We start from the raw sequence: 144,179 nt of genomic DNA on the forward strand, positions 1-144,179 counted from the left end.
TGTTTTATCTCCAATTAACACTGTAAGCTTGACCATCTCAACTAATCTTTCCAGTCCAATCTCCATGAACTACCATTTTGAGTATATAAGAGCCATGCCTCTGTTACTATATCTAAAATAAAAATACCGTGCTCTTTTTCCAATTTATTGTCCATAATATCCAACAAATAGAACTCTGGTTCTATTAACCTTTAAGATTATCTGCATTAACCTATGTGCTTGTAACCATTTTTTTTTTTTTGCATTGTTGCAAGTCCACCAAAGATGTTCCTTCCTGTTGTTCACATCTCCAACATTTATTTGAGACACCCATGGCCATTTTTGCAATACCACCAGTACATTGTTTTGTAAAAATTCTCCTGAGTGGGACACAAAGTAAATTTGAGGCCCTTAACTGACATCTTGATCCATCTGTATATTATACCCAAAACTCTATGCCCACTTTGTTTGACAGATTCTTCCTCTGTATCAAATTTCAACAACAGTTTATACATTTTCTTTATTATATGATTTCCATTTCTTTTTCAAAATCTGCCATCTCTTGCTGAAATCCCCATTCTTTTTTGTCCAATTTAAACCTTTCTAACAATTGTGCATAAAAGAACCACTGACATTTGTAACCCTGAGCTAATAATTCAATTTACACGCCTCTTCCAAAAACACTACTAAGTTGACCAGTCCTGTTTAGTTATCATTTCCTTTCTTTAGATGGCTTCTTGTGGTGAAATCCACAATGAGCCTTCGGGGACAGTTTCGGTTTGATACTTATTCCATATTCTCAGGTGTAACCTTATTCTATTGAATTCAATAAAGAATGAAAAAACAGGTAAAAAACATGTTCCTGAGGGGGGGGGGTGCTCTAAAATGCCCAGCCTTCTCGGAGATGGGGGGGGGCCCTCAGGAAGAGATTTTGGTAAACTGCCCCTACGAGGTAGGCCGAGGTGCGGGGGTCGCATTGTTGCGCTTTTGGACTGCATGTGACATGTCTACGAATTTGTCTCAATGAGGGGGACCACATGGTACAGCTATCGGGGCGATCTGAGCTGTTTTGGTGATTTTTGGTAAACCATCTCTACTAGGTAGACCAGGGTGCAGAGTCGGTGTGTTTCATTTTGGACAGCATGTGACACATCTATAGATTTGTCTCAATGGCATGGTACTGTTTATGGGGTGATTGCGGCAATTTTGGGAATTTAGGGTAACTCTCCCCCGCCAGGTAGGCCCGGTTTGTGGCGTCACTCCGTTTCTTTTTGGTGGGCCATGTGACACCACTGCGAATGCACCCCAATGAGGGGAACGCCGTGAACCCCTCCCCCGCTATGCAGGATGTATCTAGTCTAATTTAAATGAGCCAATGAGGGGTGTGTGGTGTGGCAGGGGATTCTCTTTAAAAATGGGGTCAGAGGGCATCTGCTGCAGGTGTTGTTGAGGGGCAAGCTGTGCCACTGAGGAGGAGGTGCAAATTTACAAAGAAATGAACCCTGCGGAGCTAGAAGGGATTGGGGCTGTGGAAGAAATGAAACCTGTAGAGCTGAAGGGGTTCGTGGTCGTGGAAGAAATGCAGGCTCCTTGCGAAGTGCCCTGCAAAGGAGATGTAAAATGTGGGAAGAAACTAGATCCTAAATTTGACAGACCAGAGTGTGTTCAATTTTTAGTACAGGGGGTAAGTACCGAAGGAAAGCGGGGAAGGGAAAGAATCACGGAGTAGAAAAACAGGCCTTTCTTTTTCTCTTGTAGCTGGATGAGCATGAAGTGGCTTGGCGGGTGTTTACAGAAATAGTCGAAGTGGCTCACAAAGAAGTGTACCCAGAGTGTTGTGATTACTGTGGGGAAATAGCGTTTTGGCAGAAATACAGTTGCTTGAGAGGTGATGATGACGGTGATGAAGAGGCAGAGGAGATGGAAAGCGTGATGGATGCTGCAGCAGAGGGTCAGGAAGCAGAGCCTACGAAAGTACAGGGGCCCCCACGCATTCAGGGTTTATACCGGGATGTAAGTTTTTCTTTAAAAAGGGGGGAGCGGGTGTCTAGAGGTGAAATAGAAAACTTATACGCGTGTCTTTTTTCTGACAGTTAGGGAAGGATGAGTGGGCCGTGGCCGCCCCTGAGAAGGTGGAAACGGATTGTAGCATGTACAGCGCGAGCCTACCAGCTGTTCAAGCTCTGGATGCTGAGGAACAGGGAGAATTCGCAGACCCACCCCGGCCTGATGCGGAACACAAGACCACTGGAGATTCAAGGATCAAAGCGGAGCCTGAGACCCTGGGAGGAGTAAAAGAACCACTTCCATCTCGAGCACAAACACCGGAACATCCCGACAAGGGGGAAGAAGAGAGGCGCCCCTGTGTGCAGGCTTTATTCCCCGATGTAAGTGTGGCAAAAAGGCTTCCTGAAAGAATGTAGGGTGGCTAGAGAAACAATTCTAAAAATGTTTTTCTTTTAACACAGGTGTGGGACAGGCCTGTCGATTTTAACCTTCTGGCTAGCCATGTTTGTGAAAAGTTAAGCCCCGGCTGTTGCTATCGCTGTGGTTTGGTTGTCCTGTTCCAAAAGGATAGCTGCAGAGACTATACCCCCTCTATAGATGTGACAGGGTTATCCGTGATGGAGGTCAAGGGGGAAGACCTGTGCAAATTTCTGGAACTGAAACTGGCAGAACATGCTGAAAAGCAGACCAGGCATGGAGACAAGGAGACTCAGGGAGAACATGAAGAACCAGAGGGTGTTTCCCCCAAGAATTATACAGAGCTCTGAAGATTATTGTTACTCAAAACCTACGGTAAAAAGAGGAGGCCTAACCTCTATTGCTGTAGTGGTTCCTGCCGTGGTTCTGATTATACAGGCGACTCAGGCAGACCACACTAGCCGGATTGCGATCTTAAATGTTGCAACTTTTCTGATGAAAGGACAGTAACAGAAATGGACAATGGCTATTTTGAGCCTTTAGGAGCCACGGAAGGCGGTGTTCTTATGAAATTGGCCCGGGGGAGAGAAGATGACCTGGAGGTGCAGGCGGGCAGAGTTGCACACAAGAATCTGATTGGAGAAGAAAATTGAACAGGGACTCATCTGTCTAATAAAAATACTTTCATTAAGTTTTGCTGTTTCGTGGTTAATTAATGATCCATTAAACTACATTTTGAACAACCTATACTTATGAGTAAAGCTGTGTTAGACTATGTTAGATACCAAAGCACTGCCCATACACACATTTTCTCTATAAAGTGAAGTTTCTCACTGTACTGCAAATGTGTATCCCACATAAAAAACTAAAAGCATATATAGTGTAGCATTTTGTAAATTGTAACTAATTTAGCAACATCTGTATCTAGCTGTTGTATGCATCTGCATTCTCGAGAGTAGATTTATTTTCCTGTACTAGTATGCAGACTCAGTTGGCCTGTTTAAGTAAAGATTAGCAGTTTTAAAGTTATTTTGATTAAAAGAATCGTTTAAAATACCGTAACATACACGGTCTTGGCCGCTCAAATCTACAGGACCACCTCTCTCCATATCATCTGCCTTTGCTCATCTGAACAGGGCCTTCTGCAGGTGCCACCCTGTAAACGGGCAAAATCAACAACGGCCCATACATGTTGTCTGTGGCGACTATAAATAATGTAAATAAATAAAATAAATAATCCTTAATAGGGAGAGGCCTGTCACTGAAGCCCGGGCTAAATGAAAATGAAGTCTTACAACTTAAAAAGACATGCAAACAACTGCATCATATACGACATCACATGTAAATATCAGCTGGTTCTGGCTTTAGAAAAGATAGATGAGTTGAAGTACAGCTCTGTTACCTGTACACCTCAGATCATGCAAGCAAAAATCAACGCACAACAGCTTAGTGATGTAATTCATACTGCCCACTGTTTGAAAGCATGAAAATCATAATATAGTTATAACGGGTATCTTGTACTAACAATTTTAATGTAATGGTCTTTTATTCTTTTTTGCAGGAGAATCTCCTTGTCAAAAACCATGTGCGGGTATCACTTTTCTAATTTCACAATCATTCTATGCTATAATAACTTTAATATCACCATATGGGAAACCATTCCAGTTCCTGATCATTTCACTAAACTGACCAGATCTGTTTTCTGATTTTCCCACAAGTCCTCAGCATGTCAGAGAGGGGACAACATCTCACTAGCATCCAAGGTTTTTGTTTTTTGGTAGGAGATGATTTTTGATTGGGGGGGGGCACAGTATCATACAAGGCCGGAGGTGCAGCCCATATAGGGGTGTTTATCACTATAGTGAAAACTAGCTCTTTGTAATTTATTTATGTAGGGATCTATTCAGAGAAGGGTGACTTGTGCGTGAGTACTAACTACACTAATGTCACCAGCCAGCAATTAAAAGATGTGCGCGATAACAGAATCAGCCCCCTTTGGGACAGGTAGGAGATGCAAACAGGATCAACTGAATAATTCTGCACAAATTATTCTATCCCCTGTGCTAAACAATGCACAAGATGCTCTAAATGGATTATTAAAGCAGTGCAGACAACGTTATGTAGATCTGGCTATGAAGATTATTAGAAATAAATTCACACATCATAACTCCTTATTGAATTACTGTGGCATATGTGCTGCAGTCTTAGAGATCAGGATGTAGCCTGAGTTTGATATAAAACAAATACAGCAGTTTTTTAAAAGTGTATTCATCCTCTCTGTCTTACCATCACAGAGACCACCGGGTATGTCTCCAAAAAGATAAGAAGGAGACTGTGTAGAATGTAGCCTGTGTTTGTATAAATAAAGTTGCTTTTCAATCAGTTTCAATGTGTTTGTTCCCTTTGTCTTACCATCAGAACATTGTCTGCCTACAGATGATAAAGAATTTAAGGCTTCTCCAAAGATTCACAGTCTAATGGTATGAGACGGGCCTAGATTGCCCCCGATAAAGTAAATAGAAGTGTTATTTTTCCCACCGCTGTCCAGCTTTCCAGCCCCAGAACCCTTTGGAATTTGTGTGAATGTGATTAAATTCTTTATCATTTAAAGCCTTAAATTCTTTATCATTTAGCCTTAAATTCTTTATCATCTGTAGGCAGACAATGTTCTGATGGTAAGACAAAGGGAACAAACACATTGAAACTGATTGAAAAGCAACTTTATTTATACAAACACAGGCTACATTCTACACAGTCTCCTTCTTATCTTTTTGGAGACATACCCGGTGGTCTCTGTGATGGTAAGACAGAGAGGATGAATACACTTTTAAAAAACTGCTGTATTTGTTTTATATCAAACTCAGGCTACATCCTGATCTCTAAGACTGCAGCACATATGCCACAGTAATTCAATAAGGAGTTATGATGTGTGAATTTATTTCTAATAATCTTCATAGCCAGATCTACATAACGTTGTCTGCACTGCTTTAATAATCCATTTAGAGCATCTTGTGCATTGTTTAGCACAGGGGATAGAATAATTTGTGCAGAATTATTCAGTTGATCCTGTTTGCATCTCCTACCTGTCCCAAAGGGGGCTGATTCTGTTATCGCGCACATCTTTTAATTGCTGGCTGGTGACATTAGTGTAGTTAGTACTCACGCACAAGTCACCCTTCTCTGAATAGATCCCTACATAAATAAATTACAAAGAGCTAGTTTTCACTATAGTGATAAACACCCCTATATGGGCTGCACCTCCGGCCTTGTATGATACTGTGCCCCCCCCCCCAATCAAAAATCATCTCCTACCAAAAAACAAAAACCTTGGATGCTAGTGAGATGTTGTCCCCTCTCTGACATGCTGAGGACTTGTGGGAAAATCAGAAAACAGATCTGGTCAGTTTAGTGAAATGATCAGGAACTGGAATGGTTTCCCATATGGTGATATTAAAGTTATTATAGCATAGAATGATTGTGAAATTAGAAAAGTGATACCCGCACATGGTTTTTGACAAGGAGATTCTCCTGCAAAAAAGAATAAAAGACCATTACATTAAAATTGTTAGTACAAGATACCCGTTATAACTATATTATGATTTTCATGCTTTCAAACAGTGGGCAGTATGAATTACATCACTAAGCTGTTGTGCGTTGATTTTTGCTTGCATGATCTGAGGTGTACAGGTAACAGAGCTGTACTTCAACTCATCTATCTTTTCTAAAGCCAGAACCAGCTGATATTTACATGTGATGTCGTATATGATGCAGTTGTTTGCACGTCTTTTTAAGTTGTAAGACTTCATTTTCATTTAGCCCGGGCTTCAGTGACAGGCCTCTCCCTATTAAGGATTATTTATTTTATTTATTTACATTATTTATAGTCGCCACAGACAACATGTATGGGCCGTTGTTGATTTTGCCCGTTTACAGGGTGGCACCTGCAGAAGGCCCTGTTCAGATGAGCAAAGGCAGATGATATGGAGAGAGGTGGTCCTGTAGATTTGAGCGGCCAAGACCGTGTATGTTACGGTATTTTAAACGATTCTTTTAATCAAAATAACTTTAAAACTGCTAATCTTTACTTAAACAGGCCAACTGAGTCTGCATACTAGTACAGGAAAATAAATCTACTCTCGAGAATGCAGATGCATACAACAGCTAGATACAGATGTTGCTAAATTAGTTACAATTTACAAAATGCTACACTATATATGCTTTTAGTTTTTTATGTGGGATACACATTTGCAGTACAGTGAGAAACTTCACTTTATAGAGAAAATGTGTGTATGGGCAGTGCTTTGGTATCTAACATAGTCTAACACAGCTTTACTCATAAGTATAGGTTGTTCAAAATGTAGTTTAATGGATCATTAATTAACCACGAAACAGCAAAACTTAATGAAAGTATTTTTATTAGACAGATGAGTCCCTGTTCAATTTTCTTCTCCAATCAGATTCTTGTGTGCAACTCTGCCCGCCTGCACCTCCAGGTCATCTTCTCTCCCCCGGGCCAATTTCATAAGAACACCGCCTTCCGTGGCTCCTAAAGGCTCAAAATAGCCATTGTCCATTTCTGTTACTGTCCTTTCATCAGAAAAGTTGCAACATTTAAGATCGCAATCCGGCTAGTGTGGTCTGCCTGAGTCGCCTGTATAATCAGAACCACGGCAGGAACCACTACAGCAATAGAGGTTAGGCCTCCTCTTTTTACCGTAGGTTTTGAGTAACAATAATCTTCAGAGCTCTGTATAATTCTTGGGGGAAACACCCTCTGGTTCTTCATGTTCTCCCTGAGTCTCCTTGTCTCCATGCCTGGTCTGCTTTTCAGCATGTTCTGCCAGTTTCAGTTCCAGAAATTTGCACAGGTCTTCCCCCTTGACCTCCATCACGGATAACCCTGTCACATCTATAGAGGGGGTATAGTCTCTGCAGCTATCCTTTTGGAACAGGACAACCAAACCACAGCGATAGCAACAGCCGGGGCTTAACTTTTCACAAACATGGCTAGCCAGAAGGTTAAAATCGACAGGCCTGTCCCACACCTGTGTTAAAAGAAAAACATTTTTAGAATTGTTTCTCTAGCCACCCTACATTCTTTCAGGAAGCCTTTTTGCCACACTTACATCGGGGAATAAAGCCTGCACACAGGGGCGCCTCTCTTCTTCCCCCTTGTCGGGATGTTCCGGTGTTTGTGCTCGAGATGGAAGTGGTTCTTTTACTCCTCCCAGGGTCTCAGGCTCCGCTTTGATCCTTGAATCTCCAGTGGTCTTGTGTTCCGCATCAGGCCGGGGTGGGTCTGCGAATTCTCCCTGTTCCTCAGCATCCAGAGCTTGAACAGCTGGTAGGCTCGCGCTGTACATGCTACAATCCGTTTCCACCTTCTCAGGGGCGGCCACGGCCCACTCATCCTTCCCTAACTGTCAGAAAAAAGACACGCGTATAAGTTTTCTATTTCACCTCTAGACACCCGCTCCCCCCTTTTTAAAGAAAAACTTACATCCCGGTATAAACCCTGAATGCGTGGGGGCCCCTGTACTTTCGTAGGCTCTGCTTCCTGACCCTCTGCTGCAGCATCCATCACGCTTTCCATCTCCTCTGCCTCTTCATCACCGTCATCATCACCTCTCAAGCAACTGTATTTCTGCCAAAACGCTATTTCCCCACAGTAATCACAACACTCTGGGTACACTTCTTTGTGAGCCACTTCGACTATTTCTGTAAACACCCGCCAAGCCACTTCATGCTCATCCAGCTACAAGAGAAAAAGAAAGGCCTGTTTTTCTACTCCGTGATTCTTTCCCTTCCCCGCTTTCCTTCGGTACTTACCCCCTGTACTAAAAATTGAACACACTCTGGTCTGTCAAATTTAGGATCTAGTTTCTTCCCACATTTTACATCTCCTTTGCAGGGCACTTCGCAAGGAGCCTGCATTTCTTCCACGACCACGAACCCCTTCAGCTCTACAGGTTTCATTTCTTCCACAGCCCCAATCCCTTCTAGCTCCGCAGGGTTCATTTCTTTGTAAATTTGCACCTCCTCCTCAGTGGCACAGCTTGCCCCTCAACAACACCTGCAGCAGATGCCCTCTGACCCCATTTTTAAAGAGAATCCCCTGCCACACCACACACCCCTCATTGGCTCATTTAAATTAGACTAGATACATCCTGCATAGCGGGGGAGGGGTTCACGGCGTTCCCCTCATTGGGGTGCATTCGCAGTGGTGTCACATGGCCCACCAAAAAGAAACGGAGTGACGCCACAAACCGGGCCTACCTGGCGGGGGAGAGTTACCCTAAATTCCCAAAATTGCCGCAATCACCCCATAAACAGTACCATGCCATTGAGACAAATCTATAGATGTGTCACATGCTGTCCAAAATGAAACACACCGACTCTGCACCCTGGTCTACCTAGTAGAGATGGTTTACCAAAAATCACCAAAACAGCTCAGATCGCCCCGATAGCTGTACCATGTGGTCCCCCTCATTGAGACAAATTCGTAGACATGTCACATGCAGTCCAAAAGCGCAACAATGCGACCCCCGCACCTCGGCCTACCTCGTAGGGGCAGTTTACCAAAATCTCTTCCTGAGGGCCCCCCCCATCTCCGAGAAGGCTGGGCATTTTAGAGCACCCCCCCCCCCTCAGGAACATGTTTTTTACCTGTTTTTTCATTCTTTATTGAATTCAATAGAATAAGGTTACACCTGAGAATATGGAATAAGTATCAAACCGAAACTGTCCCCGAAGGCTCATTGTGGATTTCACCACAAGAAGCCATCTAAAGAAAGGAAATGATAACTAAACAGGACTGGTCAACTTAGTAGTGTTTTTGGAAGAGGCGTGTAAATTGAATTATTAGCTCAGGGTTACAAATGTCAGTGGTTCTTTTATGCACAATTGTTAGAAAGGTTTAAATTGGACAAAAAAGAATGGGGATTTCAGCAAGAGATGGCAGATTTTGAAAAAGAAATGGAAATCATATAATAAAGAAAATGTATAAACTGTTGTTGAAATTTGATACAGAGGAAGAATCTGTCAAACAAAGTGGGCATAGAGTTTTGGGTATAATATACAGATGGATCAAGATGTCAGTTAAGGGCCTCAAATTTACTTTGTGTCCCACTCAGGAGAATTTTTACAAAACAATGTACTGGTGGTATTGCAAAAATGGCCATGGGTGTCTCAAATAAATGTTGGAGATGTGAACAACAGGAAGGAACATCTTTGGTGGACTTGCAACAATGCAAAAAAAAAAAATGGTTACAAGCACATAGGTTAATGCAGATAATCTTAAAGGTTAATAGAACCAGAGTTCTATTTGTTGGATATTATGGACAATAAATTGGAAAAAGAGCACGGTATTTTTATTTTAGATATAGTAACAGAGGCATGGCTCTTATATACTCAAAATGGTAGTTCATGGAGATTGGACTGGAAAGATTAGTTGAGATGGTCAAGCTTACAGTGTTAATTGGAGATAAAACACTCTATATTCTTGGCAAGTTGGAAGCCCTTTATGGACTATCTGAGAGAGGCAATGAAAAATGATTTGTGGCTTTGATTTTTAAGAATAAGGTTCTGAGATATCAAGCAGAAGAGACACTGAAAAAGATATTAATGAGCCGGCAAGCTGATTGATAATAAAGAGAGCAGTGTTGTAGGCAAGAAACTGTAACGGATTAATAATATACCTGTTATGTTTCTTACTGTTTTTACTTTGTAGATTGATTTGTAGGCCATTCTCGGGCCTTTGTAGTTGTCTTCTTGTTATATTTCACATTCTTTCTCTTGTTCATTCTTCTAACTTTCCCACAATAAAAATAAAAACATTTTTTTTAAAAAAGAACCGTGTTATACCCATTTCCATGGTATTAATTCACACGTTAAGCTTGCATAACCCCTATGGGGTGATTGGTTTAGCTGTTGCTGTTGCTGTGGAGCATAATAATAATTGATGTACTCTTATCACCTTGATTAAAATAATCAGAAATGTTGTATGTGAACAATATGGCTAAAAGTCGTGTTGTGTATTGTGTTTGGTCAGTGTTACTGGGTTTGTATTGTTCTTGCAGGGCTGTTAATTCCCCAAGAAGGGGGCAGAAACATGGGTTCCTTTAGCTTCAAATTGGAAAGACTCTCTCACTCGATGGGATCTGACAAGTTGAACTGTTTACCTTTTCAAAGACGTTGTTGGCTGAAAGTTTCTGAATGGTTGCACTTATGAGTTTAGTTAAAGAAAAAAAATAGTTGTATTGTATTCATTGTTAAAAGTTTTTCTTAACTTACAATTGCGTGAAAGTCCTAAGCCTCATAGAACCCCCGTTACACTTGCCTTTAATTTTCCCTGCTGGAATATTAAAGATTGTAGCTTTGCCCCTGATACAGCCTGACTAATCATACTATTCAGAAGTAATCCCGCTCCCCTCCAGAAAGGATAGAGGGACAAACAGACCTAACTGGTTCCCCCCAAAAACTTATTTCAGCTGTCCCTACTCCCTCTCTTTGAGAGCTTCCCCCTTGCTTGAGGCAGCCTGGAATCAGAGAGGAGAATGTGGGACGGTGGACTGAAATGTTGATTGGGGCATTTCTGTGTACTGAATGATGGGGGGGGGGGGGAGAAGGACTACTTGCTCAGTGACTCCACAAAACTCTACAGCTAGCAATGTGGAGGTGGGGTGCTTCTGGCACCTGTGGGAACTTGGGGCTCTCTTAAGGACTGCTTTACACAGGGTGGGTGATAAGCACGAATTCCCCCCTTCCTTTCCTACACTGTGGTCTCGTTGGCTGAGGTTTGCCCCTCCTCTTTCCTTCCTCCAGCCGCGGGCTCCTAGCTCTAGTTTAAAACTCAGAAGGCAGCTGCGCTCTCTTACTTCTTTCTTTGTTTTCAAAGAGAGAAGAAAAACCTCCTTTTAAAAATTTGCACTGTATTTTTGCACGTTTTTATTTTTTAAAGGGAAGAAAAAAGAACCAGCGTTGAAATGGGTTCTCTGCCTCTTTCCAGGGTTTTTAAAGGCTGTTTGCATGCTTTAAAAAAGACGACGCTTGGGGTTAGAGATTCTGACTGGTAAGTGCTTAGAAGCAGCTTGTTTGGGGGAGGAAGAAAATGGCTCTCTCTCTCTCTCTCTCTCTCTCTGGTTTTAACCTGCCTTAGTTACCCGGAGAAAGGGTTCTAGGAGTTTTTTAAGCTGTGTTTTTAAAAAACCTCTAAAGACGACGTGGAGGGGAAGGGTAGCAAAAGTCTCCTTTTTTCATTCCCATAGCTGTCTCTGCTGCCGGGTCTTGAAAGGGGGAGAGAGGGAGCTGAGAGAACCTCCTCTCACGCACACAAGCTGCTTTTCCACACACACCCAATTGCTGTCAAAACAACAAAAGTTTTTCCATAGAACTCCTTTTCTCTCTCTCTCCATCATTGTTATTCCCCAAAAACTTACATACAAGCCCCTGTGAAACACACACAGTTGGCTTTTCCATAAAACAGTTTTTTGTTTTTCTCTACGCCTATTCAAAATCATAAGCACACGGTGAAACACAGGTTTCCCAAGTCAAAAAGCCCACTGCCCCTCAACACACTGCCTTCTGCACCAACCACTGGGGGTGGGGGGGTGGTCATGGTGCATGAATAGAGGATGCATACAGTGCCCCTTAGGACCTATAGGGAGCTTGGGTGCTAGATCTGGTCCCAGCTTTCTACCGTAGCACCCACAAACTAAAAACCCATTTCTATGGGTCTGGGGGAGCAAAATGAGGGGTCACATGAACCAGCCAGGCTCTTCTAGGGAGCAGGGGGGGGCTGGTCTGCCCCCCAATTTTCTACCCTAGCACCCCATAAACTCAAAACTCTTTCCTCTTGGTCCACAGGGGCAGGCGGGGCTCGTAGAGGGGTCACAGGGAGCTGCTAGGCCCTCCCGGTCACGTGGGGTACTGCTTCCGGGGTCTAGAGGTGGGACTTCTGCCCCAGAAAGGGGCGGGGCACCTGTCACTTTTTGTGATGACATGAGGTACCCCCCTTATTCTTCTGTTGTAATTGAGAGAGTAGATTATTGTGGTCTACTTGTATAAACGCAATAGAAATAACAGGATATCATCTACCTTTCAGATTTTTGCACTATGTCTATGAACTGGAGAGCAATCTGTGCATACAGACATACCCTGTATCAGAAAGACCAGTTTGAGGCGTCTAAAGTCAGGAACATCTGCAAGGCTCCGTCTGCCAGCTCCCTTTTTATGGTATGGTGGTTTTACAGAGAAAGCTGCAGACAAATTGTGATCTGATCATGAAAATTTAAGAGTATGCATGTGCCAACAAAAGCACTTTCAGAAGCCTCTGTGGATTCTACTGGATCTGCCTCCATGCTAATCTTTATAACGCACTTTGCCCAGCTCCTGGGATCAGCGGCTAGACGCGCGGAGGGCAGAAGGGGAAGAATGGCTGGGAGTGTGTGGAAATGATTGCCCCCTCCCCGTCCTCTAGGATTATGGCCTGACACGTACACGAAGGTGGGGAGAAAGTGGTAGAACGGACCATTTTATACGGCTGGATCATAGAGATCCGCCTTCTGCAACGCTCCCTTCTGTTAAAAACTCCCTACAGTTAGAAAGCCAGCTTAGCAAGCAATGATAGCAGCGATAGGGTAATGGGAGTGTTTCTCTTTGCATGGAGATTTGCATCTGGAGGGAAACTGTAGGCTGGATTCCTTCATTGTATTCTACGACTTCGTCACCAGGTGTAAAGCAGGCCTTCAGCGCCTACAGGGCAGAGCAGTGCAGAGCCGAGCCGAGCCGTTATTAAAGCTTCAGCTCCCAGCCGGGAACCCCTCCCGTTTCCAGCATCCCAGCCTGGCTTTACGCCTTGCGGTTTTTTCGTAGGCTGCGGCATTCCGGCTTTGCTGGGCCGCTGATTGTATAAGGCGGCTGCCAGTCAGCGAGGCCAGCAGACAGGTCGCTCTCCACGCGCGCAGCCGCTTCCTCGCCCTGGGCCAGGCAGCGTCACTGAAAAGCGGCGCTTCTCCCCCCAGAGCCCTCTGCGCCTTGGCGAATCCCCTGCGGGAACAGCAGCTCCTCGCGTCTCCGCCCCGCGCACCGGGCGCCTTCTCCTCTTCGCTTGCTCTGCCATTGCTTCCCGCGCGCATCTTGCTCGCCGGCCGTTTCCCGCCTTCTGAGGGGAGGATGCGGGGGCTTCTGTGGTCTCTGGCGCTGAGCTGCTGCTGCTGTTTGCTGCGTTTGCCGGCGAGCTCGGCTCAGTTGTCTGGGCGGCGCTATGACGAGCGGGCTTGCCCGGAACGCTGCGACCGTGCCCGGTGCCCGGAGCTGCCGGCCGACTGCCTGGAAAGCGGGGAAGCTTTGGACTCGTGCGGCTGCTGCCCCGTCTGCGCCGCGCAGGAGGGCGAGCTTTGCGGGGGCTCCCCTGCTGGAGAGCCGCCTTGCGCCGAGGGGCTGCTCTGCGTTGTGTCGTCCGGCGTGGCAGCCTCGGCCACCGTGCGCAAGCGGGCCAAAGGCGGCCGCTGCGTGTGCGCCAGCGACGAGCCTGTGTGCGGCAACGACGGCAAGAGCTACGCCAATGTGTGCCAGCTGCGGGCTGCCAGCCGGCGCTCCGAGAGCCGCCGCCAGCCGCCGGTCATCGCCATCCAGCGAGGAGCCTGCGGGCAGGGTAAGCCGCTGGGGGTAATTGCTGCTGTTCGGACTTCCATGGGGAGCGAAGGCGTGGGACTCGGTTTCTCAGCGGAAAGGTCCCCGGGCTCCTTTCCCTGGACTTGTACGGGTTGGGTCGGGTAACTCCCTTAAAGGCAGTCTGCACGTGGTCAGAAGTACTCATCTGAACGACCACGAGGTGCAGGGTTCAGTTTTAATAGTGGAAGGGGGTGCCTATTGGAGCCTCCTGAATTGCTTTTGGTATCTTCATAAAGACCCACATGAATTGCTGGAATTCAGCAGTTTACTGGGTTGAAACCACAGTTTCAGCGTTCATGTGCGTTAGATCCAGGAAATTCTCGATTATGAACTGCTGCTTACAGTGCAGTCCCATGACGATTTATTCTAGTCCGAGCCCACTGAATTCAGACTGGAGTAACTCAGCGTGGGGTTGTCTATAAGAAGTCAAATTCCTGCTTCAAGTCCAGCACTTCATTTGTTTCGTCTCCAATACCTTGGAGAGTTCACATTATCTTCAGGCATTTTTCCCTGTCCAAAATATAAATTATAGCTGTAGCCTTGAGAGGACAGCAGGAAGGGGGAAAAATTAGTCAAGATATTGTGGTGACAAGGGGAGGAGGGGAAAGATGAGCCTGGTTTGGGGAAGGACACACGGAGAGAGAATTTAAGGTGGAGGATGGCTGTATTTGAAGTGTGTGTGGATTGCTTGGGTGGGATGATGATTAGCCGGAAATAAAGGGCAAAAAAGTGATAGAGGGGAAGTGGGGATGGCATCTGGGCTTGAAGCTGGGCAAGGGGAGTAAGTGTGTATGAGATGAGAATAAAAGGATTCATTTCATCGGCGACAACAGAGGGGGGCATTTGGTTTAGGAAAAAGCAGTTTCAGTTGCAATGAGACTAGGAAATTATAGGCTGAGTAACTGAGATTCTGGAGTGTGTAAAGAACAAGGCAGATGTTGAGAGAAAAATTATAGTCTTTTTAGATTAAAAAGTCCTTATTTTGTAAAGCAAAACAAATAATTGATGACAGACTTGATTGTTCTCAGTTGCACAATTGTGAAGGGTTCCTTTGACTTTACTTTTCATGTTACCATGGATTAGTAAATGTGTTGAAACCATAGGGTGGTCTGTGCTTCTTGAGAGATGTTACATTACCATTTATGGATCTGTTGACACTTGAACAAGTAGCTATCAGTAATAACGCACTGTTCTGTTGAACTGCTTATCTGATATTTCTTAATGAGCTCTACTGTGCCTTGAAAGTCACCCAGGACCAAACTAAATGTTATAAAGCAGAGATATAGAACAGTCACTCAATTCATTTTTAAAAATGAAGAGAGGCTGAGCGTTTGAACTAAATCAGAAGGGAAAGAGTTAAGTGGCCTTATTTCACCATTCCTTTGCCCTTTATCTATTCTCCATCTCAGAATGAGTTTCCAAGCAGTGGAAAAAATATAAGTTGTTCTGAGAACCTCAAGTATCTATATTTTTTTCCTCAGTGAATGGCAAAGCAGCCAAAAGGAAAAGAACAGCTGAAAACAGGAATTGTTTTCGATTTCTGTTATACTCCGTTCAGAGTTACCAGGCCTCCATATCTGCTTTCTTTAAAAGAAAATTATATTCAGCTAGAAGTGAATGCTTTTATAATAACCAAGATTTCTGTCCTTACTAGGTCTTTGTTGCTTTAAGGCTGCAATCATATGCAATGTTACCTGTGAGTGACTCTCTTGTTATCAAGTTATCACTGGGAGAAAAGGTCACTCAAAAGGTCAGAGTAGGCAAGGTGGTAGACCTATGTGAAATTTAAGATAGGGGGGAGTCAGTTTCATGCAGGTGAGGGAACTGAACCCATCTGCATATTTTCACCCCATCTTCTTTTAAGCTGTTATCTCCCAGTAAGATTCCATGTTATCCATTAGTTTTAAAAAGTGATTTTGGGTAGGGATTATTCAGTTTCCTCTTTCCATCGACCAATGCTGTATTTACATAGGCTACTTTAGAGGAAATTGCTAGTATCCAGTTTGGGTCTCACTCCTGTTCCATCTAGAAGAGCCATGTCCTATAAAGTTCCATGTAACTAACTTCAGAGTAATGTTTACTGTGCATTGCCACCCACTGCCAGTGATCATTAGAGCATCTGGGAATGCATGGAATGACACTGAACAGACTTGAGAAGTTTAAGCCTGGGATTCTAGAAGTAAAATATGTGGTCTGGAATGCAATAAACTCATGAGTATTTCTGAAGTACCCTCATTTATAAGAGAGGCCAAACAAACATCTGGAAAGCTCTGGGATGAGGGTATAGGAAGATGTCTTTCCTTTTAAAAAGATTTTAACAACATTTTATTAAAAGTGGACAAACTGTTTTACTCTTGAGGAATGCCTGTCTTTATGCAGTAGGATGCAAGATATTCATGCTCTTTCCTGAAATGTTTTGAAAGTTAACTTGAAAGTTTAGGGATTGTATGAACATTAAATCCAGAGGAAAAAAGGCCAATGAATAGAATTCGAATTTGGTTTTGGAATATCTATCCATTGTTTTGCATTGTTATTTTGTTGTGTTTATGGAATTTTAAGTTTGTAGGTAATATCATGGCTTTGTGCCATCACTTTAGGAAGTGAGAATACTATTTGAAGTTATTGTAAAATGAAGTTGAGATGCTTAATCTACTTCTGTAAAGAGGTTTACATCTAGGTTCCTTGGAGTTAAGTGGCACCATGGAAAATGTTGGCAGTTTCGCCAAAACAATTTTTTTGTTGCTGAATGGATGCTACAAGCCCACAGACCTATTCTTGGCAATGCTTAAAACCATCTTATCAAAACCTGTACTCTATACATTTTGTTTGGCACATATGTTGGAGAGTAGAAAAAATTACATGCTTGATAAAGCTCAGTGTATAAACTAGCATAAGATTAGCGAATCAATCAAGGCTAGAAATGGCATGAGCATTGGCATGTCAATATATGCTCTGTTGGAGCATTGCACTTGGACTGTGGAGATCTGAATTCAAATTTTCAGTCTTCCAAGAAGTTCTCTGGATAGCCTTGGACAAGTTTTCTGCTTAAGTTACTTCATAGGGCTGCTGAGAGGATAAAACTGGAGAATCCTGTATTTGCCACCCTCAGCTCATTGTCAGAAGTTCATGTATAAATATCCTACTATATAAAAGGCTAACTGTGTTCCAGACAATTCACTTCCTACCCTGGTGCACCTCCAGAAGGCACTACCATGGAGGGAAGCCCAGAATAGACAGCCTGTTCCTCCGAGAGTGTGCTGCCCAGGCTGGGATCAGGTGTGGAGCAGGTGGCAGTGCCTGCCACCTGCCTTCACCCAGCTGGGATCAGGAGCAGAGAAGTGGGCAATGACTCCCTCTTGACTTCAGCCAGCTGGGATCAGGAGCGGAACAGGTGATAAGGCCTGCCCCCTGTCTTCACCCAGCTGGGAGCAGGAGCAGAGCAGGTGGCAATGCCTGCCCCCCTTCACCTGGCCAGGATCAGGCATGGAGCAAGTGGCAATGTCCGCCCCCCCCCCTCACCCAGCCAGAATCAGGAGCTGGAGGCAATGCTCACCCCCCTTCACCCAGCTGGGATCAGGAGTGGAGCAGGTGGCAATGTCTTCCCCCTGTCTTCACCTGACGGAACAGTCACGGAGGAGGTGGCAATGCCATGATGGACATGATCCTGCAAATCTGTGTAAAGAAAATGCTTGCAATTTTTGCTTCATGGGTTTTTTTACTTACAATGAATGCTACTGTATGCGTACACAAGCTCCCCCCCAAAATTGAATTCCATGTATGTATGTATGTATGTATGTATGTATGTATGTATGTATGTATGTATGTATGTATGTATGTATGTATGTATGTTATATAACACTATTACATAAATGATAAATCCTTCAGGAGGTCTCAAGCTGCTCTGTGAGTAAAACCCTGTCTTTGAAACAGCACAGCCTTGAAGTGTGCTAAGGATGAGACCAGCCTGACCTAGTTTTTATTCAAATTACTGTTGAAAGCTATGTGCCAGCTAGAACGTGGCTTGATTTTAAAAAAAAATATTAGTCATGTATTAGTGATGTGGATTATGGTGCTTTTGAGATATGCCTGATTATCAAAATGCCAGAGAGTTTCAGAACGGGAACAGTTTCAAATTTCAAATATTTCCTCATTGTCACTTTAGATTTTAGTCTGTGTGTGCTGCAACAAAAGATGAAATAAACTTATGGAGTTGCACTTTTGGAATACATCGTGCAGAACACCATATGCAAATCTTAACTATTCACTTCTGTTCCCTGCTAAGAGGTAGAATGCCATTTAAGAAATCTTTTTTCAGTTCAAAAGTTGCATTGTAACCATTTGGAAAGATCATCTCACATAATCAATTTCAATAGACAATTCATTGCATGATAGTTGAATCTGCAAGAGAATGTAAACATCTGTGAATTTAGAGTTCTGTTCATGGTCATATGTTTCAAACGTTTATTAAATATACCTCCATAGCTGGGAACTCTCAGCTATGTCTTCAGATAAGATCTAACCCTAACCCTAACCTACTTTACAGGATTGTTTTGAAGACAAAATGGAGGAGAGGGGGATGATGTAAGCTGCTTTGGGTCCCCATTGGGGATAAAGGCAGAGTGTAAATGAAGTAAGTAAATAAAATTATTGGGGTGGCTGCTGATTTTTTCTTCTTCTTTTGCAGCAGCTTACACTTAGGTGAGAAATTTGAACAAACAGTACTTAGCTTTGCCAACTACCTAATATTTGACTCAGTTACCCAGTTCCAGAGCTTGTTCTTAAGCAGGTTTTCTTCAGTACTTTTTCTTGTTGACTTTAATGTATCTAAGCAATTTAGAGGAGTGTTTTCTCTGACTGGTGATTTGTCCACTGTTAAATAGTGGGTTCAGACTTGAGGTAAATCAACAGCTCTTTATCTAGCAGGAACACAACAGACACTGACTGACTGAACAGAAGCCCTCAATATATATACAGCAGCTCCACCCCCAGAATAACTGATAGCCAGTGAGAATACATACTTTACAATACCATCATTTGTATAAACTATATACAATGTTTGAAGTAGGCAGGCCACTGATTGGTCTTTATTATAGAGGACCGATTGGCTGCTGCCTTGAGAAAGTAACCTGTGATATTTCAGGGATTAAGGACCAATGAGAATGCAGGCATTGGGAGCCTTGACTGAACCTTAAGCTCAACACAGTATAGTGCATTGCAATCAATACAGTAAATACTTTAGAGGCCTTGCTCGGCCCAGTACCCAACATCCACCTATTAGTAGTATTCCTCCCCTTATAAAAGAGGACATAAGGGAAGGAAAGCACTATGTAAGCACTATTGGGTAAGGGAAGGAAAAAGAGAGCAGTTCTTTCAGCTGAAGCAGAAAACACTATCTGCAAGTGAAGCAATTTAGTGATTTTTAACAACTTATAAGAAATGCTTGAATGATACTGATAGTATTTATTTACATAATACTGGCAGTACTGTAGAGTTTTGTAAATATCTCAAATCCATAACCCTATTTTTATTTTTACAAAATGGGTCTTTTAATTAAAATTTGAATGTAAACTGCAAGATCTTGTCGACACTTTTATCTCATCTTCCCTCCAAGGGGTTTAGGGCAGCCTCCATGGTTTGCCTTTTTCTATTTTAGCCTCACAACAAGCCTATGTGGTAAATTAGGCTGTGAGAGAGTGATTGGCTCAAGCTTACGCAGTGAACTTCATGGTGGAGTGGAAATCTGAACCAGGATTTTCCAAACCCTAATCCAACACACTGGCTACTTTACTACAGGTTTTTTTTATTAGTCTCAAAGATTAAATACTTAATAAATATTCATGTTTATCTCAAAGATTAACATTGGTTATTCTTTTAAAAATATGTAATGAATTGCAGTAGTAAGAGAGCATAGAACCACCTTTCTTACCATCTTCTTACTCCTCGGGAGTTGGGAGGATTCTTCTACCCAGTCAATGTGTTTTGTTTTCTTCTTTTGTTGATGATGCAAGAGCCTAATCTGACAGACATCTCATTTTTAAGGATAAAATTGCTTCTCCAAAGATCCTTGTTCTAGAGATTCAGAGCACCTTGTATCATGATCTACCTGTTCACAATTAGACTGGCACATCTGGAACAACTACTTTATAAGCAAATGTAACTATCAAACTGGACTCTAAAAAAAATAATGAAATTTCACCTTCTAGTTTATGCTTAGTTGTAGCTACAAAATATCTGTTTTCCTAGATATTTCCTAGAACCAAATCGGCCTTTGGCTAGTCTCCAATGAATGAATGTTAAGAATGGTACTGTATATAATTCTTGTTATATGAACTTGACCTGCTGATGGAATAACCAGATCAACATATTCTTGGAAGTAGCAAAAATCAAAGATCATAGGAAGGAGGAGGCCTGCCAGGTATGTTGGATCCAATCATGTTATACCAAAACAAACACCTTATATTCTGTCTGTTCAGATATATTCAGAATATGAATGAAGCTCTAGAACAAAGCCCCAGTGAGAAAGACTTCCATATTGTGCACCACCACATCCTGCAAACAGTCGTCATGAGGAAATGGTTATTCTGCTACAAGCTGAGAAAACTCTCATATAAAAAGAATGATTCTTCACAGATGCAAGAAATACAAAGACTTGTGATGTAAAGCATAATCAGACCTTGTGGTTACTGACTGTCCCAATCCAGATATAGTGACCTGCAGGCAGAAACAAATTCCACGTGCACAACAATTGAAGCAAAAATGAAATGTGGCATTACACAGGGAAATGTCTTTGTCTAGTAGCATATTACACTGTTAGCATAATCGTTGGATGGTGATGGTGAAGGCTGCCTTGCTGTATCCCAAAAGCAGATCACAGCTGCTTATAGCTCTGATCAGCTGTCTTGCATGGAACAAATTAGGAGGAGGAAGGTAATGAAACTCTGCATAGGAAGTGGAATTCTTAGGCCCACCTACAACCTTGTCTGAGAGTTGAGAAATCCCAGCTTCTTTAGTTCTATACAAATCAATTTTGTCCACTGACTCGTATGAAGTAAAGGAAGAAATAGCAAAAAACAACGAGCCCCCAAACCTTTGTTGTGGGAAAATGCCTTAACTTGATTTCAGGTCTGGGGACAACTGAATCAGAGTGACATGATTATGGATTGTATTCCATACAAGTCAGTCAAGTAATTGAGCTTCATTGACTTGTATGGCAAAAAGTTGCATCACTGGCTCTTGATAATCTCATATTTGAGAAATGATTTTTTTTAAATCTAAAAGAAACAGAGAAACTACAAGAAATTATTGGGAAATTAGTAGTAGTTTTGATTCTGCAATGAACAGGCAGAGCAGAAAGGGAAATTCCACTCAGAAATCTGGGACAGTCAAGAACTTATCCAGCTATTTATCAAAAGGAAAATTGCTAGTGTTGTCAGCTGCATGTACAGTTGTTTCCATGAAGTTAAAAACAGATCACGAATGAGAACAAACATAGTTAGCATTGTTGAAGAACTTAAAGGACAAAGCCTAAGCACATCAAGGCACGAAACAGATGTTTTAAGAGTACAAATAACACTGAAACACAAGAAAGAAGTCTGGAATTTCCTCTCCTTTCTGGGTCGGTTGCATTTGTTTAATGATTGTTCAGTTTACAGATTAAACCCCTACCTGCAACCAGATATTGCATACAAACCTCAGTTTGTAATGAGCCCTCAAGTTTGCATGCTTCCTTCTTTCTCCCAGTTCTTTCATCGCTTTGTGCTCAGCACTGGAACTAGTATCAACCAGGAAGTCTTAACTAAACCACAATTTGTTGCAATGCCCCCAAAAGGCACTCCAGTTTGTTTCTGGTATACAAACCAGGAATCTAGAAACCTCATATTCATTGATTTATTCCTTCATGAAGTATCATAGGCAACAACCTATGTAAATATATATGATTTCTTTTCCTCTACACTATATAAATATGCTCTTTTATTTAAAAGCTAGTTAATCTTCAGTATTACCGCTCTCTAGTACTGTACTAACATGCTTCTATGTAGGAATACATAGAATGCTATTCCCAAGCACAAAAGTACCTTGCATGTTTGCCATCTGGTTCCTAGCACCAAGCAGTCTCCTGGGGCAGGATGTAACACTTTGAGCCATTGGCTTTCCACACTGACAGTTGCTTTCCAGATTAGGATGGAGTCAGGTGTGGTGCTCTTTCTTCTGGCCTGGGAAAAGTACACTTTGGTTTGGTGAGGAAACATAGAAGAGATCATATTTGCTCTAGCAGTAGTCTATAGCATTCCTAAGGAACTCTGCTTTTAAGTCTTAGACGGTGTGTATCAGGACAAGAAAGTTAAAATATGTTGCAACTTGCAAATCAATTTTCTAGCATGGCCATCAATCAGTTCAAAAACTTGATAATTTAACACCCCCCTTTTATTTTTCACACCTAAAAACACCTCATAAAGCTCATTTTAAAATACCTTCTTGCTTTTCTTATGGGTTTGCACACAGTGGGCAAGGGAATGAAAAGCATTTTGAGTTGCCCTTGTGAATTCAGTCACAGTGTGGTAAACTTAAAACAAGAAGAATGGAAGCTCTTAAGTAGTGTAGATTGCTTGAAAGCAAAAGGAAATACAAAAAAGGGGGGGAGGGAATCCCGCGAGGGGTTGAAACGAGCAATGCTCCAAGACAACGAAGCTTATGAAATTAACTCACATGGAATGAACCTCAAGCTCTTGAACCAATATCAATAAAGTCCTTTCTTTTCTGCTGAAAGCAAAAGGAATCAGGAAAAGTTGTGAAACCTAGGTATGGTCTACTTTAAAACAGCAAGACCCTTATCAGCAAATAAAAGCCCCGAAGCCAGAATTTGGAAGGAAAGATTAAAGTGGCTGCTTCAGAGGTTTTTGAAATTTAAGAAAGCTTGTGAACTCTTGTAGATTATGGGGGGGAAACCCTCCTTTAAGGAGTATTGGAATGTGATAAGTACATCTGTCCTCATTGGTTAATGATAGTGCTGTGTTGGTGAAAAAATGGGAAGCCTTGGAAAATATTTGCATAAGAAGCACAGGCATGTTTTTAGTAAAAGAGGGCATGTCTTGGAATGCCTAAAGTCTCAGCTGTCCCTAAATGAACTGATACTTCATCAGAACTTAATATGAGCATTGGTGGTTGCTTGAAACAAGTTTAAATTTCAGTATTACAGGTGCTGTCGGTTGAAAACAAAGTATGGGTCATTAAATGGTGTGCAGTGCACGTCACATGTTGAAAATGCAGTATATACAGGAGCATATGCAGATTACTGCACCGGTAGCCTCAGTATAATCACTGCTCATTCACATATAGTAAGCAGCCACAATACACCGTTTATTCATTTATCTGTTTTACCTTATTTGTACCCTACCTTTCTTCCCAGTGGGAACCCAAAGTGACATAATTTTATCTTTACAAAAACCTTGTGAGGTAGGCTAGACTGAGAGGGAGTGACTTGCTCAAGATCACCCAACAAGCTTCCAGGCCAGACTGGGGATTCAGATGTGGGTCTCCAAGATCCTAGTTTACCTGTAATCCAGGGGTCCCTGCCCTGACCTTTTTGAGCCTGTGGGCACCTTTGGAATTTTGAGAGGGTGTGGTAAGTGCTACTCCCAAATGGCTGTAAAAGGCAGCGGAGCCAAGCACAATACCTTCCTGTTTCCTTTGCAAAAAGGGGATAAAAAGGATGATAAAAAGAAGTAAAGTCCAGGGAAAGGAGATGGGGCAATAAATTGAAGGAAAGCGGAAGGTGGGGGGAGAAAGAGAAGGGAGAATAAGGGGGGAAAGGAAGGTTTAGGTGAGGGAGGAAAACTGGAGAATAAAAAGAAACTAAGGCAAGCCCAAGGTGGGGGAAGAAGGGAGAAAAAGAAGGGGGGAATGAAACCACATACTGACTAAGGAAAACCTGGATGCTTTACCAGTTGTCCTGATCATCCAGTGGATCGTTTCAGCTGCTATTGCAGACTTGGAAACCCTTTTCGTTTGAATGAGGGGGTAGCTAGTAACAACTCCTGCCTTACAACAGTCCTGCCTACTTTCTGAAAAACTCAGCAGGCGGCAAGGAAAGTAGTGGTGGGCACTGTGATGCCTATGGATGTCACATTGGGGATCCCTACAAAACTGGCCATTGTGTTTTAGCGCTAAAGTGAATATTTGTAAAAAGAGAGAACTTTGACCGTGTTTGTAGAGCATCCTTTATGTATGCTATCAATGAGGATTACAAACAATGAAGATAAGAATGGTTGTCTCAAAGCTGTGTCCTGTTAAGGAAAAACAAAAGAAATTATAAAACACAGAGCCAGGCTTACATGTGCAGGGAGTGCAAAAAAAAACCCCACTCCAGCCCTGGCCCTGCTGAAAGTAGAATGGAAATAGGCAGAAACAGCATCTATGCACACTCATCATTCTCTTGTTGCTTCAGCTGTTTCCCACTGCTCCTCCCTACCCCCCTTCCCTCTGTGTGTAAAGTGCCTTCAATTCACAGCTGACTTATGGTAATCCCTGCTGGGGTTTTCAAGGCAGGAGAGTGACAGAGGTGGTTTGCCATTGCCTGACTCTGCATAGCAAACTTTGGCCGTTTCCACAAACGTTGAATAATGCACTTTCAATGCACTTTAGTTATCCTTTAGAAGTGGATTTTTTGTTCCACACATGGAAAATCAGTTACAAATGTGCACTAAAGCGTATCGAAAGTGGATTATTCAACGTGTGTGGAAATGGCCCTGGTCTTTCTTGGTGGTCTCCCACCCAAGTACTAACCAAGGCTGACTCTGCTTAGCAACTATTCTCTAACAAGAGTAGGCTCCCCTGGATTTATCCATGAGGGCAGATCTCTTTTCTTACTGAGTTGTATTGTAGCTCTACAGCATGACTTGGCAGTGAAAAGGAAAAAAGCCCTTTAAAGGCTAAAGAGGGAGGAATGGAAATGATGTGTGGCAGTGAGCTGCCCTGTGCCATTTTGAAAACAGAGCTTAGCTTTGGCCCTCCTCTCCATAAGCATAATGGATAGAGTGTCTAAATGGACACTCCCCCACAGCCCCTGCATGGATTCCTGCTTCAGCTGAATTAAGCAGGTTTATTTTTAATCCATTTTAAAGGCAAAAGCCTTGGGAATGCTACAGATTAGCATAAAGTTGCATCAACGTTCCAGTAATGGGACTTCCTGTTTTTCATGCTGGGAAGAATCTCTCTGTGGAAGCAGCCACAGGCTAACAATTCAATTCATGATAACTTGGTCATGTATTTCCATTCTGAATGCCGCTGCTACCAAAGGAAGAAGATGCAATTCTCATTTCTTTCTGTCCTAAATCAAATAGGTGAAGATACATTTATACTGAATTCTAGATTTATGTGGAATTTGGGGGTGCACCGGTGATTATTGTTATTTGGAGGTGCAATTTAAAAAGCTGGTTTGATTGAGCACGAGCCATCCTTCACAATGAATTTCTGAGTTATACCAATGTCTGAAAAATCAAATTTAGGAAAAGCACATTCTTGGAAGTAGTTATTAAATGTGTTAGCTGGATTAAATGTGAGATTGATTTTAGACAGGTATCGAGATTAACACATACTTCTGACTAGTTGTGAAAACCACCAACTTTAAATTATAAACTATTATGAATTCATCTTGGTTTGCCAGGAATAACATACTTTTACTGCAGATTAAGAACTGTCTTTTCCATTACTCTATTAATATTGCAGACTTTTAATTCAATGGGATATTTATTTGAGAAGTTCTGCAGAGACAACTGGACCATTGTCCTCAAAGCAAAACTCTCTGCTGTACTGAATGTTAATGCACATCAACTGTTCTCCACTAGGACTCTGACTTAATCAAATAGTTGCATCTTGTTTCCAAGAGAGAAATGTCAAAAATTTCAAAAAATCCCGAATCTCTATTATTTGACTATGTTCTTTTTTAATCTCAAAAAATCAGAGTGCACCTATTTATCCTTTCAATTAAGTCAAAGGAGTTGGGTGAAAAGTACCCCTTACAAATTAGATGATGTGGGAAATTAACCTTTAAAAAATTTAACACTTTTTAATACAGTATTTTTCAAATAGTATTGACAGTTCTATTTGATGTGCTCAGTGATGAGCAGTATAACTTAAATTTTAAGATGCAATTTTTCTTCCGTAAACTTCTCTTACAGTGCAATTCTAACCCCCTAGGCAGCGCTGTCGCTCACACGCGCTTGGGGAGAGAGTGTCATCTCGTAGGCCACTGGTATGTGGTGTGCCACAGGGAGCGATACTCTCTCCATTATTATTTAATATCTATATGCGCCCCCTCGCCCGGCTGGTGCGGAGTTTCGGGCTTGGGTGTCACCAATACGCGAATGACACCCAGCTTTATCTGCTGTTGGACGGGCGGCCTGGATCGGCCCCTGATGCCCTGGAGCGTGCTTTTGAGGCTGTGGCTGGTTGGTTGAGACAAAGTCGGCTGAAATTGAATCCCACGAAGACGGAGGTCCTGTATGTGGGTCGTGGGGAGATGGCTTTGGGACCCCGGCTTCCTACACTTGATGGGGCAGTACTTACACTGGCCACGAGAGTTAGGAGCCTGGGGGTGATTCTGGATTCCTCCCTGAAGATGGAGGACCAGATCACTGCAGTTGCCAGGTCTTCCTTTTATCATCTTCAGCAGGCCAGGCAGCTTGCCCCTTATTTGTCTCCCCGTGACTTGACTACAGTGGTCCAAGCAATGGTCACCTCTAGGTTGGATTACTGTAACGCGCTCTACGCTGGGCTTCCCATGGGCCTGATCCAGCGGTTACAGCTGGTACAGAATGCAGCAGCGCGGGTCATTGCTGGAGCACCGGTGTGGGAGCATATTACACCGGTGCTACGCCAGCTGCATTGGCTGCCAGTGGAGTACCGAATCAGGTTCAAGGTTTTGGTGTTAACCTACAAAGCCCTACGTGGATTGGGACCGACATATCTGAGGGACCGTCTCTCACCATATGAGCCCCGGAGGACTCTCCGCTCTGGTGAAAAACATCTTGTAAGTGTCCCTGGCCCTAGGGAGGCCCGCCTGGTGTCGACCAGGGCCTTTTCAGTCCTGGCCCTGGCCTGGTGGAATGCTCTGTCTTGCGAGACAAGGACCCGGCAAGATTTGCTTGCATTTCGCCAGGCCTGTAAGACAGAGCTATTCCGCCAGGCATATGGTTGACGTCGGGCGGTGCCCCCCCCCCCGTGGAGGGGAGGTTAAACCATCGCCCCTATGCAAACACAGAGGCATGTATGAACTACTATGCAGTATGAACTGTAATATTTAATGCTTTTAAATGTTTTTAATGTATTATTTAATGCTTTTAAATGTTTTTAATGGTTGGGTGATGTTTGTATTTGTTATCCGCCCTGAGCCTGCGAAAGCGGGGAGGGCAGAATATAAATATAATAAATTAAATTAAAATTAAATGGGGCGGCGCAGGACGGCGCCCTATTGACTTTTGCAGGATAGTCCCGCCGGCACCCTAGCGTGGCAAGGCGAAATGCAGCGGCCCCTGGGAGGGCCCGCCCCAGCTCACCATTCCCCTGACAACCCCGCATACACCAGCCAATGGCCACACCCCTCCCCTCACATCCAGGCGAGGGAACAGCAGCGGCGCAGCCAATGGGGAGGCCATAATCCCCGCTGCTGCCTCCTCCAATAGGCCCCCGTCAGAGGGTGGGCATCCCTGCCAGGGAGGGGGGCAGAGGTGACAGTGAAGGTTCAGATGGAACACCCCCCCCCTCGCCTGTCCAGCCCCCATTTCTGATGAGGTGCTCGGTGCTCCAGCACATACCTGCTTCCACTGCCACTCCCCAAAGAAAAAGGTTCCCCCCCCCTGAAAAGTAGGGCCAGACAGCAGGGAGCTGATCTCTGTTGCCTGGAGAGCAGTTGTACTTTCGGGAGATCTCCAGCTACCCCCCCGGAGACAGGCAACCCTAATTAGTCCCCAGGTTCCGGAGAAGCAGGTGGTGGGGGGAGGCTGGGCCGGCATTGAGTGACAGGAACGCCCATTGGGAACCACGTGGGAGGCCGGGAGGCTTTTTGGAAATGAGGGGAATGAAAAGTGCGCTCAGACTTGCTGCCGTAAAACGTGAACACATCACAAAGCGAAAGCGAGGGCCGGACCTTGACAGCCATGTCCTAGTACTGGGGAGAGGCCCCCCCAGAGTGAACTGAGAGACCCTCCCCATGCCAAGCCCGTCCCTGCTTCTGCAAACACAACCCCCCACCACCTGACAGCAGTTTACCACCTGCACCCTATCTTCCTGGCTTATCAGATGCCAGTCGCTCAGCCTACCAGAGAATGAAAGTCCTCAGTGCCTCTCCCCTCCCTGAAGACATTCAGGGGGCACAGTTCAATTCCCACCCCTCTGCCTGTTGTTACATTGGGGGGAGGAAGGGGCAGGAGGCTGAACAGGGTCTGCTTGATACATTTGTGGGGATGTGTGAGTGCAAATGTGTGACAGGGTGTCAAGGGAGGGGTTAAGGACAAAGTCAGGCATGCAAACACCGAAGTTTGTTGTTTTTCAACTCATTTTATTAAACTGGAAAAAGTGCCATTGTTTCTAGGCTGGAAATGGAGCCAAGACATTTCGCGCAGCCTTCCTTCTGCGCTCCCAGGGGCGAGGCTGAGATGTGGACTGCTGTGAGATATTGCTTCCTGCGCTGGATCCGAATGTCACTCACAGAGGATTACGGGGGGGGGGGGGGAGGAAGCAGACATGCTTGGTTGGTCATCTCCCAGATGGGTCACGACGTGCCTGTGAGAGAAAGACACACGTGGGCTTTGCCCCGTCCATGGCCGAGGCAAAGCCCGCACTCCAACATCTGAGAAGATGCACATAGTAGAGGGTGGCAGCGGCAGGAACCGGCTGATGCGAGACCCTCTGGCGAGGATGCGCTCTGCCTTGGGGTGCTTTTACTTTTAAGGGAGAAAACGAGCAGGTAGTTACGAACATCTGGTCAAGAGTAGTTTCCTGGGCAACTGCCTCTGAGGCAGGCGGGGCTGCTGCCACCATCCTCTCCCCCACCACGGCTTGTGGTCAGGCGACTTCAGGTGATGGGGCGGCCAGCGCAAATCAGGCAGCTGGCTTAACCACCGCCCCATCTCCTCCTTACCAGTAAGTGCTACCTCGCCTCTTACTGAGATGGAACTTCAGAGTCAGATAACCTGCAAGGAAACAGGAGTGGCTGTTGTTAGTTAGCCAGACATTCTGGACTTTGCCCTTCTTCCCTTCAGCGAGTGCACAGTTCTCCCACTTTTCTAGCAAAGTCCCAAAGTGCACCCAGTGCCTGCCATATTATCACAACAACCCTGAGATGTAGGTTAGACTGAGAATGTGAGAATGGATCAAAGTCACCTAGTGAGCTTCCACAAAAGAGTGGCAATTTGCACCTAGTTCTCTCACATCCTACTCTGAAATTCTAACCACTACACTACACTGGCTTTTCAAGGTGGGAATCTGCTGTTGAACAATAGCAAGCCACTGGGCCTGAGTGAGTCATGCAAGTCATGCGATATCAAGTGGCCCAGTGGTTGAATCTGGGTCTGGCGTCAATGAATCCTCCTTCAAAGGCCAAAACAGCCCTGGAAAGGGCCCCGCCCTTTCCCCTTGCTTTTTACAGATAGAAACCAAGCTTGGAATACTGTCTAAACTGTTATAGTTGCTCAGCAACAGCCACTGAAGGCATTTAGAGCCAAAACACACGTTAAGAAAAACCTAGGTTCAGCACGTGTTCTCTTACCTCAAGGTTTGCTGGGATCTGTAGGCGTCCTGGAAGCTTAAAGTTTAGCATTTACAGAGCAGCAAAAAGGGAAAGGGAAATACAGGCGCCTGTATTTTAAGCTTTAAGCTTCCAGGACGCCTTTAAGCTTCCAGGACGCTTACAGATCCTTTAAGCTTCCAGGACTTTAAGCTTCCAGGACCCCTACAGATCTTTAAGCTTCCAGGACGCCTACTTTAAGCTTCCAGGACTCCTACAGATCCCGGCAAACCTTGAGGTAAGAGAACACGTGCTGAACCTAGGTTTTTCTTAACGTGTGTTTTGGCTCTTAGTTACAGTTACCATTTTGGGTTTCTTTTTAATCCTCCAGTGTATTTTTTCTTAAAAAAGATTTCAGATTTTTCTGCAAATGTGGGGCATTTTTCAGGTATGTATGAAGAGCTGTCTTGTTCATTCATGGCTCCAGTCTCTGGATTTAAGACTCCAAAGAAAATGATCTAAAATTAACAAATATAGTCAAATCAAAGAGCAAAATCTTCAAACGTAAATCCACTACACACATTAATTCATGCACACATTACTTCAAACAAAAATATTTTAGCTTCTGATGTAAAGAACCCACTTAGGGCTCTGAGCCCTAATTAAATCATTAAAGCCTAAAGTTTTCTGCCTTAGAGCCATCCTTGACACTCATTCCGCTGTGCACATTAGACTTTTATAAATACAGTACTACAGGGAATTTTCTCACATTTAAAAGTGCCTTATGGTTATTCCTACTTTTTAAAAAAAGGTTTTATTACATCCTTCTAGTGGGCTTTACACATTTTCCTTCCTGCCAATGCTCACAACAACCTTGTGAGGTAGGTTAGGCTGAGAATGACTAGTGCAAGATCATCCAGTGGGTCTTAATAGTTGAACTGACGGATTAGGGGCCTTACACTATGGCCTAATAATTAATCAGCTCTTGATTAACTGCATTTGTTTGCCAGGCTGATCTGGCACAACGGGTTTTTTTTTTTTTTAAAGGAACAATTCTCTAATTAATTGCATCACATGGTTGGTGCAATAAAAGACAGAAATAGATTCTAAATAATCAATAAGCATTAACTTATCAAAATACAGGTTGGGATCGGGAATTAAAACAAAACTTTTCCAAAGGGCTTCAGCAAGCATAAACTACTGCTAACAATTGCTTAAAATTAGTCCACCATTATGTCAGTTTATTGTACTTAAGAAAAAGGCAGTTTCACAAATATTTAGGAAATTAAGAGCCCAGACCATAAGGCTGTGTCAAGATAGCAAGTCTTACAATTAAAACTTAGTTTAAAAGGATAGAAATTTGCTCATGTTTTCTTGGTGGCTCTGGAGAAAAGGATGGGAAAGGGAGACTGCCGTGTCACATGTGAATCTGTCGCAGGGCTGCTAGTTGCGAGTCATCATTGGGAGGGACTACTTGGTGGTGGTGAGTACCTTTTGATCAGCAGTTTCATATGCAATTTGAACAAAAAAAAGAATAAAGTGTAACTAAAAATGTGATACAGTAAATTAAAACACCACTATATAATTTAATTCAACAAATGAAAATGTTGATTAAAGACATCAACAATGTGGTTCAACATATAAGTACCATATCCTTGTATATATACATATTAAAATCACACGCATACAGGTATATTAATTTATATTTTATCTCCATATGTACAGAACCAGAACCAGACATGTTTCGGCCCAAGGGCCTAACTCACTGGTATATGTATCTCATACATATACCATATACCATGTATCTCATACATATACTCCGTCAACATAGTTAATCAAAAATACATGACCTAGCACAAAATAGACAAAGGGTACGGTACTTACATGTTGAACCCCACTGTTGATGTTTTTAATCAAACATGCACTTTTATTTGTTTATATATTTATTTGTCATATACCAGTGTTTTAATTTATTGTATAACATTTTTAGTTATACATAATTCTTTTTTTGTTCCAACCCCTTTGGTTACCCTTCTTCTGCATGGTTGTTATTTTTCTCCCCTTTCTTGCTGCCCTTACCAACAGTTTCATATGGTCAAGGATGCATAGTTATATACAGGGCTTTTTTCTGGGAAAAGAGGTGGTGGAACTCAGTGGGTTGCCAGCACAGGGGGCAACTCTTGGCGGGAGGTGGTGCCCCTGGTACCACATGTGCGCGCGTAAAGTGCACACACATGCTCCCAGGGCCAATGATGTCTCTTTGGGTCTGCTGGAACAAGGGGGGAGTTTTAAAAGTTTAAATCGCCCTCGGCAAAAATGGTCACATGGCTGGTGGCCCCGCCCCCTTATCGCCAGACAGAGGGGAGTTTAGATTGCCCTCCATGCCCCTCCAGCGGCATGGAGGGCAATCTAAATTCCCCTCTGAATGGAGATCAGGGGGCGGGGCCACCAGCCATGTGACCATTTTCAATCTGTTCCGGAACTCTGTTCCACCGCGTTCCATCTGAAAAAAAGCCCCATTAAACCCAGCGGGACTTACTTTTGAGAAAATATGTATATGACCAAAGTGTAGTTCCTTTGGTAGTGCCACAGTCTCATTCCCTTTAGCACCAATTCATTGGGAGCTGTGTATTTCTGGGATTACGAGCTGAGACCCCCTAGTTATGGATTAGGGAAAGCACAGATCGTCCATTGGGAAAGATATAGTTTAGCAGATTTTAAGCTACCTGCACAGCTAAGAATTCTCGGTGAAGTTTGGAATGTCATATAGGAATCAAAATAACTTCATGTTTGCGTCATGCCTAGACAAATTAAAGAAAAGCAAGGGCATTGGTTAACAGCCCAGAGTGGATATTGCCCCCCCCCCCAAGTTTTCACCCATGCCCACAAGAAGGGGAAATGCTTGTGATTTGGTCTTGTTGACATTATCAAGATAATGGCAAATCCAAAGCATAAGGAAAAGAGTACATATGTCTGGAATTACCTTGTTTATGCCTTACTGCAGAATTTAATGCATATTGAGTGGATGCAGATGTGAAATAGCCTATCAGTGAAGGACTGAGAGCCAAAACACACGTTAAGAAATACCTAGGTTCAGCATGTGTTCTCTTACCTCAAGGTTTGCCGGGATCTGTAGGCGTCCTGGAAGCTTAAAGTTTAGCATTTACAGAGCAGCAGAAAGGGGAAGGGAAATACAGGCGCCTGTATTTTAAGCTTTAAGCTTCCAGGACGCCTTTAAGCTTCCAGGACGCCTACAGATCCTTTAAGCTTCCAGGACTTTAAGCTTCCAGGACGCCTACAGATCTTTAAGCTTCCAGGACGCCTACTTTAAGCTTCCAGGACGCCTACAGATGCCGGCAAACCTTGAGGTAAGAGAACACGTGCTGAACCTAGGTATTTCTTAACGTGTGTTTTGGCTCTGAGAAAAGGCTGCAGGATCATGCACTCGCTCTCTTTGCCCCTTCCATTCTTGAGCAAGAATTCTCTTATTCCCTATGGATAAAGGTTAGTCTGGCACCAGTAACCAGGGCACCTAGAAATTTTATCATGGCACTTAGTATTTTTGACCAAATGCAAACCCTTTGCCTTTTAGCTCAGCTGTTGCTGCTAAAAGCTCTTGTTCACTCCCCCTGTCTGGCCATAATCAAAGGGATTCAGCTAGTTTCAGAAAGCACTGTCCTGCCTCAACCGAGCATGGGGAAGAATGTTCAAAAGCTAGCATGGTCTTTCCTCCAATTATGGCCTGGGAACGCAGTGGGAGTGGACCTGCCAGGAACTTGCTGGCCACAGTGCCACTTCCAGTGCTTCTGACAGCCTGGCCCACCCATAGGGTTGTCAGATGGGTACAGAATTATACTGGACCCAGGACGGGGGGTGGACTAACCTCTTGGTTAACCATCGCATGCACTCCTGTCCTGTGTGATGATATCACTAAAGGATGTGATGACATTGCAACAACCCACTTCCGAGCACCCAGGGTGCTGGCCACTCCTGGTCAGTGCTGCGTAGCCACAGGAGACTTCCTGGGCTGCTGGCCACTTCCCCGGGCTGGTGGCAGTGGCATGGAGCTGCAGGAAGTTGGGCGGCCAGGCTGGGTGATGTGGGAGGGGGGAGGGGCAGGGTGTCTGGTATTTGGGGAACATTTCCCCCGGACAGTCCACCAAAATACTGGACTATCCAGATGAAAACTGGACACCTGGCAACCCTGTTCACTCAGCAGTGGCTTTCCCACCTTCACCCTTTCCTCCATCATCTCTACACCCTTGCACTAACACCTTCGAGACACTGGTTTTGATTGTTTATACGGTTGCTAAGCAACTTTCAAAATTTTGACTGAGATCTTGTGAAGTCATGTTACGTGATCTTGGTTCTTCCCCTGATAGTCAGTCCATAACTCCCAGTGTGTGGGTTTTTCAATCCTCACCTCAAGGTCCATATTCAGCATTAGATCTATGACGTAGCTAGCTACCTCCTGTTGAATCAGACCACTGGCTCACCTAGTTCAGTTCTGTCCACTGAGACTTGGCAATTTTTCAAGGTCTCAAGAAGATAAAAATCTTCTGTAATATCTGCTGTCTGAGATCCTTTAATTGGAGAGCCTGTGGTGGAACATGGGACTTTTGTGTGAAGTGATAATCCTTTCTTTCCCCCAGCTTGTATCCCTAGCTATTTTCTAATGAATATCAGTTTCCTGTTTCTATTTATTTTTTTCTGAGCATCTCTTTTGGTTCTTGTCTCTTTCAACCACTGACTTCTTCCTAGGGTTGTTTCAGATATTGCATCTCTGGGGAGAGCTGCATGTTGTATGTAGTTGTTTGTGAGTCTTTTAACATTTTTATACAGCGCAGCCAAAGTGGCTGAGATTTGAAAGGGCAGGCTAGTATGAGGGGAGAGAGGCTTGTTAATCCTTTCCTTTTATGCGGTTTCTTGTTGAAAATTACCCCTCAGCCAACATCAGGAACATGAGGAATAAGAAGCCTCTTTCCTCCAGTAGCTGCATTAGAAAAGAACCAGGGAGCTATGTGCAACATATAGTTCCATCCTTAGGGTTTGTGAGAAGAACCTTTGTGTATGTTTGATCAGACACCTATAGAACACAGAAGGCTTCTGAGGTTCACTTGCTAAAAGGCCCAGATTCCCATTTTTCAGCATCCAGTATCTTGCAGTCCTTTTTTATTTTAGTCTCTTGGCACTGTACTCTCTGGTTTATTTCCCTTCCTGTCTCGTCAGAAAGCTTTCTCCCTCATTGATTTTGAATATCAATAAATGCCTCTCAAATATTTCCACTGACGTAAGTTTCAGACAGCTTTGATGGAGCTAATGTAATGTGCAATAAATTTTTGGCACCCTTTGGGGGTAATATTTGGTAATTTCTGAGGGCAACTTTCTGTGGAGTTTGCCAACTTTTAATTAAGCCTCACACCAGCCTTGCTTGGTGAAATATTATCGCTATTTAAAAAGTAGGCTTGAAAAACTGTAGTTAAATTCCACTCACTGTGAATATTGCAACTGAAAATAGGACCTAGAACTGCTTGAATCTCCACCGCCTACTCTGACCATTAGACTTACTTTCTTTAGCAATAAATGTTTTATTTTTTCCTGTTTTTTCAATTTTTCATGTTACGTGTTTGCAGCAGGAGCAACCCTGATAATCATAGGAATGGCTGGCTGATTCATACCCTACTGACTGTGGTTTACAATTTAGCAGGGAGAAGATTTCCTGTTCAAAACCAAGTCATTCCTGCCTAAGGAGTTAAGGAACCAACATCATCATGACTGCATTCTTTATTTTTTGGGTAAAAAATTAATAGAGTCAGTCTAGCCAGGGACTGCTAGAATTGTGAATCCGAAGTTCAATTCCCAGCATAGGTTTCTTTTATCTGGTATAATTTCCTACCTGAAACTGTAGTGCTGAATAAATATGCACAGTGTCATGGCTGATATACAAGTGTAAGCATGCTTCTGTTGTGAGTATTCTGAATGAGTCTGAAAAGACAGCATGACTTAAAACATGGAAGTGTATGTCACTTTTTTCCCAAATACAGCACTAAGGAATGGCAATTCATTTGTGGTTTTTGTTGTCCAGTAACAAGCACAATTTGTTAATCAAGATAGGACAATCTGAAATTTTGTTCATGGGAACAAAGATATAAGATGGATGCTTTTTGTAATTTATTTGAAAGATTTATAATCTCCTTTGTAACCTCAGGACAAAAACAAAGAGACGTAAGCTTGATACTAGGGTTGCCAGGCCCCCTCAACCTCCCAGCGGGGGATTGGGGCCTTGCACTTACCTGCGCGGGGGGGGGGGGGTTTGCGCACACGATGACGTCACCTCTGGGACATGATGTCATCATGCAGCCCCTGGGAGCATGCCCATGCTCCCCAGGGGCCCAGATTGGGGACACTGCAGAGCATGGTAGTGCTCCTGCCCTCCACAGTGGCCCCAAATGCGCCTGTTTTGGTCCAGATAGGGCTTGTTTGGGGCCTGTTTTGGCCCGTTTTGAGCCGCTGCTCAATCCAGGCGGCTGCAGCGCACAGAAGCATGGAAGGTGTGCTCCCCCCCGCTGGCCAGGAAAGTGGGGGCGGGGTGTGAGGGGCGGGAGATCCTCTGCCCCTGGCGGGGATCCGGGATCCCTACTTGATACTCATGTTTAAAGGATACATACCTTGCTTGGCTGAGAATGGAGATAGTTCCTATGTATAAAATCAAAGCAAAGTTAAAATTGATATTCACAGCTAGAAGCCAGTTTGTTTTTCAGCAGGAAACACACTTGCATTAATGCAATAATTTTTCAGCATAATTAGTCGTTGTTTACAATTTTGTTGTATTATGTTAGGATTACGTTATGGAGCACTGTAGGTTTTATTAACAGGCAAAAACAATGGTCAGGTTATTCCCATTATGTAACATTGAATAATATGAATTGTCCTTCCATTATTCCATGCTTCGCTTTGAGTTAAGTGAACACTGCTATACCTTTATGACAGTTTTAGGGAAACAAAACTGCATATACTCAAATGAAATTCTTTTCTAGTGCATTACAAGGCTGAAATGCTACATAAATTTTAATTTATAAAAACATTCATTTTTCATCTCAGGAGGTTTCATCCATGCCAATTAAATTTGTGTCATAAGGGGCTTTAATTTTTTTCTGTGGAGCCACATTAATTCATGTACTCATACCTCTGTATCATGCTATACAACTTGCAAAGTTATTAATGCAATAATTCAGAAGTGGTAAAAGCTGCTTTCTTCCGCGCCTGTTTCTGTCATTCTGTGGTTTCTTGTATCCAACTGGGGGCTACAGAAGCCTATGATGAATTAATACCTCTTTCAGTCTCGAGGAAAACAAATAATGTGTGTCTGCATACTTTAGGGGAGGGAAATCATTCAGCTACATAGTGCAGAAAGAATCTGCTAGCTCTGTAAATTGTATGAATAAGTGATGATACTGCACATGTAACTGAATTCAAGCCCAACAGTAGGCTTTGTATAAAACCTTCCGTTAATTCTGTAGATCAGCAGTTCTTCTACTGTGTTGTGCCAGCAGGCCTAAGTGGAGAATAAACTGCGTCTTCCCAACCATAACTTTTAAAAAAAAATCCAAGTGAGATCCTTACCTGACTATCCTCTGTTGCTTTCAGCCTTTGAAGAAGGGGGATGGGTTATATGGGCCCATAGAAAAATATAACTGCTCCATTTCCTGCTAAAATTGTAGTGAATCAAAAAGATCCTTGGACGTGGGTTCAAAGGTTGAAGGGTTCACCATCAGCCTTTCATGATGTATGAATGATTTTATGAACAACACTGATGACAAATGGTTGAAATAAACTGCCCATGAAGAAGAACCCCCAAAACGGGCAAAGTAAATAGCTAGCAAAGCCTGTTGGCTGACTTTATTTCACGGACCGCAGTCTACACACTGTGTGGGATGCTCCATCGCTGTCTCTTCATATCTGAAAGAAAAACAGAAAAACTGATTGCATAATTGTACTATGTAACCTTTATGGAACTTACCTTGCAACTTACTGGTCTGACAGCAATTGAATATTGTACCCTCTAAAAAATTGATTATGCATGTAATAGTTAATACTGATTATATTGCATTCTGCGGATATATGTTCAAGGAAAGGATATTATGGTAATTGTAAACACTCTGAAATTTGCACTAAATTAGATATACACACTTATAGTACTTGCACTTTAAAAATTTGAAACAAACTATTGAGTTGTACTGTTTAGTCTCCAGTGGAGATCTGTTCCCTTAGTGGCATGATTTTGCTCGGAGACAGCCCTTTTGTGGCTTATGCAATCTCCAGTGATCAGCAGACAGGGGGGCAAACTACCAGGAGTCTGTCCACCACACTGGCAGGCACTTGGCATCCCTACTCTAGCCTACAAGTCTCCACCCACTGCTCCAGGCTCCAACTGACCATAGCTTTTAGAGCTTTCCCTAGCATCTGGACATGCTTCCTGCCTTCTGGCCCATCTTTTCCCCAATGGCAACTGCCACAGCTAGGCAGCCCCATCCTTCAGTGAGGGTCCCTGGCCATACTTGACCCACTGGCTTGACCTATTGCCCTTTTCTCTGTACCAGGCTTGTGGAAGGTTCCCTGTGTGCATAGTTGAGTGATCCTTTCCCCTCTATCAGCTTCTCTATGCCACCTCTTGTCCCAGCCACATTGGTTCTCAGAACTGCGCTGTCAAAAAACAAATCAGTGTATAGGAAGAAATGTCAAATGGAGTCCTGGGAGATAACATAGGTTCATTATTTCTCTTTGTACTTCAGGATCTATGGGAATATAAAGGTTGCTAGTTTCCTTTTATTACACCTCAGGTGTTTAAGGTATCTTCTTAAGGTGTAGCCATACAGGATTTATTTCTCTATCTAGTTTTTCCTAGGAAAATATTGTGCTATTTTCAAAACTAGTTTGTAGTATTGTTCAGTAATAGCTCCTGTATGTATATCTTATATCTGAATATATTCAATAATCTTTTCTTTCAGAATATTACAATCTTGGTGAAAGGTCCCCTCTGTTTCATTTAAATAATTTTGCTTATTTCCCAAACACAACCCAAAGAAAGAGCTACTCCAGGGACAAAAGATCTAAGCCAACAGCTGTGTGCGCACTAACGTAAATGAGTTGGTTTAAAGGAACTGATAATAATTATTGTTGTAGATTCTTCCCACCATTTGGATATTCATGTAAAGACTTTGTAAAGAGTGGTATATGTGTTGTTACCTTCTGTTATTTATTGTATTTATATTAGCAATCATTGATAAGCTAGGCACTGTTGCACTTACAGCACTTTAAAAAGGTTTATAAAACTTTACAATAATTAGATTGACTGTTGTGAACTCTGGGATTTTTTCTTGGCTTATTTCCCAAACACCACAATCACCTCTTTCTTTCAAATATTCAGTATTTGTTATCTGTCATGTGCACTGTGACTAATATAATGTGACATAATGCAAAAAATAAGCACATAGGAGAAAAGAACAGGACTGCCAATATTAGTTTTTCCTTTTCAGCGGTGCACCAAATCCCTGGCATCACTTTCATTCTGAAGTCAGACATAAATATACTCCTTTTCTCCCCCTCCTTCAGCCTCAGACTCTGAAAGCTCAGAAGCCATGCATGAAAGGAAAGATGATCTGTGTACAGTGACTCATTGGACTGATCCTGTATTATTGCAATTACTGCCTTTTAAAGTTTTTCTCTCTAGTTATAAGGTCTACACATCCCAGAAGTAAAAAGAATTTCCTTTTTGTAGTATATTGGACTTCTGTTTTTCATTCATCAGCTATCCCCAATGCTAGTTGGCTAGCCATTTTTGAAACTGAAAGGATCCTCAAAGTAATTTGCAGCTTAGCAAAGAAGAAAAATAAGGGAATTGCACATCCTTGGGCTTCCTCAGGTTGTACAGGATCCCAGCCTATTCCCCCCTCCCCCCCCCATGTGAAATGTAGTTTGAAGCTGAAATTCTCACAGGTTGTCTAATTATTTTCACATATCAATTCTCACAGCTTCAGAGTTTGCCTGCATTTGACAGTGATGACTGCTGAGCCATAAGAGACACAGGGACAGCCTGCAGCTGTAAGACACTGTGTAAACACTGCAGATGTTTTTGTTTTTTTTTAATTACAACCATGAATGAATGTAGTAGTGGCAAACAGAAATGGAAAACCTGTGGGAAAGCAGTATGAGATTGCGGCCCTGATAATAATGGTTATTCTGTGTGTAAGGCATGTTGTAAAAATATTTATTATTAAAAAGTTTATGACACATTTTCACCTGTATAATGCATCCTGCCCTGGAACCACTGCCTTCCAGAGGGAGGGGATTTCTACAGAGAGGCTAAGTGAGTGGTTGCCTGGCAATAGGATAGGAAAAGGTGGTGGGGGTGGGCTCCAAGATAGAAGCAGAGAGAAAAACCTGCGTGTTTTTCTCCTGATGGAGTGGAGATTTTCTGAAGAAGTTTGAGAGGGGAAAAGCCTTTGTAGATGGAGAAAGGCAGCTGGCAAAAGAGTAGCCATTTTCTGACCTGTGTTTGTGGGAGTGGGACTTCTCCTGCTGTGACTGTGAGGAAAAGTAGCTTCTCAGAGCTTGTAAAGAAGAGAAATTTCAACAAGTGTGTAACATGACCTGTCTACAGTTTGTGAGTCAGAGCCCAGAGACTAAAGAGACTCCCTTCTCTTTTTCACTCTGACTTTGAGCTGCACAATATAATTTATTATTCACCCTTTGTTGTTTAAAACTTCCAGTTCTGAACCCCTTATTTCCAAATATTTAAATAAAAGCTATTTGTTTAAGTGCTGTTCGGGTTTTGAATGGGGTATTCTTTACCGCTAACCTCGTAATTTTAAGGCTAAAAGGGCCACATGTGAATTTGTTATGATTTTAATATTTCTTGCTTTTTGCTAATTGTATATCTGGAAACAACTCTGAGCAATTACAATGTTTAGAAAAGTGGTGTGTATTTATATAACACATACACACATACAATCTATGCAATTTATTCTATGTGATTTATGGGCAATTTCTCTGTGCAATTTATTCAGTTTTATCAATTGTATTCACACACACACGCGCGCGCGCGCGCGCGCGCACACACACACACACACACACACACACACACACACACACACACACACCATTGCTGATCACAACTGACAGGCAAATTGCAAGTTGGACTGGTAGGTGAACACAGTTCCCTGATCTGGAAGAGAGCTACAGGGTAAAGGTCAAATATTCTTACCCATTGTGATACATTGAAAGAAAGAAGCTGAATTACTGAACATATTTTCTGGGTTTTAACAGGCCAATAATTATTTTCACCCAATATATTGGCATTATTGTGGAGCGTTAGCGTAGTTTAGTGCTTAAAGTTTTAGATTAGGACAAGGAAGAGCTGGTTGCAAATCAGCACTCAGCTTGTGTGGCTTATTGGCTAGGAGACTGAAGCACAAATCAGGAGGGACCAGGTTCAAATATTGTCTTTGCCACACACTCATCCAGTGGCCTTCAGAGAGTTATTGTATTTCTCCCGGTGGGGGCAGGGGATCTCTTGCTCCCACCCTCTGCTCCCTGCCACCACTCACCTGGGCGGTGGAGGGGAAAGGCGTGGGAACGGGCCTCCCGGGTACGCTCCCAGGGTGGTGCAACAATGTCACTTCCTGGGGGTGACATCATTGTGCCACCCCAAGAGTGCCACTTTGCAGTGGGCCAATTTGGGCCCCAAACTAGCCAAATTGGGCTTGTTTGGGGCCCAAATCAGCCTGCTGCAAAGCATGTGCACGCTCCTCTGCCTGTACGATGACGTCACTGGAAGTGAGCGTGCTCACGAGGAACAAAGAAAAGTTGAATACCAGGTCCCGCCTCCCTCTGGGAGGGTAAGGAGATCTGGCAACCCCTTGACACCAACAGATATATTATCGGATAATAATGGCCTGCCTTAACAGGGTTATTGTATGAATAACAACAAAAATATGTGAAATACTTGATATACTCTGAAGAATTACTTAAATGCTAGTTGTGAGAGTCTGCTTTGGTAAACATAATGGAGTGTTTTGTGACACCTTAAAAACTAATAAATATATTAACTGTGAAAGCTTATGATACAATAAATCTTTGGGCACCTTATTTGGGTACAATAAGGTGTCCAAAGATTCTTTGCTGTTTTCAGCTGAATTGCCACGTTGAAGACCCTAAATTAGGTGGAAAGGTAGCATAGAAATATTTTAAACTAGCTTGATACCCGTGCTTCACCAGGGTATTTAACTACTTTAAATGCAGTTATAATACTTATGGGTATAGATCCAGAGGAGTTAGCCGTGTTAGTCTGTAGTAGCAAAATTGAAAAGAGTCCAGTAGCACCTTTAAGACTAACCAACTTTACTGCAGCATAAGCTTTCGAGAATCACAGTTCTCTTCATCAGATGCGTGGACGGTAAGAAGACACTGGTCAGATATATAGGGGGAGGGGGGAGGGGGGAGTAGATGCAATCAGTAGCTTCTGATAATGGGATCAGTGGGCTTCTGATAATGAAATCAGTTACTTCTGATAATGAGAGAACCATTCATAGTCTCTATTAAATCCAAGCCTGACAATCAAATTTACATATGAATTCCAATTCAGCAGCTTCCCGTTGAATTCTTTTTTTGAAAGGCTTCTGTTGAACTACAGTGACCTTTAAGTCCTTGATGGAATGTCCTGGTAGACTGAAGTGTTCTCCCACTGGTTTCTGGATGTTGCCATTTTAATGTCAGATTTGTGTCCATTTATTCTTTTGCGCAGAAGTTGGCTGTTTTGTCCAATGTACAGAGCAGATGGACATTGTTGGCACATGAGGGCATATATCTCATTGGAGGATGAGCAGCTGTAAAAGCCAGAGATAGTGCAGTTGACGCCATTGGATCCTGTAATTGTATTTCCTGGGTAGATATGAGGGCAGAGCTGGCATCTGGGTCTGTTGTAGGGTTTGGTACCTGTGCTGGTGACTCTGCTAGCCGATTCATGATTGTAAGTGAGAAGTCGTTTAAGATTGGGGGGCTGTCTGTAGGCAAGGAGAGGTCTTCCACCCAAGGCTTGTGAGAGAGAGGCATCATTTTCCAGGACGGGTTGTAGATCACTGATGATACGTTGGATGGGTTTGAGCTGGGAACTATAGGTGACAACCAGTGGTGTTCTGTTGTTAGTTCCTTTAGGTTTGTCCTGGAGCAGGCTGTTTCTGGGTACTAGTCTGGCCTTCTTGATTTGTTCCTCACTTCATTTGGTGGGTACTGTAGCCCCAAAAATGCTTGTTTTAAATCTCTTTAAGTGGGAGTCCCGATCAAGAGCATTGGAGCAGATCCCATTATCAGAAGCTACTGATTACATCTACTCCCCCCTCCCCTCTCCAACTATATATCTGACCAGTTTCTTCTTACCCTCCACACATCTGACGAAGAGAACTGTGATTCTCGAAAGCACATGCTGCAGTAAAGTCGGTTAGTCTTAAAGGTGCTACTGGACTCTTTTCGACTTATGGGTATGTAACATTTTTTGGTTTGTGTGTTGTTTTTTTTGAGTTGGCAACCCAAGTGAACTGTGAGAGGAAGACTAGGAGGTGCATTTGACTTCAGGACACATTCAATTACTGCCAACAGCAACTGCAGACTGTTTAGAATGTGTGTGTGTGGGGGGGGGGGGGAGTGAGGTATTTTCCTATCCTCCAGGGGGTGGCTGGAGGTCTCCCGAAATTACAACTGATCTCCAGGTGACAGAGAACAGTTCCCCTGGAGAAAATGGTTGCTTTGGAGAGTGAACTCTATGGTGTAATATCATTCTGAGGCCCCTCCCATCTCCAAACCCCACTCTATTCAGGCTCCAACCCCAAAATCTCCAGGATATTCCCAACCTGGACCTGGCAACCCTACTGTGGGAAACCAGCAAAAGAGAGAGTCACGAGAAAACCAGTAACCAAAACAAAAATCGTGACCAACTAACTAGCACGTCAGTAAAGAATATTCAAACCAACCAATTGTTACAATATTTCAACATACATTTTATGAATGATTCAGTATAACCAGTTAAGTACACACACACAACAACCTTGCCACGGCTGCTGCAAAACGCAGTACAGTCAATTGAATTCAAACGGGGGGTATCTCACATAAAGTGCATAGTGCCAATATTACCATTTATACAATCCATCATACTGGTAAAGTGCAAATGCTACAGTATATACAGTTCATAAAGCACAATGTGCCACCCCACTATCATAAAATTACATAAAGGATCTGCAAAGCAGGCAGTTCGTGGATGTCAGCGAGGGGAAAACGGTCCAATCAAGGACGTGCCATCTGACGGTTGGACTGGTTCCTGGACAGAAGACCATATCGGACCTTTTTCAAAGATGGCAAGGTGTAGTGCAAACAAAAGCTGACGTGATCATTACTCCGTTCATAATAAGATGACAATTTTTCATTCACGTCAGCACATCACCCTCAACAAGGAATTCATAATAACACGCACACGCACGTTATTATGAATCCCTGCTTGCACCACTCTCTCTCTCTGAATGGTAAGCTGTAGAACTCTGTGTTCTGAGGTAAAAATCAGGTCAAGGAAACTGCAGACAGTTGAAAGATGGTACAAGACTCCTGAATAGGGACTTTATATAAAAATCAGTATGGCAACTGTGTTTTTAAATGTTCATGGGGAAATGGTGCACAACCTTTCTAGGGACCATTTCAATGTGAGTCTCTCACATGAACCTGCCAAAAGTGCCTGCCACATAGTGTTGCCAACCTCCAGGTGGTAGCTTGAGATCTCCCAGAATTACAACTGATCTCCAGGTAATCAAGACCAGTCCCCCTGGAGAAAATGGCTGCTCTGAAGTGTGAACTCTGTGGCATCATACCCCACTGAGGCCCCTCCCATTCCTCAAACCACACCCTCTCCAGGCCCCACCCCCCAAATCTTCAGGAATTTCCCAACTTGGACCTAACAACTCTACCACTACAAAACCCCTCCCTCAGTCCAACTCCGCCTCACACCTCTTGCAGCCCTCACCTCTTACTTCCCCCAAGAAGCCTCCTGGTAGACGTTGTGCAAGATATACCAATGCTAAAAGGAGGAAGCAACTTAAAGATGCAGCAAAGAAATATGCACATCGTACTCCTGCGGTGCACTGAGCAGCAGTGGCCAAGTACCAGCAAGTCCCAAGGGAAAGGTGACCATTCCTGCAGGCCTGGGCACAGCAGTGACGACCCTAGCAGACCTAACAGCCACGATATACCCTGATATCATCACTATTACGGAGAAGTCCATGGACGGGCTGTGCAAGCATGCCATTCTGACCCCCAAGAACGACAAGGCTGCCATCATTAATGAAACACAACTTAACTCCCTCAAAGGGGCAGAAATGGAGTACAGATCTGTGGAGTCAGTGGTGCAAATGGGTGATGCAGTCCACTATCCTGTGGAGTTCTTCAGTATGCTCAACCCTCCTGGCTTCCCAGACCACAAGCTTCTCCGCAAAGTGGGGGCTCCAGTGATGCTGCTCCAGAACCTCAGCCCACCCAAACTCTGCAATGGCACCAGACTATGAGTGAAAGCCCTCTACAGGAACATCATCGAGGCCACATTGTTCATTAGCAGTACTCAGGAGGGAGGGGGGAGTCGGTGTTCATACCACGCATACAACTCATACCATCAGAGAAACACTTCAAATTCAAGAGACTCAGTTCCCTCTCAAGGCCTGCTTTGCTATGACAATCAACAAGTCCCAGGGGCAGACACTGAAGGTGGCAAGAATTGACTTGAGGGAGGCTTGCTTCTCACATGGGCAGTTCTATGTGGCCTGCTCCAGAGTGAGTTCACCCAGCAGCCTGGTGATCCTGAGGGGTAAACCACCAATGAGGTCTACAAAGACGTCCTCCTGCAGCCGGGGCGGGGTCTGTGAAACTGACAAACTGACAGCCCCGGCAGCAGGAGAAATGGGCTGTCAGTTTCATAGACCCCGCGCTGGTTCCAGCGTGGGGTCTGTGAAATGGACAGCCCATTTCTCCTGCTGCCCGGGCTGTCCGCTTCACAGACCCCACACTGTGGGTCTGTAAAATGGACACCCTGGGCAGCAGGAGAAACGGGCTGTCAGTTTCACAGGTCCTGCGCTGGATTTGGCGTGGGGGCTGTGAAATGACAGCTTCTTTCTACCACTGCTCTGGCAACAGAAGAAAGAGGCTGTTATTTCACAGCCCCCGCGCTGGTTCCAGTGCAGGGTCTGTGAAATGACTGCCTGTTTCTCCTGCTGCCTGGGCTGTCAGTTTTACAGCCCCAACACTGTTCCAATGCGGGGTCTGTGAAACTGACAAACTGATAGCCTGGGCAGCAGGAGAAAGAGGCTGTCAGTTTCATAGACCCCGCACTGGGTTCAGCCCATTGGCTGAACCCCGTGCAGGGTCTGTGGAACTGGCAGCTCCTTTCTCCTGCTCAAGGGCTGTCAATTTCACAGACCCTGCACAGTGTTCAGCCGATGGGCTGAAACTTGTATGGGCTTTGTGAAACTCTGAACCCAGCCACAGAATGGCTGGAAAAATTTGTTTGTTCCGTAAACACGTGTTCCTACGGAACTCGTGTTTCGATGCAAACAAATCAGCCATTCTGTATGGAATTTTGTTCCGTGGTTCGTTTTGTGCCCATCTCTATAGTATTTTGGCAAAAATAAAGGAAATGAGGGGGAGGAAAGATAGCACATGTGGGGATAAGAAAAAGTCCTAAACTGAGATCTCTGGAGGCCTATTTACACCTCTCCTTCTTTACTCTAGGCCAGCATAAGTTCTGCTGGAGTAAACTAAAACAGATGGACAGTATTTTATTAGAAAAAGTCTTTCAAAATGTGCTGATCAAAAAAGCAAAATCCCCAAACAAGAATACAATGCATGTAATAAATACCTTTTAACAGGACCAACCAAATGACATGTATTAGTGAGCAAGTTTTCGAGATTGCCAGAATTTTTCATCTGATATTACCAAAAAAAATGTATAAATGAGATGGGAACATTTCTTAAAATATTGTGTTAAATCCTGTTCAAGCCTTTAGTGTATGTTGGATACAGAGCAGATTCAAACCATGATCATTTCAAGGGCAATAAAGTAGTTATACTCCAGAGGAAAAACATATCTAATAAATGTCTCGAATATATCTCTAAACCAGGAAAGACTCTAAATCTTTCAGAAGAGAGCACAGATATCACTTGGTAGTCCTTGAATTAACACAGGAGATGAGTATTCTCTTCTGCCATGACAGATCATGACAGAACTTATACAGAGAAACTGCCCATGCACTTTTACCAGTCTTCCTCTTTCTTAACTCCCTCATTCCTGGTCTGGTATAATGGAAAAGTAGGCATGCAAGGAAGTGGCAACAACTTTCCCCATATTGTGAGGCTCTGAGCAATGGCAAGCTGCTTCATAAAACAGCACAGCTTTAAAAGTGGTGAGATTCTGTAATTTGTTGTCAAGGAGAGACTTAATGGAAGAGTGGTACCCTTTGAGGCTTATTCTCAATTGTTTTTAACTGCTTTAAACAGTTTTGCTTTGAAAGCCCAAGTGATACTTATTAGTGTTCTGCTTACATGGAAGATAACATGTTTTCTATTAAAATTTTTCAACATCTGTTTCAAAATCATGTTACACAACAACTCTGACATTTCTTGCATTTATAAGTTCATTAAGTTCAGTCAGTACTGAAACAGCTTAATGCTTTCTTATAGATATCTTAGTGGGAAACTGTATAGTTTCTAAGGAACAGTTAATTAAGAACAAATAGTATTCTACTTGACTGAACCAACTGAGAATCTATCATTCATTTTGTTGACTAGCCAAACTATACATGGCCTTGTATAATTCTTTCACCAAATTCATTTTTAACAAAAAGGAGTCTCAAAACAGCATCAGGGTACTAGAAGAGCAGTGTGCAGGGAAGCTGCTTCATGTTTTCCTTCTCTGCATATTGTTTTGCTAGTATTGCCCTCCAAGCTGCTCATGGAAGGGAAGGCAGCTGGGAGGAGGAATTTTGGATATACAAACAACAAGAAAGAAAACACCCTCTCTTCTCATTATTCTCACAGTTCCTACATTTTGTCTCTGATACTGCTTTTCATTAGAAAAGAAACCACTTTTCATTAGAATAAATTGTGGGAAAGTATCTGTATCGGCCACTGTACTGGGTGATGACATGCTAATGCTCAGTGGAATGATATTTTATCATTGAGAGCTAATTGGTAGAAGATGTCTTCTTAATGGAACATTGCATATTGTCTGCAGTTAGTATTCTACCTGCATGTCTTTTGCTGCAACCTCCCTCTCCAAGTTTGGGTAGTTTTGAATTTAGGCTTAGAGAAAGGCAGACAGTTCCAAGTAAAATGGACTATGAGAGCCTTTGCAAGAAGACTCTCTCTCTCTCTCTCTCTCTCTCTCTCTCTCTCTCTCTCTCTCTCTCTCTCTCTCTCTTTCATGCTAATTCAAGAAAGTCTTTAGTAATGGCATTATTAAACTCCTAGTCCAGAGTAATGGGGTGGGAGAGAACAACATAATCTTAGTTGTTCTGAAGTGGATATGGGACATTATTAAGGGCCATAGCAAAATATTATTGCCGGTAATATCAAGTGTGTGTGAAATATATTTAATGTTTTAGAGTAACTGTTGAAGGCCTCTGCTGAACCTGGGATTATAGATAGTGTTTGCTCTGAATAGAAGAGAGTAGCAGATACAGAGATGAAATAACTTTCAAATGAAAAAAAAATTGAAGTTGTGCCTAGAACTCCTCTGCCTACTTGGGTGAAGATTCTTCATCATAATCATAACATTTGATTTATATACCAGCTTATATACCACCAGGACAACTTAACACCCACTGGAAGAGCAGTTTACAAAGCGGCGTGTTGTTATAATCCTCATGACAATCACCCTGTGAGGTGGGTGGGGCTGAGAGAGTTCTAAGAGAGTTGACTGACCCAAGGTCATGCAGCTGGCAGGAATATCCTTCTGTCTCAGGGCCAAGCTACAAGTGATGCCTGACACAGGTTGGACACTTGTCAGCTTCCCTCAAGTTTTGTTGGGAAATGTAGGCATCCTAGTCTTGCAGCTTGGCTCTCTGACTGCTGTCCAGTCGACTTTTCAACTGTCACTTGTCCAACATTCCGCCAAGCTGCCTACATTTCCCATCAAAACCTGAGGGAAGCTGATAAGTGTCCAATCTGTGTCATTCATCACTTGTAGTTTGGCCCTCAGTCACCAGTGCTGAAGAGCTGGTTAGTGTAGTGGTTAAGTAGTTGAGCTGTGATGCAGCATTTCACTGGTTTGAATCTCACTACTGCTATGGCCTTGGGTGAGGCTCTCCTTTCAGCCCCAGCTTGTCAGCTGCATTGTGGGAATAATAATACTGACTTCGTTCACTGCTTGAGTGGGCACTAATCTGTCTAGAAGAGCAGTAGACTAATGAACTGTTGTTATTATTATTATTAGGGAAGCATTTGTCACTTCATACATAAGGTCTAAATTACCTTTGAATTTCTCTTTGTGTCATTATTTATGTTACTGGCTGCATACAGCTGATGTGATAACTTCTGTACTTGATGAGCTGGGTATGAATACAGTTCATGTTTGAGTTTGTGTGCTGCTTTATTTGTGATCTGGAGCATAACGGAAAACTTCCTGGTTTTAGAATCAGGATATTGGCTATTGAATCAATATCCCATTTGATATGACATCAGAGATGTAGGTGCTTTGGAAAACTGGAGTTTGTTTCTTCTTGGGATTTTGAGCAGACATTAAACTGTTACTTAGTTAGGATCTTGTGAAGTGGGGAAGAAACACTCCAGTTTGTCCCAGTGCCTGCATTCAGTCACTACAACAGCTTGGAGTTTGATGGAAGATTAAAATCATGCTCCATGTTTAATGAGATAAAGGAGAGCAAATATGAGCACGGCAAACAAGCTATTTTCATGTCCATCTTAAACCAATAGAAGTTTTTGTGATGTATGAATGTGGTCAACATTGTTGTTATTGTTAGAGAAAACACTAAGGAGAAGCATTTGTAAGGCATATGAACTTTGCTGTCTAGTGTCTGTTTTGTTTCAAATCAGCTGAACAGAGTCACATTAAGCTTTTTGAATAGATGGCAGCTATCTGTGTGCAGTGGATCACTGGTGGGCTTGCTAGTCCAGGCAAAGGAACTTGTTTTTGGCTTTCCCCTAAAATTAGTAATTAAAAATCATCTCAACAACAAAATTGTTTTGGCCTCTTGGGGTTTATTTTATGTTTTAATAAATCAAAACCCTGTGTTGTAATACTGAGACCTCTTGTGACTTCTTGGGCTTCACTGTATGCTTGAATAAATCAGACATTTTCACCAGAAGTATTTTGAAACTGTTTATACTGTCTTCCTGATGAATTATGATGATTTTTTTTGTTTAAATCCACAGGCCAAGAAGATCCAAATAGCTTGCGGCACAAATACAACTTTATTGCAGACGTGGTAGAGAAGATAGCACCGGCTGTGGTTCACATTGAATTATTTCGCAAGTAAACAAGATACTCAAATGCTATTGTTTTTCTGGAGACTGAATATTGTATGCTCCTGTGAAAATACTGATATACTTAGAGTTGTTTCTTAGGATAAGATTATTTTTAACATGTAAACAATGTTACTTATTATGCTTTTAAAAATAGCAACCAAGTTTTTAATTTCATGTGGTAATGCACATACCTGTGTTTCTATTCTCCCGTGATATGACAAAGCCAAATATCTTTTGTCATTTTCTCATGTTCAGAGACTGCTTTGCTTCTTGATGTTGAAATTTCATGTTTTTCAGACTGCCTTTTTCAAAGAGGGAAGTATCTGTTGCCAGTGGCTCAGGTTTCATTGTTTCTGAAGATGGATTGATAGTTACAAATGCACACGTAGTCACGAATAAAAACAGAGTGAAAGTGGAACTGAAGAATGGTGTCACATATGAGGCTAAAATTAAAGATATTGATGAGAAAACAGATATAGCACTAATAAAAATAGACACTCAGGTGAGTCAGTGCTAATATATCTATTAAGTGGCCAGCATCCAGATATTCTTTGTACAAATTATTTTAACAAAAAATAATGAACTTTACGAGAAAAGTAATAATTGCAGACCAATATTAATCATGATTAATGAAAATAGGCACACTGACCTTCCAAATAAATATGCTAGACTTACTGTACTTGTAATGATTTACACAGTAATTTTGTCCTACTGTATGTTGGTTTCCAGAAAAGATCCATGTAGTGCTGAATGCTGATCATTAGAGGGATCCAGGGTTGTTAGAACTGTAGGCCCCAAGCCTCCATAACTATGCTTTGTTTTAAAACATGGGCAGGTTATATGTGCTTCTGTAGCTTCATAAGAGTTACTTCCCCACTATGTGATCCATTTTTTTGGATCATTTCCACCCAAATGGGAAGGGGGAGGAATGAATTGGATGGGAAAGACAAGCACAACTGGCCCTGCCAATATAGTTTCACAATTCATATGCTTATATTAAGAAAAATTCAATAAAACAATGCCTCTTTATATTTTTGAATTGTATTTTAAATACCTAATTCCACTGTGTGCTGTTCTTGAGTTTCAAAATTATAGCAAGACTTTATATGTATGTGTATGTATGTATATGGTAGGGAAAAAATAGGTCAGCAGACTGGATCTGCACATAATTACTCTCATGTCTTTTAATTGTGAGGGTACTTACAAAACAACAAAAAAAGCACCAACAGGAAAAGAATGGTAAAATTAAAGGCGTTCCTCATTTTGGGAGCTGCGTACTCTCTAAAAATACACCTGGCAGTCAGAGGCTGTCAGCATAGCTCTTAAAACCTTTTTGTGGGACAAACCAGGTTTTTTCACTCTCCATCGCTTATTTTTCACCTGAGGGGTCACATCTTTTCCAGGAAGAAACTTCCTCCTCCTCTTCATACGTTACAGTGTCCATCTGGGAGCACAGACAGTTGCTGTGCAGATGTGTCCTGTGTCCTAATTCAGCCTTGGAAGTGAAATGCTCATTTGGCTATAGCTCAGTTTTTTTGGACTGCATCTTTTGGCATGTGCTTGATTTTTTTCTCTGAAATGTAGCAAGAATAATGTTTGTTTATGCCCTAGAGTGCTCTCCGGTTTTCATGTGGTTAGTTGCTTTGCCACTGTATTTGTGCTATTTCAAAACCTCCCTTTAATATACTGCAGGTGTGTGTTATATAGTTTGGCATTTGTAAAGGGACAAATGCTGTTTCATTTTCCATTGCATATGGGTTTGAGGAAATGGGGACACACATAAGTCCTTAGCCAGTTTTTCAAATCCCATAGAGCTACTTGGCTTTCATAACTGCTCAGTCATTCTCATATGGCTGTGCTGAATAAACTTGTTGGCTAAACATACAAATGATACCTCATGGGAAAAGATGTAGCTTTGAAGTAATGTACAGAGTGTTTATCATACCCAACTTCTCTCTCTCTCTCTCTCTCTCTCTCTCTCTCTCTCACATGTAGGTGTTTCTCCTGTGGTGGCAGTCCCTGTGCAGATTTCAGTCCATTGTCTGCTTTTAGTTGCTTTTTACTAATTGTATACTGTATGATTCTCCATCTGCACACAAACCTTGTGGTCTTTCATTAATCTATGAACTACCAAAATTCTATAGATGCAGCCACCCTCATCCTCCTTGGTAGGGCCTGCCAAAGATTTGAGCCCAAAATTTCTCACACCCCAATAGCAAGGAAGCACAAAACTTTCTATATGGGGATATTTGTTTGTTTTACGAGATTTGTCAGTGGCTTTTCTAAAATGTCTAAGTGGCATAGAGCAATACAATTAAAATATTAAAAATCAATAATAAAAAAATCTCAGTGATTAAATAATTAAAGGATGTGTTCTAATATTTGGTTGAAAGCAGCAAAATAAAATAAGTATGTCATAAAAATTAAATCAACAACTCAGATTAAAACAGGGATTTTACAATAGAAAATGTTTACTCTTCTTGACTGAGTGCCTGTAGAGATGGGGACAGTCAAACTTCCTGGGGTAAAGAATTCCAGAGCTGTGAGAAAACTGCAGGAAAAGCCCTGCTATATGTGGATGTCAGCCTGGCTTCTCAAGCAATGTGGAACCTTAAGCTGGGCTTCCCTAGATGATATCAGTACATATGAAAAGTCTATATAGAAGGGACACTCACTGAGATAAGACTGTCAGAAGCCATTTAGATCTTTAAAAGTGAATGGCAGCACCTTAAATCTGGCCTGGAAACAAATAGGAAACCAGAACAGTTGTTGGATCATAGATATAATATGTCCACACCTGCTCACACTAGAGAAAAATTTGACAGCAGCATTTTGCACTAGCTGATATTTACAAATCATACGTTGGGCAACCCCCACATAAAGTAAATGCTAGTAGTCTAATATACAGGTTAGGGCTCAAGTATGTAATCCAGGAAGGACTCTGCTATTTTCTGTACATGTAGCTTGGCTGTGGGGATTACATTCAGCATGTTAGCTCATTGATCCCTACAGTACATGTGGCAGGATACTTTGACCCACTCTGATCCACATGGTTGACAGGGACAAGTGTGGGCTGTGTATGGATGAGCACAATAGTTTAATGATAACGAAAGTAGCTGCCTTTTCACCATGCCACTTGTAGGAATATTTCCTGCAACACATCATTTTACTTATTTAGATACTGCTTAGAGAGCATGTAAGCTACCTTTAAACGAACATGTTGTTGGCCTCCCTTAATGGTGGGCTCAGCTTTCCCCTGGTTTTGCAGTGATTTTTGACCAAAATGTGACCAAAATGTGGTGATTGTGCTTCTGTATAGAAGTTTCTCCACTGAAAGTAGGTATGTTTAGATATACCATTAGATGACTGAGTGGGCAATAATATGATAGGAGAAAGTTTTGAATGGATTTGTGGATAAGCTCTTGAATGTATCTGCTGCTGGAATTCTTACAAGAATTCTCGCTCTTCCTATTTATACTTGTCTGGGAAGAAGAGGAGCAGAAATTAAAACAAGTTATATAAAGAAAACAAAGGAGGGAATTCACTTAGGTGACTGTGCTCTGGACTCTGCTGCGAGCTAGAGTTTTGGCAAAGATTAATAGAGGAAGTATAGTAATGAATACACACAGTGGCTGAGTGCAGCCATTTCCTTTTTAGCATTGTTTCCTGAATTATATTATGTATTGTTTTTGGAAAGAGTAAAATGATGTGCAGTAGGAAATATTTTGTACATTTGTTCTGGTGGATGCATATTGTAAAGATATGTATATATTTCATAATTCCTTCCTCATGTTCTGATGTCAGAGCAAAAAAACCCAAAGATGAATACCTTTTGTTTATAACCCATCTTTACCAGTTTTAGCAAGTTTTGTTTAGCCACTTAAACGTCCCATATCATAAAAGACTGGACCAGAAAACTACGAGCAGAGCAGAGTTTGAGCAGTAATATTTACCTACTGCGCACCTACCCTTCTTTCTGAGCCCCTTAAGACTTGTGAGGGCCAAACATCCTCAAGGACAGTGTGGGACATGGCACAATGGAATGAGGTGAAAGGAGTGATTGACTCTTGCACAAAAGGAGGGGAGTTGCCCTTCCCACTGCAGCGCTTGAAAATGTCCCTATCTTCTCTGTCTTTGTACGTACACAGAGCGACAATTTCTATCTATTCCTTTTTCCTACTGCCATCCTTTGTGCTACATGCCATATTGTTCCTGAGTGCCCCCCCAAGGGTTGCCAGGTCTCCATACCCTCCCAGTGGGAGGGGAGAACCTAGTACTCACTGGCACAGAGCTCTTCACGTGTGCGCTTTGCACGCACACACTCCCGGCACTAACTCAATGATGTCACTTCTGGAAATGATACCACATTTTGTAAGGAAATGCTCCCGCTCTTTGGGGCCAAAATCAGCCCCTGCGAAGTGTGTTGACGTTACTTCTGGAAGTTACATTGGCTGAATCCTCACTTACCAGCACAGCACTAAGCAGGCAAAGTGAGAGCGTCTTTCTGGTGCGTTTTATGATGTCATCGCGTCATGAAGCCACTCTCGTGGCGCAATGACATCATAAAATACGCCAGAAAGACGCTCTCACTCTGCCTGCTTAGCGCTGTGCCGGTAAGTGTGGATTCAGCCATAGTTGCACCCTGCCGGGAGCACATAAACTGTACACTTACCTGGGTTGCTTGCTGGTGGCAGGTGATCATGGGGCAGCTTGCAATCTCCCACTGATCACCAGTGATTGGCAGGCAGTGGGGCAAACCAGCAGGCACCTGAGAACCCTACCCCCACCTATGAGGTTGAGGAGTGGCTTTTCAGGGAGGCATAGGAGAAGGTTGCAGAACTAAAGGGAAAGTGGCAAAAGATCTGTTCCATCATGGACTCTCTCAGTTCTCTGAGTTCAATCTGGCATTTGAATTCACTGTGGCCTTTTCTTTGGAATTTTGTATGCCCTTTTAAATACCTGGTGACACTGGAATATATTATGTCACAATTCTGTTTCTGAAGAAGGAAATATTTTTGTCTTTGTGCACATTATTCAAAAGATGGAGACTACGTTATTCTGTACCCATTGGGCCAGACCTTGAAAAGCTCACAAATGTTTGTGGTTAAAAAAAGAAACAAAACCAACATATGAACGTTTGCCGTAAGATTTCATGCTGCTGACATTTCTAAAAGACTTATATTTTTAAAGACATGTGCATACGATTTCCTTTAAGTGAGGTAGTTCTGGCTCAAGACAGGCTGCTCTCCTTAACAGGACAGGAGGTTAAATAAGGTTTTAAACTGTAGGCACCAGTAGCACGAACTGGTTTCCACTGACCTACCCATTTTTTCCATGGAGAAAAATAGTGTAAATGAGAACCAGATCTTTTAAATTGGGATTTCCCTCTACCGTTTCCATATGGTTATGCTGACTTAGCCACCATGGAGATATATAGTCAAATTGGATGGTTTGAATAAGAAATCTTGGGAAATGTGGTTTCTTTATTATCTAGCAATGCTGAATGTGTTTGCTAGGGAGGAAGGAGAAATAGGAAATTTGGAAAACAATAAGAGATAAAAGGAATGATGAAGTAGCAAAAGCGACATAGCAAATGACCATAGTGAACTGGCCAATTATTCTATACAGCATACTTTTCAGTTGTCAGCAGCAGCTCATCAAAGTCCAAGCTATGATATCGCGGATTCTTTCAACTTGAGGTGTCATGGATTGAATCTAGGGCCTTCCTTGTCTGAAAGCACATTGGATGGGAGCTTCCAGTATGAGAAAGTGTAACCAAAGAAATCAAAGCATTTTGGCTTTATTCATCAAAAACCTTGGAGTTAAAAAGTGATCTCTCTAGTATTGGCCAGACTACAGTTAAATTTATTTATTTATTTCACATTTCTATTCCATCCTCCCCACAAGCAGGCTCAGGGCAGATAATAACCCATTAAAATACAGTAAAATTCCACCGCCATAAAACGTTTAAAAACATCATTAAAATAAAAACATATTTCTAATTATACAGCAATCAGCATTACAAATTAAAACAGGATGGTAGACAGCCTTTGCAGGGAGAGTTAGATTTTATACACCCCTTTTTGTTTCAGGGTGTTGGAGGCCCAGACCTCAGCCATGTGCCTGGCGGAACAGCTCTGTCTTACAGGCTCAGCAAAAAGATAGTGGGTCTTACTGGGCCCTGGTCTCAGTAGACAGAGCGTTCCACCAGGTGGGAGCCAGGACTGAGAAGGCCCTGGCTCTGGTTGAGGCTACGCAGACCTCCTTGGGGTCAGGGACCACCAACAGCTGTTATCCCCTGATAGGAGTGTCCTCTGGGGAATATGGGGAGAGATGGTCCCACAGAAACACTGGTCCCAGTCCACATAGGGCCTTATAGGTCAGTACCACAACCTTGAATCTGATCCGGTACTCCACTGGTAACCAGTGCAGCTCGCGTAATATCAGTGTTATATGTGCCACATTTGGCACTCTCACAATAACATGCACTGCTGCATTTTGTACCAACTGTAATCTCCAGCTCAGGCTCAAGGGCCGCGCCACGTAGAGCAAGTTGCAGTAATCTAGTCTAGAGATGACTGTTGCCTGGATCACTGTAAAGTCACAGGTTGACAGGTAAGGGACAAGTTGCCTGGCCCGCTGCAGATGGAAAAAAGAGGACCTGACAAATGCTGCAACCTGTGCCTCCATTTTAAGGGAGGCATCCAGGATCATCCCCAGGTTCCTAACCCTCGGAACTGGCACCAGCAGTGCCCCATTGAGGGCCGGGAGCTGGAGTCCTGAACCTAACCCCCTGTGGCTCAAGTACAGGACCTCCATCTTTGTCGGGTTCAATTTCAGCCAACTCTGCTTCAACCAACCAGTCACAGCTGCAAAAACATGTTCCAGGACATCTGGGGCCAAGCCGGGCCATCCGTCCATCATCAGATACAACTGGGTGTCATCTGTGTATTGATGACACCTGAGTCTGTAACTTCACACCAACTAGGCAAGGGGGCGCATATAGACATTAAACAGTAACGGGAAGAGTATTGCTCAGCAGCTCAAAGCAGAGTTAGTTTTTTACTGTGGTTCACTTATTTTTTCTATTAACAAACAGTAAGCTAAAATGATGCAAACGAATGGTTATGAAAAGATCCTGAATTTCAAGCCTTACCTCTTTTTCAAAAGTCTGAATTGTTACTTCTGTTTATCTGTACTGCAGAGACATATAAAGCTGTCTTATTCTGAGTGAGACCATTGGTCTGTCAAGGTTAGTATTGTATACTCTGACTGGCAGCATTTCTCCAAGGCCCCAACTTGAGGTATCACTGACTACCTGGTTCTTTTCACTGCAGATGCTGGGGATTGAACATGAGATTTCCTACAGGCAAAGCAGATGCTGTGCCACTGGCCCAGGGCCCAATTCCTTCTCTCATTTCCAGTAACTGCTGGCAGGCACAGCACCTTGCAACACACACCCTGTGCTTTTGTGTCTGTCAGTGAGAAACATTTTCAGTCTATTCAAATGTTGTGATAAGCTGAAGTCTGTTAAAACTATAGTTTGTTGCACTTAGAATATCAGTCATACATTACAAAGCAGATCTAGTGCAGCATTTCCAAAGTTGTGTCCTTGGAGAATGACCTTCTTAGCTCCCCTTCCAGTGGCATTATGAAATGCAGCCTGAAATTCTTTTCCTGATTGGTCCTTCTCTAGGAGTGTTTCAGAACTCTACAAGACTGTTTCAGACTGTTGTGGAGTGGGGCAGCTGAGAATGTGAGCAGAAGTCCTTAGGCCCAACCCATGCACTTGCTATCGGTCAGCTATATGGAAGGGAAATGAGAAGAGATGTAAATTTCCTGAAAATTTCAAGTCGTGGAGAGAAAATTGTTTCTTTTGGAAGTTTTTCTTGGGGATAGTCATTTGGGGAAAATTGAAATGTTTTACTGCTTTAATAACATAAAATGCATCATTTAGTGCTTGGCATATAAAATTTTACTTTTGGTATATTTCTACAAGCAAATTGTACAGAGACAGAATATTGCTCCTTATACTACCTTAGCACATATCTCAATTTCTGCCATCTGAGGGATAAAGGGGAAAAATGAAAATAGGAAACACAAAATTGTAGTAAATAACAGGAATTGTGTTACTTCAAGAAGTTGCACATCATCATAATAGGATTGGCAGTATGTTTGAATATTGAGCTAAACTTTATAACACTGAAAATATTGACTATCAGTTTATAATATACATTATAGCAAATTATAGACAAAAAATTCTCTAGGAATGGGGACATGTCTAGGGCAGGTTGCTTAGCTAAGGATGGTCAGACTCCCTCTCCCTTCCCCTTCTATCTATCAGTTTCATTGCATTTCTAAGCTTTTTATTCTGAAACAAAATAACCTTCAATCCTTTCTCTCTTGCCAGTTTGCTACAGTCTCTATTTTTTTTCTCCCAGAAATAAAGTAAAAGCTTGGAAAGGAAGCCCATGATTAGAACTAGGTCACTCATTCACTTTAGGTGGCTCCACATTATTTATTTATTTATTTAAGCATTTATACCCTGCCTTTCCATATAGTTCAAGGTGGCTTACAAAATGATGGTTAAAAATTTCCAAATGAAAATCAAGATAAAATCTCTCCCCTCCATTCTTAAAAGTTGCCTGCCTTTCACACCCCTTCAGAAGGCCTTAGAAACATGCAATCCTTGCAGCACCTCTTGAATATGTCAAAGGAAGAGGCTCCCCTCACCTTCATGATGGAAAAGACCTGGCCTCTGGTCAATGCTACCCTAAGTGGTAGGACAGCCAAAAATTGGCTGCCTGAGTATTGTAGTTGGCACACCGGGACTTACGGAAGGAGACAGTCCTTCGAATATGTGGGCCCTAGGTTGTGAAGGGCTGTAATGGCCATGACCAGTATCTTGAATTGAACTCAGAAACAAACTGGCAGCTAATGTAGCAGTTTCAAAAATGGTGTTCCGTGCTCTGCAGGCAGAGTGGCTTTAGGCTTCTCTGGAGTAAGCCTTCAGGCTTGGCTGGCAAGACTGGGGAGTGTAGAGTGGTACTTAGAGCTGACCGCAGGGAGTTGGAGCATAGGGCTTGCATGGATTGATCCAGCAATGCAGCCTTTTCAAGCCTCAGCCTACATAGGCTGGGAGTTAATCTGGCTCAGCTGCACTTGCTGGCAGGTATTGAGGTTCCTGAGACTATTTTGTGCTTTGTCCAGGATCCTACAAAGAAGTACTGCTCTCAGAGCCCTGTTCTGGATCCATGCTGGGAGTGAGCAGTAACAGTCTGGCACTTTGACTCCTTTATGCTACTTCAGCCACTAATGCAGCTCTTGTGGCATGGGTGGCAGGTCTTGAGGGGGTGTGTGCCTAAATTTGTGTCCTGCCTGGTGGAGGCCTAGTGGCTGTCTCAGAGGCCGGTGGCAAGGTTTCTTTGGTAAGTTCTGGCAGTTGGCCTCTGGTGCTGCTGGAGACCTGGTCAGTAGGTGCCCTTGCAGTGTCAGAAATTTTCTGATCTCTCTGGTGCTCCTGGTTCCCTGGCTGTGTCTCCTCAGCCTCTTCCTCCAAGCCCTCCAAGTCAGCGTCACCAAGCTGTTCAGAGGGGGTCATTACAAGTGAATAACATATGTTCGCAGCAGCTAGCCCCTAACAATAGTCAGGCTGCTGCTTTCTGGGCTAGTTGTAATTTCTGATTTGTCTATATATGTATCTGTAGGGTGTGTGAATGGATCAATTCAAGTACTTTTGGAGACCTCCATTGTTCTATGGTTTTGCACATCTCCAGGGGTGGGGCTGAGAGCCAAGCTACAAGTGATGCCTTACACAGGTTGGACACTTGTCAGCTTCCTTCAAGTTTTGATGGGAAATGTAGGCATCCTGGTTTTACAGCTTGGCTCTCCATTACAGCTGCAAGACCAGGATGCCTACATTTCCCATCAAAACTTGAGGGAAGCTGACAAGTGTCCAACTTGTGTCAGGCGTCACTTGTAGTTTGGCTCTCAGAGTTAGTCTTACTTCACCTCTCATATTCCAGTACTTTTCCATCTCCTGCCTAGCCAGGCATCTAGTCTGTGTTTTAAACACATGAGGAGAGGGGCTTATGATATTCTATATTCATAAGGCTTCTTAATATTGTGAGGGAAAATCTGACCACTAACATTTCTGTCCCTTTGAGCAAAAGTAAACTGGATGAAACCATAAGGAATACAAGGCACATTTTGTGATTACATAATGGTTGCTTAGAGGCCAAAACAAATACACTTGAGCAAACCTCCCACCTAGAAGGCTAGACAACAGAAAATGATCATATTTTTTCTTTATTGTTCTATATAAAAGTACCAGGTGCATGAATGCTAAGGTCATACACCGTAGAGGGCTATATAGATCATCCCTGTCCCATCTTCAGCGTTCTTAGTATATCATTTATTAGTAGCTGTTTGAGCTTAACTATATAAAACATGACCTGTTGATACTTGGCCTCTTTGTGTTTCATCTTCAGCAAAACATTTGAACTTTGTGATCTTAACACAGGACTTTACACCATCAATATAGACATGGCTGTTTGCAGTGTGATTTAATGTGTTATGCAGTATCACCTAAATGTTGCTATGGCACAAAATCTTATTGCCTGCCTACCTACTTGGTAGTCTGTTTTCTTCCCCACTTAATTGCTCAGATGTTCACTTTTATGTATTTTGAGGGAGGTCTTCTGATGTGTTTAGAAAATAGTCCCACAATTTATATATATAAAAAAGAAAAACCATCTTCTGAATCCATGGAATAAAAGGCATTTATATATTTGCTCTTTAAAAAATAAGTCTTCATTAGATTTCTCAAACCACCATGAGGTAAACATCTGAGAAGAAACTTCTAAGATCTGGTTATATGTTTTAGGGTCAAGATCATTTCCACATGTTTTGTAAGAGGTTCTTCTGAAACTCAACCAGTTTGTTTTCAAAACTTTTTGCTATTAACATCTGCATGCATAAACACACAGTGTTTGCTTTGCTGCTTTCCACAGACTGTGTACACAGGGGAAAAAAGCCAGATCCTCTCTGGCCACACAAATACTGTAACCACAGTGCTGTAGAAGGGAAGCAAAGCCACATGAACTGATCAGACGAACAGGACGGGAGACATCAGGCGAGAGAGAAACTAAGAGGGCAAAAGTTCGCATTTTCTTTCTAGGGCTAAAGTGAATGGGCCTCAAGCAATGTGCTGTTCAAGAACACAAAGAAAACTGATCATCTACATTTACTGCTGAGAACTGCATGCACTATTACCAAGAGCACTCAAAATTGGACTTGGTTGGAGTCAAATAATCCCTCTGCAGCTTCTCTTAGATGTGCTTACTTATTGTATGGGTTATTTTGTTAGGTGCGTGTTTCAGTCCCTTTTTATCTCTGTTTCCCTTATCTACTCTTAGTGATCATCTGTACTGCTACTGTTCTTCCCCAGCTTGTTGGCGGGGGGGGGGGGCAGGGTGCTCTGTGGCTCATCTGCTTTGTGCACAGAAGGTTGCAGGTTCAAGCACTGGCATATTCAGTTACAAAGATCAGGTGGAAGGTGATGTGAAGGTCCTCTCCCTGAGTCCCTGGAGAGCTGCTGCCAGTCAGAGTAGACAATACCTCCCTTAATAGACCAATGATCTGATTTAGTATAAGCCAGTTTCATGTGCCCATGTGCATGCAGAGCATTCAGAAATTCAAAGACGTGGTTAATTCTGATGTCGTAGGAATTGTGTCACCCAACCTAGGCTGTCACCAGCTCTGCTCTGGCCATTTGTAAATATTATTCTGGCCTCATTTATTTCATTAAAATAAAAATGAGAGAGCAGGTAGTATTTTTCCATTATTCAGAAGCAATTGATAGGTGTGCTTCTGTTATACCTCCGTAATCATTTCTAGTTTATTGCAAACAGTAGCCCTTGTATAAAATCCATCCTGTATACAGCACAAGTTAATAAGATGGTACCAGTTACTGATTCAAAAAAGCTATTCAGTGCATATTGAACATTAAATATCTTCCCATGTAACCAATCCCAATTGAGCAAATTTTGTGATTTTATTGTTCTCTTGATACTATTTTATAAGGTAAGCCATAAAATAGAAATGCAGCATCTCCAAATCTCTGTATTATATTGTTCAATAACTTTCCAGACTTTGTGTATTTGTTGCACTGTATGTGCTTGTCCCATTATGTTTAATATTTCTGCTTTCCTTTTATCATCTTCTAGATCTTTGCTGTTCACTCTTTACAGTGACTTTCTTTCAGAATCACATAATGGATTTGATGTGTCATTGATGCTTCATTTCTACTAGTTGTAGTGGATGTGGGTGTATGTCATTTCAGGCTCTCCTGCTTCTATTAAAAATACTGATCCCCCCCCTTGCATACTTGAGGGTACAATCAATATTTCATTGGCCAAGTCATACTCTGGCATTGCAGTGGAAAGTAAACTTTTTTTCTGGACTTGATATGTTCACTTGCCTATCTGTTAGACCATGAGAATGTATCACAGGCCTGTGAACATATTGAACTTGGAAGTGTATTGTTTTGCTTGGCAGTTTGTTAAGAAATAAAATAGCATTCCCGTCTTAATATAGTAACGCCTATTTAAGTTTTGACATAATTTATCCTGACAGATTGCTGAAGTTCAATTCAGTCATTTCCCAGGGATACTGTTGTTAGATATTTTGCAGTTTGTTGACAGCTAAGTGTGTGAGCGCAGTAGGAAAAAAGTCTATATTTTTCTTAATGAAATAGAATTTTTGCTCAAAAGATGTCTGACTAGTGACATATTTCTTATTTATAGGTCCCTAAACCACTTTGTACAAACTGATTATGTACTCACTGTGAGATGTACCACTTGTTCAACGAATAGAGATTAAAGCCCAGCCTCCTTTCCCTTACTAATGCATCCTTAACAGAGACTGAATTTTAATTGCTGTTTCCTAAAGGAAAGGCCCCTAGTTCAGTTTGGTTCATACCAGTACACAGTAAAGACATATCAGAAATTCTTAAACTCCTAGAGACAGTTCTCACATTATTTTTGATATACTCCAGAATGCACTTTACTTAGAAAAGTGGAAAACTCTGCAGCTGAGATTTTTGGAGTCTGATAGTCTAGAATGTATCCTATCCAAATCCTAGAACCAAGAGCCAGTTTGGTGTAGTGGTTAAGAACGCGGGACTCTAAAATGGAGAGCCGGGTTTGATTCCCCACTCCTCCACTTGAAGCCAGTTGGGTGACCTTGAGCTAGTCACAGCTCTCTGGAGCTCTCTCAGCCCCACCCACCTCACAGGGTGATTATTGCGGGGATAATAATGGCATACTTTGTAAACAGCTCTGAGTGGGCATTAAGTTGTCCTGAAGGGCAGTATATAAATCAAATGTTGTTGTTATTATAATTATGTAAATTGAATGTGTTTTAGTCTGCAGCATCTCCCAGCAGCCTACACTATTATCTCCCACATTCCCAAATTGAACAAGAGTCGGGTTTGCTCAGAGTGCAAGTCTTCTGGGAGCCATGGGAATTACATTGCCCATAGTTCCCATGTCTTTGCTGTGGGGAACATGTACGGCATGGAGGAGGTACTACAGCTTTTTTCAGGCCTTTCTGTTTCTTTTTCTCTCCTGATATTTTTGATAAAGGCTGGAAGAAGAGCTCCCAGGAAATACTGATGGAAAGACTGAGGATCCTAAGCCTTGTCAGGTGGTGATATCGTCATCTCCATAGATGAGGGTCGTGGCATCCAGTCCATTCCAGATCTAATTTGGAGTTGGACTATTTTTAAAACAGCTACTGGATATTTAGCAAAAATAATGTTTCCTCCTGAATTATTTCCATTGTGGAATGGCCATAGGGTTGCCAACTCCGGGTTGGGAAATTCTTGGAGTTGTGGAGATGAAGCCTGGGGAGGGTGGGGTTTGAGGAGGGACCTTAGCAGATTGTAATGCCATAAAGCCCCTCCCCTCCAAAGCAACCATTTTTTCCCAGGGGAACTGATTGTCCGGGGTCTGAGCCCCAGCCCCCAGACTTGACAAGAGGGAACAGCAGGGGACAAAAGGGTGGCAGCAACTCCACCCCCCAAGCCGGCAACCAGGGCCAGAACCTACCTACTCCAGGGGGAAGGGGCAAAAGGCCAGGACCTCAGAGGGGTGGAGGGGGCAAGGAGACACCAGCCAGCCCCATCTTCCAGGGGGAAGAGAGGGGGCTAAGCAGGCCGGAGGGAAAGGGCCATCGCAGGGGGAAGGTGGGTCCAGCAGCAGCAGCAGCAGCAGCAGCAGCCCAAGCAGAGCCCTTACCTGGCAGGGAGAGGGCGCCGCTGCTGCAGCCCAAAGCCACACCATGGCTAGAAGACAGCAGCCTGGCTCAGGAGTTGCTAGAAGCCAAGCCTCTCCAGGGGGGGCTGCCACAGGCATTCTGGGGGAGGGGATGGGTAGCCCCGCCCAGCATTGCTGAGCAGGCAGCGCAGAAGCTGGCTAAGGCAGCTCCTCGTGAGCAAGGCCAGGCAAGCCCAATAGCACGGAGGCTGGCTGGGGCAGCTCCTCGTGAGCAAGGCCAGGCAAGCTCAATAGCACAGAGGCTGGCTGGGGCAGCTCCTCGTGAGCAAGGCCAAGGAGCCCTCAGCTGGGGATGGCTCACACTCAACCCCACCCTGCCAGCAAGGCAAAAGAGCCCAGGAGGGATTAGTGGTTGGAGGGAAACACCTGGAGGAATGCACGGCTGGGCCCAGTCAGGAGAGGGAACAAGCCTGGAAGGAGGGCGGGGTGGAGAAAGGAAACCCTATAAAGGGTGGCTGGGAAGAGCTCTGGGGTGGTGGGTTTGAGTAGGAGCGGTGGAGCAGAGTTGGAGTGGAGAGAAGCCAAGGAAAAGGCAAGAAGGAGAGTGGAGGTTTGAAGGAGAGTCTTGGGAGGAAGAGATGGTGGAAGAGGCAGGGGGTAAGGAGGCCAGGTTGAGCAGGCCAGCGAGTGGATTGAGAGGGAGTCAGGGTGAAGTATACTGCCCCTCCTTCCACAGAGCAGGGTCCTGCAGAATCCCTGGCCCCCCTGTGACGTCAGGGGCAGACTGCCCAGTGCCACGCCCAGCAGCAGCTGCGGCAAGCCCTGACACTGATCTCTCTAGTCTGGAGATCAGTTGTAATTCTGAGAGAGCTCCAGGCCCTACTTGGAGGTTGGCAACCCTAGAGGGAAGGCCCCACTCTTCCTAATTATACTGCAGAAAAATGACTTCTCACAACAAACTTCCAGTAAATCTACTGTACCCAACCAGTTTACTGGAATGAGAAAATAAGGATTCTAACACTGAAATAATGTTCTTTTTATGTTCCTGTGGTATGGGGTCTCTCCTTAGTAATTTGGAAGAAGTTGATTGTTGCTTAGATTTCCTGGTATTTCATCTAAATACCAGAATTCTTTGTACTGGGAGCGACATAACAGTATCTGACCCTACAAAACAGGTGGGCTTCACATGCAGCCCTTTTGCTGTGTACAAAGCTTAGGATCTATTTGTTAGGGGAAGAAGCAACTCCAGGAAACAGATAAAAAAGGGAACACAGAACAAGGCAACAGTAGTCTGCCCCAGGCTGCATAATGAGTCAGTAACTTTGGAGGAGGGAAGGGCACACAGAGAGATTTAAATGTTTGGCATGTCCAGGCTTCTAAATGCTGGAAGGCATACTGTTTGATCCAATGTTTCAATAAAGCTTTGTATTTTAATTTTAGAGCACTAGCTCTTATGGACAGCTTCTTAAATAAATTCTCTTCTGTTCTGAGTAATGTGTACGAATAAATGAAAGACAAATCCTGATTAGGGTTTCCTCATATGGGGATTGTACTGAAACTAATTATTCAATATCAGCAGCAAGAGATGGAGACTGAAGTGCTTGGGGTTAATTGATTCTCTTGACAGTGTTAAACTTCTCACCTATGCTGTCAATCTATTTAAATTAAGAAGACAGCTGATTCTTTAAACTTGGCCTATACTAGTTAGCTTAATTCATACAATAGACGGGACAGGTTCCAATAGAAGCTACACTCTGAAGGAAACCCCAGAAACCTCACATCTGACAATAAATATATCAAACAACTTTAATCACAAATAACCATCTCATGTTGTAAAAATACAAAAATACAAATTCGGTTCATACAGGCTTGTAATTAGCATTGATTGCAGAGTGAAAGTGTCGGCACAGACTGACCCATTGGAAAATTGAGCTTTTGACTGTTATGATAAAAAGGTGGCCAAGAAGAAGGGTTTCCGAAACGAGCATTTGTAGCTGGCGGGCTCGTTGCCATCCGCCGTGAGACCCTATCGGGGGCTCCTGCACATACAGCGTGGAATTAGCCGCTTTGAAAATGTAAACAGTAATCACAGCTGCTTGGGACTCGTCACTTATTCATGCATTTGCTACTCATTGGTATTTATATACTGGACCAATACGGGTCTCGAGTCTGATCCCATTAAGTTTGTTGTATTGAATGGATTTTAGCTGTGCCAAAATATTGTGTTGGTTATTTAATAGTATCTAGGCAATATTGTATGAATTGAATAATATTGTATGAACCGAATTTGTATTTTTACAACATGAGATGGTTATTTGTGATTAAAGTTGTTTGATATATTTATCGTCAGATGTGAGGTTTCTGGGGTTTCCTTCAGAGTGTAGCTATACTAGTTAGCTGCCAACCAATTCTACATGAGTTGTAAGAATTGGATTTTTGTTTGCCTTTGTGGTATTTTGCCTTTCCTTTGGTTTTAGTCCATTTTAGTCCATTACTCTCCAGAAAATGTACATCCTAATGGATTGTTGTGTGGGGTGGGATCATGTCCTTTAATTTTACTTTAGCTTCTTTACCAAAATCTGTTACCTACAGTTATGCTCACCACTTTTGTCCTGATTTAAGCAAGTTATTCTTGCCTTTTGTTACAGTTTTCTGGGTGTGCATCCCACTGGCAGAACAGTGCATGTAGTTTTGGGCACTGGTTATCTGCATTGGCACTGTATGCACAGCACCATAAGATGGGGCATTTCTATCAGCTTTAATAGTATTGATCATATTTGTAGATCAGACCTCTTTTCCTCCACTTCCATCGGAGGAGGATTGAAGAAGAAACTCATTTCAAGAGCTCTACTCTTCCCATACAGATTATACCTGGTAGTGCAAATAATTATGCATAGATGAACATCCCATTGCTACACATGATATTGTTGGCTAGCAATGATTGTATTTTAATTCATTAACACTATCTACATAGCATGTCCTTCCACCCTGAAACTCAGTTTTCTGGCAGTATTTGACCTAATGTAAAAACTCCTGTCTTTTTAAAGAGTGTTGTTCGTAGTGAAAACAGACATTTGCAATGTAAATTATCTTTTTGATAAATTTATATTTGCATTACAGACCAACCAAACCTTATATCGGAAAGCATCCTACAATAATATCCTATAATATCTGTGTAGCTGAATTCAACTGTGTAGCTGAATTCAACTTTTGAGTTCAGCTGGATCTCCAAAAAGGAAAGGGAATAACTCTTTAGGTTACATAAGTAGATTATTACTATATTGGTCAAGGAATAAACTGACCATCTGAGGATTTCAGCTTTAAAAATGTTTTTTTTTTGTTAAGATACAGAACCCTGGTCTCTTCTGGAAACTTTTAGTACAGTGCACATTTTGCTTTGCAAAACCATGTTTTATAACATCTGCTGAGGAAGGGATTTTTGCAGCTGATTTTGTTTTAACCCCACAAAGAAAAGGCTAACTTTTTCCAGAAGGCATGTTGAATTACACAGATGATTCTGAGCCAGCTCATACCAGTTTTGACTTTGATCTAATGTTTCCCCAATATTAGCCCAGGCTTGAAGACTCAGCACAACTGCAATTGATTGCATTACTCAGCAAGTGTTTTATTATATAGCTCCTTTCACTTGCCAAGAATAACATAAAGCTATGAAAGTTGTCTCTCTTCCTCAGGAGATCTGTTATCAGTTATTTCCAGGGCTTTTTTTCTGGGAAAAGAGGTGGTGGAACTCAGTGGGTTGCCCTCGAAGAAAATGGTCACATGGCTGGTGACCCCGCCTCCCTGATCTCCAGACAGAGGGGAGTTTAGATTGCCCTTCACGCCGCCGAGCAGCACAGAGGGCAATCTAAGCTCCCCTCTGTCTGGAGATCAGGGGGTGGGGCCACCAGCCATGTGACCATTTTCAAGAGGTTCCGGAACTCCGTTCCACCACGTTCCTGCTGAAAAAAAGCCCTGGTTATTTCAGACATTTCGCTTGTTGCTACAGTTTCCTTCTCTCTTTTTAACCCCTCTCCTGCCGCCACCACCACCACGGTTCTGGTAGATCTATAAAGAGGGCAGATAAGAGGTATAATTTAGGATGTTTCCATTAAATGTGAACTGGAATATAAATCTAGAGGAGTTAGCCATGTTTGTCTGTAGTAGCAAAATTGAAAAAAGTCCAGTAGCACCTTTACTGTCATCTGATGAAGAGAACTGTGATTCTCGAAAGCTTATGCTACAGTAAAGTTGGTTAGTCTTAAAGGTGCTACTGGACTCTTTGATTTTGGAATATAAATAAAATAACACTGATTTATATTTCTGAAGGGAAGAAGGTGTCCTTTCAGTCAAAGATGTGCACACTTCATTCATAAAGTGTTACATGCCCCTGCATGATTTAGTGTTGCATTTTTATTCATTCAGTCCGGCTGGTGAGTACAGTCCTGGAAAGGACTGCTGTAACAGAGAGAGAGAGACTGAAGACAAGGAGGATGGGCAAGAGTCACTCCTCCAACATCCCAGCTGGCAGATAGTATTTGCGTGCAGTACCAGCATTTGGACATGAATGCTGCAAAACAAGCAAAAAAAACCCGTTTGCATTTTTCCCCTTCAAAAAGCCCCTGCATCTAGCATAATGCTTTCACCAAAAGAACCATATTTTGCCCTTTTTTTAGTCATTCAGATTTTTTTCTAGTGTTGATGATAGGGCTGTACTCAAAGAAAAATGTGTGCAAGTGTGTCTGTGTGTGTGTGTGTGTGTGTGTGTGTGAGAGAGAGAGAGAGAGAGAGAGAGAAGGGATATGCTATGAGTGTCTTTAACAGCATCAAACTTAACTGTAAAAATGGCTGCTTTATAAATTGCAAAGAAGAGGCAAAACAAGTCTCTGTCTCCTTCAATTACCTAACTAGCTGGATCAGTTCATCTGCTAGGCGCCTAAGAGCATTTTCTTGCACTGTAGAAGTTTCCATTCAGTGTCTTCTGCCTTACAGGAATGGCAGACTGATTAAAATGCTGTTCCCATCTCAGGAAAAAATGAAACACAGCTGAATGAAAGGGCATTGAGTCAATTCCGTTAACTGAGAGTTTTGTCATTCAGCAGCAGTAGAATGATTCTTATGTGACTATTTCCCTGAATGAATTCTGTTTGATTAAAAAATGTGGATAGTTACCATAGCTTCTGCTTACATTTTTTTTATTTTTGCATGAAACAGTCTTTTTGGAAACTACAGGTACTACTGAAGTAGTGCTGACCAATTTGTATGCTTTGTTTAAAGCTAGCATTTCCATTGCTGTGACTAGTTCACACATGCATTTATATCTCTTGAGTATGTGACAGGACACTGCAGACAAATATTATGTTTTAGGTGAGGTGTTCTGCTTGTGGGGTTTGTTTGGTGAGGCTTATTCACCCAGACTGTTAATGAAGTGGCCCTGTAAGGACAGCAGCTGTGTACCAAACGGATTGCCATTGACTGCAGGCTCACAAGTATTATTAGCTTGACAGCCTTAAAGTTTGGAATAATTATGCCAAGGATCATCTGGCAGGTGCACACACACACATATATACTTACATACTTATATACACACACACACACATATATATAGGTGGCAGATAAATATTTCAAATAAATAAATAAAGCTATTAGCAGAATACCAAGTACAGCCCATTCCACTTCCATGCAGAACTTCAGTGGCACAGCTGAGCCTGTAATAATTCCTATAGGGTCTGCTTCAGTGTTTGGTCAATCAGGACTTCTCCACAGGGCAGTTCATAAAACATGAGCTACTGGGGAAGCTTAAAGACAGACCTTCTTCTTGCCCAGTTCTTAGCGGGTTTGCATTTGAGACATCAGGGTTTTCACTCACCACACTTGGTAAGATTTGTACATTACTGGGAAGAATCTATGACCGACTCTTCTAGTACTCTAGATCCTATTTTTTTTCTTTATATAATGTTTCTTTTGCATTAATAATGTGTTGTGTTCAGTTTTTTGCCCTTTTAATTTGTTATAGGAAACTGTCATAAACCAGTCCAGTCCTGAATCCATTACATATACATCTTGGATTGTTCAATATATAATTTTAATTTACTTCATAATGACTCATTGGAAATACATATTGTTATGGATCCTTCTTAAAGTTACACAGTCACAGAAGAACAATGCTTATTATAGCTATATATTTTTTATTATTTAAGGCATTCTAAACCAACCTTTCTACAAAAATAAAGGACTTATATTGAATAATGATGAGTAGAGGTGGGCACAGACCAGAAAACAGACCAAAATTTAACACAGATCGGGCCAGTGTAGCGTTTGCAAACCAGCGGGTCATGGGACGCCCATTTTCCATGGACCCCATGGATTTTTCGCCAGTCCGTTTGTCTGTGATCCATTAAAGCTTTAACATTTAAATCCCCCCCCCTGCTCCAGCTGACTGGTGGGCAGGAGCAAGGGGGGGTTAAAGCACTCCCCGCGCCAGCCTGGACCGACAAACTAGTCGGTTCGTGAACCAGTCAGTTCATGGTCCGTCAAATGCCACAGACCACGCACCCATGGCCTGTGGGTTTTTCCCAGTCTGTGCCCACCTCTAATGATAATTAAACTGTGTCTTGATTCCTTTGATTAAGTGTGTGTGTGGCTTATAATGATTTCAATGAGGAAGTTTATAAATGAGGAGAGTTATAACAATTACAACCTTCTCTGTTTCCAGGGGAAGCTGCCAGTTCTCCTTCTTGGACGTTCTTCAGAGTTACGTCCTGGGGAATTTGTGGTTGCAATTGGAAGTCCATTTTCTCTTCAAAATACAGTGACAACCGGAATTGTTAGCACAACACAGCGAGGAGGCAAAGAACTGGGACTTAGAAATTCTGATATGGACTATATCCAAACAGATGCAATTATCAATGTAGGTCACTTTTCATGAAGCTTTTTTGAATTTGTGCTTTTGAACCTACTGTCAGGTTCTGCCATAGGCGCCGCCCTGCCTGACTTCAGCCTTAAAGGACCTTCAGGGAATATGTGGGATCCCGCTCTGTGGAAGGAGGGGGGGTATACCTCACCCTCACACTCTCTCAGTCCTTCAACCTGATATAGTCCCTGCTGTCTTCCTCGACAGCTGTCTCCATCCAGTTGTTGGTCTTACTCCTTCCCTTCCTCTTCCTCTTCTTTCCTTCACCTCCTCTCCCTCTCCCTCTCCCTCTCCCTCTCCCTCTCCCTCTCCCTCTCCCTCTCCCTCTCCCTCTCCCTCTCCCTCCTCCGCTCCACCACACTCCTACACAACCCACCATGCCTTGTGGGTAGACTTCCCTTACATCCTTTTCCTCATTCCTGGCTCCACCTTCTAGCCACACCCCTTGTTTGCCCTCTAGCCCTGGCCTTGGCTGCCTCAAGCAGCTGCACCTGGGGTAGTCTGGCTACTTTGGGCAGCTACAGCTGTGTTCTCTTGGCTGGCTGCCAAGCCTCCCCTGCTCAGAGCTTCCAGCAGCCTCAGTTGGTCCCTATTATTCCCTGCCTCCCTGTTTGTAGGTTGGGGCATGGCCCTGTTCTGCTTCTGCTGCCTTTCCTCCCCTGCCAGTAAGGTTGCTGTCTGGCTGGCTGTTCCTCTCTTGTGCCTTCTCCCTCTGTCCTGGTCCCCTCCTGGCTGTCCTTACTCCCCCTGTCGGGGCTCTTAACCTCTCACTGGAGGGTGGATCTTGCTGGCTTCCACCTGCCCCACCTGACCCTCTGGGGCTTGGGAGCTGTTCTTCCCTCCTGTGGCTGGGGTGCCTCTTTCCCCCCTTCTATTGTTGGTGTGCGCTGGCTCTGGGTGTCTGTTGGGGTATCTGGGTAGTTGTTCCCCAACTGTCTCCCATCTCCTCTTCCTGGTAAGTCCTGGGGCTGAGCCTCAGACTCTGGACACCTAGAACATATTGCATCAACAAACATATCCTGCTGCTTCTTCTTATCTTTAAAGATCTGTTACAGACTTGCTAAGGATGTTGTGTTCTCTGTGTGTACGTTTAAAGACAAACTGCTCTTTGTTTCAGGCCAGGGTAGGGATCCGTGTTGTGTTCCTGCTATTGATACCAAGGAGTGGATAATTTATGAAGTCTAATTTTTAAGAAAATTGTACTAACTTCCTGTAAGTTGGAAGGTTACATACAAAGAGCTATTTTTATACTTCTCAAGTATGAAGTCAGGAAATCAAGGAATTATTGCCTAACAGTCATGGGGACAACAGAGAAGATAGACAGATCGGCAAGAAGCTTTGGATGGGAGGCTTTCAAAGAAGACCAGGGTTGCAGAGGTAGACAATGGCAATCCACCTCTGTTAGTTTCTTGCCCTGAAACCCCCCCAGGGGTTGCCATGAGTCAGCTATGACTTGATGGCACTTTCCACCACCAAGTGGTCTTTACTGCCTTGTAGGCTAGTTTAATCTCAAAACAGAATTACTTTGATTTAGGTACTTCCACATAAGAGAGCTTTATTTTGGCTGCTCTGGCATTTTGTTTGGTCAGTGGCGAGCTCTGGTCAACCTCTCTAGTCAGCTCTTTTTGAACCGTCTTCCTACTCTTCTTCAAGGTCTTGGCAGCACGAGAGAGCTCTCCCTCTCATGAGATGGTACTACAATTTAGAACAGCCTGCCATTTATTTCATAGTACTGTGCACTGATTAATTTTCTTTGCTAACAGCAATGGGAAGGCACTTTTAGGAACATAGAAAGTTCAGTCTAGATTGCAAAAACTATAATAGATATATTCTATCCAGATTCTGACAGTCACTTCTCTGTACAGAAATTATATAATGGAGTGGATATGAAGCCCCCTTGCCAAACCATGTCCGGTCATCTATATTTCTTAATGTAAACTTTTAAAATTAGTAGGTTACAAATGTAATTTGTCTTTAAATTTACAGTACGGAAACTCCGGTGGACCTTTAGTGAACCTGGTAAGAGTTTCCTTTTAATAGTTCTAGTTGATGTTTTGGATATTGCAGACAACTGATCCTTTCCCTTCCCCTTTCCCTCACCTTAACAGAGTTTGTAGGGGAAAGCTGTCAGTGTCTTTTAAATCATTCTTTCATGCTAGTACTGATCAATCATGTGATGCTCTTGGAGTTCATTATTCAAAATGTTTGCTATATGTATCGTTGAGAGTGACTGTAATACGTAGTATATTTATTCATATTCCCTGAAAACAATAATATTCAGATTTTAGATACATGTGGTAAACTGTGAGCCTTATAAGAGAGTATACTACTGGAACTCAGTACTTCCTGCCAGTTTAGTTTTTCATGTTTGCCCATTCTTCACTGTATTAGCAACTAGTACAAATGATGAAAGTAAGGACAGGCTAAGAGTTATCAAATTGATGCTGACCTTTCTGATGCATTTCTTTCTAGTATCTGTATATCACTGAGAAACTACTGTTCTTAGCAACTGAAAATCTTCTGCTGTACAAAGATTCAGGAGGCCTAAATTTTAATGCCTTGATTAATTGTATATATTGCTTTTGTTTTGTTTTCTCAGTATAAATATGGAAATAATACAGACCAGTCTCAAGATAATTGGCAAAGTTAATATTAAGGTTTTTCAAGCACATTATAGTTTGCAATCAAAAATCTTAACCTAAATAATAAGAATGACAATGTTTAGGACTGTACATTAATACAATATTTTAAAAGGTCCGTATCACGGACTTCTCTTATGCAGTACTCTGCAGCAACTCATGTTGATGATGCCTTCCAAGAATTCTTAAAGGCTTCTGCATGATGTAAAGCCACATTTCCTGTCTCTGGAAGTCTTGCAGCATATCTTTACTGCAGCATCTTTAGCAAAATTATTATTTTCAAGAGGTATAGTGTGACAGAATGAGAATATGGGAAAATAACATTTTATGAAAAAGCTATCATTCTTCGCTTTTCCAAATTACATGGAAAATGAATGAATTCATCCACATAGGTTCTTGAGGGGCTTTAACTAGTTTCCCGTCTGCTAGTTATTGCTTGGTTCAAATCTAGGTATTCAAAAGTCCTGCAGTGTTTGATCTTTTGACACGGTGGCAGTGGTGGTTAAAGAATTTAACTTATAAAGCAATAAAACTCCATTAAGGTTACACAGGTTGAACAGTTCCTGTTGGGAAAACACGCTGAAATCAGCTGAAAAAAGCCTTTGGTGAGTTGAAGTGCATCTAGCAGTTGAACTAGAACTTTTCATAGTGAAAAATGCTGACTCATCAGTTTATCACACCAGAACTGTCTACTCTGTCTGGTGACTGTTCTCTGAAATCTCAGGCAGGAATATCCCAGCACTCCTTTCTGGGATTGGAGGTGCAGTGTGGAGATGTGTGGAACTGAAGCTGAATCTACATGCATGCAAGTATATATGTAATACTTGAGATGCCTTGCTTCTTTCTCAGGCTCAGTGTGAGATTTCCTGTCCTTCTCTGGAGAATGGACTAGAAATCGCTCAGACCTTACATTGATAATAAAGGCTCAAAAAACAGGAAGCAATTTACTGCTTTCCATAGTCAGATGTCAGTCAGAGGTTTCACAGGTGGTGAGCTGGGGACTTCGTTTGTAGACACCTGCTTAGGAGTTCATTTATTGAATGATTTTATTCAAAACATTTTAACGCTGCCTTTCCACCCAAATAAGGTCCCAAAGGTGGCAAACATTTAAACATTTGAACATTAAAACATTTTAAATAATACATAAAAATTCAATAAAAACATAAACACAAACCAAAACCAGGGAGGATGGCCAGTAATAGTTATTGAGGGTATGTTAAATGAAACAAAAGCATCTGGAGTAATCATATTATCTTATATAATTAGTTATTGTCAGCGCTTTTTTTCTGGGAAAAGAGGTGGTGGAACTCAGTGGGTTGCCCTCAGAGAAAATGGTCACATGGCTGGTGGCCCCACCCCCTGATCACCAGACAGAGGGGAGTTTAGATTGCCCTCTGCGCCACTGAGTGGCGCGGAGGACAATCTAAACTCCCCTCTGTTTGGAGATCAGGGGGCGGCCACCAGCCATGTGACCATTTTCAAGTGGTTCCGGAACTCCGTTCCACCGCGTTCCAGCAGAAAAAAAGCTCTGGTTATTGTTGATATAGTTTATATATGATGTTTAGTTCTTGGGATCTGACTTTGGTTCCCACAGGCTAGAAATGCCAGCTGTAACATTCTCTGCCTGGAATTGAACCTGCCAGTTCATGCAGCTAACATGGACATCACAGATTGTGTAATTTTCCAGCTATGGTTGTTTCAGTGTCTTGGGACAAGTGAAGGGAGCTGTTTATTGATGCATCTTGAAAGTGGAAATATAGCAAAATTTGTATTTATAGAGGAATGTTCTTGATAATCAGTTGAGAAATGTTTGGATGTATATGACAATGATATTGTATGTGACAATGAGATTTAGACTGAAATGCCAAAATTAAGTAGGAACTGCATTCTTTATATATGCAGCTCACACTTATGGAATTGTTCACATTATTTGCAGGATGGTGAAGTGATTGGTATTAATACCCTGAAAGTCACTGCTGGCATCTCCTTTGCAATACCATCAGACAAAATTAAAAAATTCCTTACTGAGTCACATGACCGACAATCCAAAGGTATTGTACTGTATCACAATAGGAGCTTATTCTGCCCGATTTAGATGGGAGTTCCTAAATGCACCCTGTGTAAACAACTCCCTGTATGTCGCAAACATGTCAGTGAAGATTTTAAATTAAACCTTCTCCCCAGTGTGGTTTACCACATTCTGGAAGCTGTTTACATGGGGGAACATTCAAAAGTATTACTACCCACTTGCTATCTGAGGAAGTCCAGAATCTACCACCTGATGTTATAAAACATTTTAAACAGCTCTGTTTGTGTAAGAATGGATTATTAAAATAAAATTTACTTCTTTCCCCCCTTCTTCAAACAGGAAAAGCTGTAACTAAAAAGAAATACATTGGCATTCGAATGATGTCTTTAACACCTAGGTAAAATTTAAAATTACTTCTGTCATTAGCTACTTCTTACTCCTCTGACAGTGGCACATCCTGGGATCTTTTTTCAAATCCAGTACCTGTATTCAGATGTCATAGTGAATTGGAGTTTGTTCTAGCTGGGAAGTGTTCCATCAAGCTCTGCCCACAATAGGAGGAAGGTGGAGAGAAGGGAGAACATAATCACTGCAATACACCACGTTCATGCCTAACTGGAGTTTTTATCTGCAGTTTGGTGTAATGTCTGAATGCAGCCATAGTTAGCATTGGTGAGGAAATGTGCCCTATGGCGTTTTCAGTCATAACTATATGTGATGAATAATGTCTAGTGGACATGAAGGTTTTTTATACGAGGAATCCCCAACTTTTTGATCCTTCAGACACCTTCAGAAGATGGAATCAGCCACAAAATGACTGACACAGTTTACCTTCAGTCATGAAGATCCTTGTACTGTGGTGGCAGCTACTGCCAAAGCAATGTTCTTAAAAATCTGCACTGCCAATCAAATTTCCAGTGGCTAATCAGAAGCCTTGCTGGGCAAAAAACTCCACCTGGCCCCCACCCACTTTCTAAAAATATTTGGCAGACTCCAGGAAAGGTGTTGCTGGGCACCATGGCACTATGGGCATCATACTGAAGACCCCTGCCTTACCCCATCTTGGTTTTAAAGTAGAGTTAAAGGAACAAAATCCAGGAGTGAAATCTCACCCTTTCTCAGGTTTTTCCTTTACTTACAATTTATTTCATGTTCCTTCTGTTCCCCTCCCCTCCCCCTTTGTCTTGATTTGCTATGTTTGACCATCAGTAGGACTGTAACTTCTCCAGAAGACTAAGGTGTATTTATAAATTTGTTTTTGAGCACTCGGGGTAAAGGTGGGCTAGGAATGTAAGAGCCAGGAATAGTGGGCTGATGTTTCTAGGGCCTAATCCCAATCCTTTATATTCTAGTTTAACATCCAAACTAACATTGCATCAGTGCTTACTTTAAAACGTACATGCAGTTTTCCCCTCTTTTTATTCTTTTCCTGGCAATTGCATAGTCTGTAAATGTTCTTGTAATAACTCAAATCTAATATTCAGTGATTTGCTTGTTCTGTCATTCTGTCATTTATGTCATTATGTCATTTATGTCCTAACCCTAAATTTTCAAATTGTAACCTCAAAATTCTATAATATTTGCAAACAACTGCATTATTAATGCAAACAAGATACACATTCACCACAAACAGTACTTTCCCCTCGGTATTAGTAGCATACATCTTTCTTATAGAAAGGTTTCTTAGGAAATGTAAAAGGTTTTTTTTAAAAAAAAACAATAGAACTAAAACTATGCAGATTAAAAAAAAACTTTTGATTTATCCTTTTTTTAAAAAAATTACTTTTAAGTTTTCCGACAGAAGTGTCATTTCATATTCAGTTTGTTTGGATTTTTTTCTCTAGCAAAGCTAAAGAACTGAAAGAGCGCCATAGTGACTTTCCTGATGTTATTTCTGGAGCCTACATTATTGAAGTTATTCCAGACACACCAGCTGAAACGTAAGTTAAAGGAATCTTCTTGTACAAACTTTGCAACTGATAGCTTGAAGAATAAACACCTGATAGGCAGTTCATCAAGTCATATAAGGAGTGTTAACTAAGGTGTTACCATCTTTTGTGCATTATTTCAAGAAATCTCTTTCTTAATGGGAAGATAGGAAAGAGGAGCTTTGCTGTATTGCCAATTTCAGTAGAATAGAAAGGGACTGGAAACAAATGGAGCGATCCTCTTAGTTGCTTTATTTGCTTAGTTGCGTGTACACTTAGATGGAAAGATCCCAGACGTTGCTCTCTGCAGTTGCAGAAGTCACTGTTGCTCCCAGCTGCTGCATATGACTGTGCTGTGCAACAAGCTTACTGCAACAGCATGGCATTGGACTGGCTAAGACTCATCATACGGCATCCTGAAAGCACAAGTGCAACAGAACATATCCATTTAAAGTAGATAATGGCACTTAAGAAAAAAGCAAATGGGGAAGAACAGCGTGGTTCTCTCCAAAGCCTAAGGCCATGGTACTCACTTGGCAGCTTGTAATTACCATCAACCAAAAGAGCCAAATGACTACTGTATACCCTTGTGCAATAGCTAACTGAACAAACACATACAATAATATAATATATACCACTAGTCCACTGTAGCCAGCTTGCTTTCAGAGAAGGGTTGTTGGAGATGATGGGCCCTTTATTTTGATCCCTGGCTTGAGGCCAACAGTTCAAGGAGTCTCGCAGATAACCCATTCTCTAAGATCTCCAGTGGCCCCTGATGCAAGGTGGGAACCACCTGTCAACTACAAGCCCTACCAGGCAAAGGCCTTGCTCACCTTCCTGGAACATGGGGAGGAGTGCTCAGAAGAGCCACAGGTGGCAGTCAAAGAGTCACATGTGGCTCTCAGGCCACTTAATGGGTATCACTGGCCTAAGGTATCTCTTCAAGTTCAGCACTGCAACTAAAGTTGCCAGTTTACACAGGTTCAGATCAGCCTAAGTCAACCACTCCTATACTGTTGTTGCTTGAATTGCTTTCTAAAAGACTGTTGCCCAGTAAGCAGTTTTTCTTGAGAAGGCTGATTCTGTTCCCAAATGCATAGGACTACAACATGCTTCTTTCTGATAAAGGATAGTTCTTTCTGATAAAGGATGGCAGAATGCAGTTAAGGATTAAAAATGTGCAGTGCTAGTGCCTTTACTATTTGTCGTACTGCTTACTGTATGTGACAGTAAAATTAGCAAAGAAAGAAACTCTATAGGTCTGCTTGAGAATCATAATTGGGAGTTTCCTAAATTTAGAAAGTTACGTCCAAATAACACTAAGGAATATGACATTCATTATTTTAGTATGCATCTTCTTCCAATCAGAGACTCTGAAGTGGCCTATCTGAGATGGGCAGATTATGATGTAAAAGTCACTTAGAGTACTCTTCTGATAGCTTATAAATATGTGTTCAGATTCTAGTGTAATCCCCATTCTCATTTCTATCATTGTTGCCTTGAGTGTCCTTTGTTGGGAGAAAGGCAGGTTTATAAACGTAAACAAATATGTTACAAAAGTAGTTTGAAAGCATGATCACAATATGCAACAGTAATTTAATATATTTACAGTAGTTTTTCATTTATTTTATTACATATTTATCTGAGATAATAATATAAACAAAAACAAAGTGAAAATAACTTCTCCCTCTCGCCTTGGGCATTAGAAAATGCAGAACCTTGAAAAATTTCATTACTTAAAAAAAAACATCTATATAGAAACATGTGCTTGTGTAGGTCATCTCTCTTTGCATGAGAGAAGCTAGTGACTACTCTGTGGTTGCATAAATGGATTATGGTTGGAGGTTGAATCATGTCTTATCCCATTAGCTGGGTTAGTGTTTCCATAACTCACTGGCTGACTTTGTCTGCAAGACGGGACAGGATGATACAGAGGAATGAATGCTGTATCCTCCCCATTTGCCTCAGTGCCAGGAATGTCCTTGGACAAATGTGCTAAGAGATCAGCTAAGAGTCTCTCCTAAGAGACTAGCTAAATCTGCTAAGTGTCTAGCATGGATTTTTCTGTCAGAAATAAATGTTTATAGAGTTAGGGAGGAGGAGGAATCGACTGTATACACTCAAGTTTGCATGTTTTTCATGATGGGCCTGCAAAAGAGGTCTGAATTGGATCAGGATGCTTTTGCATTTTGCCTTTATACTTTAAAACAAAATTAATAACTTACGTGTGTATTTCTTTGTTGTTTAGAATTGAATATGAAGCATCAGCTATATGATACTGTATTTACTCAAAAGGAAGATGACCCTGAATGCAAGATAACCCCCCTTAAAAATGTTATACGCATGTACAAAAAGTTATTGGACATTTATGCAAAAGTAACTGTGCCCTTCTTTTTTGATGGCATACCTGGGGAAAAAACCTAGTCTTGCATTTGAGTAAATACTGTATTTGGCTTCCAAGATCTAGACAAAGTTTTAAGTATACCAGATTGCACTTGTGAGAGTAAAAGAGAGTACCGTCCAAAGCCTAGGCTGGGGGCGGGGGAGGGAATGTTGGATGCACAGAGCATGTGCATGCTCATCCTTGAATCTGATCCATGCTTGACATATCATTTTGCTGCACATTGCGCAGCTGAATAAGACATTGCTAATTAAAGGCACATCTGGAAAGATTGGTTGAAAGGGCCTAAAGGGAATATGATCCACTTCTGAGTTCTGCAGTGGATACATGGAGGTCCTCGCAGTGTGCCTTTTCCCTCCTCCTTTAGATTCTGGCAGTCAACACCACAGACCAGACTGGCCAAACACACACTCTCAGCTTGCTAAGTCAGAGGGAAGAGGCACAATACCTTCTTTACGAAGGGACAGTCCTTCTGCATTTCTGTTCTTTATATAGCAATATGTTTCCTTAGTTTTCTACACTGAGCATACAAAACGTCATGGTCACATAATTTTCAAAATGTGCTATGTTATTCTGTTCTTGGGTAGGATTATGAGTCTCACAGCTTAGAGGTGGTTGTTCTAAAAAGAAGATCTGATTCTTACAGTTGTAGTAACATTCTTCTCTCTTTGTATTTCAGTGGAGGCCTGAAAGAAAATGATGTGATTATAAGTATCAATGGAAAACCAATTCTCTCAGCCAATGATGTCAGTGACATTATTAAAAAGGACAATTTACTCAGCATGGTAGTACGTAGGGGAAATGAAGACATTATGATAACTGTGATACCTGATGAAATTGACCCTTAAGTAGAAACATGGGCTGGATTTCATGTTTTCTCTTAAGAGCAAACAGTGGACTGTTTTTATTATCTCTGTGCTGGTACAGGAAACAGTAGACTTTTGACCAATTACCCATGAGTTCAGTGGAACTGTATTGGCCAATAAAATAATTTTGTATAGGTTTCAGGAACAAAACCGATGCAGTGTTCCAGGCAATATTTCTGGTGTATTTTATGCATACAATGTATTCTATACTGGCTGCTCCTACTGCTACTACTACTACTACTACAGTGGTCAACCTCTGATTCCCTCCTCTTGTGTGCAAATGTATCACTACTTTGAACTAAGATCTCTTGATAGTAAGCTGCCGCTGAATTGTGCTCTGCAGTATTCAGATTGTCTAAAGCATAACTTTTCTGGAAATACTATATTTAATAAGAAAGAAAGTAACGTGTTTGGAAATAAATGCTGGCTTGTACCCAACACAAAACTTAAATTATCCTTCCGTACAAAATCAATGCCGAATTTTTAATACTGTATTTTTCTAGTGTAATTAAAATAATTCTAACCATATTTTTGTCTGTGCCTTCCCTGATGACAATTCATTTTTGAAGCTTTCATTTTCCTCATGTATTCAGTGGCTCCTTGTCCCAAAGTCAAAATTATCTTCAATGCATTCTTGATTTTAGCTATATGTCATGATATTGAAACCCCAGATTTTTTCTGCTGGCAAATGAAAAATGAAGGACTTGTATGGATGAGAGCAATGTGGGACAGGGGCTGCAACAAGGAAGGGAATTGGGCAAGATTCAGCAGAAAAACTGGTAGGACCCAACCCAATTTATGTACAACTTCCTAATTTACCTTTCTTCCGTATACTAAAATATGGATATGAAATACATTCTGTTTAAAAACTATACTTTTATCCACTGTAGGAGCATCTTTCAATCTATCCTTTTTCTCAGGAGTACAATTTTGTGTATTAAGGAAAGTTGATGATGATGGGCAAGTATTAAACCTTAATTTTTCTCTGTCGTGGATAGCTTTTACTTTTGTTAAATTAACAGTGCAATCCTTAGCAGAGTTACCCCAGTCTAAGCCCTTTGTTTTCAGTGGGCTTAGACTGGAGCAACTCTGCTTAGGATTCCACTAATATTAACCTTCAGGTTATTTACATAGCATTAAACAAATAATTGGTTGCAAGTGCATGGATTGATTTTAGTAGGTAAACAAATACTCAGCTGGTCATTCATTCCAGACACTGATGACCATTCATGTGATGATGCATCCAATGCATATTAACATAAGCTTTCCACAGTCAGTGTACTGAATTGCAGGCACTGAATTTGTGTTGCAGTAAAACAGCTTACAGTGTCAGTCCTTCACTGGCAGTGCTCTGCAAATGCACTGAAAAGCAATCATGTTAAAGAGTGAATTGCCTATATACGGTGCTATGCAAACACATGGAACCATTCTTTTCTTGTTAACAGTGTGGCATCTCTAGTATGTCTGTACATATGCAACAGGATGGTACTTTTTCAGATCAACTAGCACATACCAAAATAGATGGAGAAGAACTTGATGCTACAGACATCTGCCCTAAAAATTATTTGCATTTGCACTTATTAGATTGGATCTTATTTAATCGACAAACAATAGCACAGGTGCAGAAGTTGTTTTGTCTGTGTAAGAAGCTTGCTTCTTAAAACCTAATTATGTCTCTTTTCAAAATGCAGTCACTGACATGACTCAGTATAATGACTAATAGGATAGGAATCTTCCTTCACAGTTTGCCATCCCAAGGGCATGCTATGACATTATGAGGCATTTGGTATGGAAAGAGGGGGGAGGAATTTGAGATGGCTGATAACAGCATTTCTTTGTTCCTCCCTCCTTGGTGGTACTAGCTTAGTAACTTAGAATGCTGTTTATAAAGAGAGAGAGCAAAGACAGAAAATTCTTTATTGGTACAACAGATAGTTAAATGTTACAGTTCATGACAGAGAGTCCTGCTGGATTAGACTAAAAGTCCATTTAGTCCAGCATTCTCTTTTCTGCTATGGCCAGCCAGATACTTCTGGAAAATCCATAAGCAACCCATGAAGGCAACATCGGTCGTTCACTGTTTGTCCTCCAATAACTTTTATTCAGTCTCATACTGTCTCTCCTTCCATTTATCACAGTCATTTCTGATAGTCACGTCCACCATGAATTTATTTAATATCTTTTCAAAGACATGTAAGACAGTGGCCTCCTCTACATCTTGGAATAAGAATTCTATAGTTATATATTCAGATTCCAGAGGGTAACTATGTTTTTTGCAGGAAAAAGAAGGGTCTTAAAAGACAGATTTTTTTTGTAATATGAACTTCCCAGACTTGGTTCCAGTTTGTCAGTGGGCTCAAGCCCACAAAATGTGTGCTACCGTAAATGTCTTTCAAGTACCACAAGATTCTTCTTTTACAGTTATGCCCCATTTGAAATACTTTGTTTCTTTCCTACTGAAAGTACTGCTACTGTTAGTGGGCGACTCCCAAGTTCTATTATTATTGATGAGGCAGAAAAATTTCTCTCTAAACACGTTCTCCACGCCTTGTATAATTGTAAAAAACACTTATAGTCCCAAATCCTCCAGATTTGTTATCATTTCTTCATTCAGGATGTACCAAACAAAGCTACAATTTTGCAGTAATTTTCTATTCAGTCATGAAATTATGGTTCACACAATGGGAATTTATTAGGACTATACTGATTTGAGTCTATTCCTTTTTCCTTACGTTAGGAATGTTTTTACTTCTGTTCATGAGTACATAGCATGATATTCACTTTAATCATTCTGTGCCCTCTGTTAAGGCTTGATTTAATTCCTTTTGGTTAGTGGGTTGAGAGAAAAGGGATCTGTGTATATATTTTGAATGTTAACGATATGTGGAAAAAAAACAGAGAAGTAATAGAATTGCAGAGAATGAAAATTCCAATCAGAGTTCCAAATCAATTGTATTTTTGTAGATTGTTGCCTACAGTGCCACCTAATGGACACTAGTTTTTCATCAATTGCTAATCTGAAATATCTTGAATATATTGAGAATACACTGTTACTTAGCATTAGCTCTTCAGAGGTAATGAATTTTAGACTTCCCTGGTTTGGATCTGTGATTCTCTCCTGCTAGGTTGTTTCCCATGACTTCCTTCTGCCAAGTACCCAACCCATGAAGAAAGAGTTCCACCCCCAAAGAAATTATTAAAGGGAAATTTGGTAGAAGTGTTAATGGTAGCACTTTCTTCTAGTGCAAGGTGTCTTTCCCTGACAAAAGAAGCTCTTCTACATTTTTCCCAGCTGTTTTTCCCCCCAGCCAGAGTTACTTCCCCTCTCAGAGTCCCACCAGGAGAAAAGAGCTGGAGTAGAAGCTTTGATGGAAGGGTTCACCCTTCCCTCTAAAACTGCACTTCAAATTGATTCCTCACCCCACTATGTTATAGAAATTTTGCAATGACCCTATTCAAATTTCTGTCTCCTTGTGTTTTGTTTATTGTTCCTATGGAGAGTGGGCTTTTGCTGGTTGCGTTCCCATGACAGGTGGAGCATGTTTTTACAGTTTCCGTATTACACCTGTGCTCTGTGACCTCTTAATAGGGAGACAGTGAAATGTGTAGTGGTAGTGTAAAAAAATACGAAAATCCAGAGCTACCTGTACAGATGACACTGGCATCTTCCTCGGGATGGCAGCCATGGATACCCCAGCCCTGGTGTTTGCATTGCCACAGATGCAACTCTGTGCCCTTGCACTGCACATTAGAAAGCAAGATATTTCCACTGCCTTCACCGAAGTAAGCATTTCCAGGAGCTGAAACAGCATCTCCACATCCAACCTCTTTGCAAACAACATTTCCATCTTCAATATCCCAATCATCATCACAAACTGTTCCCCACGTGCCATTGTAATAAACTTCAACACGTCCTTCACAGGGGTTAGATGAATGGACCAGCCTCAGGGCAAAATCTGGAATGAAACATGGTATACAAGTTTTAAGCTGAAATGATCTAAATCATAGGAGAGTTAACCTTATACATAAATTCTAGATGGTCAGCTTTTAAAAAATATTCTATTTACCTTGGGGTTTTCTAGAAGGCTAACAGAGTACATGGTTAGTCTTAAAGGTGCTACTGGACTCTTTTTGATCATGCTGAACTAGACTCAGATATTGAGGGTCTAGCTGAGTGGGGCACTGATTAAGTAGGTATAGTACATGCTTTATTTTCAGAAAAGCCAGGTTCAATCACTGGCAACTCTAGTTAAAGAATCTCAGCAGCAGGTGTTGGAAAGGCAATGTCTGACACCCACAGGAGTCACAGTCACTAAATAAAGACAATACAACTTAGACCAATAGCTTGACACTGTATAAGGCACCTTATAGCTCATAGTAGCAATTGTCAAGGCATTACTAATGTGCTATATGTAAAGTCAGGGCTTTTGCATGCATGCTATACATTGGGTTCTGTGGCATACTCATAAAAGCCCTGAGGCTGGTATGATGAAGGAAATGTTGGTGACAAATTGGGATTGAATGGGATGAAGGTGCTTCAGGCAAAGTGGGAAGATGGAGGTGGGAGGGAATAGGGTAGGTCTAGAGCCTATAAATGGGACTGCTGATAAAGCAAAAGAAATATGGTCTTCTGACTAATACCAAGCTAACCCTTGCAATGTGGCTATGAGAACTTTATGATTGGATATTCAGATAATTTCCTATAAAACGTACGTGTGTGTGTGTGTGTAGAAGTCTTGATTTCTGTCAGTAAAAGGCAGAAGGAGGGGCAGGGCCCTTTCCAGGGCTTTAGCCTTTGATGGAGGACTGGGCTGGCAGCAGTCACTAGGTGACTTGATACCTTGTGACTTGCTTGATTACCCAGGACCGGATATTTGCCACCTTTCAAGAGCATCAACCTCACAAAAGCTAGTGTAGTGTAGCAGCTAGTGTTTCTGACTAGACATGAGCACAAACAGAAAAAAACCCGAACATGGTGTTTGTTGTTTGTTGCCATCCACAAACAACGAACACTGACAAACATGATCCTGTCATGAACATGTTCATTGCTCATGGGGGCCAGCAGGCTCTCCTCCAGCCATCAAGATCCCTACTGCACCACTCCCAGAAACCCTACCTGAGCAGGCAGCAGGAAAGGTACCAATAATAAATAACAGCTTGGTCCCAGAGCCTGGCAGCAGCCGTGGAACCTGAAGGGGTAGATCCCTATCCCACCACACACAAAGAAAATTCAAGCTCCAATGCACTCACCCTGTCTATCTAACAGCAGCTGTCTCTCCCTGAAAGCCAGTGATGGGAGCCCCCCTCCCCCCTGGTCTTTTCCTCTTGTAACAAATTTGGAGCTCCAGTCCACACTTGGAAGGAAGACCTGCTTATCAAGCTAAATTGGGCTTAGATTGGGGTTTCCAAGGCAACAGCAGGAGTTCAGACAGAGTTCAGACAATCCCTGCCTGAGTTGCCATGGGAATTGATCGCAGGTGCCAGACTGTCTGACTTGACGAACAGCCCTGGAACCAGGGCAGCCCTGGAACCAGAAGAGGTAGATCGCTATCCCACCACACACAAAGAAAATTCAAGCTCCAATGCACTCTCCCTGTCTCTCTCTCAAAATGCCAACAGCAGCTGTCTTTCTCCCTCTCCACTGTCTGCAAAGATTAGCCAGAGCTGGGAGCCCCCCCTCTCCCATGGTCTTTGCTTTCTTGTAACAAATTTGGAGCTCCACACTTGAAAGGAAAGCCTATCAAGGTAAATTGGGCTTAGTTTGGGGTTTCCAGGGCAATAGCAGGAGTTCAGACAGAGTTCAGACAATCCCTGCCTGAGTTGCCATGGGAATTGATTGCAGGTGCCAGACTGTCTGGCTTGACGAACAGCGATGAACGAGGCTTGCAACAACCATCTGTTTGTTTAGACTGGGGCCTCATGAGCAGCTTGTTTGCGAAGAGCAGATTGGGCTGTTCGTGGTTTTTTTTAGTTTGTATTGCTGTTCGTGCCCATCTCTCTTTCTGACTAGGATCTAGGAGACCCACTATTCTATTTTGGAAGCTCACTGGATGACCTTGAACTAGTAATACATTCTCAGCCTAACCTCTCACGGAGTTGTGAGGACCCGCAAGTCCTTGTGGATTCCTTGCCACACAGCTGGGCCCAGCCTGGTGACCAGCTTTGCACAACTGGGCCATAGTTATCCCAGGTAGATGCTGTCAGGGGAAGGGAAGGAGAGAAAGATGAAGATGAAGGCAAGGAGAGAGATAAAGGTAGATTTGGAAGTGGGTGGGAAGGAGAGAAGGAACCAGGAAAAGGGGAAAGGCGATGGGGACTTTTAGGGAAGGGAAAGAAGAAATGGTGGGGGGAATGATAAGGCACCCACAAGTCTTTGCAGGTCCCCTGCTTGTCAATATATCTAATTCTCAGCAAGGCTCCATCTGTGGATAAATCCAGAGACTGGAGCCAAAAGCAGACAACACAGATCTTTCTACAAACATGAGAAATGCCCCAGGTTTTCAGAAAAACCTGAGATTTAAAAAAAACCACTAGGGGATTAAAAACTTCCATAACACTAGAAGTAACATCTAGTGAATGCCCTTAACAGTGGAAGATAAGCACAATATTGCCAGTATTCAAACTAGGGTTGCCAGGTCCCCTTATCCTCTCTGTGGGTTGGGGGGACCTGGCACTCACCTTTCTGGACGTCTTCGTGCATGCATGAAGCACAGGAACTCTCCTGGAATGATGCAATGACATCACTTCCGGGACGTGACATCATTGTGAGGACTACTATGAAGTGCGGAAACTCTCCTGGACCCTGCGCGATGATGTCACTCCCCGGAGTGATGTCATGCTGGCCCAAGAGCACCCAGGTAAACCCAGGTAAGTGGTGGCAGGGGGTAGAGGGTGGGAATGGAGGATTCTCTGCCCCTCCTGGGGGATCTGGGATCCCTACTTCAAACTTTGGTTCCTGTCAGTTGAAGGAGGTCTTATCGGGGCTAGGCTGATCAGTAACCACTGGCAGACCTATCTGTTGACTACTATTCAACAGCAGGTACTGCATAAAAGCCAGTATGGTTAGTGGTTAGAGTTTCACACTAGGACCTGGGAGACCCAGTTTCAATTCTTCACTCAAGCTCAAGAAGTGGAGATGAAAAGACAATAGGGAAAATATTGCAGGGACAGGAAAGTGAGGACAAAGGCTAGGGAAAAGCAGGGGGAAGGAAAACCTAAGCAGGCAAATAGTGAACAGAAGGAAAGGAGGAAGCAGAATCAGAGAAAGATGGTGGATGGAGGAAGGTAAGAAACGTGGAAGCTGAAAAAAAGGGGAGGTATTGGAGGGATGAAAGGAAATAGTAACTGGAAGAAAGAAATGAATCGTTGGGTGAAAAAATGAAAAGAGAAGCATGAAGTGTGCTACGTAGTGTGCAAATATGAACTGCCTTGTTTATGTTCAAATGCTATATTTTATGGTTGCTAGTTGCTACCAACATTTTAAATTGTTTTAAATTTATGATGTAAATTTGCTCTGAGCCCACTTGTAGGGAGAGCAGACTAGAAATTAAATTAATAAATTAATAAAAAGGAAAGGAGCAGAAATGATTGGAAGAATGGGTGAGAGAAACAAAAAAGCAAGCGTGTGGGTTAGAGGGTGAAGAGAAGAAAAAGGTTGGGCAAACAGAAGAGGATAGAAGTGGGGGCTAGAGAGGAGGAGAATGGAATTTTTCTCCCTTGCAAGTTCTCAAAGGCCCTCAACTTGTATGTATCTATCCATAAGGCCTTCTATAGCAAGTTAATAGGTATGTGACTTCTGCCCTCAGCATTGATGTTTACAGATTTCAGTATGCACAGAAGAGTTGTCTTAAACAATCATTTTGAAATTACCTGCCAATTCAGGTGGTACCACTCCAGAATCTGTGAACAGAAAGAGATTTCATAAATGACACACTAATATTTCACAATAAATTGCATGTCCATGGATGATGGGAGGACAAGAGACAAGAGTTTGCAGGGAAAATAGAACTTGCTATATGATCAACCAGGATAATTATCATGGCGTTCCAAAACATCTTTCAAACATTTCAGTCACTAACGGAAAGAGAAAGGCCTCCATCCCAAAGCCTTTAATGATGCGAGAAAGGAAGCCTGCCCTTTATTTAAAAGTGTCCCATAATGTGTGTGTGTGTGTTGTTTTCTGTTACCTTGAAATAAATTCTGCTGAAATGAATGGGGTAAATGGTACTACTCAAGTAAAAATGTATAAAATGACCAAAATGAATGGGGTTTTAAATTTCATCACTTTCTCCACTTTTATCCTGCCCTTTCTTCAAAAATTTTGAGACAGAGTACATGCCCACTTTTTATCTTTGCAACATTTCAATAAGTGAGATTAATTAGGATGAGAGACGGTAACCAATATTACCTAGTAAGCCTTGTAACTGAGTAGGAATTTGGACCTGAATTTCTCCCAGTATATTAGTACAAATTTTTATCCATGTCACTGTTTCCATACAGACAAGCTTGTTACATTAATTACAAAAGGACACGGTCTTGTGGGACTCATTTTATGAAGCTGGTGGTGTGCACCACTTTTGGGAAATGTGGATCACCTAGGATGTCATTCCCTGCTCATTTAGTGCAGACTGTCCCTGTTAATGACAGGATGGTGATGGAGATTATTTTAATCAGGTATGAGGGTCACAGTCAAGGAGCCACTTCTGAGATGGAAGTGGTTCTTTGCGGGCTCTACAGCATACTCAGTGAGAATTGAAAATCTAGATGAATCCCGCCCCCACCCCTGCTCCCAAAATGATCTGTGAATTGCCAAGAAACTAGTGTTCTGGTCTTTCTAATGTGACGCCTTCTATGTGTATGCCTAAAATGAACTCCTTTGGAGAAGAAGATAGGCAGAAACCTCTCTGTGAAGATGAATAAAGTTATGCTTGAGGTCATACTTGAGGCCAGCGTAGATGGGCTACGGACTGCCTTGGACGCCATTGTCAACATGTCCTTGAGCTCCGGGGTTTTTCCTGGAGTGTTGAAGGAGGCTGTGGTTAGGCATCTTTTGAAGAAACCATCTTTGGACCCCACCGACCCAGTCAATTACCACCCGTTTCAAACCTCCTGTTTCTGGGTAAGGTTTGATTAAGTGGGTGGTGATAGAGCAGCTACAGGGTTTCCTGAATGATTCCTCATCCCTAGACCCCTTCCAGTCCGGTTTCCGCCCAGGACACAGGACGAGGACGTTGCTGATCGCCCTCACTGATGGTCTCCGCAGGCAGCAGATCGGAGCTGCTGATATTGGACTTGTCAGCAGCATTCGACATGGTCAATTATGATCTACTGACCCACCACCTTGCCGATGTGGGGATACAAGGGACTGTCTTACAGTGGCTTGTCTCTTTTCTCCATGGTCGGGGACAGAGGGTGGCACTTGCGGAGAAATTGTCATCCCGCCACCTGTTGGTGTACAGTGTCCCTCAGGGAGCAATACTCTCCCCATTACTGTTTAATGTTTATATGCGCCCCCTTGCCCAGTTGGTATGGAGTTTCAGACTTGGGCATCATCAATATGCTGATGACACCCAATTATATCTGATGATGGATGGATGGCCTGATTCTGCCCCAGATGTCTTGGAATGTGCCTTCGAAGCTGTGACTGGGTGGTTGAAGCAGAGGTGGTTGAAACTAAATTCCACAAAGACAGAGGTCCTGCATGTGGGTTGGAGGTCCATGGGTACGGGACTCTGGCTCCCCGCTCTTGATGGAGCGCCATTTGTGCCGGTTTCAAGAGTTAGGAGCCTGGGGGTGATCCTGGATGCCTCCCTGACCAATGGTCACAGCTGTTGCATGGTCTTCATTTTTCTATATAAGACAAGCCCGGCAGCTTGTCCCCTAACTGTCGACCCATGACCTAACAGCAGTGATCCAAGCAATGGTCACCTCTAGATTAGACTACTGCAACTCGCTCTATGCAGGGCTTCCCCTGGGCCTGATCTGGAGGCTACAGCTGGTTCAAAATGCAGCTGCATGAGTGATTGCAAGAGTCCCGATTGAGGAACATATAACACCCATATTATGCCAGCTGCATTGGTTACCAGTCGAGTAGTGGGTCTGGTTCAAGGCTTTGGTGTTGACCTATAAAGCCCTATGTGGACTGGGCCCAGCATATCTGCAGGACCGCCTCTCCCTATATGTACCCCAGAGGACACTTCATTCTACAAATAAACAACTTTTGGTGGTCCCTGGCCCAAGGGATGCTCTCTTGGCCTCGACTAGAGCCAGGGCCTTTTCGGTCCTGGCACTGACCTGGTGGAACTCTCTGTCTGATGAAACCAGGACCTGAATGGATTTATTATCTTTCCACCGGGCCTGTAAAACAGAGATGTTCCGCCAGGCATATGGCAGAGACTAGGTTGGTCCCACACCAGCCATACTGGAAAGATCTGTCCACCACCCTATTTATATATATATGGGCCATGCCTGAAATGCAGTATTTTTACCGTCACCATCTTGAGGAGAAGTTTTATTGTACATACTTTAACATATTTTAGACTGAAAATCAGCCATACTATACTAGTAAATTTAGTATAAATACATTTACTAAATTAAGATGAACCTCACTGGGAGGGGAGTGGACTGATGGAGAAACACCTGAACACCCACCTGAGCATATGACACTGGCATCCTTATATTCTCCACATGTGGCAGGCCGATACTCATGAGAGCAAGACAATAAATCATATTCTTCACCAGAACACTGCACTTTAGTTATCAAAGGACCACCTTGTCCTTCACCATAAGCAGCATTGCCCAAGGCAGCAACAGCTTCACCACAGTCTAGTTGTCGGCACACAACATGAGCGTCATTCAGGTCCCACAATTCACTGCAAACAACATTTCTCCAACTTGCAAAATAAGTGATTTCAACACGACCAGCACACCGGTTTGGACCATCCACCAGTTGCATGGACAGCACTTTGAAAAACAGAGAGTACTGGTTAATGGCACAGCTAACATAAAGTCGCATTTTCAGCACTCAAACTTACAAAGATATGTGCAATTTTTAAAACTCTGGCATACTGTAACCAAAAATGGATTTGAAAATTTGAAATTTTCTAGAATGTAAATTCATATGTAAAGCTAAAATGGTTTTGAAGAGTCTGATGACTACTGAAATGTTAATTTGCAACCTATAAACCATGAATTTGTAACTTGTACATCAATGGAAATCTCTTGTTGACTCAACATACCAAGCATTTCAAATGTAATATAAAGTGCTATACAACTGATACATTACCATTAATGTTATCCTTACACCACGTTTATAAATTGTTTTAATGCCCCCCTTTTTTAAAAAAAAAGTTGCAGTTGCTATTCATTATAATAAAACAACTTGCTTGTGTTTGGATCTCTAAAACTAGCTGTGGAATACAGTTTTCAAGCTCCTTACCAAACAGGTGTGATTAGTTTCTCCCTTTGCAATGTGAAAAGGACTAAATATTGGCACTGTAATTACAGGCAATATAGAATTTGATGTTTAGTTTGCATATTCAGTAAAAACTGACGTTTATACAGCTCCCATCAACTGAAATTTTGTTTTCAGAGCACAAGGTGTTTAATAAAAAGCTCCTTAAATTTTATGAGGAATTCTTGAATTTGGTAGTACTGAATTATTGTTGCAAATGTTGCTTTAAAATAACTATACAAAGCTCTAACTCAATAGAAAGGTTTTGCTAAATTAGAACATCCACGCCTGAAATTATGCCATACTTTATAGGGGGTATAAACAGAAATCAATATAAGAATAAAAGAAACTAATTAGAGGCTACTGATACACTTTAATTGAATTAACAGTTCAGTTGTCCTCAAATGACTACTAAAATGACTACTAAAATAACAAAATGCTCCTTTAAAAAAAAACATATTGTGTGTCTTACCATCCCATTCAGTTCCAGCTGAAAGAAATAAAAGATGATTAACATTCGATGAACATCATGCAAATACAAAAGAATTCCTTTTCCTACCACAAGTAAATTAATGTGTTTAGAAAATGTAAACAGCCAAGTATATAACTCAACATGAAATAATATTGGCTGACCAGCATGAGTGGAAACTGTCAGGAAAAGAATTGAAGCAAGAAGAAAAAAATCCAAGCCCAGAAGTTGGTAGAACTTCAGTCTTCAGAACCTAGATTCTATATGTTGGCTTTTCCAGTAAAACAATTTTAATGACTTTGGGTCCCAAAATCACTCTAGATCGCACGACTGTCGCTCCACCCACCCCTTGCCCAGCCCCCGCAGAGTGACGGCGAGCTATGCAGCTCCGAGCCGCATGGCTTCAGGTGGAGGCCAGGCGAGCGGGGGCGGGGGGAGATGCAGCAATGCTCTGGGTGCCTTTCCTCCTGCTCTCCCCGTGTAGCCTGGCATCACTCTGTGGGGGCTGGGTGAGGTCATCGCTGCATCTTTCCCCTCACTCGCCCTCACTGCGGCTCAGAGCTGCATAAACTTTAACCTGCAAGGACGCCTACACTTCCCGACAAACCTTGAGGTAAGAGAACATGAGTTGAACCTAGGTATCTCGTCACGTTTATTTCGGCTCCTATTGAGAAACCAATGGAATTTCCCATCCCTGTGAATGCTGCAGTTTTTCTTTTTTCCTTTTGAAGGCATCTTCCATATGCATTCTCTTCTGTTCCTCAACTAGCAAATGTATTTAAAAGCTGTTGTCACTTTTTTTGTAGTTTTTGAAGAGAGTATCATTTTATTTGCTGTTGGACAAAAAAAATGATCTTCAAACTGTAATTGTACTTGCATAGCAAAACTAGACATTTTAACCAGCTTTGTGGCCATATAAAGGCCCTTTCATAGTTTTACAGTGTAATCGTAAGCAAAGTTACACTCACAAGAGACCATCAAAATCAATGGGCTTAGAATGGACTTGCACTGTTAGGCTTACTCGACTTTTAAGTACTGTATTTCCTGAGCCTCTGAAGTTCCTAGTCCTGTAGAATGTTCAAAGCTTCAAACATTTTACATCTAACTCAGCTCAGTTCTTTGCCATGATCCAGGGATCCTACATGTGTCAGGGTATGAGCTTTTGTGAGCCACAGTGAGCAGTGTGAAGAAGAGAGCTGTGGCTCACGAAAGCTCATACCCTACCACAAATGTTGTTAGTCTTATAGGCGCTATTGAACTCTTGCTCTTTTCTATGAAATTAGAGGAAATATTCATAAAGAGGACAAGAGAAAACTTACTTGGTTTATAGATTTCAGCTGTAAAAAAGAAAAAAAAAGATTAGGGATACAGTGGCATGGTTGTGAACTAAAATTGCTTGGATAAAAGGAAATAATTTCTTTGTAACTTTTTAGTTTTGTGAATGACATTTTAAATCCATTTATTCAAGCAGAAGGTTTCTTTTTTCTTTCCCTTTACAACAAGGCATTTAGTAGAACGATGAAATAATAATGAACAGGGGAAAGGCATTTTGTTCCCAGATCTAATGTTAATTGCTATCCCTGTCAGCGTGGTCTGCAGGCAACTATATTGACCTAGGAGCTCAGTTCAAAACCCAGTTCTACCATAGCCTCATTAGTCATAATTACTCCTTCAGTTCCTCCTTTGCAATATGTGGAGGCAAAGCAACTAGCATTTTATGAAAGTTCCTGAACACTTCTCTTGCACCAGAAACTTTTCAATTCCGACTTCAAGCATATTCTTGCTGTGGCCTAAACTAAACTACCCCCTGAACTGCAGTTCTGGGGGCAGGGGGTGAGGGATGGGGGAGACTATGAAGGATGAACGAAGTCCTTGGTGGGAGAGAAAACTGGCACACAGACCCTTCTTCCATCTGCAGAATCCTCCATTGGATCCACCAGCTATGAGATTAAGGAACTATTCTTACATTATAGGAATGGTGAAGTTACTGGTCCTCCATGGTTTGATCGTATGTGTTTCTGATAACATCTGAAAGCCTGCAGTCTTATGGGGCAGTTGGACCATGTAGGAAATTCTCCCATGAACTCTGCTTCTCCCTAGGGAGGCTGTGGAAGGAATATAAGAACTTCCCACGAGATCTACCCTTTCAATTATTGTTAGATTTCTGTCCAGTAGCACCTTAAAGACCAATGAGATATTCCAGGATATAAACTTTCAAGAGTCAAGCTCCCTTCATCTGATAGAAATGGTAATTCAGATCCCTGAGCCCTTATATTGCAGTCAAAAGGGACTCAGGATGTAAAGGTACAATACAAACTTCAGTCACCTTAATTTGAGCAGGGGAGGGGAGGAAATGCAGAAAATTAGCACCTGTAGTTAAATAATCTCCTGCTTTAATCAAGCTGATTACATTTTATATTGTGTCTTTAAAATCTGACTCTTCTTGTTCCGGTTTGGGATCCATGCAGGTCTAACGCAGCTCTAAGTGCTGAGCTGACCGGGCTGCCGTTTCAACGGCCAGCGGGGCAAAATAAGCTCGCGGCCAACTGTTCTCAGGCGGAGAACAGGCATAGAACGCTTAAGAACCTCAGGGCGCATTGATCTCGGGTGAGAGGGGGTCCTGCGCAACGGACTCTCTCCCGTCCCTTGAGGTCCCACCCGAAGACAGGTCAGCTAAAATCTCTGCGGCAGTCCTGGAGCCAATGCGGTTGGCATAAGACCTACATGCCCAAGCTTCAACAGGGGCAAGAAGAGCTGATGGGAATCTGAGATTGAAACAGCGATTACAACCCGCGAAAAGTGCTTGAGAAGGTAAAGATCACTATCTCTTGAAACGGGACAGATTACTTAAAGTAACGAAGCATTAAAGTAGACTTTTAAACTGCAACAGATTGATTATAAGGAGGGGAGGATCCGGCAAGAATTATATTATAAAAAGGACTAAGTTAAACGGAGTTATTAAAGAAATTGGATCATTGTTTTACATACCTGTGGTCACAAGGAGATATCAGGCTGTGAGAAAGTTTTACCATCGTGAGAACTGCTGTGGGAAGTCGGGAAACAGGAAGTACGTAACAGTGATAGAGTTGCTGGAGAGAAGCAGCCCTTGCCCGACAGGAAGAAGGGAATCGCCATCTTTGAAAGGGGAAGAGCTGCGGCTTCAGCGGAAGAGGAAGTAAGCCATATTGGATTACAAAAACCATAGAGGAACCATAGAGAAAAGACGCCCGACATTTTGGACTCTTTAAATGACTTTTTTGTAAAAAGACCGGGACATTTAAATTAAAAGGACACTAAGCCAAGCGCCACGGAGCTAAGGAAGCGAGCGGACTCGTGGGAGCGAGGTAAAACAAGCCCCACGATGTCGAAAAAAGAGTGGCAAATGGCTATAGAGAACTTGGATAAAAAACTTTCAGAAGCGATTAAAGAACTTAAGGATATGAAACCTGAGCTGGTGAACGAGGTTAAAGAGACAGTAAAGAATGAACTGGCAGAAGTGAAGAAGGGAATGGAAACAATACAAAATGACCTGCAGGCGACACAGCAAAGAGTCAATGTAGTGGAAAATGCGGTGGAGAACCTTGCAGACACGCAACGAACAGAGATGAGGGTGATGAGGGGAAGAATGGCAGTTGCGGAGAGCAAGCATATGGAGAAGCAGCTGAGGTTTCGCGGCTTGCCGGAGGTAGAAGGAAAGACGGCCCAAGAACAGATTACCGAGGTGTTAGCTGAATACCTGGGAAAGGAGGAGGAGGAAACTGTGGCTATTCTAGATGTGGTGTATCGAATAAATTCAAGATTTGCGACCCAAAGGAAATTACCAAGAGACGTGATTGTGCAATTTACGACTAGAAATATAAGAGAAATGATTGTGAGTAAACAATTTCAAGACCCATTGGAGGTTGATGGCAAGACGGTTATTATTATGAAGGAGCTGCCCAGATCGGTGTTGCTAGATCGGAAAAAATATAAAGCTTTCGTCCAGACTTTGAAGGACATGAAAATAAGGTACAGATGGGAATTACCAGAAGGAATGTCCTTTGAATTTGGAGGAGTGAAAAAGCGCATCAGATCTGAACTAGAAATGGAAAAGTTTATGAGGGACAATGAAAAGGACTTACCAACAACAAGGTTATGAATATGGAGTGTAAAGTGTTATCTTGGAATGTAAATGGACTTAACTCACCGAATAAGAGAAAAAGTATTTTCCACTGGCTATTAAAACAAAAATGTGATATTGTGTGTTTGCAAGAGACTCATATTAGAAAGCAGGATGTAAAATATCTTAAACTGAACAAATTGGGCAATGACTTCGTAGCGGCCTCAAAAAAGAAAAAAAGGGGAGTGGCATTGTATATAAAAGAGGAGCTACAGCCAAAATTAGTGATGAGAGATGTGGAAGCCAGATTTTTAGCAGTGGAATGTACATGGAATTTAAAGAGAGTGTTGGTAGAAAGCTTCTTTGAGGATTTGAGGAAGCAATTAGATGAACTTTCTTATGACCAGATAATTCTTGCAGGAGACTTCAATGGAGTTACAAATTTGGAACAGGATAAAAAATCAGCAACTGCACAAAAGAAAAGAGGATTATTACCAAAGACTTTTTTTGCATTAACGCAACAGGAAACTTTGGAATATGTATGGAGAAGACAGAATCCCAAAGGTAGACAATATACGTTTTTCTCCGCGAGACACTCTACGTTATCACGAATTGATATGATCTGGGCCTCAAAAGATTTAGCGCTTTGGACTAAGGATGTGGAAATAATGCCTATGGTAGGCTCAGATCATAATCCAATTATGTGGAAGTTTGGAAAAAGAACTAAAAGGAAAGGATGGAGAATAAATGAGGACTTGTTACAAGAGGGAGAAAATATGGAGATGTTGAGAAGGGAAACTAAGTTCTTCATACAACACAACATGAATAGAGAAGTACCAACCAATAAGGTATGGGATTCCTATAAGGCAATAATTAGAGGCATACTAATGGACTTAAATGGAAGAGCCAGGAAAAAAAGAGAGGAGAAGAGACAGGAGATTATGGAGAAAATAAAAGCCAAAGACATACAACTAAAGAAAAGACCAGGGAAAAAGAAAATATACCAGGACATTAAAATCCTTCAAGAGCAGTTGACGGCAATGAACAATAAAGAATTGGAATGGAATCTCAAGAGAATGAACCAAAAGTCGTTTGAAGGTGCAAATAAACCTGGGAAATATCTGGCGTGGCAATTGAAGAAGAGAAAGGAGAAGAAGACAATAAATAAAATATGTGAGGATAATAAAGTATATTTGGAACAGACGGCCATTAGTAGAGCCTTTTATAAATTTTATGCTAAACTGTATAATAAAAAAGAAGTGAATAAAGACTCAATAGCGACATATTTGGGGAAAATGAAGCTCCCAGTAATTTCGGAAGGATGGAGAGATAAACTGAATAGTGAAGTAATGGAGGAAGAGATAAGGAAGGCAATACAGTCAACAAATCTGGGAAAGGCGCCAGGACCTGATGGACTTACAGCCAAATTTTATAAGGTAATGGTTAATGAGCTGGTGCCATTCCTAAAAGCAGTGATCAATGGTGTTTTGAGGGATCAAAGGATTCCAGATACTTGGAGTGAAGCTAACATATCATTGATCCCCAAAGAAGGACAAGATTTGACTAATGTTAAAAATTATAGACCTATTTCGTTACTCAATAATGATTATAAAATTTTTGCGAAGATATTGGTGGAAAGAGTAAAGGGATGGCTATCCGAAGTTATTGAGGAGGAACACGCTGGTTTTTTACCAAACAGACAAATCAAAGACAATTTAAGGACAGTTATAAATGCTATTGAATACTATGATAAGCGTTGTGACAAGGAGGTTGGTTTCTTCTTTGTGGACGCTGAAAAAGCATTTGATAATTTGAACTGGGACTTCATGTTTGCCACTATGGAACAGCTACAAATGGGGGAAAGATTCATAAGAGCAGTGAAAGAAATCTACAGAGACCAGAGTGCAGCAATTGTGGTGAATGACGAGGTGACTAAGAAACTGATTATAGGTAAAGGTACAAGACAAGGTTGCCCGTTGTCTCCACTGTTGTTTATTTTGGTTTCGGAAATATTGATGATACAGATTCGAGAAGATAATGCAATCCGTGGAATAAAAATAAAAGACTTTTCCTATAAGGTCAGAGCATTTGCGGATGACATAATGTTAATTGTGGAAGATCCAATTGAGAACATGCCAAAGGTAATAGAGAAAATTAAGGAATTTGGAGATCTGGCAGGATTTTATGTAAACAAAAAGAAGTCAAAGATATTATGTAAAAATATGACCAAACAAAAACAACAGTTACTAACGGAAATAACAGACTGTGAAGTAACAAGTAAGGTGAAATATTTGGGAATTGAGCTGACTGCAAAGAATATAGATCTATTCAAGAATAATTATGAGAAACTGTGGGCTCAAATAGAGCAAAATTTGATTAAATGGAATAGATTGAATTTGTCATGGTTGGGAAGAATTGCAGTAGTTAAGATGAATGTGCTGCCAAGAGTGATGTTTTTGTTACAAACAATACCAATTATTCGGGACTCTAAGCAGTTTGAAAAATGGCAGAGGAAAATATCGGACTTTGTTTGGGCAGGCAAGAAGCCTCGAGTGAAAATGAAAGTATTACAGGATGCAAAAGAGAGAGGTGGAATGCAACTGCCCAATTTAAGACTTTACTACGATGCAATCTGTTTGGTGTGGTTGAAAGACTGGATGACGCTGAAAAACCGCAAATTACTGGCCTTAGAGGGATATAAAAAAATATTTGGATGGCATGCATATCTGTGGTATGACAAAGTAAAAGCAGACTCTATGTTTTTACACCATTACATTCGGAGAAGCCTCTTCACAATTTGGAAGAAGTATAGAGATTACCTACAGGAAGGAATTCCCTCTTGGGTGGTTCCTTACGAAGTAATAGATCCAAGAACTGTTGATAATGAACAACAGTGCTTAACGTATAAGGAGATAACACGAATAGAATTTTCTAAATTAAGAATAAAGACGCAAGATGAGTTGTCTCCAAGCTATGATTGGTTTCAATATAGACAGATTAGAGACCTTTACGACTCGGACTGTGCGAAAGGAGGGGTAAGAATGGAGAATTCGGAATTAGAGGAGGTAATTCTACAAGAGGATAAAAAGGAAATTTCTAAGACTTATAAAGTGTTGTTAAAATGGCACACAGAAGATGAGGCAGTTAAAGTGCAAATGGTGAAGTGGGCTATAAACTTTAACAAAGAAATAACAATGGAGGCGTGGGAATACTAGTGGAAAAATACGTAGAAGATCACGACATGCACTAATATTAAAGAGAACGTCTACAAAATGATTTATCGTTGGTATTTGACACCAAAGAAAATTGCGCTAGGGAATTTGAACATGTCTAATAAATGCTGGAAATGTAAAAAGCATGAAGGATCTTTGTACCACATGTGGTGGACCTGTGAGGTAGCTAGGCAGTACTGGGGGGAAATAATAAGAGTGATAAGTGAGATATTACAATTTCAAGTTAATAAGAACCCAGAACTCCTGCTACTGAACTTGGGAATGGAGGATATTCCAGCACAATACAGGACATTGTTATTTTACATGACAGCAGCGGCTAGACTTCTGTATGCGCAAAAGTGGAAAGTACAAGAAGTGCCAACTATCGAGGACTGGATTTACAAATTGCTGTACATGGCGGAAATGGACAAAATGACAAGGAAACTGAGAGACCTTGATCCAGGACAGTTCAACATGGATTGGGAAAAGTTGAAGCAATATTTGGTGAAAAAATGGGAGGTGGGAGGAGAACTGTGGCAGTTTGAAAATTACTGAAATATAACAAAAGAAGAGGGAAGTGACTTTACCGGGGGGAGGAAAGTTAAATGAGAAATTCTAAGCAACTATTTTATTTGATTACTATATATAGTATTAAGTAATAGAGGTGTTATTATAAGAATTATAAGGATAGAAACTAACTAATTTTATTTCTGGCAGATAATTGTATAACTAAAACAGAATGAATATAAGAAAGGTGGAAAGAAATACATAGTAACATACAGAATATAAGTTAAATTGTTTGACTTATGCCGAATGTATATTGAATTTACAGAGGTACTTAGAATTATGTAGAGTATGGGTCAAATTGATTGATTATTTCTGGCAGACAACTGTATAATGGAGAAATTATATAATCAAAGTAGAATGAATATAAGATAGAAGGAAGTAAAGAGTAACATATAGAGTACAAGTTAAATTGATTGACTTATATTGAATGTATACAATGTTTATAGAAGTACTTAAAGTTATGTAGAATAAGGGACAAATTGTTTGTCCCATATTGACGAGACTAGAATGAATAAGATAGAATATAGAGTACAAAAATTAGACAAATGATTGTTATTATTAAAGAATATATGTCAGGAATGGAATACTTAGTTGATAAGAAGTGGGAAAGGGAATAGAGATAGCATGGTGTTATAATAGATAAGCTTAGAAGAGAGTGAAAGGATGCTTAATAGAATAAAATAAGTTTGGAATGAGTAGGGGAAAAAGGGGTTGGAAAACTGTTGGAAGTCAACAAAAGGGGGGGGAAAGGGAGGGGGTTAGAACTGGAATATTTAAAGGAAATTGATTGTAATGGATATTATAGTGATTTCTAATCCAATAAAAAAAAATTCAAAAAAAAAATCTGACTCTTCTTTGCAGTATCCCTCTAACCTTCTTATTTGAATATAAGGACTCAGGGATCTCCATTCCTACTTGTATCTGATGAAGGGAGCTTGACTCTTGAAAACTTATATCCTGGAAAATCTTGTCAGTTTTTAAGGTGCTACTGGATTCAGATCTTGCTCTTCTAGTGCAGACCAACATGGTTACCCATTTAAAATTATCCACATGATTATTGTAATCCAAATATTACTAGTGTTGTGCGGGAATAAGATGTGGAAGAATAACAATACAATGCTTATGTAACACTCAATAATGTTCCAAGTTTTACTATGCATTCAGAAGCCCAAACATATGGTGAAATGGTTACTAGTAACTACTCAAACAATACAGTTAACAAGTGTATGCACACTGTGTCAAACAGTCAATGCTCTTCCATATTTACTCGCAAGCAAAAAGATTTCCAGGAGATAACAATTATTTGAGCAGATTAAAAAAAAACATACCTTCACAGAGGACACCAGCATCCTGTTGATGAGTGCAGCTATGTATGCCCCATCCCTGGTTTTCACAATCCCACAGGTAAGATTCATCCCCTTTACATTGTACTTCATCCAGGATAATTCTGCCTGAACCTGGACCAAACCTAGAACTAGGCAATGCTGCAACTGCATTCCCACATCCAAGCTGCCTGCAGACAACTTGAGCATCCTTGATATCCCAGTTGTTGCCACAAACGGTTCCCCAGGCTCCTTCATAATAAATTTCAACACGCCCCTCACAGTAGTTATAGGTGTCATCTAATCTCAGAGATAGTCCTGTGCACAATAAAGAGAACAGATTAGTATTGTTAACTTTGACTGGACTGAAAAATCGCCTCTGTATCCAATCCTTTTGTCTTACAGGATATTTCAAGGCCTTCTGAGGTCCTAACTTTTTCCTGTTTTCCCCCCTCAGAATGCTGTGAATTTAGGTTGCAAAATATCACCGATATCCCTAGACCTTCTAAGGAAGGAAAAACAGCTTGTGGGGCAATTTTTCAATGGAAAAATGGCTGGAATTATATGCAGATAAGTAGTCTCTCTTAGACCATTGTCCTATTACCATTGCTTTAAGTAATAAAGTATGAGATGCCAGATTTGTATTTGAGTACCATTTGAAAAACTTTACATCCATAATTTCTCTACTTCTACATATGTATACATAGATTTCCCCCAAGAAATAGTCTATAATGTAAATATCACAAATTAAAACACCTCTTTTTCTAACAAAACACACACACACACAATTGGTGGGGCAGACTGATGCTTTGTTGGCACCACCCGTGCATCTAGGGTTTCCAATCTCCAGGTGAAGCCTGGAGGTCTCCTGGAATCACAACTATCTATAGGCTACAGAGATCAGTTCTGCTGAAGAAAACAGTGGCTTTGGAGGGTGGCCTTTATGACATTATACCCCACTGAGGTCTCTCTCCTCCCCAGACCCCATCTTCCCCGTGCTCCACCCTCAGATTTCTAGGACTTGGCAACCCTGCTTGTATTGCTGTCCTTAGGTCCCAGGCTGATGAATAGTATCTGGCCTCTCTCAAACAAGCCTGCAGCACCACAAGGTCTCTGCAACTTAACAACTTTATTCAGCGATTTTACATTCCTTCCATAGAGTTCTCTAAAGAGAGTACTCTATTGCTCCCTCTGGTATATCAACAAACTACACTTCTATCTTATTCTCTATACTACAATCTTGGGCTTCATTTTTGCGCTATATGGAGGCAGTAAGGGAAATTTGTCTTGACATGCACTTTGTTCCCCTGCAGCGAGAATGAGATGCATATAACCACCCCTCTGGAAGTGGTTGCTTTCTTTCCTGCATCTCCCACAGGGGTTGCCACACTCAAGGTGAACAGGTCAGCTTCTTAGTGTGTCATCATGAGAAGGCTCATCAGTTTAAACACCAAAGCAAATGTCTTCACTGACAGCAAATGCCCACTACTGAAATACTGCAGGTTCTCCTCAGAACAATGCAACCCAGTTCACATGACATGAGTAAGCAACTGCAGCAAGCAGTGGAGCAAAAGTACAAGAGTCATGTGCATGAATCTTCCATTTGTAGGTACTTCAGAGGAGCAAAATTTTCTATATTTAGGCTTCTCTGTGGAGGAGCTTTGATGCCTGCAAGTGGCTCAGACATCACAGGGTTTAAGCTAGAAATCTTATGGATCAGGCACCACCAATTACTTATTCTCCATTCCTCAAGGGCTGCTGATCCATCGAGGAAATAAAAGGCAAATCAATCAAGGATACAGTCACTGCTAAGCAGCCTTTGTGCTCGCTGGAGTCAGATGGAGGATCGATCATGATGAGCACTACCTGCTAAACAGTTCTGAATCAGCTTGCCAGACTCCTTATTGTAATGCATACCAGGAGCCTCTAGGGCTCAGCAGTGTGTGTGTGTGTGGGGGGCTTCCACTTAGAGTTTAATGAGAAATCTGTCACTTCCTGAAAAACCCAGAGGTAAAACTTTTGAAGAGTTAGTAAATTTGTTGAAGAACCACTGTAATCCTGCTCCTAGTGAAACAGTGGACTGCCTGAAATACTTGTGATGGATAATGCAATTTCCTTTACTAGTCAACAATTCAAAAGATTTATGGAACAAAATGGCATTCAGCATATTATTACTGCACCATATCACCCAGCATCAAATGGACTAACGGAACGTGCAATGCAGTCCTTTAAGGTATTTCCAGAATACCAGGTGAAAGTCTAAATATAAAGCTTGCTTGTTATTTGTTCAATTATAGGATTACACCACATTCTACTACAAATCTATCTCCAGTTGAAATGTTGATGGGACAGAAATTGAAGTCCAGGTTTGATTTGTTACAGGATGTATGCATCATAAACAACAACAGAAAAGACAACATGACAGGCAAGTGAGAGGACTTTTTTTCTGATAGGAGATGCAGTTTATGTTAAAAACTTTGGCTTGGGTCCATTGTGGAAACCTTCTACAGTACCAACGGTAAGGTCATCCTATTTGGTCACCTTACATGACGGATGGATTGTGCGAAGACTTGTGGATCAGTTGAGGAGGTGAGTTGTCTTGCCCTCAAAGGTCCATAACATTGCATCCAAGTAACAAGTCACGGGCCCAGACTATTTAATGTGTCTTTCGGACTTAGAAGGTTCAAGTATCTCTCTCTCTGGGAACTCAGTAACAAACTCTGAGAATTTGGACAAAACAGTGTCTCCTGTTATGCAGAACGAGGAGGACTCTGATCGTTTTGTCTCCCACTATTGCAGACCCATTGGGGAAATCATCACCTGTTCAGAGGCCAATGCAACATTCTAGACATCAGAGAATTACTCCTACTTATTTAAAGGATTATGTTATATAAAGTTCATGTTCTTCTTAGTATTGTTGTTAGGTATTCTGGTTTAGGAGTTCAGTAAAACTTATGGGGGGAATGTTGTAATGTATACAAGCAGCCTCTAGGGGACAGCTTTCTGCTTTGTATGTCCTTTTATCTTGGGCCTGCAGTGATCTGGTTGCGAATTGGTGGCTGCAGTGCTGACAGGGAACTTGGAGGCTGACTGAAGTGCAGGATGAGCCAGAGTGAGAGCTAAATAAAAACCTGTTTATTTTATATTAAGCTGGTGTGTCCTAGTGTTCAAGATACTACAGTTCCCCTCTCAAGGCCCAGGGAAATGGCCATATAAACTTTTCCTGCCGCTTGCAAGCAGCAGGTCCCTTTAAACTATCAGCTGGCAGGCGGCGGCGGGGGATCCTTTTAAACTATCAGCTGGCAGGGGCGGCAGGGCCCTTTAAGCTGCCCAAACCCCAGCCCTCAGCCCCAGCCCCACACTTACCTTGCCCTGCGGGTCTGCGGCGTCCTCCCCCTCCTTCCGTGAGGGGTGGCAAGGCTGTTTTTGGCCTCTTCCACCGCTGCGTGGGCCCACAGGGTGGAGGAGGAAGCAGAAAATGGCCTTCCTGCCCCTCAAATGGCCACCATGATCCCCCCTGCCACCTGCCAGCTGATAGTTTAAAGGGCCCTGCCACTTGCAACCAGCAGGAAAAGTTTATATGGCCATTTCCCTGAGGAGCTGATAGTTTAAAGGGACCTGCCACTTGCAAGGCAGGAAAGGGCCCTTTAAACTGTCAAATGCCCCTTTCCCTGCCACTGCTAAGCAGCCGGAAAGGGGCATTTAAACCCCACGAACCACGAACTGGTTCATAAACTTGCCCCAGTTTGTGCCAGTTCATGGTTCCTGGTTCATGAAAACTCACGAACCACGAATCTCATGGTTCATTTTTTTTGAGGTTTGGGCACATCTCTACTCGCAGGTACTAAGCACCTGACAAAACCACACAGTAATTGCACAGACAATAGAGTTATCTCCCATCTAGCAGAGATTTTACCTTGAGAATGGCAAAACTCCTGTTGCAATTTGGTACTTGCTGCTCAGGGGAGTGTAGCCAGAGGGGAGTGTACAGAGCCAGTACTTCCTTAGGACATGCTAAACATGCTCCTTCTCAGAATTCTCAGCTTTAACTTAAAAAGAAAACAAGACTCTAGCCCCTTTTGTTGTGGAGATACGAGGGGAAATCAGCAAGCAATTTTAGTCTGGATTGCCTAGGAGGAAATAGGTGAGAGGCAGCTTCTCCTTCTTCATAAGCTTTTATCTGTTAGGCCCTTTGCTTTGTTCTTGTTTCTCTGCATCCTCTTTCTGTCCTCTTTAACATCCACAGTCAAAAGTGCGAATATTGGGCAAAAAATGAAAGTTTTGTACTATCCGAGGGTGACCCTTCTCTATTTGCAGTGTGGAATTAGACAGGGCCACGAGTGACACAGAACCAGAAAAAAGAATGCCCCTGAAGAAGTTCATTCTGGTCTTTGGTTTCAAGTAATTAATTGAAAACCACCTTGCTGCAACTTGCCCATGTGAAAGAATGTGTGCCTTTGAGCATATGCAAGGTGCCTGTACTTCCTAGTTAATAACCATTGTTCAGCTCCTGTCATCACCTTCTGCAAAAATCTCTGTTTAGGAAAATGACTAAAGATGCATAATGGTCAGCAGGTTTAAACCCCAGAGCATCTTACTATGGAAAAAGAAGTATTTTGCTGAAGAAGACCAAATGGCTGAGGGAATGTAATATCCATGCATTTCAATTATCTGTCAGTGAATTAAAATGAAGTCTCTGAGCTCTAAATACATTTCAGCTAGAAGAAGCTCATAGACCCACCAGTGGGCTGAGTTGGCACCGTGGGCAAGGATGAAGTGGAGGCATGGCCAAGTGGGGAGAGGAGGAGCGGCCAGCCTTCCTTACATCCAGCAATGTGATCAGTGCCATTCCAGTGGATTCTTCGGCAGGAGCAGCACGTTTCCCACCCACCCTCCGCTCTTTTAGGGCAGTGCGGGGGTGGGTGGGGGTTGGTCATAACTTTATGGGTTTGGCAGTTTTGAGGCATTAGGCCTCATCCTAAAAGGGTGAGTGGGGCATTTGGGCAGCTCACCCCTGCGGATTGGGAGGCAAGGGCTGACCAGCATGGCTGGCAGTGGAACAACGCTTGCTGTGGTGCACCAGCATGGGGCTGGAGTGATATGCATTGGACAGCGACTGGGCCTTCCAATGCCAACAAGGATTTATTGCCCATATGCCTGTCCAAAGCTCCATCTAGCTGTAATCAATAAAGTTGTGGCCATTCCAACCAAGAAATGGTGTCTGTATGTTATCTGCTGGAACTCAGATTGACGTAGAACATAGGTGACAATAATATTCCGTTTTCTGACAGCCAAGATGGCAGTCTAGCCTTGTGCTGGGTGCTTTCCTTTCATTGCAAAGTAAGCACATACACCTACCTACCTGCTATTAGGGAATTAATTTCTAGCTTGGATGAAACAGCAAAGCTACTAGTAATGAGGTTAAAACTTTGCAAGCATTCAAGTCAATATTAGTCAAATAATGCTATATTGGACAGTGTCGTAAATACAGTATCAGTCAACATCCTCCAGTTCTCCTACTGGGAAAAATTTGGGGGCAGAGACAGCTTTGCTAAGGTTGCACTGTAGAGCAAACTGGTGCAAAACTGGAAGTGATGTTATTGCAATGGGGCAATGCTATAGAATTCAACCCAAACTAGAATTTTAGTGGTACAGCCCCAGTGAGCCCTATTCATTTGTCACTTTCCAACTTGTGAAGCTGTGAAGAAGTACTGGGGACAGGGGGAGGCAGGAAGGATGATACGATATTGGGCCTGAATACATGGGACTTAAAATCCACTTTAATTTATATTAATAAATTAAGTAATCTTTAAGCATACTAGATTTGCTTAGATTTTTGTTACCTCAAATTGATTGATACTTGTGGTAACAGCTACACATAATGTAGAGTTCAAATACATTTTATATTTAGCACACAATTTAATTTCTGTGTAATTTTTATAGTCTGGTAAGGAGTCTCTCTTTTCAAGGCCACATGTTTATGAATGTACTCATACTGCAATACTATGTTGTACCATACCTAGTAGTGCATTGAAAATATTCATTAAGACATCACCAGTTCCCACTTAGTGACATCACTGAATCTCAGCAACTACTTCATCAAGTCTCATACAATGAGACTCAGGGTTTGGCACCTGGCCAGTCACCTGGGGTTGCCAATTTAAGCTTGGGAAATTTCTGGCGGTTTCAGGTTGGAGGTTGGGGAGGATGGGATTTGGGGAAGAGCTGGACCTTAGTGGGGTATAATGTCATACAGTCCACTCTCCAAAGCAGCCATTTTCTCCAGGAGAACTAACCTTTCTAGTCTGGGAATCAGCTGTAATTCAGGGAGGTCTTGAGGCCCCACTTGAATGCTAGCAACAGCAGGTTTAACCCAATATTTAGGCAAGGTAAGGATGCAGATAGACTTACCTGGTGTAGATACCATTGTGGTAGATGAAGCTGATGTCACTGAATAAAAAGGAGGTGATGGTTATTCTCAATAGGTTCAGATCCATGCTGATTCCACAAATATTCTCAATAAAGGTAGTCACCAACCACATGCTTGCAAGAGATTTCATCAAACCTCATTTAAAAAACCCAAACATTAACAAATTTCTCTCTAAGAAGGAAGTTTATTAGTTTAAAAGTAACTTCACAAGGGTTGCGTTGGAAGTTTTAGAGGCCCTTTCCCCACTACACTGGGTTCCATACCATGCTAAGCTTCAGGTAGGGGCATATGTATGTAGGTGCTTTGCCCCATCTGCTTTTTAAAAATAATTGACTATTAGTTGTCTGAAGGTAGTGGATTATTTCAATTGATTGTTCACAGTCAGTTACATATTGACCTCCTTATTCTTAGTGACTTGTGTGCACATTTTTATCAAAAGAGGTCAACAGTGAAATCAATAGATTTATTCCCAATGACAAGTAGATCCACACAGACTTGACAAAGAAAATTTGCAAACAACTCAATTATTTTTTATTTAAAATATGCTCAACGTGAAAATGTCTCTTGATTTCATATTTCAGTGTCTGTAGCTCTGTAGCCTTCAGTGTCCAATGAGTAGAGTTCCCGGATGCCTGCATGTGGCAGGCCAACTCTCAGCAGTTTGCCCTATTGAGCGATAGGCAGGAAGTTGCAAGCTGCCTGGCGATTGCCCACCACTGGCAGGCAACTAGAGATGGGCACGAACAGGAAAAAGAACAAAAAAAAGCCACGAACAACCCAATCTGCTGTTCATGAACAAGCTGTTAGTGAGGCCCCATTCTAAACGAACAGGTGGTCGTTGCAAGCCTCATTTGTTGCTATTCGTTGGTGTTCGTCAAACCAGAGAGTCTGGCACCTGCAATCAATTCCCTTGGCAACTTAGGCAGGGATTGTCTGAACTCTGTCTGAAGTCCTGCTGTTGCCCTGGAAACCCCAATCTAAGCTCAATTTAGCTTGATAGGCAGGTCTTCCTTTCAAGTGTGGAGCTCCAAATTTGTTACAACAAGGGAGCAAAGAGCAGGGGGGAGGGGGGCTCCCAGCTCTGACTTTGCAGACAGTGGAGAGGGAGAAAGACAGTTGCTGTTGGCATTTTGATAGAGAGAGTGCATTGGAGCTTGAATTTTCTTTGTGGGAAAGAGATCTACCCCTTCAAGTTCCAGGGCTGCTGCCAGGCTCTGGGCCAAGCTATTATTTATTATTGGTACCTTTCCTGCTGCCCGCTCAGGTAAGGTTTCTGGGAGAGGTGTGGTAGGGATCTATCCCTTCAAGTTCCAGGGCTGCTGCCAGGCTCTGGGGCCAAGCTATTATTTATTATTGGTACCTTTCCTGGTGCCTGCTCAGGTCAGGTTTTTGGGAGTGATGTAGTAGGGATCTTGACTTGGATGATGGCTGGAGGACAGCCTGCTGGCCCCCACGAACAGCCAACCACAAACATGTTCGTGAACAGGGCCAATGTTAGTGAGTCCCTGTTTGTGAGTCCCTGTTTGTGGATGGCAACGAACAACAAACATCATGTTTGAGTTTTTTTTCTGTTTGTGCACATCGCTACAGGCAACCATTGCACACTCCCAGCAGGAATATTTTGGAAGTGACATCATTGTGCGCGCAACTAGCCTCATTCTGGTGAGTACTAGGTCCCCCCCCCACAGTGGGAGGGTATGGGCACCTGGCAACCCTACCAATGAGTAAGGCTAGTTGCACAACTAGTATTTCATACTGTATCTGTGCTTTATCAGACACATCAGAAGTGTAAAATATACTTTTATTCTTTAAAGACTAACATATTCCTTGTGGCACAAGTTTTTGGGAACCTTTGGCTGCAGCAGACTAATACAATCCACTTGTCTCATATTAGCCCAGATTTAGCACTTCATCAGCTTTTTGTAATATTTGATCTTCACATGCAAAAACAGTGTGATGAGGTGGTAAAATGGGTTGTACCACTTAAGACTATAGGGAGAAGGTCATTTTTAATGCTTTCCCCAGATAACAACTCCCTGCAAATAATAACGAAATAGAATACATCAGGGAGAAAGGGTCTAGCCTAGCAGCACTAGTTTTCTGTTAACAGAGAATTATTTCCAAAAAGGAACTTGAAAAAATGTAATCCTTCGGATGCATTCTGAAGCGGTAAGGCTCATTCCATTGTATTAGAATTTAACCGTCTCTCATTCAGCTACATGTGTAGTCTAGGCTTAAGATTTACACACATATGCCTATAATTTAACCACATGACAACTCCTTAAAGAAAGGCTGAGTGGTATTTGATCCTTTCCCCATCTACCATTTTCCCATTCCAAATCAACCCAACTGCTTTTCACCCACTGGTTCACTTGTCAGTGGAATCCTGAGACCATGAGCCTGGGAGTATGCCCCATTGAATAAAACTGGACATACTTCTGAGCAGAGCTGCTTTGGGTTGCTGCCATTATATCTGGAAATCTAAACAGAAAGGGGGGAAAACATCTTGAGGGCAATTCGAGTGGGGGCGGGGGGGGGAAGCTGGAAGGCGAATGATCAAGTGAGTCTTTTCTCCTGCTACTTCAAGACTTCCATCTCTCAAAGATGCTTTTTTAAAACTAACAGCAACTGTTAATTAAAAATAAATATACATTATACAACATCTAGTCCTAATGCCTTATAACATCGATCACTGCAGTTAAAACAATTGTACTCTGCTTTCTATTTCAATCTCATTTAAATCTCATTCCATCTTAACCATGGAAAAGATCCCACTTAACAGAGGTAGATATAAATATGTAGGCATATTACCTGAGCTGATGATAGGGAGTATTCCTGTAAGGGATATTAAAATCAATGGCAGGACCATCGCAGCACACATTCTTCTGCGGATTTATTGTTTTTTTGCAGACAAGGAAAATATGTTTGAGTTCTTATATGCTTTGTCTCTGGAGGGAGTGGCTTTTTTGTTTGTCTTGTTATATGTTTTATTTAAAAGGGGGCATACATTGACACAGAACTTAGCAAGGTACATTTTTTTAGAAAAAATAATTCAACTAGGCCTGTCTTTAATACATTCTATGAAGAATTTGATTCATTTAGGAGTGATTAAGTCTAAAAATTACTCAGTGAAGTTGATCAGAACTGTGACAGGTATTTAATAAATATATAGTCTGCTGGTTGAGCCTCACAATATTTTACAATACTCAAAATGCAATTTTACTTAGCTACTGTCCCAAAGCTACTGCCTTGGTTCTGCTTCAGCCAATATTTCTTCAGTGTCTTATGGCCTATTCCTCTACTACCATTTTTGTAACTGGTTAAAGAAACTCCATGCTATTATCTGCTGAGTGTCAAAGCTTTGTTCCCAAGTGTATATCTTACCAAATGGACACACTAAGACTAGAGGGTGGTGGTGGGGGGGCAAAAGCTGTTCTTCAAGTACAATTTCACTGATGGTTCATTTGCTTGGGACTAAAGCACAATGCTGCCTCACAAGGAAAGCAATCTTTTAATGACCTATGAGCCAAAGCAGGAGGAGCCAGGGCCTGATTTGCTCCAGGTATAATTCCATCAAGTCTGGAATTACCATTGCCTAGGCAGTAGGGTTGCCAGCTCCAGGTTGGGAAATTCCTGGAGATTTGGGGGTGGAGCCTGGAGAGGGTGGGGTTTAGGGAGTGGAGGGAGCTCAGCAGGTATAATGGCATAGAGTCCACCTTCCAAAGCAGCCATTTTCTCCAGGGAAACTGATGTCTGTCAGCTGGAGATCAACTGTAATCCCGAGAGATCTCCAGCTACCACCTGGAGGCTGGCAACCCTACCAGGCAGTGTGTTCCATCTTAATATGTGCTTTTCAAGTGATTAAACTGCAAATGGCTTCATAACTTTGAAGATAATTTCTCTGCCCACTGTTTCCCTGCTCCAAGTTTCTCCCTAAGTACCTATTCCTAATATGGGCCAGCTAGGATTGCCAACTCTGGGTTGAAAAATTCCTGGAGATTTGGGAGTGGAGTTTGGGAAGGGGAGGGACCTCAGTGGGCTATAGTGCCAAATGGTCCATCCTGCAAAACAGCTCTTTTCTCCAGGGGAACTGATCTCTGTAGTCTGGATTATCTCTGTAGTCTGGAAATCAGACACGAAAATTGGCAACCCTGGGGCCAGCAGATTAATGTGTGCTCTTCTCGAAATAACGCCAGGAATGGACAGATTCACATATGCCTTTTATCACTTCATAACTATGGTATATTTGGTCAAAATTAAAAGTTTACAGTGGAAAAGGAGGGAAGGAATATGGGGAAACAGCAGTCCTGTGAAACAAAGTCTGAACAGCATTTCTCCCTTGCAAAGTACAAACATAAATATGAGCCTATTGGATTGGTGGGGGGAAAGGTTGCTGTAGGGAGGATTTCAAGGCTAAAACAATGGACAGGGAATGCCTTAAGAACTTCCTTTCCTCCAGTTCCTTTTTTTGAACAGAGCCCCCTCCTAGGGAGAGAGAAGGGATTTCATTACATATGACCATGGCGGAAAGAGCAATATAGCATTGTCTCAATTCACCATGCCTCTGTATGTCTTTCTTAAATGTCATGGACATTTTCCACAATCAATATATGTTGTACTCTTCTGTAAAATGAATTTTAATTTTTGATAAGTCTTTGGGCTGCCTGGATCACTTGTACTATTTACATTTCATAAGGAAGTGATCTTCTCCAAAGGTGATTTCCCGTCTTATCTCTCTAGAGTTTCTAGATTATAAAACCATGTATACGTAAATAAGAAGTCACACAGATTGCATCATCAAATAGTCTTCAAGCAAAGGTCATTAACACGGAAGAAAATCCGGCTTTGGGAGATGGATGTGTGGGATAGTTTCAAACTTTGGTCAGTCTTTTAAAAATCAGCATGGTGTTCTTCAAAACTGCTTTGTCTTTAAATTTTATCTCTAGATTTTCCTCAGTATTGGACAGTCCATCTTTCTTTCTTTCCAAGTCATCCTTAAGTCCCCTAGTTGATGGCTGCTGCAACTATAAGAGCCTCGCTACAAGTGACATCTTTCACGCGAACGGCACTTGATCATTTTCGCAAGTCTTTCTGGGTACTGAAGTCCCTCTCCCACACCCCTTTTCCTTCTGTTCCTTCCCCTCTCTGTAAGCACGGCTGCCTGAAGAGACAGAGAAAGCCTACGACAGCAGCTTTTGCAAATCGTCTTGCTGGGGGGTGGGGGATGCTCTGGAGAAAGCTGACATGTCAGTGAAGTCCTCCCCTCTCTGTTAGAACTGTTAGGATCGCTGCCTTAAAAGTCAGAGAAAACCTGCGTTTGCAAATCGTTTCTCCAGTCGCAAGCCTGCTCTCAGTGATCTTTGGGGGCGGGCAGCTGCAACTTTGCTAATCGTCTTGCTCGGGGAGGGGGGGAAATACTCTAGAGAAAGCTTCCCCCCCCTCCCCGAGCAAGACGATTAGCAAAGTTGCAGCTGCCCGCCCCCAAAGATCATTGAGAGCAGGCTTGCGACTGGAGAAACGATTTGCAAACACAGGTTTTCTCTGACTTTTAAGGTAGCGATCCTAACAGTTCTAACAGAGAGGGGAGGACTTCACCGACATGTCAGCTTTCTCCAGAGCATCCCCCACCCCCCAGCAAGACGATTTGCAAAAGCTGCTGTCGTAGGCTTTCTCCATCTCTTCAGGCAGCCGTGCTAACAGAGAGGGGAAGGAACAGAAGGAAAAGGGGTGTGGGAGAGGGACTTCAGTACCCAGAAAGACTTGCGAAAATGATCAAGTGCCGTTCGCGTGAAAGATGTCACTTGTAGCGAGGCTCTAAGAATAGGCAGTTCCATCTGTTGCAGGAGTCTTTGCTGAGTCCCTGTTATCTGTGGTTAAATGAGCTTCTAAGTACAAACCTTACACGTGACATTGGTTGTTTCCACACGGCTTACCTTTTGCCAGAACACAGCGTGTTCTCGCGCGAAATCATTGCGATAACAGCGTGTTCTCATGCAAAATCGTGTGATAACAGCATCTTCCTGGCACGATTTCGCACATGAAGATGCTGTGTTCTGGCAAAAGGTAAGCCGTGTGGAAACGACCATTGTAAAGAGTAGTGTGTTTCTGTCCTGAAAATGTAGGAACCCCTTCTGTTGTGTATTGCCCCTTTAAGAGGCTATCTCAGTAGACCTCAGTGCAAGCAGAAACAGAGATGACTTTGATGGCCAGAAGCCAAAGTCTGGGGGATGGGGACAAAGAAGCCACTATGAAGTAAGTGGAGGACACACAAATGATACATGAAGCAAAGTAGACATTGAAGCATCCAGGAGACCAAGTTCTGGTCTGCAGGAGCAAACAGGCAGAACTTATTTGCCAGACTCAACCTGGAGATGGCAGTGGCCATTTTGAACCACAAGATGCTTACCATCAGCATTTCAGGAGGACATTTTTGACACATCTGAATTTTAGAACGCTAAAGAAAAGAAACAGTTGAGTTGAGATGAAGAACATCCCATCCATCCATCCATCCATCCATCACCATATATTGTGTAGTGGAGAAAACAATGAAACATCCAGTTTCCTTAAACTCGAAGGTTTCTTCATTAACAATAACTCTAGGGCAGGTAACTTGGCTTAGAAGAAAAGATATAACAATATTTAACTAAAAGCTGTTTCCTGTCCACTAGGCACAGGGTTGTCCTGTGCTGGTTCTGAAGAGTTCTTGGTAGGCACTCCTGCAGGCTTCTAGTAGGGAAGTGAAACTGTGAGTCTCCCTACACAAAATGAATTACACAAGGTCACTCAAGTGAAAGGAGATGCAATGGAAGGCTTTGTCACTTTCCCCTCTCTACAGAGCCTTCAAAGAAGATCGCTGCTTAGAGGGTTTGTTTATTTCCTCTTTACCTCCCTGAAGGCTCTGTCAGTTTCACCTCCCCTTCTGGGAGGCAGAGAGGAAATAAACAACCTCTCAGAGCAGTGATCTTTTTTACAGCTCTGCAGAGAGGGGAAATTGACAAAGCCTTCTGATCTGTCTTTTAAAACTCAGCTTCCTGGCTAACATTGCATCTCCTTTCACTTGAGCATCCTCAAGTAATTCGTTTCATGTAGAGAGACTCTGTGTCTTTCCTACACTCCTGCTTGCATTGAGGCTTACTGGGATAGGCAGTACACAACACTTTCCTCCTCATATGACAGGATCAGTTTCTATATTTGTGTAAAACATTAAATGGCAGCACAAGGAGCAGAAGGTTCTAGCTGCAAAGTTGTGATATGGAGTCATGAGAGAAAGGGAAAGAATGCTTCTTTGTAAGCAGGTAGAAACTGACCATGTGTCAAAGAGCCAGGCTCAGCTTTCATTGGGGTTGCTTGTTTGAATACGACAGGACTTTGTGTGAATCTGAAATGAATATTCATGAATATTTGAAATTTATGAAATATTCCAGGTTTGCTATTTACTTTGAAAAATTTAGCCAACCTAGTATCTCTGGCCTCTTTACAATTTTGAAAAGCATCAAATATCATATGTATGCTATTTTATCAAGTAGGATCACATACTAAATATTTGTATGTCAGTCATTAAATATAATCAAATATTAAATATCATTACCTGCAAACTATGTAGTATTGACCAATTAAAATGCAATTGCATGCCACTTATCAGATGATATTGTACATGTTAGCTATGAAATACTGTCAGCTATTAACAGTATCAATGGGATTGCACCGTGGCTCAGGAGTTCAGCATCTGCTTTGCACACGGAAGTTCCAGTATCTGGCATCTCCATTTTAAAAAATTAGGTTGTAGGTAACATTCTGGAGAACTTTTGCCAGTCAGAGTTGACAATACAAACTTTCATAGGCCAAAGATCTGATTCAGTACAAGATAAGTTCATGTGTTCTACTAAAATTTCATTGAGTCGATATATGAATATTTAGTAAATAGTTGAGCAATCAGAGAGGTGGGGTAATGTAGTGGCTAAGAAGATCAAGGAGGAGGAAGAAAGTCCCAATTTCATACCTCACTTCCATTGAATTTACTAAATCTTATGTAAAAAAAATTACTACCCATGGGTAGAGCAATCATGCGGTCCCCTTATGATGGTGACTCGCTAATACTGGTCTAACTGTGATGTTATGCTGGTTTAGAGTTCCTGACCAAAACCTACTTTCATGATCTACTAATGTATCAGACATGCTGTGTAATATTAAGTAAATCCCATTGAGTTAAGCAAGAACTCATTCAGTTCAATGGGACTTGCACCTGCGTTGCTTCGGTTATACCCTTCATTCCTCCAGCCAGCATAAATGGATTATAGGATTCCATCTTGATGCTACCTCTGAAATATAGGAACAGTGTCTACTCTTACTGGAATGCTTTAAAGATTACTGAGATAATACATGTGAAGTATTTTGAACATTCAGAAAGTGCTACATAAATATTTAATCTGTTAAGAATGTTAAAGGTCTTAATTTGCAGAGAAAAATACTGGAGATAAAATTAATTTTAGCTGAGTACTAACATAAATGTCCTGACCTGGATAGGCCAGGTGAGTCTGATCTCATCAGATCTCAGAAGCTAAGCAGGGTCAGTTTTGGTTAGTAATTGGTTGGGAGGCCTCCAGCGAAGACCACGGTTGGAGAGGCAGGCAATGGCAAACCACTTCTGTTAGTGTCTTGCCCTGAAAACCTCACCATGGGTCTCCATAAGTTAACTCTGACTTGAGGGCACTCTCCACCACACTTGCATAAATGGGTGGATATCAGCAGAATGAAGTTCTCACATGGTTGAAGTGTTGTGATGAGAAGGCAATCAAAAGGCTGAATTTGCTTATTTTGTTTAACTGGAGTTTTGATTGGGCTTCTAGACTGCACTTAAATTGAGACATCTAATGTATAAGAGCCACAAAGCATACAAGGTGGTATTTTCAATTGGGCAGTTTGGGGTGAGACTTTTGTAAAGTGCAGCAAAATTAAATATTTTCAGTGTCATTAATTGTTTTTAAAGAACAAGATTTGGGTCCAGTAGTAAAGACCAACTAGATTTCCAGAGTATGAACTTTCGAGAATCAAAGCTTCCTTCATCACATACGAGGAGTGGGAAAAAAGAGGAGTCGTTATAATCCAGACAGAGCGTGGGAGGGATATTGTAAATCAGAGTGTCAGGAAGGTAGCAATAATACATGTTGTAATTAGTTTGACAGAGCATGGGAAAGAAGCACTGGAGGCATTTCAAAAGGCCTTCAGCAGCTTCTACTCTACCATCAACCTTACCATGAATCAATCCACACAGCAAGTACATTTTCTAGACACTACTGAACAAATACGACAGAAACTTTAAAAACACCTTGTACCAAAAAACAACTGATCGCCCAATATATCTACATGCTTCCAAAACACACCGAACAATCCATTGTCTACAGCCAAGCTCTACGCTACAGCTGCATCTGCTCCAATCCTTTTTACAGAGATTCTCACCTGCATGATCTACAACAAAGATTTCTTTAATTACAATATACCCACCGGATGTAGTAGAAAACAGATCAACAAAGCAAGGCTGATACCAAGGAATGACTTGCTACAACATAAGCCCAAATAAAACAATAGATCAGCATTGATGGTCACATTCAGCTCCCAGCTCAAACCAGTTCAAGGCATCATTCATGACTTGCAACCTATGCTGGACAATGATACTACTCTCTCACAGGTATTGGGAGGCAAACCTTTTCTTGCCCACAGAAAGCTCTCTGACTGTAAACAACTCCTCTCTCACAACAATGCACTTCCCAATATAGACACTAACTCTGGGACCAGGGCTTGCAATAAACCAAGATGCTAACTGTGTACCACATTCACTCCAAAAACACAATCACTGGACCTAACGGCACCAGTTATACCATCTCAGGCTCATTCACTTGTTCATCTTCCAAGATTATATATGATATCAAGTTTCAGCAATGCCTTTCAACTCTCTATATTGGACAAACTATTTTTAAAAATGGTCTGGACAGAGTATAACAATCGCAGGGAAGAATGTGATGGGTGTTTGGAGCTTGGTTTAGAAAAGTAATAAGAGTTCTTTATTATAGGAACTCCATGGTCTGATAGGAAAGAGGAGAGATAGAGTCCTATCTATGTATCTAGTCTAAGCATGGGCATGGATTGCAGGGAGAATATTTTAATCTGCCAGGACATTCTATCACTGACCTAAGAGTACTAGTTCTCAAGTAGAAAAACTTCAAAGGACAATTAGAAAGCAAGATTGCTGAAACTGAGTTTATTTGCAAATTTGGAACAGTGGATCCCCCAGGGTTGAATTGAGATATCGGATTTTTCTCACATTACAAATCCTAATTTTCTGCACTTCACACTGATGCTCTAGCAAGCTAATTATAACATATGCTAGCATTAGAATGTAGCAATTTTAGGATTCTGAGCAAACTCTGAGCAACTTTAGGATTATGATGAAATTCCACTTCTTCCCTGCGACTACCTCAATGCATCCTATTTTTCTTGCACTGGCAGTTTTCTGGTTGCATAAGAGTTCTACTAAACTAGTCCATTATGCTGCTGTTTGTTTTTGTTCCATGAAAGCAAGGTGATTTGATATCCTATCCTAAATCACTGAGCACAACTCTGTCTACAGGCAACCCAATCTACTTCCCTTCACTCTTTGAAAAATAATAATAATGTGTGTTAGACTTTGGAGTCTGCTTTGAATCTTGCTTCTCTTGAAAACGATGCTTCTCATTTGAAGATGATGAGGCTGCACGTACCCGTACGATGTGTCTGTTCAATAAAAATATTTTTCTTGAGAGTGCTGTAATGCCCCCTTGAACCAAGAGGAAAGGTGGGATATACAATTTTAATAAACAAACACAAATAAATAAATGTTTTTCCTGCACTCAACATGAATGATGGATAATTTATCCCCAAGGGAACAGTACAGCTTAAGATAAAAGTTCTTCTCCATCTAATTGCAGAGTATCTTGGCAACCTCCTTTATTCCATGTCCTCTTCGTTCACTATTGGTTTGGTTGAGGCACCGATGATTGAACTAAAAGACAGAAAATTTGAAGGAAAAACAGCTTAGTTAACTTGTGTTTCTTAAGTGGACTGGTTTTTAGCACTCATTACTGAAAATCATAGGCATATGAGAAGTATTGCTAAATAAAGCTAATAGGAAATTAATGATAGCACATTTATATTTTAGTTCATACTATAGCACACAGTTTCAGAAGTACTCAAATATTAATCCTATTGTAAACAGAAACTTTGTACTGTGACAGTTTGGGATGCAATGGCAGCAGATCAACAGTGTAAGAAACCCACATACATCCCTTCACATTTCTGTGATATAGCCACAATAAAAGATTATTTGGCGATTTTTGTTTATTGTTTGATTGCTACTGTAGAACTTCATATGCATCGGCTACTGTTACCAGCTTATTACAGGAAATGATTGACTGGATGAGAAAGAAATAATTTCTCTTCTGGTACCTCAGTAACATATTTAAGAGCAGAAAAGAATGTCATTCCTTATACACAGGGGTCATTTTGTAGAAAAAGAGCTGGAAGAACTCATTAGCATAACTCATTAGCATAACTCATTAACTTATGCCATGCCTCTTGCCATCACCGGAAGTGTGTCATTAGTATAACTGATTTGCATATGCCACACCCTCTGACATCATCTATTCTGGCTGTTTTGGACCCAATCCTGGCCATTCAGGGCCAAAATTGGGCCCCAAATGGCAAAAAGGGGCTGAAAATGGCTGAAAAGGGTCAGGATTGGGCCGCTGCTGAGTGAGAGAGTGATCCACCACCTGTCAGAGGCCTGATCTGGGCTGTTTCGGCCCCAATCCTGGCCGAAATGGGCCTAAAATGGCCAAGAGTCAGATGGGCGGAGCTACCTGACATGTGACCTCTTTGGAGAACTGCTGGAACCGCGTTCCACCTTGAAATGAGCCCTGCTTATACATGACATGTGTTTCTTCCTGCACCCATGGAACAATAAGTACCATGTTCCACAGCTAGGCATACTGAATGGGGTAGAATCGTATTCAAGTAAAATAGGCCCTTTTAAGAAAACGTATAGCTCACAATTGGGATAGAGTTATCACCATAACAACAACAACATTCGATTTATATACCATACAACAACATTCGATTTATATACCATCCTTCAGGACAACTTAATACCCACTCAGAGCACTTTACAAAGTGTGTTGTGATTATCCTTATGACAATCGCCCAGGTGGGTAGGGCTGAGAGAGCACCAAGAAGCTGTGACTGACCCTGCCTGCTGCTGTCGCTGTGTGGTAACTGTTATCTTTAGGACAGCGAAAATGCATAAAGAAGCATACGGCGGGGACTTACCCACTCCGGCGTTTGCTGGAGCCGCTCGGGGCGGGGAGGAAAGGCAGGTTGGCATCTCAGCTGGCCCAGCATCAGATGCCCAGCCCTGAAGCATGCTGGGCATTGTAGTCCAGCAGCCCCGCCGGCCAATCGGGGCAGCTGGCTGGCCTGGAGGGAGCCTATCAGAGGGAGGCTGGTGAAGCCCGACCTGAGAGGGGAGGGCTTCACTCAGGTCCTCCCTCTGAGGATTTAGGGCTGGGCCGGGCCTCCACTGTGCAGTCGGAATTGGAACAGCGATCAGAGAAGACATGCCGATCGCTGTTCCTGTCTTCCCTGTGCAGTTGGGCCCAGTCAGTGGCTGTGCTCCTGGGAAGAGTCGGGCGTTCCTTGGCCCGCTATCGAACGGCCCTCAAGTGAAGGGCAGCACGGAAGGCCCGGCGGCGGGGCTCATTAACCGGCCCGCTTGTTTTCGGTGGCCCTTGTGTGGCCGGCCGATCTGGCAGCCGCCTGTGCACAGTGGCACGTCAGGTAGGGGCAGGGCCTTCACCGGCCCGCTTGTCTACGATGGCCCTTGGGTGGCCGGCTGCTCCGGGGGCTGCCTGCACACAGCAGCGCATCTGTTAGGAGCTTATCCTGCGGGCAAGCATTCCCCTCGGGGGATTGGGGGCAGAGCGGCTCGGCTTGCTGGTGTGCTGCGGGGCCGATTGGAGGGCCTTTTGCCGCGGCAGATTTTACCGCCAGTCCCGTGTGTCACAGATTTCTTGCCGCAGCTGCCGCCATTTTCAGTGGCCTTCCCCCTGGCTAAGGGGCGCGAAGGGGCTGTTTGATTAGAACGCAGGCAAATAATAACTACATAGCTAAATATCAAATAATAATATAAATTAGAGTAGAATAAGGTGTACAAGATAGTAGGCTAAAGGCATTTTAGCCATGCCTTCCAAGAGGCAGTTAGCGGGGAAACGTGGGAAAGGCCACTCTCAGCCCCAGGCTAGCCAGGCCAAGGGGAAGCCTCATAAGGCAGCTGGAGGCGTTGGGCCCAAAGGTTCAAAGGGCAGGGGGAACGCAAGGCCCACAGTGGCTCATGGGGAACCCCGGAATGCCAGGGCAGGCCCCAGTGCTTCGAGCCAGAGAGGTAGGCCGGCTACCAGGCTGGCTTCCGGGGCGCTCCAACGCGCCATTACTCCGGGCTCTGAGCCTGCATGTAGGGGTAAGAGGAGGAAAGAACCCCCTCAAGGGGTGTCCAGGAGTCGTGGTGAGTCACGGAGGCATGGTGCGTCACATAACGGGGCTGCAAGGCAGAGCACTACTAGGAGTAGCAGCGAGTCACCTGGCAGGGTGGCTAGGCAGGGTGCACGCCTGAGACAAGGCCCTTCCCTGCGGGGCCTGTCCAAGGCGCTGCAACATCTATCGGACAGGGTGGACAAGTTGGAGGTCGCGGGAGTTGAACCAGATGAAGGCTTGTCTTCCCCCGAGAGTGAGGGTTCATCAGAAGGGGAGGCAAACAGGCCTGCAAGGCAGAAGGATGCTGACAAAAAGCGGAGGCGGTCCCCATCGCCATCCAGTGGGGCCTCCACCAGCCCAGAGGTCCAACAACGTTTGGTCGTGAAGAAAAAACACAGGAGGCGCCGAGCATGCCGGTGATCAAGGCATAGAGATGAATCTGAGTCCAGTACATTGAGTGAGTCTTCCTCTGGGGAAGAAGGGAGGGGGTCAGATGGGGATTATTAGGATGCAGCTGCGCAAGTACCCCCTATTCTGGCCTGGGCTGCTCGGAGGCGCTCTAAGAGGGGTGCGGGGGCGTCTGGGCCAGGAGTCGTTTGGGGTCAGAACGTCAGGGAGGACAGTACCCGCCCTGCGGTTAGTTATGGGGATGACGAGGACACCCCAGGGGCACAATTGTCGCGAAAAATGAGAAGGCGAATATTGGATGGGTATTATGTCGATGTCTTTTCCCTGCTCCGTCCTGAAGCCGAGGATGGCCTTTCACATCCGCCATCTCGTAGGCGGAAAGAGAAAGACAGGAAAGCTGAGGCGGAGAGGACCTTCGCCAATTGGCTGGAAGGTTATACGGTTTTCATGGGGGTGGTTCAGCTGGCATACCCTGATAGAGGTTGGCACATTTCTAATCATTTAGCCAATGTTATCAGAGCCCGGACCCTGGCGGGGGACGCAGCAGCCATTGAATATGATGAAGCATTTAGGAAGAGGGCATCTCATAGCACCAGGAGGCATTGGGACCTGATAAGTCAAAAACTGTGGCTATGGCTAGTTGGCCCCCATATGAGGCGAAAGAACGACTCCACATGGCAAGGAAGATGGGGGTCCAGGAGGGACAGAAAAATGGTGTGTTGGGAGTATAACCAGGGCAGATGTCAGCGGACTCAATGTAAGTTCGATCACTATTGTGAGTCTTGCTCTGGCCTGCACCCCCGCGTGTCTTGCCTTTGACAAGGTTCATCGCAACAGCCCTTTCGCGGGGGCCGGCCCATCAATGCAGGCGTCCGCAAGGATGGAGGCACCACCGGCTCAGGCCAGCCTGCATCTGGAGGAAAGCAGTGATGGGACGCTGGTCATGGCCCTTGCCCCTTCCCCTATTCGAACTGAAGCTCGTTGGCACCTCTTGGACAAGTATCCCAATAGAATTGCAGCTGAATTTCTGTGGGCAGGGTTCACTTCAGGTTTTAGAATCCCTTTCACTGGCCCCAGGGTCCCCGCAACTTCGGGCAATCTCAAGTCCGCTACAGACATGCCTGATGTGGTGGCCAAAAAATTGGATAAGGAGATTGCGGCCGGGCGGGTGGCGGGGCCTTTCGCCTCGCCTCCACTTCCCAAGCTCCGTGTTTCTCCCCTGGGGGTGGTCCCTAAGAAGACAGCTGGCGAATACCGCCTTATTCACCATCTGTCCTATCTGAAGGGTTCCTCAGTCAATGACTTCATACCGCCAGAATTGTGCTCAGTCCGGTATGCCTCATTAGACCACGCTGTCCGCTTGGTGCGTTCCTGCAGCACGGGGGCCCTCATGGCTAAGTGTGATGTACAGGCAGCCTTCAGGCTGCTGCCGGTGCACCCTGACGACTTCTGCCTGCTAGGTTTCAAGTTTAGGGGTGCCTGGTATGTCGACAAGGCTATGCCAATGGGGTGCTCCGTGGCGTGTGCAGCGTTCGAAGCGTTTAGCACGTTTTTGGAGTGGGCAGCGAAGGTCCGCCTGGGATGCCCTCAGGTCACGCACTACCTGGATGATTTCCTTCTCGTGGGGCCACCAGGGGGCGCCACTTGTGCCCAGAGGTTGACGGGTTTTCAGGCATTGGCAAGTGAGCTGGGGGTCCCCCTGGCGGCTGAAAAAACAGAGGGTCCCACATCTCGCCTCACCTATCTAGGGATAGAACTTGACTCCGTCGAAGGGTGCTCCAGGCTTCCCCAGAGTAAGCTCCAAGCCTTGCAGGCCTTGATCCAGACCATGCTCGCTCGTCGCAAGGTTATTCTGAAGGAGATGCGGTCCCTGCTGGGGCATCTCAATTTTGCTTGTAGGGTTGTTTCCCCGGGTCGCTCCTTCTGTGCTCGGGTAGCGCGAGCCATGTCTGGGGTTTCGTCACCGCGTCATCATATCAGGCTGACCAAGGGGATAAAGGAAAATCTGCGAGTGTGGCAGACCTTCCTGACCCACTATAATGGGGTGTCATTCTGGCAGGACCGCTGGGAAGTCTCTCCTGAGATGCAGGTGCATTCTGATTCAGCGGGCAGCGCGGGCTTCGGAGTTTACCTCCGGGGCCGGTGGTGTGCTCAGCCTTGGCCCAGCAGCTGGAGCAGGTCCAGTTTGGTGAGGGACTTCACCTTTCTGGAGCTGTTCCCGATACTGGTGGCAGTCATCATATGGGTGGAACAATTCAGGAATAGGAGGGTGCTTTTCTGGTGCGACAACATGGCGGTGGTCAAGGTCTTGAACAGGCAGTCCTCGCGCTCTGAGCGGGTAATGCGTTTGGTCCGTCGATTTGTCTTAGAGTATCTAGTTAATAACATCTCTTTTTCTGTGAAGCATGTAGCAGGCACTGATAACAGTATCACAGATGCCTTATCTCGCTTCCAGACAGAGCGGTTCTTGGCCTTGGCACCGGATGCACGCCAGGATCCAGACCCCTTCCCAGAGGATCTCTGGAGCCTTGGGAACGCTCCATAGTTCAGGGAGTATTGTCTTCGGTTGCCCCTTCTTCCTTACAGGCGTACCACAGGGCTTTGGCTAATTTCCTGATGGTTTCCAGGGGCTGGGGTGGTTCTGGTTGCCTGCCCACCTCTGGAGGGTTGGTTCTCCGTTATTTAGCACACCTCCGGGACCTGGGTTTGGCTCCCAGAACCATGAAGTGCCATTGGGCTGCCATTTCCTTTTTCAGCAAGGTGCGGGGCTTTCCCAACCCCTGCGCCTTGTTTGCAGCCAGAAGGGCCATAGAAGGGTGGAAGCGCTTGTCCCCACCATCTCCGGACGGGCGACGTCCAATAACTCATCAAGTCTTGGCCGTGCTTCTTGGGCAACTGGGCACAGTGTGTTACTCGAATTATGAAGCGTTGCTATTCACAGCGGCATTCACCTTGGTCTTTTTTGGGGCCTTCAGGGCAGGAGAGTTGGTGGCCAATTCCAAATGGGAGGTAGCTGGCTGGGCTTTGGGAGTTAGAGATGTTATCCTGGGTTGTTCAGGTGTGGTCATCCACCTTCGGCAGTCTAAAACCGATCAGCGAGGGCGGGGGGCCCAGATTTCTTTAGGAGCTTCGGATTCCGGACCGTGCCCTGTTCGAGCATTGTCAGTCTACCTGTCGGCTCGGCCGCCTTTGGAGGGATTGTTATTTATCCACCGGGATGGGACCCCCCTTTCATGGTTCCAATTTGTTAGGGTACTCAGGGCTGCACTAGCAAATAGTGGGCTCCCAGCGCAGGAATTCGGGGCCCATTCTTTCCGAATTGGGGCTGCCACAACGGCTTCACAACTGGGCTTTCCCCATGATCATGTGAAGGCGGTCGGCCGATGGAGATCGAGCAGCTTTAGAGTGTATGTACGCCCGGACCGGGTCCTTAATCCTTCTTTTTTATAGTTCTTTCAGATCACAGGACGCGAGTTTGGATTATGGGCCACAGTATTGTCCATTGGGCGGCGGCTTATGCGAAGGCGTCTGGTTGGGGACGTGACCTGGGCCTTGGGGAATCGGTGGCAGTTTCATGGTTCAGCTCACGAGGAATGATCTGGAAAGAGCTGCTGCCTCTATTCCTGAGGCTTGTCCGATGTGTGGGACCACCAAATGCGGTAGTTTTGCAGCTGGGGGAAAACGACCTTCCTAGGCGGACGAAGTTGGATCTGCAGTTGGACATTTTAAGAGACTTGGGAGTGCTGCAAGAGAGCTACCCCAATATGTTGGTGTTCTGGTCGACTTTACTACAGCGGAAAGTATGGAGAGGGGCCCATGACAATGAGACGGTGGATTTAGCTAGATGACGGTTATCCAAGACTGGGGCGATTTGTTGTGGCAGCGGGGGGAGAAGTGATTGATCACCCGGAGCTATCTTTTCGGAGGGAGGCTCTCTATCAGCCAGATGGAGTACACCTGTCAAGCTGGGGCCAGGACATATGGTTGCAAGACATCCGGATGCCCTGCTTTGTTGGTTGCAGTGTTAGGAGCTTTGGTGGGGAGACACTTCATGCCTCCAGTGGCGGTTTGTGCATAGGGCACCGATCCCGTTGGGTAAAACAGGGCCTGCTGGCACTGTTTCCCCATAGAGGGGGATCCCCATAAGGGATCTTGGACCAGGCTTTGCAGTGGGAAGCCCAGCTCGGGGGCTGACAGAACAGGCCTGTGTCCAGGTGATGGGGGAGCCACGCAGAGGCGACTGCCCAGTGTGACTCCCTTAACTGTCATCCCGTGGTTTTCCCCCTGCAGCAGGCGTGCTGCATGGGTGAGGAGTCATCAGTGGGCAGGTGGGCCTGCCGATGCTGGGATCCGTGCCCTTACGCAGCCATAGCTCTTTAGCTCTGTAACCAATAAAGTTGTGGCCAATATTTTTTCCAAAACAAGCGTCAGCATGGTTTTTGCCTGCCTTACGAATCCCTGCCCTTAAGGATGGCACAGCAAACACTTTCCTTTAGAATATAGTTATTGTTAAAGATTGCTGGGCAGCCACTTTTAAAATGGATACTGATGGATCCCCCCCTTTACTTTTTGTTGCATGGCTTTTTGAGAAAGAAAAACCTAAGCAGTTTTACATTTGTATACGTTACGCATATACATGTATGCAAACATCTCCTGTCCTCCTGTCCTTTTAGGGTAAAGGTACTGCTGATGTTGCAATGTACTAGCTCAAAAGTGAAAATTTGTTTTATAGAAAGGCCATTAACATATAAATTGTGCAATCTGAAGTGATATGAAAGCTCTGTAAAATCTCCTAAACCTATCTATCTCTATAGTGCTCCCTCTCACACAGGCAAAGAGCACTTTGGTCACTTACTTCCTTGTACTATTGCCTACAAAGGATTTTACAATGTCAAATAATTTTGCAGAAATTTCTTGAGAATGTAGAATTCTTGGGGGAAACTATTCAGTCTTTGACACCTTCAGTGCAAACTGGATCAGAACCAGGGTAGCACCACCACTATTAGAGAAATCCCAGTAAAGGGCTATTTTTCTAGTTTAATACTGGAAAATGTGGTCTCATGCCCACCTCAGCTAGGGGTGTCTGTGTGTGTGAGCAGAGGAGGTGAGCTAACAGTTCTCCCCCCTACCAAAAAAACCCTAGAGACGAAGCATCCAGGACTGTAAATGACTCTCCGTGTTTGGAGTCTTTCACAAGGATTGAATGCTTTGGTTTTTAAAGACAACTCTATTCTTCTACAAGTCTAATTTAAGTAGGAAGCACAGATCGGTAGGAGCATGAGGCAAGTTTGGTTGGAGAAGAAACATAAAACAAATACTAGCTAGACGTACACTGTGAGAACCAGTTCCCCTCGTCCTAATATAAGAGGTGGGTCTGTCTCTACCCTCTGAAAGTTTCAGAGTGGACAAACCACAAACCTGTTTAGCAATAATATTCCCAGTTATGGTTCAGAGGCTGGCTGGCTGCACTCTCCAATTTGGGACCATTGGGTTCTGAACACACCAAAACAAGCAGGGGATGTGCAAAAGTTCATGGAAGGTTGAATTGTGTTCCTGGCTGAACATGATTTCAGTTTTATTCATCAAATGACTCAGAATCTTACCATTAATTCTCTAAGGTGAGGACCAGATTGATAGACACATTCCAGGGCCTACATATTGCTCCATTCTTCCTGACTTGTTACTGAAAACTGACTCATACGAATCCCCCTCCTGGCCATTCCAAAATCCTGAAGGCCTTTTGGTCTCTACCTCCTTCACTCTTTACTGCTCTCAGCACTATCTCATCATCAATTTATTTATTTAAAGTATTTATTAGATGTCTTTCCTTCAAAGATACTCAAAACATGCTCTAAGAAAGGCCTCAGCATGCTCACACAAACCACTTTAGGCTTTCCCCCATTAATTTATTTACTTCATTTATACTGCATCTTACATCATTTTCCTCTCCTCCATTTTATTCTAAGAACAGCACAGTAAGGCCGAGAGTTTGTAACTGGCCCAAGTCACTAGTGAGCTTCCATAGCAGAGCAAGTGTTCGAACCTAGGTCTCCCAGATCCTAGTCCAACACACTAATTACTACACCACATTGGCTTTCCCTAGATTCATACAAACAACATACAAATAACATAAATAACATCATACAGCATGTGATACCCTTGCCAGATGCCTTTCGACTTTTCAGCCCACAAAGAAAAATCATCACCTCGTCTCCCAGCTCAAACACTTATAAGTGAGCTGTTTTGTCATTTCTGGTTTAGCTTGTGCTTCTGTTCTCTTTTTTCTGGCTATATCATGTCTTTTAGTGTCTCAGAGCAATGCAGGACATAGTCTGCTTTGTTGCTGGGATTTTATCTTCCTAACTATTCTTAACTAAATCTAAAGGCAAACACTCCCACCCTTCTTCTAAACATGAGTTCATAAACAGAGAGACGTATGGAATCTCTCTATGGGCAAGCAACAATCGAGCTAACCTCTCACTCCATTTCTGGGGATGAGAATCCTCATGTTGTTACTCTTCTGAAGTTCTCTTACACCTCCTCACTGCTCATGCTGCTGCCCTATAAAGCAAATAATGCCCTTCCTTCTCTTGCACCACAGTCCTCACGAGAATCAGGGCCCCACAAGCACTTTTAGAGTCAAACTAGATGAGACGCCTGATGTAAGGAGGACACGTGCTGGTTTCCTGCAAGGTTCCATGAGAAGTGTAGTGAGAAAGAACCTCTGCCAGGAAGAAGAGGGAGAGAATCCCTCTTCTTCCTGGCAGAAGTTCTTTCTCTAGGCGTCTCATCTAGTACGCTCATCTCCCTCTCACCACTGTGGGCACTCTTCCAACCATTTTCTTTCCATTTGCTCAAACCTTTTCTGTTTTTTCTTAAAGGTTTAATCATAAGCAGGTTTTATTTAGAAAGGCTGTAACTAACTTGAACAATTTATCCTGATAAGCGGATATGGGCAACACGAACTGCATTGTACTGTTGATGATCTTTAAACTCATGTTGATTTCCTTATCTTTATACGTTTCTTTGACAAGCAAATAATGTTATACATCACAACACTGCACGTCTGTTCTGGATAGAACTTGCATTAAAATGACATGTTTTGGCACCTAGATCCATAAGAGTCAAGTGATTTCTGGTTGAAAATGAATTAATTTTTATTACCATTTCTGCAGGGTTGGGGGTGGGGAGTGCTAAAAAGATTAGAGAGTTGTTTGGCTTTCACAAATATTAGTTAAAATTACAAAAAGCCTGTCAGGCAGCCCTGAAAGACAACCCCTTTTTGTCTCTCTTGTTTTGATTCCTTCCAGTTCACTGCAGAAGTTTCCAGTTCTTATAGTATTTTCTACAGGAAGTTGCACTTCTGGTTTGCCAATCACTCCTCTTAAGTTCACATACTGCATTCTCCTGGGTTAACAAGAATATTTTCTGATAAACATCTAATCTGTTACCATTTTCCAAAGACCTATTTCCTCCTTTGCCTGTGACCTTTTTTTTTTTTTTTTACTGCAATTCATGATTTCCTAGAGTCATGATGGAGGAAGTTAATTAAAAAATTGTATAAAATGCAAATCCAGTGTTATAATTTTTTTTCAAGCAAAGAAGAATACCCTGGCCCCAAGGAGGCCTGCCTAGCCTTGACTAGAGCCAGGGCCTTTTTGGTCCTGGCTCCCACCTGGTGGAATACTCTGTCTGCTGAAATCAGGGCCCGGCAGGACCTACTATCTTTTCACCAGGCCTGCAAGACAGAGTTGTTCCGCCAGGCATATGGCTGAGGCTGCGCCTCTGCTGGCCTGGAAAAAAGGGGTGTATAAAAGCTTAATCCTCCCTGTGAAGGCTGTCCACCATCCTGTTTTAAATCCTGTTTTAAATGTGTATTAATATACTGTTGTTTTAATGTAGATGAATTTTTAATTGTATTTTAATATGGTGTTATCTGCCCTGAGCCCCCTCGAGGGGAAGGCGTAATAGAAATTTGAAATAAATAATAAAATAAAATAAATAAAAACAAACATGAGACCATTCTATCTTTGGAACAGCCTCCCTGAGGAGGTCAGGAGAGCCCCCACGCTCTTGGCTTTCCATAAACAATGCAAAACCAAATTATTCAAAAAGGCTTTTTACTCAGAAAGGAGAGCGGTATTGTAGGGAAGGGGTCTCAGATGTTTCTCTAATGAGTTAGGAACCAATAGACTTCACCTGTCTTACATATTATCTGTTGCTTTAAATATGTACTCCTATATACTTGTCATGTCTGTACCCCTACGTCCATGTCATTGTTCTAGGTGGTGAACCATTGCTAATGCTGTACTTTAATTTCATTTTGCAAATGCTCTAACCATCACTTTTGTTTCTCAAGCAGCCTGAGAACACAGCTGTCTTATCTCTTTCCTTTGAAGCTCACAGAAGTAACCTTGCACTGTCTGAAATGTTACAGTTTACTCTTATGCCTTTTGTCCTGTCTATAAACTCTAGAAGAAATTCCCAGACCCTTTCCCATGCAAACCTGTGGTCTAAGTGGGAGGGCGGAAATTATTAAGTATTTAGAGCTGTACTTTCTTCAAGTTTCTATTCCTATCAAGGAAGCGTGTTCTGCTTAGATGCTTTCTTGCCATGCATATGGCTGAGACTGGGCCTCTGCCGGCCTGGAAAAAAGGGGTGTATAAAACCCTCCCTGTGAAGGCTGTCCACCATCCTGTTTTAAATATGTTGTTTTTAATTAGCGTGAATTTTTAATTGTATTTTAATATGTTGTTATCCTCCCTGAGCCCGCTCGCGGGGAGGGCGGAATACAAATGTGAAATAAAATAAATAAACAAACAAACAAACAAATAAATAAATACACTTTTCGATACAGATTCCTGCATGCGGAGCCAGTGGATGCAAAAATTCATTTGAACTTTATGACCATGACATGGGTCTCATCTGGGACTCACAGAACTGGTTGGATCCATCTTTTGATGGGTGTGTGTGTTCCCATCTGAAGAAAGTTTACAAGAAATTGACTGCTTCATACCAAAGCAAGTCATTGCGATTCTGTTAATCTTGGATGAAAATCCCACCCCCCAGAGAAAAGCAGAGGAGAGGCTGCCTTGCGATAAAGTGCACCTGAGGCTTGTAGTTTTACAAAAAGAAAGGATATTGTTAATTGGTACAGAAAACCATTCTGTGATAGGAAAGGCAAGATAGGCATTCTAAGTAACTATCTAACTAGGAAAGACCCTGGCTTTGATCCTATCTAGATTTCTGTGGGCACAGAGGTGATTTCCCCATGGGAGACCTCCAATTTGCTTTCACACTCCAGGACCAGCATTGTGATGTGTTTGAGGCTGCCATGGTATGCGGAAATCTGAGAAAATAGCCCCCTTCCTTGCACCTGCAGAACTTTAGGCAGGATTCAAGCCAAAGCATGCATGTTGCTCTTTTGGAGATCAGGAAGTGAGAAAGCATGAGGAGGAGCAGCTGGCTTGAAGAAAAGTCCTTATGAATAGCAATCTAGGTAACAAAGGGATAGTTGCAGAAGAGACAAGGAAAGCAGATAGAAGGATTTGACCTGTCAACCTTACTAGTTCTGCTGCTCCCCCTACAGTAACTGGGGTGCTTGCTTGCAAAGAGGCACCACATCATCCTCCACTTTTCACCATCAGAAGGCTTGAAAGCTATTTAAAACCTCTTCAACAGAAAGCCAGTTAAAATGCATACCTTAGGTTAGGAAAGCTACTGTCAAATCTAAAAGGATGCTTTTTGTGGTTAGTTTTAAGTGGGCTTTGACTGTTAAAAAGTTCATACCCTGGAAATCTAGTTGGTCTTGGAGGTGCTACTGGGCCCGAATCTTTTTGTTGCTACCTATAAGAGGCAAGAAGACTTCCTTTTAGAAGCTGAAAGGTTTGCCTTTGGAAACAAAAAAAGAATGGGGATTTCAGCAAGAGAGGTCAGATTTTGAAAAAAAAGTATGTACAACTGAGGATCATATATTTAAGAAAACGTATAAACTGTTGTTGAAATTTGATACAGAGGAAGACTCTGTCAAAGAATGTATGACAAAATAGGCAAAGAATTTTAGGTATAATATACAAATGGATCAATGGGAAAATATGCGGGTTAAGGGCCTCAAATTTACTTTGTATTCCGCTCTCAAGGAGAATTTTTACAAAATGATGTACCAGTGGTATATGTCTCCAGACAAAACTGCAAACATGGCCAAAGGTATCTCAAATAAATGTTGGAAATGTGAATAACAGGAAGGAAAATTTTACCATCTTTGGTGGACTTGCAACAAAGCAAAAAAATTGGTTACAAGTGGATATGTTAATGCAGAGAATCTTAAAGATTAATTTACAGTTTAAACCAGAGTTCTATTTGTTGGGAATTATGGACAATAAACTGGAAAAAGAGCATGGTATTTTAATTTTATATATGGTAACAGTGGCATGGCTCTTATATGCTCAAAAATGGAAGTGCTACATTGGAAGATTGGACTGAAAAGATGATGGATTTAGCTGAGATGGCCAAATTTACAGCGTTAATTAGACATAAAGAGGGAAGTGTTGTAGGTGAAAAACTGTAATGGATTAATAATATGCCTGTTATGTTTCTTACTGTTTTTACTTTGTAGATTGATTTGTAGGCCATTCTTGGCCCTTTATAGTTGTCTTCTAGTTATGTTTCACTTTCTCTTGTTCTATCTTTTAACTTTTCCATAATAAAAATAATTTTTTTTTAAAAAAGGAAACTGGACTGTTGTACCCCGCCCTGAGCCCACTTGTGGGGAGGGCGGGTTAAACACTGAATAAACTAAACTAAACTAAGGCTTGCCCAAACAATGTGAACCAAAAGGAGCACAGTTTCTGGCAAAAACAATGCAATTTGACAATATGGTGACAAAAAGAGAATTTGAGGAGTGGTTTGCTAAAAACGTTAAGATGAACAATATGCATTTCTTCAAAGTAGCAGGAAACCAGCAAGAGTGGTTGGCCTGCTGCTGGATAACAAAGGAGTGAATGGATTGCTTAAGGAAAATGGGGGATGGTGGTGGAAGATAAACTGAATGAGTTCTATGCGCCTGTCTTCGCTGAGAAAAATGAGGAGTACATACCCATACCAGAACCACTATTCTCAGGAATGGGCTCATAAGAACTGAATCAAACTGATGTGTTGAGCAATAAAGTTCTAGGATTAATGTGAATGTTAAGAACACATAAGCCTTTGGGACTGACTGGCATATACTCAAGGTATATACTGTAAACTCACATGTGAAGTCAAAAAGAGTCCAGTAGCACCTTTAAGACTAACCAACTTTATTGTAGCATAAGCTTTCGAGAATCACAGTTCTCTTCGTCAGACTCTTTTTGGACTCTTTTTGATTTTGCTACTACAGACTAACATGGCTAACTCCTCTGGATCTATCACATGTGAAGCTGATCTTTTAACCAACCAGTATAGTCCCTTGTTACTAAAATCAGCCTCTGTACCAGAGAACTGGAAAGTAGCAAATGTAACACTAATTTTCAAAAAGAAATCCAGAGGGATCTAGGAAACTGCAGGCAAGTTAACCTAATGCATTTTTGGTATAAATTTAGTAGAAACTTATTAAAATTGGAGTCATAAAGCACACTGAGGAACAAAGCCTGTTGTGGGAAAATCAACATGGCTTCCACAAAGGGAACTTCATCCTCATTAAGCTTTTGGAGTTATTTGAGAAGGTTGACAAACATATGGATAAGGATGATCTGGTAGACTTCCCAAAGGCTCTTGTTTAAGGTACCTCAACCAAAGACTCCTGGGTAAATTTATGTTATGAGATAAAAGGATGGTCCTTTCATGGATTAAAAATTAGTTAAATGATAGGAACTAAATGGATAGCTCTCAGAGTATGCTCCCCCAACCCATCTTGCATCACATCTATCATATAGCTAAGCCCTCACTTGGCATCCCAGGTTATACTAGTCCTTGGAGGCCATGTGGGTGTCGAGGACACTATTTTTTCACTTGAAATGGTATCGTTGTGATGTTGTTGGCATAGTATTACACCAGCATTGGGGGTGTGCCTGTAGCTGGAGAAGCTTAGGAACCGATTAAACTCCACTCTACCCACAACATGTGCCTGATTCTGCCCACTTCTGTGCTGGTGTCTGGGTTACACCAGCCTGACTCTAAAGTAGTTGGCACATAGGATTTAGTTGACATCCTACACCATTCAGAGACAGGGTAAAGGATTGCACTTTCAATATCCCCCACTCTGGTACCCATTTGAAAAAACTTTCCCAAGGGCAAAACACGGTTCTCAAAGTGAGAGAAAGTAGTCTATAGTTTGCTCATAGCCTTGGAATGATTTTTTGCTTCTCATATCTCAAATATATGTTAGGATTCCTGCATATGAACTGAGATAGCCCTCCTGATCTTATATGTGTGACCAAAAAAAATGTCATCAGCTAAATGCTCCACCTTTAGGCAGACAAGGAAATGATAAAAGTAAAATATGGAGTAACAAAACAACCACCCCTTTCTATAATTTATGGCAGGGGCAGGATGAAGTAAGTACATAACCATACCTGTTTGCCAGTTGTTCCTTGTTACTGGACAAAAGGCTTCATGAAATGGATACCTCAGTGATGCTCTCTTGGAGGGTACTGCTCTGCACACTGCTTTCACAAGCTGTTTCAGGTAACCACTAAGCCTAATATTGTCATATACATGTGAATTAGATATACTGGGTGTGTTTATCTAAGATGAAAATGAAAAATTTTTGGAACGTTACAAGGCATGGTTCTACTTGGACTGGCTCACTAGAACGTTGTGTTCCTATTTTTTTCAGCAATCAAAAATCCACTCTGAACATAGGAAAATGCAATTATATATATTAAAAAACCCTCTCCCACTTCTGTCACCATACTCTATTTTTAAAATATGATTTAGTTTTTAGTTTGTTTATATGCCTACAGTTAGAAAGCTTTTGGCATATTTCTTAGATATTGAATTATTGATTGAGTGATCAAAGACACCCACTCTGAATTATCATTTAATTAACTGGCTATAAAAAGCTATCAGACTAATAAGCCCACTCAGTATTTTCTTCTTTCCCTACTGAGAAAATGTATTGTGTTTTTGAAGCAGGGACTCCACAGTAGGCAATATGATACACAGTTACTCTTTTCTAAACCAGTTGAACTGATGATCTTAGACTGAAGTAACACTGCATAGACTAGCAAGATTCAGGTCCAGTAGCACCTTCAAAACCAACTAGATTTCCAGGGTAAGAGCTGACTCTCTTGAATGCTCATACCCTGGAGATCTAGTTGGTCTTGAATGTGTTACTGGACCCTAGGCTACTACAGACCAACACGGCTGCCCACCTGAAACTGCATAGGGTTAACCTTAGCTTTACAAATTTATATTCCATGGCTTGGCAGTAGTATAAATGACTGACATTAGCATCCTGGGACACACCCAAATCCAAAATCTTTATTAAAACATAGGCATTGCCTTGCTGATTGGTTGTGCGTATTTTTCACTTTATTTATTGCACGACAATCTTTTCCTTTTAAAAATTTCTTCAAGAAATGTTACATTTCGAAATTCACGTCATCCGTTTTTGGCATCAACATGCTTTGCTTTATTCAAAAACCTTTGTGAAGCTCAGGTACTATGCTATTATACTACAAAACCAACTAAAAAAACCTCCCTCACAAACCAAAAAACGTTACATACCCATAAGTATTATAACTTGATTTAAATTAGTTAAATACCGTAGTGCATCATGAGTATCAAGCTAGTCATCAGTATGAAGTTGTAAGGTAAAGAAAGTATCTTTCCTTCGCTGAAACCCTGCACCTCATAACAGTTTTTACTTGCCACGTCAATCCATAGTCATGGCCATTTTTAGTCAGGAGGATGCCTCTGCAATAGCTTACCAGAGGAGATGGGGAGGGTGCCTTCTCTGTGGTGGGGTGGGGTGGGGTAAGCCTGTCTTGTTCAAAGAAATCATAGATAAGTAGATAAATAGATAGATAGACCAAAAGGTCTTGTGACTGACTTGCTTTCATAAAGTGCTCTTCTACTGCTGCAGGATCCACAGTTGTGGCGGACAGTACCACCACTGCCACTACCACTACTGCTGCAGCAGCTGAAACTAGTAAGTACTCACTTTTACAATTATCAGAAAATTTTAAATATTAACCACTGGAACTTTAGACATTGAATGAAGTGTTACTTATACATTCACTGCAAGGCCATCATGTGTTTGACTACTAGTGTTGAAGACAAAACAGAGAATATCCAAATGCATGGGCTTCAAGGTGTACAAGACTCCTTAAAGAGAAAGCAAAAAATAAAGCCTGAAAGGTATATTACTTGTTTGGATTCAGTGGTGGCTGCAAAGCCATTCTATCTGGATGTTACGAAAATGAATGGAAAACAGTTTGATGAAGAGTAGACAAGGTTTGAATGAGGGAAGCATTAAGTTACCTCCATCCTCTCTCAACCACTTCTCTGCTCTGCATTTCTTCTGTCAAAGCAATTTTCTTTAAAACTAACTTTAAAAATATTATGGCTTTTATGCACTTTACGTGAAACAAGATCAACATAAGAACATAGAAAGAGCCCTGCTGAATCAGGCCAGAAGTCCAGTATCCTGATTCCTTACACAGTAGCCAATCAGTTACTCTGGAGAACCAACAACAGGGCATAGAGGCTGAGGTTTCGCCCTGAAGTTGCCTCCTGGTCCGGGCATTCAGAGGTTCATAGTGCTTCGATGAGGAGGTTTCATTTAATCACCTTGGATAGTAGCCACTGATAGAGCTATCCTACATTCATCTGTCTAATCCCCTTTTAAAGCTGTCAATGTCTGTGGCCATCACTACATTCTCTGGTAGTGAATTCTACATTTTAATCATTCATTGAGTAAAGTAGTATTTCCTTTAGTCCATCCTGAATCTACTGCCTGTCAGCTTTATTGAATGCCCTCAAGTTCTAGTATTTTGGGAGAGGGAGAGAGAGAGGGAGTTCTCTGACTACTCTCTCTACCTTATGCATAATTTTATAAACTTCTATCATATCCCTCCTTTGTCATCTCTTTTCTAAACTGAAAAGTCCCAGTCTCTTCAATTTTTCCTCACAGGAAAGTGCTCCAGAACCTGGTTGTCCTCTTTTGTACTTCTCCCAGCTCTGCAATGTCTTTTTTGAGATATGGCGACCACAACTGCACATAGAATTCCAAATGCCCCTACACCATAGAGCTATACAAAAGCATTATAATATTGGCTGGTTTGTTGTCAGTTCCTTTCCTAATAATCCCCAGTCTCTTTCACTGCTGTGGCACATTGAGTGGACACTTTCATTGAGCTATCCATCATGACCCATAGATCTCTTTCCCTCTTGATCTCAGAAATTATTAGCATATGCTTAAAGTTGGGATTTTTTGTTCCAGTGTGCGTCACCTCACATTTACTATGTTGAACTTCATTTGCCACATCATTACTCATTCACCCAATTTGTGAAGATCCTCCTGGAACTCTCATCAATCAGCCTTGGTTTTCACCATTCTGTATAATTTTGCGACATCTGCAAACTTTGCCACTACTCTGATCACCTCTAGTTCCAGATCATTCACAAACAAATTAAATAGCACCTGCTCCAACACCAATCCTTGTGAGACCCCATTGCTTATTTTCCTCCATTGAAAGAATTGTCCATTAATTCCTACTCTCTGCTTCCTGTTGTTTAACCAATTTTTAATCCATACAAGGACCCATCCTCTTGTCCCATGACTGTTCAGCTTAACCAGGAGTCTTTGATGAAGTACCTTTTTAAAAGCCTTTTGAAAGTCCAAATATATAATAATGTCTGTCGGGTCACCATTATCTACAAGTTTGTTCACTTTCTCAAAGAGCTCTAAAAGGTTGGTGAGGCAGGACTTTGTAGAAGCCACGCTGATTGCCCCTCAACAGGCCAGGCTTTGTCCCCCTCTTTAATTACAATTTCTTCTAATGTGCCTGGGACAGATGTTATGCTAACTGGCTTGTAATTTCCTGATACCTCTGGACCCCTTTTTAAAAATCAGTGTAGCGTTTGCTACTCTCCAGTCTTCTGGTACAGAGGCTGATTTTAGTTATATGGGTTAGTAGATCAACAGTTCCCTAAGAACTCTTAGGCATATGCCATCAGTACCTAGAAACATACCATTTTTTAATTTCCTCAATAGGCTTAGAACTTCACCTCTCATCACCTCAATTTGAATCACTTCTTCAGACTCCCTTCCTGAATGAAATGGGTACACACCTAACACTTTCCAAAGTGAAAACTGATGCGAAGAATTCATTGAGCTCCTCTGCCATCTCCCTGTCTTCCTTTAGCAGTCCTTTTATTCCTTGGTCATGGCCCAATTGCTTCTCTGACCGGTCTCCTGCTCTGGATGTATTTAAAGAAATGTTTATTGCATTCCTGATACTTTTAGCAATTCACTTCTCAAATGCTCTTTCTGCATGACTAATTATTAACTTGAACTTCTTTTGCCAGGCCCTTTGCCTCCATTCATTTCATTGGAACAGACCGTCCACTTTTTAAAAGAAACGTTTTTGCCTTTTATGGCTTCCTTGACTTAGTTTGTTAACTAAACAGGCATCCTTTTAGACTTGGCAGTACATTTCCTAAACTGGGGAATCCACTCTAGCTGGGCTTCAGTTAGCGTGGTTTCAAATAATTTCTAAGCACCCTCTAGGGCTTTACTCTCCCTTTCTGCTTTATTTTAACCATTCCCCTCAGTTTGTAAAGTTCTCTCTGTTACTGTTTTGGGTTTTAGGGATAACTTTCAATTCACATGAGCTTAATAGCATTGTGTTCCCTGCTGCCACTGGAAAAACACCTATGTTTCGCAACATGTCTTGAGCTCCTCTCAGAACCAAATTCAACCTGTCTGGCTGGCTCTGTGACCAATGGTTCCAGTGCATAATTATTTATGATGTCTAGGAATCTCATTTCTATAGCATGATTGGAGCACATGTTTGCCTAGTCAATGTGAGAGTAGTTGAAGGTACCCAGTATCACAACTTTATCTTCTTTAGACATCTCCCTTATTTCCTTCTGCATTTCAAGATTAGGTTCAAGGGTTTGATCAAGTGTATGATTGTAAATGTAAGGTAAAGGTAGTCCCCTGTGCAAGCACTGAGTCATTACTGACCCATGGGGGGGGGGGGGACGTCGCCTCACGGTGTTTTCTTGGCAGACTTTTTGTTAAGGTGTGGTTTGCCATTGCCTTCCCCAGTCATCTATACTTGACTTTACCCTCAGGAAACTGGGTACTCATTATACTGACCTCAGAAGGATGGAAGGCTGAGTCAACCTTGAGCCGGCTACCTGAACCCGGCTTCCACCAGAATTGACTCAAGTCTTGAGCAGGGTTTGGGCTGCAGTACTGCAGCTTACCACTCTTCACCATGGGGCTCTTTTGATTCCCCCCCCCCACTTTAAGTAACCTTTAGTGTCCAGTATTTCCATCCATATTGCTTCTGTTGGGGAGTTCATTCCCCTAATGTGTCCTAGCTTATTTGTCTCTATGCCCTCATAGATATACAATGCAACACCTCCCCCAACATGTCTCTTCCTGTCCTGCCTATAAAGCTTATACCTAGGGATGGCTATGATTTTCCCCATTCCACCATGTTTCTGAGACCCCCGCTATATCTACATTGCCATTTAGCACCAAGCATTCCAGCTCCCCTATCTTGGCTCAGAGGCTTCTAGCATTGGCATATAGATACCTGTATTGTGTTTCCCTCTCCAACAACTTTTGCCTCCCAGGGCTCAAGGTTACCATCTGTCCCTTATAGGCTTCTCCTTTGTTCTAGGTCATTATATACCTATAAAATATAATGGCTGCAGCTGAGCACACTTATAGTATCATAAGAAGAGCTACACCGTTCTAAGGCTATTTACTTCAGTTGACTTAGAAGGGTGTAACTCTGCTGAGGACCCAATTCCAGGCAAGATTGTTGTCAATCTATTTTCCTTATTGCAGATGTCACCATTTTTGATAGTCTGATAAAGTGGTTGACAGTTTCCTCACCTCCCAAAAGCATAGATATTTGTAGCATAGTCATGAGTGAAGGAGATTCCTGCTCTATTTTGTCCACAAATATAACCAGAACCAAAGCATCATTTCTTTGAGCTTGGTGCAAGCTTGTATCATGGGCCTCTGTATATATGCAGTCTTGCCTCATACTCACCATCTTGTGAAGCTTGGAAGTTAAATGTCTATTTTATTTCTAAAATGATATGAATAGACCATATCAGACTAAGCACCTCTGGAACTCCAGACCCTTCCGCCATCATATTTGGTGATGGTGGAAAGTGCTGCCAAGTCATAGATGACTTTGGTGACCCCTGGTGGGGTTTTCATGGCAAGAGACTAACAGAGATGGTTTTCCATTGCCTGCCTCTGTAACTCTCATCTTCTTTGGAGGTCTCCTGTCCAATTACTAGCCAAGGCTGACCTTGCTTAGCAGCCGAGATCTGACAAGATTGGGCTTACCCGGGCTATCCAGGTTAGAGCTCATCATCCTTAGCCCTGAATATTACAACATATCTTAGAGATTCTTTCTGTGGTAGACTGGAAAAAAGGATCCTAATTTTATAATGTTTATACAAACAGTTGAGGAACAAAAATCTTCCTTTTATTTTAAAAAAATATTTATCCTCCTTCATTCTTCACTGTTATCTCAGTTCTCACACGTGCTACTTCAGAACATAAGAGGTGGCCATCTGGATTCATCTAGTACAGCATCTTGCCTTACACAGTGGCCAACCAGCTGTCCTGGATCGCCAACAAACAGGACCCAGAGCCTAAGATCTTCCATGCTGTTGCCTTGTAGCACAGAGATTTGCCACATCTTCACATGGCGCTTTACTTTAGACATCATGGCTAGAAATCTTGGATAGACCTTTCCCTTGTGAATCTCATGAATCCTCTTTTAAAGCTACCATCACTACATGCTGGATCCTGACTCTGACAAGGGAAATGAGAGGTATATAAATAGCCTTAATAAATTAATTAATAAAATTCATGCACTGTTAATAAATTCCACTATACATTGAGTGACGAATACTTCCTTTTGTCTGTCCTAAACCTATTGCTCATCTACTTCATCAGATGCTTCTGAATTCTAGAATTATCAGAGAAAGAGAAAAAAAATCCCCGATCTCCACATCCTCTACCTCTACCTGGTAGATTTCTACTGTATTCCCCTTTAGTAATCTTTTCTCCAAACTAAAAGAAATCCTAGACTACTTAGCTTTTCCTTATAAGAAAGATGTTGCAACTTCTTAATCATCCAGGTTGCCTTCTTCTGTGCTTTCTCATGCATTGCAATATATTTCTTGAGCTACAGTTACCAGAACTATACACGGTATTCCAAGAGTGGGGGCAGCTTTCTTCCTTGGTATGGCTGAAGTCAATACAAAATTATTTGATGAAGTCAATTTCACATGATGAATGCTGTTGTGAATATGTTTCCACAAAGTGACTGCTAGCATTTATCATGTTGGGAGGCCTGTTAGTTATCAGGCTGCTCCTTTGATTTAATAATTGCCAGCTGTTTTCTCATGCATTCACTGGGGAAAGTTCATCATATGCAATTGACACTGTACAATTATCTCTTGATAAATAAAAATAGAATGTGCGTAGGCCTTGGTAAAAAGAGGAAGGAAGAGGAATATATACTTTTCTTTCAACATCAGAAAAACTTCTGTTCATAACAAGGTCCTCTGAAATCAAGAATGAAAAACCATTACAGAGATGACTTTCTCATACCACACATAAGACTTTCTTTCTTTAAAAATGTTTTATACCACTTATCCAATAAACCTGCTTGAGGTGGCTTTCAAAATAGAAGTAATAAAAAAGATTAAAAGCTATTAATTAAAATCCAGAATTTTAAAAAACCCAGCTAGAGCAAAACACATAGATAACTGAGCAGGTTAAAATACAGTTTTCATACTGTTTCATGCATCTGATGAAGAGAGCTGTGGCTCTTGAAAGTTTATGCTACAATAAAGTTGGTTAGTCTTAAAGGTGCTACTGGACTCTTTACTATTTTGCTACTACAAACTAACATGGCTAACTCCTCTGCATCTAGTTTTCATACTAAAATCACACTATAAAATGGTGTTAAAATATCAATCCCTTAATTAAAAGTCTGGGTGAACAGAAACATTTTGACCGGGTGCCTGAAGAGAGTGATATAGGTGCCAGGCATGCATCGGGGAATGACATTCAACAAGTGAGTTGCTACTAATGAAAAATCCCTTTCTCTGGACATCACCTGGCTCGCCACTGAAAGTGGAGGCACTGAAATCAGGGCTTGTGAGACCTCTTTGAACAGGTAGGCTGGACAATATGGAAGGGGACTTTCCTTCAGGTACTCTGGCTACAAGCCATTTCGTGCTTTAAATGTAAGAACAAGCACTTTGAATTGTGCCCTGAAACAAATGACCAAGACTTCATTGTACAGGGTTGATTCAGATGTTGCATGAAGCCATGGTTTATTTTCAGTGTGGATAGCTTATTTAATCACTGCTGTAGCACAATGGGTAAGTGGTTTGGATGCGAATCAGCACTCTACTGGTTCAAATCCCACTACTGCCAAGAGCTCAGTAGGTGGCCTTGGGTAAGCCACTTCTCTTAGCCCCAGCTCCCCAGCTGTATTGTGGGGATAATAATAACACTAACTTGTTCACCACTCTGGGTGAGGCACTATCTGTCTAGAAGAATGGTATATCAGCTCAGTTATTATTATTATTATTAATCAGGATTGAGCCCTCAGTTGATAAGTGAATCCTGGTGTGTCTCTACTAAGCAGTAACAGCTATGAATGCCAAATTACAAAGACTAGTGGGGGGCAGGTGCAGTCTTTCAAGAACCAGAACTGCCTTTTGGCCAAACATATGCTAAGATAAGCTTGTCTGGCAAGGTCCAAAAAAGAATTCTGGAAAACTGAGAGAAATTAACAAAAAGCAGTTTGTGGAGAAATAAGTCTGGACATGTTTGCAGAACTTTTCTTAGGAAATCACTGTAAGTGTAGTTAGCGTAGAGGCATGAGCTTAGAAGATGAATTAACAGTGGTTTGGGTTAGTTTAATTCAGGAATCAAAGAATGCTAAATACTTAAAGTGTAAATTTGAGACCAGTAGCACCTTAAAAGACCAATTAGATTTCCCAGTATGAGCTTTTGAGAGTCAGAGCTCTGACTCTTGAAAG

The 144,179-nt window shown here is 42.5% G+C and overlaps 2 protein-coding genes across 2 annotated transcripts in view; both read left to right on the top strand.

Annotated features, from left to right (window-relative positions):
* Window positions 1-13,237: 13,237 nt before the first annotated feature.
* Window positions 13,238-81,945, top strand: HTRA1 (HtrA serine peptidase 1). Its single transcript, XM_054984103.1, has 9 exons — window positions 13,238-14,056; window positions 50,273-50,372; window positions 50,663-50,867; window positions 71,357-71,551; window positions 73,541-73,573; window positions 76,130-76,244; window positions 76,562-76,619; window positions 78,067-78,162; window positions 81,231-81,945. The coding sequence occupies exons 1-9, from the start codon at window positions 13,576-13,578 to the stop codon at window positions 81,397-81,399; spliced, it is 1,452 nt and encodes a 483-aa protein (XP_054840078.1). The 5' UTR covers window positions 13,238-13,575; the 3' UTR covers window positions 81,400-81,945.
* A 53,571-nt stretch (window positions 81,946-135,516) lies between these two features.
* The window catches only part of LOC129331769 (deleted in malignant brain tumors 1 protein-like), a 63,772-nt gene continuing 55,109 nt past the window's right edge, over window positions 135,517-144,179 (top strand). Inside the window, exons 1-2 of the mRNA XM_054982274.1 lie at window positions 135,517-135,596; window positions 136,999-137,064. Coding sequence (XP_054838249.1) covers window positions 135,530-135,596; window positions 136,999-137,064 — 133 coding nt within the window. The 5' untranslated portion in view covers window positions 135,517-135,529. The remainder of the gene's footprint in view (window positions 135,597-136,998; window positions 137,065-144,179) is intronic.

Source organism: Eublepharis macularius, chromosome 6, assembly GCF_028583425.1.
Source record: "Eublepharis macularius isolate TG4126 chromosome 6, MPM_Emac_v1.0, whole genome shotgun sequence".
NCBI lineage: Eukaryota > Metazoa > Chordata > Lepidosauria > Squamata > Eublepharidae > Eublepharis > Eublepharis macularius.

Bases quoted from the DNA above. Each gene is read 5' to 3' on its own strand.
- HTRA1 (XM_054984103.1), top strand. From the start codon at position 13,576: ATGCGGGGGCTTCTGTGGTCTCTGGCGCTGAGCTGCTGCTGCTGTTTG. The intron at 50,373-50,662 runs GTAAACAAGATA...CATGTTTTTCAG, and splicing joins CACATTGAATTATTTCGCAA to ACTGCCTTTTTCAAAGAGGG. The intron at 73,574-76,129 runs GTAAGAGTTTCC...CATTATTTGCAG, and splicing joins GTGGACCTTTAGTGAACCTG to GATGGTGAAGTGATTGGTAT.